General features: G+C 38.9%; 12 protein-coding genes across 15 annotated transcripts in view; 10 read left to right on the plus strand and 2 right to left on the minus strand.

Moving 5' to 3' along the window:
• Positions 1–1,749, plus strand: part of LOC311284189 (uncharacterized protein) — a gene marked incomplete at its 3' end in the record, with an annotated part of 2,625 nt that extends 876 nt beyond the window's left edge. The window contains exons 3-6 of the mRNA XM_084399084.1: positions 44–169; positions 272–421; positions 938–987; positions 1,576–1,749. Of these exons, the coding sequence (XP_084255210.1) occupies positions 44–169; positions 272–421; positions 938–987; positions 1,576–1,749 (500 nt within the window). The remainder of the gene's footprint in view (positions 1–43; positions 170–271; positions 422–937; positions 988–1,575) is intronic.
• A 2,391-nt stretch (positions 1,750–4,140) lies between these two features.
• Positions 4,141–11,079, plus strand: LOC311284176 (uncharacterized protein; the record flags this gene model as incomplete). 2 transcript variants are annotated; one of them, XM_084399063.1, is made up of 7 exons in its annotated part: positions 4,141–4,300; positions 4,399–4,476; positions 7,659–7,736; positions 8,086–8,163; positions 8,536–8,652; positions 8,733–8,767; positions 8,879–11,079. In XM_084399063.1, the coding sequence occupies 7 exons, from the start codon at positions 4,141–4,143 to the stop codon at positions 9,233–9,235; spliced, it is 903 nt and encodes a 300-aa protein (XP_084255189.1). In that variant the 3' UTR covers positions 9,236–11,079. The 2 variants fall into 2 exon arrangements, with proteins under 2 accessions (XP_084255189.1, XP_084255190.1); XM_084399064.1 differs by lacking the exon at positions 4,399–4,476.
• Positions 11,080–12,363: 1,284 nt separating this feature from the next.
• LOC311282025 (uncharacterized protein) lies at positions 12,364–20,847 on the plus strand. Of its 2 annotated transcripts, XM_084395533.1 has the most exons (8): positions 12,364–12,609; positions 15,391–15,473; positions 16,588–16,722; positions 18,165–18,330; positions 19,368–19,429; positions 19,814–19,881; positions 20,175–20,218; positions 20,679–20,847. In XM_084395533.1, exons 1-8 carry the CDS (start codon positions 12,582–12,584, stop codon positions 20,681–20,683), a joined length of 591 nt encoding a protein of 196 aa, XP_084251659.1. In that variant the 5' UTR covers positions 12,364–12,581; the 3' UTR covers positions 20,684–20,847. The 2 variants fall into 2 exon arrangements, with proteins under 2 accessions (XP_084251659.1, XP_084251660.1); XM_084395534.1 differs by lacking the exons at positions 12,364–12,609; positions 15,391–15,473; positions 16,588–16,722; positions 18,165–18,330 and adding an exon at positions 18,339–18,986.
• Positions 20,848–23,985: 3,138 nt separating this feature from the next.
• Positions 23,986–32,217, minus strand: LOC311278379 (uncharacterized protein). Its single transcript, XM_084389159.1, has 18 exons — positions 32,001–32,217; positions 31,029–31,104; positions 30,799–30,928; positions 30,438–30,506; positions 29,517–29,909; positions 29,277–29,378; positions 28,964–29,196; positions 28,472–28,650; positions 28,107–28,200; positions 27,500–27,626; positions 27,176–27,387; positions 26,835–26,952; positions 26,654–26,745; positions 26,351–26,468; positions 25,312–25,416; positions 25,019–25,204; positions 24,751–24,930; positions 23,986–24,498 (listed from the first exon to the last, which is right to left on the minus strand). Exons 1-18 carry the CDS (start codon positions 32,069–32,071, stop codon positions 24,230–24,232), a joined length of 2,754 nt encoding a protein of 917 aa, XP_084245285.1. The 5' UTR covers positions 32,072–32,217; the 3' UTR covers positions 23,986–24,229.
• A 474-nt stretch (positions 32,218–32,691) lies between these two features.
• On the plus strand, positions 32,692–44,190 carry LOC311284121 (uncharacterized protein). Its single transcript, XM_084398974.1, has 6 exons — positions 32,692–32,836; positions 33,012–33,332; positions 33,626–33,751; positions 33,854–34,003; positions 34,518–34,567; positions 43,784–44,190. Exons 1-6 carry the CDS (start codon positions 32,797–32,799, stop codon positions 44,174–44,176), a joined length of 1,080 nt encoding a protein of 359 aa, XP_084255100.1. The 5' UTR covers positions 32,692–32,796; the 3' UTR covers positions 44,177–44,190.
• Positions 44,191–46,717: 2,527 nt separating this feature from the next.
• Positions 46,718–52,432, plus strand: LOC311284169 (uncharacterized protein). Its single transcript, XM_084399049.1, has 6 exons — positions 46,718–46,852; positions 46,950–47,288; positions 48,039–48,179; positions 48,281–48,379; positions 51,733–51,785; positions 51,868–52,432. The coding sequence occupies exons 1-6, from the start codon at positions 46,816–46,818 to the stop codon at positions 52,237–52,239; spliced, it is 1,041 nt and encodes a 346-aa protein (XP_084255175.1). The 5' UTR covers positions 46,718–46,815; the 3' UTR covers positions 52,240–52,432.
• A 1,318-nt stretch (positions 52,433–53,750) lies between these two features.
• On the plus strand, positions 53,751–55,988 carry LOC311286690 (uncharacterized protein). The gene is made up of 4 exons (XM_084402946.1): positions 53,751–53,965; positions 54,828–55,121; positions 55,366–55,418; positions 55,498–55,988. The coding sequence occupies exons 1-4, from the start codon at positions 53,785–53,787 to the stop codon at positions 55,972–55,974; spliced, it is 1,005 nt and encodes a 334-aa protein (XP_084259072.1). The 5' UTR covers positions 53,751–53,784; the 3' UTR covers positions 55,975–55,988.
• Positions 55,989–58,625: 2,637 nt separating this feature from the next.
• LOC311284146 (polymeric immunoglobulin receptor-like) lies at positions 58,626–63,782 on the plus strand. The gene is made up of 5 exons (XM_084399010.1): positions 58,626–58,809; positions 58,957–59,274; positions 62,361–62,678; positions 62,775–63,101; positions 63,282–63,782. The coding sequence occupies exons 1-5, from the start codon at positions 58,770–58,772 to the stop codon at positions 63,482–63,484; spliced, it is 1,206 nt and encodes a 401-aa protein (XP_084255136.1). The 5' UTR covers positions 58,626–58,769; the 3' UTR covers positions 63,485–63,782.
• A 10,068-nt stretch (positions 63,783–73,850) lies between these two features.
• Positions 73,851–79,961, plus strand: LOC311284127 (uncharacterized protein). Its single transcript, XM_084398987.1, has 4 exons — positions 73,851–74,163; positions 77,228–77,425; positions 77,670–77,722; positions 77,810–79,961. The coding sequence occupies exons 1-4, from the start codon at positions 73,860–73,862 to the stop codon at positions 78,494–78,496; spliced, it is 1,242 nt and encodes a 413-aa protein (XP_084255113.1). The 5' UTR covers positions 73,851–73,859; the 3' UTR covers positions 78,497–79,961.
• A 4,306-nt stretch (positions 79,962–84,267) lies between these two features.
• Positions 84,268–86,866, plus strand: LOC311286801 (uncharacterized protein). 2 transcript variants are annotated; one of them, XM_084403102.1, is made up of 3 exons: positions 84,268–84,714; positions 85,409–85,532; positions 85,898–86,866. In XM_084403102.1, exons 1-3 carry the CDS (start codon positions 84,485–84,487, stop codon positions 86,648–86,650), a joined length of 1,107 nt encoding a protein of 368 aa, XP_084259228.1. In that variant the 5' UTR covers positions 84,268–84,484; the 3' UTR covers positions 86,651–86,866. The 2 variants fall into 2 exon arrangements, with proteins under 2 accessions (XP_084259228.1, XP_084259229.1); XM_084403103.1 differs by having other exon boundaries at positions 85,409–85,475.
• A 393-nt stretch (positions 86,867–87,259) lies between these two features.
• LOC311286703 (uncharacterized protein) lies at positions 87,260–90,332 on the minus strand. Its single transcript, XM_084402957.1, has 4 exons — positions 90,058–90,332; positions 89,123–89,317; positions 88,947–89,026; positions 87,260–88,683 (listed from the first exon to the last, which is right to left on the minus strand). Exons 1-4 carry the CDS (start codon positions 90,154–90,156, stop codon positions 87,717–87,719), a joined length of 1,341 nt encoding a protein of 446 aa, XP_084259083.1. The 5' UTR covers positions 90,157–90,332; the 3' UTR covers positions 87,260–87,716.
• Positions 90,333–95,828: 5,496 nt separating this feature from the next.
• LOC311284136 (uncharacterized protein) lies at positions 95,829–100,298 on the plus strand. Its single transcript, XM_084399000.1, has 4 exons — positions 95,829–96,137; positions 98,899–99,159; positions 99,367–99,419; positions 99,499–100,298. The coding sequence occupies exons 1-4, from the start codon at positions 95,837–95,839 to the stop codon at positions 100,117–100,119; spliced, it is 1,236 nt and encodes a 411-aa protein (XP_084255126.1). The 5' UTR covers positions 95,829–95,836; the 3' UTR covers positions 100,120–100,298.
• Positions 100,299–142,894: the final 42,596 nt, after the last annotated feature.

The raw sequence follows: 142,894 nt of genomic DNA on the forward strand, positions 1-142,894 counted from the left end.
TAGAAACATTGACTTTAAGTTGATCTTTCCTGTCATCCATCAGATAATAAGACCACTGAGGTTTCAGCTATCAGCTCTTTTACAAACACAACATCATCATATTTCAGTACAACAGAACTGAATCTACAATCCACCAGCATGAATCACACAGTTCATACCAACTCATCAGGTCAGTTCATCTGTCTGCCACTCTTTAAGACTCTTATTTCTTGAATATTTGAGTGTGGTGCCTCTATATATCAGTTTAAAGGACATTAAATGTGTGTTACAGGTCATGGCTCTGATTCAGGGTCTGTCATCTATATCTGTGTTGGGTTAATCATCATCATCATGATCATCTTCCTCATGGCGCTGATGGTGTTGTGTAGAAAGAGAAGCAAGAAATCACCAAGAGTTACACAATCAGGACTTTCCCAGCACGGTCAGATTTAGATGCACGTTTCTCTGGAAACTAAACAAACACATTAACTTACATCTGCTCTCTAAATGGGGATTTCCCATTGACATCTATTGCTTTCATATATATATGTAACGCAGGCCAGTTAGTAGTCGCTTTGCGAGTAAACCTCACTCCTCTGATCTCAATAGGCGTTCTAGCGACAGACGCTATAAGCTGCAGTATTTACAGCGCCTGACTCCCACGCCGGAGACTAGGGTTCGAGGCCCGCACAGAGCGGGGCGAGTAGGGCCTGGGTTGAGGGGTCACATATAGCTAGTTATAAATACTATGTGAGCAGTGAAAACTATGCCGGAGTTTTTGAAGAAACTTTGTCTAAATCAGGGTTTAAATGAAGGAATCATGTCTTCATCTGGTTGACCTTGTGGAAAAGATGTGGACAGTCAGTCATTGAGCTTATCTAAAGACGCAGATACACACACGTCTCTTTCTAATGTTTGCAGTTTGAATGTAACTTTATTTCTCCCCCTGTTTTGACAGTCGCCATCGGGCTTTTGCCTTTGAATACAAGAGCAGAAATCACTGCAGAGGTGAGTGTTTATGGTGATGAAGATGTGTCACGTGTCAATGCTTGTTTGGACTTTCAGTTTGTGTTTTGATTTGTTCCTGTTTTCCTTTGTTCTTTTCCCGCCACTCCTTTGTTGCTATGGTTACTGTCATTATCAGTTCAGTTGTATCACCTGTTTAGTCACCATCGTCATCTGTATCACCTGTGTTCTGTTAATCAGTGTAATCTGTGTTTGTATTTAAGTTCCGTCTGTTCTGTCAGTCTTTGTCTGATATTTGTTATATTTGGTGTGTGTTGCTACCTGTTCTGCTGTCCTGTATTTAATCCTCGTCTCTGTCTGCCTTCCTGCAACCACCCGTGACAAGATGATGATGATGATGATGATGATGATGATGATGATGATATATCTGTGAGCTCTTGAAAACACCAGCTGTAATGTCAGTGCTGGTAAAAGCTGATTGTTGCTCATTGGTTTGGTGCTGCTAACTCTGAACATCTCTCTCCTGCTCACCAGCATCTACAACTCAACATGTATCTGCTAGTGATAACAAATAATGGTTCAATGTTCAGATGTTTAAGGGTTTGGAAGATAACATGAGTTCTTTTGCAGGACATTGCCTGGAGTGACCATAATTATCAGGAAATCAGCGAGTTCCAGTGCAAGAACAGAGACACTATCTACACTACAGCAGAAAGTCCAGATGATTCAATGATCTACTCCACTCCAGATGAACCAGATTCAACAGATGAACCGGATTCAATGATCTACTCCACTGCAGATTAGGGCTGTCCCCGACTATGGATTTTCATAGTCGAATCAGAATCGTCATGTCTTGCCTACAGTCGACTAATAGTCGAATCATGTGTATGGGGGTGGGGCTTTAAAGTAACAACATGTAGTTTTTCAACCTTCATAATATATTTCCAAGACCCTTGTGATGGTACATCGACCTACAATAGGTTGAATGACACGTCTGCCAGAGCCTGACGGGGTCTGTATCGCTTTTATGTAACTTCGGGGTGCGGGTAGTAACCAGAGCTCAAAAAGAACTACAAAATTCGACTGCTTTACGGCATACGTCACTTCGCTTCCTCACTTCCTCAAATTCGGCCGTGACCGGCCAACCAGCGCGTCTGTTTTCGTCATGGCTGAAGCAGCAGCGAAACGTAAGAAGTCCAAGGTTTTGTCGGAGTAGAGTCGGAAGAGGAAAAGGGAGAGTGATAAACTGAAAGGCAGGACGAGGATCAATATTGGTCGAGCGTTTGCTCGCTGGCGTGAGCTTATCGTCAGACCGATGCTGACTTGGCCGTCGTGCTGTTGAACTAGTAAGTAAATTGTTTGCATACTATCTTTAGTTTTTCTAATCTGTTGTCTGCCTGGCTACGTTACGGAAACTATCTGGTCCTCCATTTATCTTCATGAATCAGCTAACGTTAGTAGATGAGCGAATTATCAATCTGGTAGCTAGTAAACACTAACATGCTAGTTTTAGATGGTTAGGATGCTATCGCTATCATTCTCGTTCAGATTTGAGCATTGCAATCGACATGCAAATCGCAAATGTTTGAGTTAAAATGTTTAGTCTACTAAACATGTATAAATTATGAAAGGAGGAAGATTAATAATATTATCATTGCCCATATGAAAAAAACCTGCATGCTTCATATACAGTAACAGCCCGTTCTCATCCCAAGTCGTCATATACTGACGCTTTCAAAATTTCTTCAATATCTGACGCACAAAGCACCCTTTAGCGTCCATATGAGACGCATAACCCTACCACAGACCTAAACCTACCCATAACCGAAGCGTCTCATATTGACGCTAAGGGTGCTTTGTGCGTCGGATATTGAAGAATGTTTGAAAGTGACGATTTGGGGATGAGAATGCGTTGACAGTAACCGTAAATCATTTTACGACAGCGGTAATGGACAATTCCGCTTCCAACCTGTAGGGCGACCGCAGAGGAAAAGTTCCATGTTGTTGCTTTAACGTTTCAAAGCCGCGATGTACAGAAAATCCCACAAAGATATAGAAGAAAATGTATAAAAACATTTTGGATCAATAAAACTAAGAAATAACATAAATAACTCCAGAAAGGCCAAACTGCAGACAGGATTTGCATTTCACATGCAAATCAAATTAAATCGGCTAAATTACCTGTGCGAGCAGGCTCTAAGTAGCTACAGCACAACATCGACGCACCGAAACAATAAACAATTAATTTACTAAATTAAATTAGAACAGAATATACCTTTCTAATAAATAAAAATACAAAACGAAATAAATCAGAATCAAGTCACAAAATGAGCAAATGTGTGCAAAATGCCTAAAGTGCAGAGGAACATACAAAACACAAGCCACAAATAGTTAGATTAGATAACCCTGACAGATTAATAAATAAAATAAACATAAAGAAATTATTAAAATAACGATAGTAGCCAGAATTTTCAACTTTGTCTTTTTAACTGCAGAAACAACAATAAATGCTAAACTGGAGGCAGTCTTTTTAGCTAAAAATGTTCACAGCATCCAAAAATCAAATTAGAAACGGCTGAAAGGTTTTGAAATCACTTGTACCCTACCTGATCGAGAGAACAAATCCAGCCTTTCACTCTGTCTGTGTCCGTTGGAGTCCGTACTTTTCAAATTGTGCGCGCGGATAAAGTACATTCTAACATGAAACCCAGTCTATGCGTGAAACGTTAACGTTGGCCGGCAGAAGTGCGATCATGGTTTTCCTGATGCTAAATCCAGGCTTGGAGAATATCCTTTCTGATGGTGTACATCCACACTTTAGATTTTCTTATCCCAGACATCGTTAAAGATTTAAATCCTTGCCGCGAAGACGCTCCTCTGTCGGTCACGGATTGAAAGTGAAACTTAAATCTCTCACGGGGTGTTTGGATTTCTTCACGCACGATTAAAAGCGTCTTTCTTTGCACATTTTTATATACAGCATTATGACCAACAGTGAAGCATTGTGAGGTCTGGCCTGAGGGAAAAATGTTTGTAATTTGAACGGTAAAATACTGTAAAAAAGCAACGGAAAAGACATGTTAATTGCTTAACACGATGTACCCTTATTATATACCATGAACAACTGTAATAGCTCTCACGGGACATTTCATGTAGTTTTACAACATTCTGCTTTATCCTTCATGTTTATGCTTCATGCTGTGGTTAATGATTGCGTTATTAATATATTTGTTTAATTTGAATGGCTTGACGTCTCTTCTTCATTTCTCAGTTCCAGAGACAACGACACGTGTCCAGATCTCAACATCCAGCATTAGTCCGTATACAAACAGCAGCACTGAACACACCAGCATAGGTACATACACACACACACACACAATCTACTTCATCATTCATGTTTATTGTTTTATGAATATATTTATTATGGTGTGACGGCTCTTCTTAATTTCTCAGCTCCAGAGACAACGACACGTGTCCAGATCTCAACATCCAGCATTAGTCCGTACAGCAGCACTGAACACACCAGCACAGGTACACACACACACACACACACACAAGTTTTCGGTTAAGGGGCATGGTTTGCGCTTAACTGGTTTGGGGAAAAGAATCACTCATGCCACAGTGGTAGGGTCCGGTACGGTACCTGAGATTCGGCACCGGTACCCAACAAACCTTTTTTCGGTAATTTAGACCTCAATAACTGTGAAGAAACTAATTCATTTGTAGAAGTGTTATTGACATTATGCCAGAGCTGCCTTGTTCACAGCGACCATAATGACGTCGGTGTATGAATGAGTGAGTGAATGGGTGAATGTGAGGCTATATAAAGCGCTTTGGTGGCCATAGGTCTATGAAAGCGCTATATAAATGCAGTCCATTTACCATTTATAATGATAGAGTCTGCTATCGTCTGTGATGCTTGAATATTAATAAAAACAACCATTTTAGTTATAAAAACAAAATATTTCTATGAAATGTTTTGTTTTCCTCAAATTCTGTGTTGGGGATTTTCTAGTAATCAAAGTAATCAAGTAATCATTTTCTAGTAATCAATAAGCTGATGAGCTTCAGTGACTCTCAGAGCGGCTCTGGAATTGAAGTTCATGCATTCATGTTCTCATATAGTGAGACTGCAGAGGCTGAAAAACACTGCAAGCATCATGCGTGCTTCAGTCTGTGTGTGTGTAAGGTAAATGAAACCGAGAGTCTGCACCACTCATTCACACAGAGACACGCAGTACATACAGGATTCGAATTAAAATAGTCTTATGATCAGATGCGTTTTCAGGTTCTCGGTAGTACTGATGTAATTCGGTCGGTGCCATTAAAATTACCAAGTTCGGTACCCAACCCTACACAATGGTCTCAAGTCATTGCTCTTCGGACATTGAGTTTTTGACTATAAAATGCAGACCATTATATCTGCCCAGAGAATTTACAACTATCATCATTACATCAGTATACATCCCAAACACTAAGGAGGCCCTGAACGTGCTCTACCACTCCGTCAGTGATCTGCAAAACATCTGGAGGGTGTTTTCATTGTGGCAGGGGACTTTAACCAGGCTAAAATGAAGACAGTTCTCCCTCATTTCCATCAGTATGTGGATTTTGCTACCAGGGGCATGAGCAGACTGGATCTAGCCTACACTAACACCAAGAAGGCATTTGAGGAAGTCCCCTGCCCCCACATCGGCTCCACCTCTCTGTGATGCTAATTCCTGCATACAGGCCACTGCTTATCAGGAAAGACCAACAGTGAAGCAGGTGAGGGTCTGGCCTGAGGGTGCTATGTCAGCATGACAGGACCGCTTTGACTGCACTGATTGGGATACACATCAATGCGGAGGAGTGTGCTGCGCCTGTGTCCACATATATTCAGTAGTGCATGGAGGATGCATGTGTCACCAAGAACATCAACACACAAGCCAATGAGAAGCCCTGGATGACCAGTGAGGTAGGTGCAATGCTAAAAGCACGAAATGCTGTGTTCAAAGCTGGTCACATGGGGGCGCTCAGAACAGCTGGAGCCAACCTGAACCGTGCCATTAGGGCTGCAGAACATGCCCATAGCCAGAAGGTTTCGTCTGTGACCCTACACACATCAAGTGCATGTGGCAGGGTATGTAGACTTCACCACGCTGTGAGGACAACACGTGGTCCTCAACAAACTCAACACATATTTTGGATGGTTTGAAGCACTAAACAACATTTCTGTGAGAAAAAGCGTTCCTCATGACAACATCCCAGGACGGGTGCTTAAGGAATGCGCTGATCTGCTGGATCCTGTCCTCGCAGACATCTTCAACACCTCGCTGAATCAGGCTATTGTTCCCTCATGCTTCAAGACTGCTGCCATAATACCAGTGCCCAAAAAATTTACAATTACATTCCTCAATGATTATCGTCCTGTTGCACTCACTTCTATAATGATGAAGTGCTTCGAGAGGCTGGTAAAGGACCATATCATCTCAAAACTCCCCTCCACTCTCAGAAAAAAACACACAAAAGCTATCACTGTGGCGGTCACTGATGGGCAGTAACGCGTTAGAAGTAACGCGTTACTGTAATCCGATTACTTTTTTCAAGTAACGAGTAAAGTAAGGGATTACAATTGCAAAAACAGTAATTAGATTACTGTTACTTCCCCGTAAGCAGGCTGCGTTACTGCGTTAAACTGCGAGACTGTCTCGTGACTTGAGTCGTGACTTGTGAGACATTACTGTTCACCATGATGCCAGGTTCAGCACGAACCACTTCACGAGTTCACACTTACAAATAATCAGATCTGAGTAAAGTTCCCAGATATACCCTGAACCCAGAGTATTCCCCCCATATTTCTGGTTAGGAATGTAACCAGGTGAGTGTGAGGAGACAGGGTGGTGGAGGGATGCTGAAAACTGTAGAGGACCATAGGTGAATTGATTGTGTATATATATATATAGGCCTCAACTCATTTTGTTAATTGAATAGACATGTTGATTATTGATTGTTGACAGCCGGTTGGAATGAAGTGATGATTGGATACATAATTTGAACGTGTTCCTCCTGAAACTTTGTCAATAAAACACCATGTTGTGAAGTATGAGGATGATACAACAGTGGTGGGCCTCATCCAGGATGCCAATGAACAGACCTACAGGGAGGAGGTGAGACAGCTTGTGGACTAGTGCAACAGAAACAACCTGCTCCTGAATGTCGACAAAATGAGCTCAGCAGCGTCTATACTTTTTGTGCCGGATGAGAAGAGCACACCTTCCCCCTCCCACCCTCAGCACTTTCTACAAAGGCACTATGGAGAACACACTGACCAGCTGCATCTCTGTCTGGTTTGGGGACTGCAGACCTCAGCCTGGAAGTCTGTACGGAGAGTGGTGAGGACAGCAGAAAAGATCATCGGCTCTTCACTGCACTCAAACGCTGTCTGACCCGGCCAAAAACATTACAAAACACCCCACTCATCCTCTTCATGGACTGTTTTTACATGCCGCCAATTACCATGTGCAACATTATTATTTTTGTGCTGCTGTCAAACTCTTTTTAGAGTGTTATATTTGAAGGCATGTTGTAGCATTTTTTATTTTATTTTATTTTTTATTTTTTTTATGAGCCAGTTCATATGTGCACTCTAAATTTACAGTTGAATGACAATGAAAAAGCTATCTAATCTAAATATATTTGTTATGGTGTGACAGTTGTTCTTCATTTCTCAGCTCCAGAGACAACGACACGTGTCCAGATCTCAACAACCAGCATTAGTCCGTATAGCAGCACTGAACACACCAGCACAGGTACAAACACACACACACACACACACACACACTGCACCCGCTGACATTTGCACTCATGTGTTTTGATGAAAATATTGTTAATGTAAAGTTACTGTGATTATACTGAATAAAGAGATAAAGCTTCTATACACAATTTTAATGCTGCATTCATGAATTTCATCAAAGCTTCAACTTCTGTGAAAAATAAACCAAAATTGTATTTAGAGGTTGTGATGTTCTTGTGATGACAGAAAACACATCATTTGTTGATATGCAGCAATAGCAAACAGTGTTAAGTGTGTGTTTTTATGTGTTATTATATCACTGCATGAGCGGCACATTCACAGTCACTGGTGTTTCTCTCTGTCAGCGACTCATCAAACAGAAACTGAAACAACAAGAACAACAACAGGAAATACTACAGTTCAACTCTATCAGACAAACACTAGTAAGCACACAAACTACACTACCCATAATGCAACTCTCTGATCACATGATCACTCTTTGAAAGGAAATTGATTTGAACATTTGTGGAGACACATTTTATCTACTGTATAAATGATACACATATCAGATTTCATGTGGTTAATTTGGTTTGACATCAGCCGTAAAGAGAAGTGTTTCCTTCTGAAGAGATGAGGTTTACCATTGCAGTTTCACTTCAGTTACACAATATAACACCTGTATATTTACAATATTACAATATTCCTAATGGTACAATAATCAAAGGAATTTATATTAGTTATTAGAATGTTATTGTTGATTTTCCAGTATAATCAGAATCAGTTTGTGTTTCATCATGTAAATATCATGTGTTCAGCGTTGCCTTCAGATCTGGCTTCTGTTGCTGGCGGTCTGGGTTCGGTTCTGCTGGTTCTGACTCTGTGTTCTGGAACCTTCATCATCTGGAAGAAGAGGAAGAGGAAATCTGGGACAGGTAACAGTTTGTTTGTGATTATTTTTATTATTATATTCTTGTTTTTGTGTGTGAATTGACTTTTCTCTGGTTTTATAAAGCTTTATTTCAGCAAAACATGCAGCACAATACAGAGGTGAGTGTTCAAATCTTTACCTGTAGAAGATCAGAAATACATGATAAATGATTGATTGAGTGGATAATCTATGTAAACTATTAAATTATTGATGTATGTGTTGTTTTTCAGACTGACCATGTATATGAAGAGATTCCAAACAGTGATGTCGCCACGGTAACATCTTCATCCAATCAAACGCCTGCATCTTCAACCAATCAGACGCCTGCATCTTCATCCAATCAGACGCCTGCATCACACCTCAACACCCGCCCAAAAGTCTCTACTGTTCAGCAGCCTGATTCAAACCCCAGTCACACCCACTCGACCAATCAGGTGACAGATACAGCCGGTGATTATTATGCCAAAATAAAGTCTCCTAAAGCAACACAGGACAGCGGGACAGAACTGTTCTACGTAACAGCAACACATCCACAAAACATCTCAACAAACGAGGGTCCGATATATTCAGTGATCAATGATAAATGAAAAAGAATGTCAGAATTTGGTAAAATCAAAAAATTGACACTTTTCTGTACACACATTTTTATCAGTATTCTTCTGTATGTAATATTGCTCACAAGGAAAGTTACTAACAATAAAAAAAAGGGAAAGAATAAAAAATTACATTCAATTCAGTGTTATTTGTAATTAGAACACATCTTCTACAGTTTAATAAAACCAATAAAAATGCAAAAAAAAAAAAAAAAAAATCCTACAAGTAGTGAAAATTAGTAGCTATATGTAAGCCACTATATGTGTCTCTTTTATATCAAATTTGACAATGAGTTATGTGAAACTGGTTTAAGATATTAAAAAGTTTTTAACAACTTTTTTACCTGCATAATTTGATGATGATCTGTGTGAAATTGTGTTAGCAGGAGTTCGCAATGCTTAAAATGGTGGGCAGAAAAAATGCTAATTGTGTGTGTATTGTGTTGTAAAACTGTTTATCATTAGATTCTTTCAGACCCAAATAACACAAAGAGGTACGATTTATAGCATCAAACACATTTCACAAAGGTTATAAGCATATTTGTGCATTTTATAATTTTTTGACCACTAGGTGGTGATAATCCCAATCTTATTAGGCTCCTCGGTGCGAATGACACTTTCAGAAAATACAGCATATTTCTACAAAATTCTAAATGGCCGACATGAGAAATTTGGGTTTCATTCAACTCGATATGCCACACAGTGAATGTAAAGAGATCAGTCTTATGATTTTTGGTCAAACTATTCTGAAGTTATAGGCAAAAATATAAATGTTTCATTATTTGGCAACACTAGGTGGCGCTGCGCCAAAACTCCTCACGTACCCTTAGGGTGTGACGGCTATTAAGTGTGCCAAGTTTTGTCTTAATAGTCCACAGTGTTGCAGAGATACAGCCTCACATCCACTGTGGCAAACTCGCCATCAAATTTGTTGAAGCGTCCTACAAGTATGGTCAGGTCAGGTCTATCAAAAGCTTTTAATAACTTTTTGCCATCACGGTCTGAAGACTGGACCAACTGTCTCCAAAAATGTAAGAAAAAGCAAAAAAAAATCCTCTTCCGATCTCATTCCTCTCTCTACACCCCATGATGTCCTGTCTGATATATACTTTCCTATCCAATAAAGCCATAAAATGGGCACAAAAATGACCCTAGAAAAAGGGTTTCAGAAAATTCAGAAAAAATGTTCATGACCGAATTTTGTTTGTAACCCTTATATTTCAATGCTATCAGCATAAACTTTGATAAGATAGTGGCACTGAAGGGTTTGAGTAAGAGATTTCACATGTGGATAATGTTCAGAGCGTCCTCTATCTGTGTGCCAAGTTTTATATTTATTTTTTTATATTAAACTTTCATATGAACGGTTCTATGGGCCGCCATAGACTCAGTCAAAATATAAATATAATAATGTATAAAGTCTCCTGAAGCAACACAGGACAGACAGAACTGATCTACGTAACAGCAACACATAAAATCACAACAAATGTAAGTTAAACTCTAGTGTTACTTAAAAAAAAAGATATGTTGCTAACAACAAAAACATTATATAAATGCAAAAAAAAAAAGTTCAATATTTTATTTGTATTTAGAAAACCTCATCTACAGTTAAAGCTTATAAAAGGTAAATTCCCTTCTTTTTACCCTGTTTATGTTACCCGCATCAGGGCTGGGAACCACTTTTGCCGGCTCTGTAGAATGATGAATGAAACGCTGTGAGACAGGAGTACTGGTTGTAAGCTCCGGCAAAGTTTAATTAACTCTCTCGGTTTTCTTAGCTCTCAATGTATTCACAACATTAACATATTTAACTTTATAGAACAACAGTTACTTGTTTGTCTGTAACACAACCACATTCCATTAAAGAAAATAACTTTTCAATAAAGGCTTTTCAGAAGTTACTTTTGTCTGTACTTGACTTGTTCTGCAACACATTATAATCAGTCACAATACATTGACCTGCTACAGTGTTTTCACATGTTTTCACATCATCATGAACATTAATTCCATTTTCACACTGTCACATAAATGAATCTCGCATTTGGCTTCACACTAACCTCATGGTTTACATGCAAGTCGCCATTTTGGCTCCAGTTCACGCATACACGCACTGCCATTTTGGCTCCAGTTCACGCATACATGCACTGCCATTTTGGCTCCAGTTCACGCATACATGCACTGCCATTTTGGCTCCAGTTCACGCATACATGCACTGCCATTTTGGCTCCAGTTCTCACGTTCATGCACTGCCATTTTGGCTCCAGTTCACACGTTCATGCACTGCCATTTTGGCTCCAGTTCACACGTTCATGCACTGCCATTTTGGCTCCAGTTCACGCATACATGCACTGCCATTTTGGCTCAAGATAACTCCAGTAGCAAATGTACATTTAACTCGCTTAAACTTTATCATCCAATTACAATCAACATATAAAACACTTTAGAAACATTCCTAAATTATTTTCACATGAGTATTTTCTCTCATTTCACTTCAAATTCACATATTTGTCACTCGTGTATAATCTGATATTTGACTCATTACTACTGCATGCGTATTAATAAAACTAACAGTCTTTCTCAGTAACCCACCAAAAATCAATATACATGTTTGAAACACAGTGTTTAACATCAGTTTCGACCAGTTTTTGAATCGTTTTTGCTCACCTGTAGAATGATAAAAGAAACTGTGAGACAGGAGTACTGGCTGTAAGCTCTGGCAAAGTTTGATTAAACTGGTGTGTTTTAGAGTCAGTGTCACCAGATCTGAGTAACAAAACTAACCCAATGACCCAAATCCAAACATCAGAACTCAAAATATGACACTCCATACCTAAAATATATATCACTCAGGAATAGATAATGGTTTTATTGTTGATAAATGGGTAAAATATTTCAATTCAAGGATTTCAGTCAAATATAATTTATACAATGTCAAACCTTCAACTCTTGGCAACAGTTTAATAGTAGCCCAATTCTGCAGGAAACCCTCCTCAGTCCGTGAGCTGTGCTACATCGAGCCCTCTACAGGTGATGTGAAACACTACACAGAGATACACACACTCCTGTCCTCTCATGTAGCAAATCTCCATCTAAACGACTCAGTTTGACTGAAATCAGCAGCAAAGCAACCCGTTCTCATCAATCTGCGTATAAATAACACGACTTTACACTTTCAAATTGCGTGCAATGCATACGCCAAAATCCAATTTTGCGTGCATATGATACGCCAATCCTTCCCATTAACTTCGATGGAGAGCAGATGCGTCTAAATACCACGCATCACCTTCAACTGCAATGACGTCACCAGCGAGGCTCAGTTCGACCAGTTTGCCTGCACCTGATGCGCGTACCGTTACACCTTCAAACAGGTAAGTACACAGCAAAATCCCCAGAGTAAAATTAACTCTGCTCAGAGAACATTTGGTCCCTCTCTACAGAGAGTTAAATTAACTCTGAAACAGAGTTAAAGTTAATGAGATACTTAAGTGATTAATTAAGTGATGATTGGGCATTAATGATGAACACCTGCTGTCAACAAGCAGAATCACTGAAGGAAAGAGAAACAAGAACAGAAAAAAGAAAAACACAAGAACTACAACTGACTTCCAGCCACAGATGAAATCAACTGAAGACAAAATAAGACATTAAATCTCTCAAGATCTCAGCAGAGGAGGATTAAACAACTCCACAAACAGCATTACCAGCTTCACTTATTACTGACCAGATTGACTTTATTTCTGTCATACGTTTACAGAAGTTCGTATTGAGAATTAACAGAGGTTTAGATGTTGACGATTTATTGAAAATGGTTGGCCACCATAATGGTGATGAGTGTTTCCTTTAGTTGGGCAGTTTGACTCTTAGCTTATTTTTTTTGTGAGTTTGTGTTTTTTGAAACAGTTTTTACCAAAACACGTAATTTGTTGCTAAGAACGCCAGACGCAAAGATGTTCAGGTGATCTAGTTTTCAACAACAAAAAGTAGAATGATGCCCTTATATATCATCACTGTCCAAAAGTGGTCATTTGATGTTAATAGATTATATTCACTAACAATACTCTTACCACAGATTGGACATTTAGATTTTTTTTTTTAAATACAAAATGGGGGATTTTTTTTTCTTTTTTTTTCTAAGACACAGACATCAAGAATCAGCATATGAATCTCAACAATGGTGACATGTTTCATGCCGCAATGCATCCTGGGAGCCATGAGTTTTATACTATTGTGGCTCCCAGCATGCATTGCAGCATGAAACATGTCACCATTGTTGAGATTCATATGCTGATTCTTGATGTCTTTGTCTAAAAAAAAAAAAAACCCATAATCCATTTAAAAAAACTAAATTCAGAATGTCTGATCTGTGGCTAGAGAGTATTGTTAGTGAATATAATCTATTAACATCAAATAATCATTTCTAGATGGTCATGAGATAAGTACATGTTTCTACTATATGTTGTTAAAACCTATATCACCTGATCATCTTTGTTTTTGGTTTTCTTTGTAACAAATTACGTGTTTTGGTAAAAACTGTTACAAAAACCACAATCTTGCAAGAAGAGTCAAACTGCCCAACTGAAGGAAACACTCATCACCATAATGGTGATCATACATTTTCAATAAATCGTCAACATCTAAACCTCTGTTAATTCTCAATAAGACCTTCTGTAGACGTCTGCCAGAAATACAGTCAGTCTGGTTAGTAATAAGTGAAGCTGGTAATGCTGTTTATGGAGTTGTTTAATCCTCCTCTGCTGAGAACTTGTTGACAGCAGGTGTTCATCATTAATGCCCAATCATCACTTAATTAATCACTTAAGTATCTCATTAACTTTAACTCTGATTCAGAGTTATTTTAACTCTTTTTAGAGAGGGACCAAATGTTCTCTGAACAGAGTTAATTTAACTCTGGGGATTTTGCTGTGTAAGGGCACAAAACCTTTTTTTCTTTCTTTTTTTTATGAGATCACGGTGTTAACTGTATTATTTTAATTATTTCAGTGTTTCTGTGGCCATGTGTCAAAATGGCAGCGTAATGCGTTAAAATGAGTTGTTAGTGGAACCGTGGGCTGCTCCGTTAGCACAGATGGTATCCTACCATTGACATTAGCCTAAGCTAACTTCTACTGTATGCCTGTTGCAGTTTGAAATACATAAAAAAACCGTTTTTAATCATGTTTTGACATGGCTGATGACAGCACTACAAAACAACAGACTGAATTAGTGTTTGCTAACGGTTTTAGCTAAAGTGGTTAGCCTAAGCCTACGGGACCCCCCAGGGGTCAATAATATTGTGGACTAATCAGTGCGCATGGACTTCTAAACCGGATTTATTCCCAAATTGTGGGCAACAGGGACTGGGTGGGTGGGAGGGAGGGAGGGAGGGAGGTGTTTCTCTAACGCAAGATCCAGGAGGCGGGGTTGGATCCAGATCCAACTCCTCCCACCTTACATATACCTAAACCTACCAATCTACCAATCTCTACCCCCTGGATCTCGTGTACTGCAGTGAGGTGCTACTGGGAACCTCCGGGAGACTTGGGATGTCTGCCATTGTGTCATTCCCACTATTTCACAATAGTTATTGGGTAACATTACTGTCACACAACCTTATCTGTCCTCAAGAATATGGAAGTTCCATTAATTAGAGAAGGTAGTAGTAAGCCAATGCTTCCAAAGTATTACTTAGTGCATTGCTTCAATTTCTACATGGATGTAGTACTGTTATAATGCTACTAATTACACATTTTTGCCAAAAATGTACACATTAATATTACAAAAGTTACTTGTCATTTCCATAAAATAAGTTACTTTGTGATATTACCCTATAATGTGTGTTGTGAAAAGTGCTACCCATACTCACTTTGTATCACACACTTAGCCTACTTTACTTTGCAGTTCAATATCATTAACATCAATTGGAATACTTAAGTTTATATGCAGTTTGTCTGATGTGTTCTATGTCACCCATCCCTAGGTCCAACACAATTTATCCATGGTGGACAATAAAGACAAATTTATGTCGTTTTTTATCTTTATAGCGACATTGGAAAGGCATAGGATATGCTCACATCAATCCCTCCCACAGAATTAAATATTTTGTTACGTGGCATGTCGATAATTATAATTTATTTTTGTTTTGTTTGTAGTGAAAATGCCAGGTGGATCAACTCTTCGACAGTGCACCCATTGCCTGGAAAAGATAAATTGTGCCAATAGAAGATGCACCAAGGTAAATAATGTACAATAGGCTATTGAACTGTCTAACTGCTAACCCCCATTTTCATGCATTAAAGCCAGAGTCATTAAGTCCAAATTAAAATAAACTTTATTGGCATTAAATATCTCAGTATTTGTTTCCCATGCAATAGAGTGACAATAAAACAGGAGTTTGCAGTGGAGACATTAAGTTCATCATACAAAAGACAGAAAGAGTTTTTTTTGTTACTCTATAAATTTGCATCACAGTAGGTATTTTTCAAAATGTTACATTTCCCACCTGATGGAAAGGTACCTGCTGTTATTGAAATTTTGACTATTGGTTCCTTTAAATAACATCCTCTTACAAGGCTACATATTTGACATTGAATCTGTCTATTACAGACAGTACTTAGTATTGCGGTGAATCTCAACTGTGGTCACTCAGTTCTTTTAGATTATCCATATTTTAAGAAAATGGCAAGATCTCCACTAGCGCATATCATAATGACAACTTAAAGGGATAGTTCACCCAAAAATAAAAATTGTCATTGTTTACTCACCCTCAAAGTTGTTCCAAACCTGGATGAGTTTCTTTCTTCTGCTGAACACAAATTAAGATATTTTAAAGAATGTTGGTAATCAAACAGTTGAAGCACCCATTGACTTCCATTGTAGGAAAAAAAAATACAATGGAAGTCAATGGGTGCTTCAACTGTTTGATTACCAACATTCTTTAAAATATCTTCATTTGTGTTCAGCAGAAGAAAGAAACTCATCCAGGTTTGGAACAACTTTGAGGGTCAAAATTGTCATTTTTGGGTGAACTATCCCTTTAAGTTATAATGTCTGTGGCCAGATAATGGACATTCGTATTTTCCATTAAAATATGGATGCATATCTAACTAGGTTTTAGCATTATGCCTTTTAATATTATTAAAATGTGACGGTGCATTGACTCAGCTGCATATTTAGTCTGTCTGTTCAATGAATTGCATAAACTTGATATCCAAGTTATTATTTAGGCCCTTGTAAATAGAGGGCTAGAAAATCAGCATTGCTTGATCAACTGGACCCCAGTTTAGATTTTTTTTTTTTTTAATTCCCGTGAGTCATGCCGCTCTCTCTTGTCTCTCTCCCTTACTCAGTGTGGGAAGCTGCTGGACATGAAGCCCAGGCAGACGGCCCGTATGAAAGGATTCCGGGCCAGAGCCAAGGAATGGGCACAAAAAGTCAAAAAGTCCCGCAATCAGGCAAAGATTTTTGACAACAGTGCCCTGCTGGTAATACAATTTTTGTCTTTCTCTTTTGGTCAGGCATTTCAGGTTCCTGTCAACATTACAGAAATATAGAATTGTATTTACATTGTGCAAGGAAGCAGCAACTATGGTAATGTCATGCAGTTATGTGTCATGATGTCATCAACCCAACTGCATTTGCAATATTTCAGATAATAATGAGCTAGTCCATATATAAATATTAAAACAATACACAGAATTTAGCCCTGCCTATAACTTGTATTCATTCAGCCCCAGTATCCAAGGCCACTTTACACTAAGAGGTTTTTCTTTTGGTTCACTGCACTGTAACAAAAAAAAAAAACTGTGAAATGTAAGCCAGCACAGGGTGCCGAACGTTTACCATTAATTAATGAAAATATTGGTTAAAGATCGTTAAAAAAGAAATGGTCAATGACTGCCAGAAGCGTTTGCAAAACAAAAACTGTAAAATTAAGGTAAAATATCCTAATTCATAAGTGTTTTACAAAAAACAGTTATTTTACAGGTAGTTCCAAGATGATTATTGTGAAACATTCTCTATAAAATGTAAATCTCTTGCAGTTAACAATTAGCTAGCAACAGCACATATGAATGAACTGATATAACTATCATTCCATCAGCAACTACAGGACAAATCAGTTATTTCCTGTAAAATTTGGATTTTTTTTTACAGTGTGGTCATGCAGTAGAGTAGGTTAAGACACTTGCTGATGCAGGGGCAGTACAGAATCTTTTAGAGAGAAAGTTTGATTTCTTACAGGAAAAGATACATTTGCATATGCCTCAGTTACTCCAGAAAGGACATTCACCCTTATAAAAACTAGGGGTGTAACAATATATCGTGTCACAATAAATCGCAATACAAAAATGCAACAATATGTATCGTGGATAGTGACAATATGTATTGTGTATAGTTAGTGTTAGTCAGAACTTCATGAAACTACTATATAATGTTGAATATAATGTATAGTGATGCAATGGGAGAATATGTGTGGGTCCTGATAATGTCAAATGTCTGATGTTACCAGTAAAAAGTGGCCAACATTTTTAAATACATCTAGTCAGTAACAGAGTGCAAACATATTCATCTAAAATGATTCTGTATTTTCAGCTTCAGAATCATAAATATTTTTTGTCCTGTGCATCAGCACCAAGGCCAAGCCTATTAATTACACCCACAATATATTAAATTTATCTTTTAATCAACAGCACATTTTTTGTTAACCTTGTACATGTCTTGAAGTATCGCAATAGTATCGTATCGTGAGTTCAGTATCGTGATATGTATTGAATTGTAACATGAGGGTATCGTTACACCCCTAATAAAACCCATACTAACTTTTTTAGACAGCTTGTATGTGTATAATAATAATAACGTCTTTCTTGCCTTTGTAACCCTGTCTTAGAAATATCTGTGTGTTTGCTTATTGTTTTTCTATGTTAAGGTGGAGAAACTGAAGGCCCTTGGGTACTTTCCCCTCCTGCTGTGGGGAAAGTACAGACCACAAAACAAAAAGTGGATGGCCCAGCTCCAGTTCCCCTTTGAGCTGCCAGTGGTAGCGCATGCAGTCCTGGAGAAGATATTGTGCCTATTTGAAGGTTTGTTAGAAGGTAGGTCACATCACAACATCAGTACATTCATGACTCTCTATTAAGATTGATCCTGTATTGTGTACCTATCCAGTTGGATTGGTTTTAAATGTCAGTACAGAGAATTTTTCACACAATCTAGATTGCTGGTGGTGGGTAATTTTGTTCTACTTATCTTTTGTCTTAAACTTTTTATATTTTTCTTTGGTTACTCACATTTTGAACCACATACTGCATCTTAAATGTCTTGTTTTGTTTTATTTTTTTATCACAGCATGTGATCTTGAAAGAGAGGAGGTGGGACAGCAAGAGAGGACAGGAGAAGAAGATGAGGCAGAAAGAGAAATAGATGATGAAGACCAGAGAGGACATGAGGGGCAACGTGAAATAGGAGAGACTGAGAGGAGGGACATGCAGGAGATGGAGATAGAGGCACAGGAAGACAGAGTAGAGAGTGAGAGAGTGAAGAGAGGAGAGATAGAGGTACAGGAAGAGAGAGTAGAGAGTGAGAGAGGAGAGATAGATGTACAGGAAGACCAAGTGGAGAGACAAGAGATGGAGAGACAGGAAGACTTCGAAGAGCTGGGACTGATGGAGACAGACAAGCAGAGAGAACAGGCAGAGGAAATGGGGAAAAAAGAGATTGAGGCGAAGAAGAAAGTAGTAGCAGCAAACAGGTAAGTGTCAATACAGAATAGAAGAGGCAGAGCATTAAGGGCAATCTTGACTATGTAGAATATGAGATACAGAATGGTAAAGAATGTGTCCATGTACAAAAAGAAGTAGCACACCACACTAGACTCGGAAGTCAGATGGTATTTCACAAGTTGCTCTTTTTCTAGTACTTTTTCTAATAACGTGGAGTTATTTGTATGGCAGTAGTTTGGCATCCGGTGTGCCATAATGCAGTGTGGCAATGCCCAATGGTGAAGTCATCAGAGAAAGTGTCAACAGATTGTCCTGCATTGCGGTGTACTCGCAAGCATTCACCTGGTTTGCAAGGCAGACACCACACACCTCTATGGCAATTTACACATGTTTTTTGTTTCTCTATACAGGAAGTCAGCTGTCAAGATTTCTGCTAAAAGGAAAAGTAAAAGAAGCCAAAACAATGATGATGGTAGGAAAAATGCTATGAAGTATTTTTAATTCAAAATTAATTAAATACTAAGTCCTAAACTCTTAACTAATCCTAATCTAATAGCTTTTTGGCCCACAATATAATATCTTTTTATTGCTAGTTTAGTACATTACAGGCCTGATAACAAATTAATAAAAATAAATAAAACTATTAACGTAATATTAGTTGAAAATGTTTTTTACTTGCTTAATTGACTCATTTTACATTGGAGTTTTTGGGGCTTCGGAATAATCCAGGGAAATTATGATGTGCATTTACTTCTGGTCTTATATTTCAAAGAGAAATGCATACAATACCCTTTCTGTGGGTTTATATGGTTACATTGCAATGGTTTGTACTTAATTTGTTAATTTTTCTTTATAGCTTGCCAGTATCACAGCACATTGGACATTTTCCCAGTGCAATATGTGTCCAAGACACGTGAAAAAAAGGTGAGCAGCTATACGGAGAACATTCTGTATGACTGTAAGTGCATAAATTGATACTATACTACACCAGGAGAATAGTGCTGAAATTGTTGCCTTTTGTCAGAAAAGTCTAAATAAAAAGTAGTTAACATGTTAAATCATTTGCTGTTAGAGCATTCTAAATATTAAACCAAAACTTTGATGTTTTGGTAATTATATGGCAATTGATTTTTAGAGGCTGGGACGAAAAATTAAATGAAATATTTAATTATAAAATAAAAGTATGACTTTGGTTTGTCTTTTACCCTCTTCCCAAGGGCTGTAAAGAAGTCTTGGTCCATTGGCTCCCGTGTCCGTCATGGTAACATCAGCTTTCTTGTTTAACTGTCTTATGAGTTGTCCTTAAAGGGACAGTTAACCTAATTAAGAAGCCTGTCTGATTTACCATGAATTGGGAGTTATTTAAGTTTATGTAATAAGCACCTGGACCAGTGTTACATTTCTTTTTGGGAAGTCAGGTGGGCTGCTTAATTCGGATGAACTAAGGCCTCTCCACATGTGGCATCTGTTTTTGCCTACAGAGAGATTAAGCTACACAACTACAACATACATGTACAGTTTAAAATGTCATTACAAAGTGACAATAATTTAATTTGGATATAAATATACATTCTCTTCTGCTTTTCCACCCCATTCTGTCAGGGAAATATGTAGAAGCCTAACAGGGTTTAGAAACCATGTCAGAGGCTATCCTTATATTTAACCTATTTCAGAAATTAAATACATAATTTCTGTACGTTTTATTTTGCCATTTCTTTCAGCCTAAAGGCCTGGCCCCCATCTTGGGAACCGCAGGAGAACATCAGAATGACTGTGTCATAAAGGAAGGTCTGCTAAAAATACTGTTGTCACATTGATGGTGCAAAGAAACAAATGTTGTGAAACATATGAAATAACACTTATTTTTAACAATAAAAGTTCTGTTGTGGGTTTTGTTGTTGTTGTTTCTCCCTCTCTGAAAACAAGGAATTGACATTGTTACTGGAGTACTTGAGGGTGTATAAATATCTTTTCATCATCCAAAAGGCCAATCGTTGTATTGTGCAGTTTGCCTTTTCACAACCTTCCACCCAGAAAAACTAGTTTGCATTGTCTGGCACTTCCTATGAGCATTTCACAATAAAAGTACTGTTGCAGGTTTTGTTGTTGTTTCTCCCTCTCTGAAAACATGGAATTGTCATTGTTACTGGAGTACTTGAGGGTGTATAAATATCTTTCATTTTGTCCTATGAGAAAGTTTCATTTTCACCTCATTCTGGCCCCATATATTCAAGCTAGTTAATAAAGCACAAGCACACCTGCATGTACAATAGTAACCCCCAAAACCTTCAAATACCAAAATAATAGAACATTACAAACAAATAGATATCCCCCTATATTCATATTGAGCAAAACATATGACATAACACTTATTTTTAACATTTACTGTATTTTAAGTCTGTTGTAACCACTTATTGTAACTCATTCCGTGACTGGGTGTATATATGTGTGTATAATACATTCACATTTATGGGAACAGGTATGTGCAATATATGTACACAATAAAGGATAAAACTTTGTGAAAATTACATGTAATGCTATTTTTGTCTTCATTTATAAATATTTAATATGTATCAATATATAGCCATACATGGTCAATGCATATATTGCAGTGTTTTGACAAATATAAGCACTAGTTGCGCATATGTATATATGAAAGGTATTATGTCATATATTAGGCTATTATATTTTGCAGTATATTCCCATAATTTTTTGTTTCGTAAGGGTAACCTTTTTAATCCTTGTAGTACTCAAGGTATATAGCCAGCTTTGGTGTTAAGAATAACCTTACAGTTGCATTTTGTTTTCATAATCTTCGTTCAGTGAATGCATATTATCTTTAGTTGTATCTTCGTTGCTATGGTGGTTGCTATTGATGTTGCTATCGCTGAAACCACGTAGCTTGCATTACGTAGGCTACTTCCGTCTTCACAGACACCCGCTTTTTTAATGATATCTTCAACATTTCTCCACAGAAAAACAAATTGATAACTCAACAATACGTTATGTTCATGTTAAGGCTATCACTTTTAATAATTTCTCCTTGGAAAATGAGAAAACAGTTTTTTTTTTTTTAGTTTTTGGTAGCATAGGGTTACGGAAGTGCTTTGTGTTGTGGGCGGAGTTTGCGCGTTATACTGTTTTGGCTAAAATATCTGAAATAAACCAACATATCTACTTTTTGTTAACATAGATCATCTAGATGCAGTGTAATTACTAGTTCGGCTGTACTAGATATTTAATATATTCAGTAGATATATCTTTTTACAACCCTATTTTACAACCCTACTTTGCAAACCAGAAGAACTACAACTGTAGAGCTGATTTGTATCAAGCTGCATGGTGTGGATATAAGGGAATTGTAGTTTTTAAAACATTAGTGTTTTTCTTACAATTGGAGGTTGTAAATAGTGAGTTGGGAGTATAGTGGGGGGTTTAGTGGGATGGTAAACACATCTATGTAATCAGATTTTAAATATCTAATTGTTAAATGGGGTCAAATTAATTAACCCATATTTTATCCATATTTGGTTAACTGCCCCCAGTAGTTGACTATACTCAGGTCAAAAGTTCTCTATAACAGTTGGTATGGGACCATAAGGGGATCTGTAGCCCTTTTTGTTGTTGAATTATAAGCCTTCAAACATGCACCGAGGTGAAGTTTCAAAGGTCAGTGTTTCAAAGCAGGAGCCATGTAGAATCTTCATACTAACATATGTTACTCTCCAGGTCACGGCCTTTCCAACGATGTATTTGGTTCAGCTATACAACAAAGTTTTAATTTTCTAATTTTTCTGACACAAGCCATCTCAGGTCTAGTTTCAGGGAGCATGCAGACTCAATATATAAAATAAAGCTTTTTGTTTGTTTCTGACTGTGTAAACATATTTACACACACACGCACACACACACGCACGCACACACACGCACACGTTTGTATCTATCTTTGTGAGGACATTCATTGACAATGCAATCTCTATGTCCTTACCCTAACCTTACCCATCACAACTAAGTGTCTGACCTGAACCCTGACCCTAAACCTGCCCAAATCCTCATTATAACCTGATCCCTAAAACCAGCTCTTGACCCTCAAACTGACCTTTACATGCTCTCAGAAAGTGAGGACCGGTCAAAATGTCCTCACTTTACTCTCTATCCTCACTCCGATGGTCTAAAACTCAAACTGGTCCTCACAAAGATAGTTGTACAAGTACACACACACACACACAGCTTATATGAATATCTATTTATCCTAATGCTGCTATGATGGTTAAAAACACACACACACACACACACACACACACGCACACACACACACACACACACACACACACACACACACACACACTAAAAGACCATGGTCTATGATGGGTAGTCGTCTCCTCTTGTACTTAGAAACATTATTATTGGGATTTAAAAACAAGAGTTCATTGCACATACTGTTGGCCCTGTTGCATCCTCTGTATTTATTTCTGTTTAAAGGTTTTTTTGATCTCTACGAAAAAGGGCAAATAGTTTTCTATTTACATTTTCCTCCTTCCAACACCTGTCACTGTGAGAAACTACAAACCCCATTTCCAGAAAAGTTAGGATATTTGTGCATCAGTGCCCATGGCATGGGTGAGAAGGTAAATTGCATAACTGATTATTAATATTGCCATGTTGTTTGTATTCAAAGCAATCTGACCCAACCCTGCTAACCGATCATCTGTATAACATGTGATTAACTATATGGTTGATATATATTTAGACAATAACTACAATGGTTTTACATAGTCAGTATTTAAGTATATTACACTGCCAGTAACTATCAGATGTATGAAACTTACATACTGTACACTATCTTAATATGTGAGCTGGTGTGACTGTGACCTCTACTGTTCCAAAATGTTGGCACTTCAGGTTGAATCTGAAAGCTCCCAGTTCTCTCTTTTTGTAAGGGTTGATGTGTGATGAGCCAAAGTCAACTCATTAGTCTGATGACAAATCAAATTTGTATTTCTGTTTCCATACACATATATACAGGTATCAGCAAATATTTACAGACATTATCAGTTGCAAACATAACCATGCTTATTACATGAGTATAATCTGAGCATATGTAGCAAAATACAGATAACTGCAGGAACAAACAACTGAGGAGTCACTTTGTCACTTTCAATCTAACTCACTTACAAAAACAGGATCTTTTGTCAAGACTTTAGAAACCTTTTCAAGTCATCAAAGTACAAGTCAAAGCAAAAGGGATTACAACTGTGACTTGAGTCCCAAGTCAAGTGACTTGAGTCCCCACCTCAGCATCATTATCTTCCTCATCATCATCATCATCATCATCATCATCATCATCAGAGCTGAGGTCACGTTGCCAGTCCATTTCCTCCATTTCCCCTTCATCTTCTTCCACCAGCCTAGGAGTTGGTTCGAGAATGCCTCTGTATGTGCATGCTACAGTCTGCTGCTTGAATCTGAGGTTATGCAGTCTTCTCTTAAGTAGACTGATGAGGCCTTTGGACGCCTCCTCTGTGAATCCATTGGGATAGCCTATAAGTCCACAAATGAAGAGTAATGGAATTACCGTCACACTAAACATTTTATCAGAGAGAGCTTATTTATGTTAGAACAAATGTTAAATACAAAGTCAAACTGGAAAATAAAAATTGGATCAAATAATCTTTGAAGGCCATATATCCTTAGTTCTTGAGCCAATACTAGCATGATTGCTTTTTCACTTGAAAATAGTTTGACCTATGAATTTTAAAGTGCATAAAGCCATATAGTTTGATTTACACTTACTTCCTGTTTTTATGCAATCTGAAATGGTGGCTATCAGTGTCTGGACCTTTGCAACGGAGTCCTTAAGGTACTGACAGTGCTGCATCATCTCCTTCACAAGGATCTGCTTTTCTTCTGTCAGTCGTGAGACCAGCATTAGTTGGTCAAAAAGCTTCTTCTTGGCGAGAATGTCTATACCATCTGAAGGAATGAAAAGATCATACATTAATAAACTAATTTGATGATGATACATTTTAAATAAACACAAAGTTAAATATTAATACAACACCTGTGTTTTGTTCCTGCCAAGGCCAGATCATGCTCTCTGCAGCTTTGTTGGAGAGTTTCTGCACAACTGAGTGTGTGTCCACAGGATCACCATCAGGTTGTTTGTTGTATCTCTGGATCTCATCTAGCAAGCGCTTCTTTTCTTGGGCAATCTTCTGAGTAATCTTCTGACGCCTTTTGTTGCGATCTGTAATAAGAGCAAAAACAATGGTATTACAAAAGAGCTGCCATGGCATTTAATGAACAGAAACAATATAACTTCCATCTGCATCACATACATTTACTAATACATACCATTCTGTCTATAAAGGTAGTGCTTCTTCTGACAAATGCTCACAAAGAGTGCGTCGATGGAGATCTGCAAACCACGAGCATCAACAGAACTGGCTGCTGCATTTCCTAAATTCAAGTTAAGAAGAAAGAGAAAAGTTTCAAACACCCTTAAGTTTTCTTAATTGCACATAGTACAGCAGCAACAGACACACTTTAGGACAATGTTTAATTTGGACAGAAATATCTATCTCGTATGTTTTTCTCATACCGTACTGGACACTGACTGCATGTTTCAGCAACAATTAGGGACCAAGCAACATAGGCCAAGAGGCATAGGCATCTAATCTGTGTGATATCTTTATTATCATCACTTTTCAAGAGTCTGTGTTTATGAGAGTCCATAGTCCACAGTCTTTCTTTATGAAAGTCATTGATGGGGGATTATGTCCCCTATCCATTCCACACATCGAATTTGGTGACCCCATGACCTTTATTGTAGCTCCACCAATAGGCCAAACTTAAAAAAACAAAAAAAAAAAACATCTCCTCTGAACTGACAGAAGTAACACGTGGTGCTCTTGCGGATTAAGAAAAAAGTGAAAACCTTAGGTTCATAGCTTCTCATTGGAAACAGAAACTAGATCTGTAGAAAACTGAGGGAGGGGTTCTAGCAGAACAATCACAGCGTTTGCGTCCGCATAGAATTGACGCGTTGTTACATTTTTGGAGAGGTGCACGTCAGGGTACGCTGAAGGGTACGCGCGCTACACACAGCCTACAACGTAGCTACGGCGGGAGTTCGACGCAGAAGTATAAATTGGGCTTTACTGGCACATTGTGCTTGGTCTGTCATTTCCTACCTCAAATAATATTGTTCCATTTTGGTCTGATTTGCATGAACATGCACCAATCATTCTGTTTTCATTGCTAAAATGTTTACTTTCTTTAAGTCAAAATACTAATTGAAGACTTATGACTTGCAAATAGTGCCCATCCCCACATCATAATTACAACCAAATTACTCCAACAGTGTTTATGTATAAAACAACATTGCCCTTACCGCTACTGGCCCACTGCTTGACATCAACAACCCACTGCTTTAGCATGTCATCACTGCAATGCAACTGGTCCTGCATCTTCTTCAGGTTCTCTGTTGCATCTAAGGTGTTTTCTACTGTCTGCAAAACAGCAATACACAACACACTTATCTCATAAAATACCAAAAAGTATATGTTCTTGCATGATTTAATATAATGACATATTTGACTACATATACATAGCTGAAGTGATACATTTTGGGTGGTCTTTAATTTCAAATTTAACGGTTTAAAATAGTCCATCCTTTTTCAATACATGAACATACCTTTTTGAATCTGGAAGACAAGGCAATGTGGAGGCCGTTCTCTTTACGTTGATTCCACCCAATAGCATGGACAGTAAGCATATCAGTTCTTACTGTAAAGAACAATAGAAAAATCACAATAAATTGTAAAATGTTAATGTGTACATTTACAGGGGAGCAGGGGGCAAAGAAGCTTACAAACCTGACTTGGACATGTACTTTGTGGTCAGGGCACATCTGGAGAGAAAACTATTGACTTGCTCCACTTCTTCACCAAGAGTGGTTCCGGCACCTTCCTGGTTCCTTGCATTCCACAGAATCTACAGGAAGCAGTGGACTTGTTAAACAGGGTGGACAACAGGGTGATCAATATTGATGCATATCCCAAGGTCACCAGCTGTACAGGAAAGCACATAGGGGCTCATGTACAACTCAAAACACACTCCTGGGTTGTTGTTTGGGTCACAACATCATTCATTGTGGTACTTTACATAAATTGTTGGCTACAGCACTCTGAAATGTAAAAGTAGTTAAAAGCATCACCTCGCATTTTGTATTGTGGGCTTTGGCATGCATCACGGACAAGCAATGTTTCATTTTCTTAAGAGGTTGAAGATGAGTCAGGGCCTCTGACACCTTCTCCAGGTATGGCACATAACGGCAGGTCACATCCATGGCCAAAAATGCAGCACCCTGGAACTCTTTTTGGAGAAACATTGGATATGCAAAGATTTCTCCTCTATACATATTCAGACCTTTTGGAAAAAAATAAAAATAAGTAGAGAGCACATTGCACACTGAAGAATAGGCTTCAGATGTTTCATCAACAAATAATTTTCATTGCAATTTATCAAGACCAATACCAACCTTTGAGGAGGAATCCATGCCTGCACACAGCAATTTCTACACCTTCTTCATCTAACTTGTTGGCCTGCTTTGATGTCTCTCTTGCTGCTGTCCAGTGGGATTCCCCACACATCGCTCTTCCTGCCGTCTACCAAAGTAAAAAGTTAAATAGCAGGGCTGCACGCTCAAACACACCAACAATTACAGTCTGATTAGATTTTGTCTTTGATTGCCTGACCCATCTTCCATCTGCAACTCCCTGGAGTATAACAAACCAATTGAAATTATTTGCCATTTAGCATGCAGAAGGATCATTGCAATAGTCTAACTTTGTCCGAAATTGTGTCAGACATACTGTATGTGCGGCAACCAATACTATACTATAGATTTACTGTGCCCTCTGGATTAGAATCTAGTTGTATTTTTTTTCATCCAGCTTTGCAACTTCACTCTTTGTGAAAGTCCGATTGCATCGCTAACCTCAGCAACCTGCCATTGCCATCTCAACACCTGATCAAAGATTCCCTCATCCGAACACATAATAAGGCTACCGTGTTTCCAAATTTACTTCCAATTAGTTATAAAATAAGCCAGAGATACCCGCTGCTCAGCCTGACTGAAAACTTACACTCTTGACAGCCCCCCGGACTTCCTCAACAAAACTGGACACTTCAGAGTCTTGGGATAAAAACACTCCATCAAAGAACCCTGGCTGTTCACTCCTACAACAAAATGTATTCTGGATAACCACTGTAGTAAGAAGTTTTACATAATAATAATGATAATAATAATAAATTATAATAATTGTATTTATATGACACTTTTTAAAAAAAACAAGGTTATAAAGTCTAACATGGATATTATATTCAACAGCTACAGTATCAACAGCTTAATTTTAAATAACAAAATGAGAACCATATTATTATGATAATGTTAATAGCAAGTACATACATTAACTACATTGGCTGTTTTTAATGTGTACACAAAACTCACTGGTTTGCTTTCTGGAACCTGTAGAGTTTTCTGTTGCCATCCACTGAAACAGCCACCATTTCAGGACTACAGGCTGGACAGACAAATGGCTCCTTTTCCAGAATTTGGTCCTCTTCAGAGTTGCAGTACACATATTGCAGAAAGCTCCTCTGAAAAGCATCTGCATTCACTTTGCCAGTCTGAAAAAACATTTATAGAACAGCTTTAAATGACAATGAACTACAAGGTCACCCCATTTATGTTTTGTCAATGTACCTTTTCAAACCCAAGAAAGGATGCAATTGGCAATGCTGTCTAATATGGTCTTCAGTTCAGTTAATTTCAGTAACCTGAAATATTACAGCCACTTGTGGACCTTGACTTCATATGTGGGTATATTTAAATTTGCACCCTATTTGGACTCGAACACCCTTTTTGCCATACTGTCCAGCCTTACAGCTACTTATAATAATAACGAATGCATTTGTCTTTCAGCTTCAAATTTTCACTCACTCTTCCAAACCGCTTTGTTCTCTGGTCCAACATTGCTGTGAAGGCTTTCACTGACATTCCTGGAGCTGTTGTCTTCATAGCTTCAAAGGAATGGAACAGATCTTGGTGGAAAAGTGTCTGTGCTTGCATGGTACCGGGCCAGTAACCACTCCTTACAAAGTCACTGACTTCTGGAGCCCATTGCTTATTGCAATGTTTGCATGTTAGCACCGGAACGTGAAGATTATAACGGCCTGAGAGCACATGAAAGACAAATAACTAACAAGGAACTAAAGTAATGTTAGATAAACAATATTTTTTTACCCAATCCTACCATTTATGCAAACCAGTATGATGGATCTACCAACAGAGATTGCAACATCACCAGTGTCACAGGAGCATATATTTTGAGGAAAGGCTGTTGGCAGCAAACAATCTGCAAGAGCAAAGGACAATCAGGATGACATTAAAGAATGTTTGGATTGTTAGCAAGTACTTGGAAAACATAATGAATCATTTAATAATGTTGTGTGTTGATGAAAAAATGCAAATCAACTGAAAAAGAGACACCAACCTTGTTCACAGATGATGTACTTATCATCATGGAGTTTCACAAACTCAGTTGGGGGAATGTATTTATAAAAGCCATACATGGTGGTCTGCCTACTGTGCAGAGTGTGGCGTTTATGTACCAATTGATCACAGTCTGCACAAAACCACTCTGAGGGCAAACATTCCCTGCAACGGATGATGGCTTCGGTCACGTGACAGTGGTTGCACTTCATCTGGACAATGTTCTCAGCAGACAACAAGTTGTGAATGTTTTGTGGCCTCGCCTGTTGCCAACATTGTTGGACCCCTTTCTGTCTTTGACACCAACTGGACAAAGATGGCTGCTGAGCAAAATCTTGCCCATCAATGCTCTCTGAATCTCGTAGAAGGTCCTCAAGCCTCTGCATATTAAAATCTTCAGAGAGAGAAAGAGAAAAATAAAAACATACTAGAAATCCAACATTGCAATTCCACTACCACTGACTTCTTTTGAAGCATTTCCATTGCTTTTAATACAGGGACAGTCCAGTGATAGCAAAGAAGGCAGAGGGTGAAAGGATAGTTGGAAATGGGCAATCAAATCCATGACCCTTAAGATTCTGTGTAGGTGCTGGCTGTCAGTAGTGTTGCCCACTTAATTGTGAAACTAAACAACAACCATGTGATTTTGCTGAGAAACAGTGATGCTATTGTCTAAAGTGTTCCTATTTCTGTCATGTTGACAGGGCTTGATGCACTAAATTGTGGTAACTTTAATATTTGAGGCATGTTAGGGGACTGTGGAAAAAGCATTTAGAAAAGGAACATCGTTAGATGACTAGGCTAGTTACTAAACATAGCAAAAGTGCAGGTATAATGAGGTTTCCTTTTTACGCAACTCCTTGTTTTCATTTGAAGCATACCATAGTATGAAAAGTGTTTTTAAAGTAGTTTTTCTACTTACCAGGATCTTGGTAGCTAGTACATGAAGCTGTGATGGTGGAACTAGCACATGAAGATGTACTGGTACCAACTGTTTGGAAGTAAAAATAACATAAACCACATTAGAATTCTTATTAGAGTACAATTCTTTCAAACTCTTTGCCAGATGTACAAAAATAAAAGCTGAAACCTTTGGCAAATTTGCAACATGGAAACTATCAAACCTATGTATTTGGCATTATAATGTCATTTACATTATGAATGTGCAAGCATACAGAATATTGAGTAACAACAGCATTATCAAACCAGCACCTACTCTAAATCACACAGCATTACTCTCCATTTTAAGTATTTGACATAAATTTGATAAGATGTACACTAACCAGCAGATGAACCTTTTTTCCTCCGCTTGCTGGTGGTCACACGCTGCCCATCACGGTCCCTCTTCCACCAGGTCACTTTAGATTGTCCTGTGACTTCAGCCTTCTGAGTTTGAAACTCTGTGTTACGTTTCTTTATGCGCATGTAATGAAAAGTAGATGGGTGAAACATAGGCATTAACTAACTGGAGTTAATTAATTACACATTTGTGTATAACAAGAATGAAACTTGCCTGTATCTCTTCAACAAATGCATCCCCGAGCTGAAGAACAGCTTCTAGTTTGTTCTTATTTCCTCTTGACATTGTGCTTAAACAGAAAATAAAGGTGTCAGTTAGATCTGAGATAACTTGCTGACTACTATAATTGAATGGAAAGTTTGGACCACATCAGTGATATGAGGGTAAAGGTTCATTTTTTTAATTTTCCGGTAGAGGATACTAGTGGTGTCTGACTATTTGCAGGAGAATGCAGATTTTCATTACAACCTTGGGTTGTAACTATAATGATATTTCTGTATTCAATTGTTTATTTTACCAAGGCTACAATTGCACACAAAGGGTCTAGTCAAAGGGTCTATTCTAAATCTTGCTTAATTTTCCTTTACATTAATCATTTGATGCTTTTATCTAATGCCACTTACAAATGAAGAGAGCAATAGAAGCAACCAAACCAACAATGTGCAGTTTAGGTAAAATGCACTATATATGATTACATTAGAAATCAAATATCTTGGGGATAGGAGTCTAATCCAACCCTACAGTATCATGCATCTGCAAGCAACTAGTAATGTCTGCGCGTGCCTGAATTATTCCATGCGCACTAATTAATCCACATTATTGACCCCTAGGGGGTCCCGTAGGCTTAGGCTAACCATGCCACTTTAGCTAAAAACGTTAGCAAACACTAATTCAGTCTGTTGCTTTTTAGTGCTGTCATCAGCCATGTCAAAACATGATTAAAAACTGTTTTTTATTTATTTCAAACTGCAACAGGCATACAGTAGAAGTTAGCTTAGGCTAATGTCAATGGTAGGATACCATCTGTGCTAACGGAGCAGCCCACGGTTCCACTAACAACTCATTTTAACGCATTACGCTGCCATTTTGACACATGACCCCATGTAACAGAAACACTGAAATAATTAAAATAATACAGTTAACACCGTAATCTCATTACAAAAAAGGACTGCTGCCCTTACTTACCTGTTTGAAGGTGTAACGGTTACGGTACGCGCATCAGGTGCAGGCGAACTGAGCCTCGCTGGTGACGTCATTGCAGTTGAAGGTGATGCGTGGTATTTAGACGCATCTGCTCTCCATCGAAGTTAATGGGAAGGATTGGCGTATCATATGCACGCAAAATTGGATTTTGGCGTATGCATTGCACGCAATTTGAAAGTGTAAAGTCGTGTTATTTATACGCAGACTGATGAGAACGGGTTGAGCAAAGAGATAGTGAACTCCTGACAAGCCTCTTATAAATGTGTGCATGACCTGTCCTGTGGTGTTACGTGATGTTTTACTCCATATGAGACTATTCTGAACCACAGTTTGCTCATTAAATTAAGATTTAGAAAGAGATTGTCTGTTTGTAGTCTACTTTTAACGATTATTTGGCCACCTTTTAAAATTAACTAGTGAAGGTAAGAATTAGGATTAAAACTCAAAAGAAACTGAGACCAGTTACAAAACCTAAACATATACAAATAATAAACTTATCTTTGTTTTGATTCTGATAAAAAATGACATTCATATAATAAAACTAAGTATTGTGTTGTTTAGATCATCATATAAGCAAAGCATGTGTTGTTTGTCAGAGTAAATGAGCTCTTTTAAGATGTCGTGTAGAGCTGATGTGGTTAGAGACACAGAAGAGGAAGGAAATGCTAATTTCAGTTGCTGACACACATTGTTCTCTCAGTACGGAAGAGAACGACAGTAACGTTTGTCACACAGAATTTGGTCTTTTATTTAAGCGAAACGCTTGTCAAATTTCATCATGTTGGACGTCCTGCTGCTCTTTTCCAGCATCTGTACAGGTGAGTTTGAGACTCTCAGCTCTTTTACACAGAGTTTGACATCTTCTCTTGTTTTTCCTCTGTCATCACATGATCATCAGACTCATATGGATGATATTTGTCAGTTATTATTCTGGCCTGCTTATGTCTCTTGCTCACACATAACAGCTCTATATAATGATATTTGTGTTTTCAGCTGTTGTTGTTGGAGCTCCACAGACTGGATACAGAGGAGAGAGAGTTGACATTAGATGCTCATATGAATCTGGATATGAATCATATTCAAAGTATTTTTGTAAAGGGGAGTGTAACTATGGATTTAGAAACATCATGGTTGAATCAGGATCTCCAGATAAAGACGAGAGATTCTCTCTGACTGACGACACGACGGCCAGAGTTTTCACCGTCACCATCACTGATCTGAGAACAGAGGATGCAGGCCAATACTGGTGTGGTGTGAGGAGGACTGTGACTTTGCCTGATGTCTATTCAGAGATTGTGTTGCTGGTTAAACTGGGTAAGTGCTTATATGTATTAGAAGTGTACCTGTAGTAGAAATGAACTAAAGAGGAACAGGAAAATTGGCCATCAAATAAAATAAGGCCACAATATTTTTTCAAAGCAGCTTCACAGTAATAAACAGGGAAATAACAGTTTCATTGTTGCAAAGTTAATACATTATAAAATCACTTATAAAGCAGCTCTACAGAAGACAATATAACAAATTATTGTTTATTTATTTTAAGTTGGATTAAGTGTCAGTGTTTTAGAAACATTGACTTTAAGTTGATCTTTCCTGTCATCCATCAGATAATAAGACCACTGAGGTTTCAGCTATCAGCTCTTTTACAAACACAACATCATCATATTTCAGTACAACAGAACTGAATCTACAATCCACCGGCATGAATCACACAGTTCATACCATCTCATCAGGTCAGTTCATCTGTCTGCCACTCTTTAAGACTCTTATTTCTTGAATATTTGAGTGTGGTGCCTCTATATATCAGTTTAAAGGACATTAAATGTGTGTTACAGGTCATGGCTCTGATTCAGGGTCTGTCATCTATATCTGTGTTGGGTTAGTCATCATCATCATGATCATCTTCCTCATGGCGCTGATGGTGTTGTGTAGAAAGAGAAGCAAGAAATCACCAAGAGTTACACAATCAGGACTTTCCCAGCACGGTCAGATTTAGATGCACGTTTCTCTAGAAACTAAACAAACACATTTACTTACATCTGCTCTCTAAATGTGGATTTCTCATAGACATCTATTGCTTTCATATATATGTAACGCAGGCCAGTTAGTAGTCGCTGTGCGAGTAAACCTCACTCCTCTGATCTCAATAGGCGTTCTAACGACAGACGCTATAAGCTGCAGTATTTACAGCGCCTGACTCTCACGCCGGAGACTAGGGTTCGAGGCCCGCACAGAGCGGGGCGAGTAGGGCCTGGGTTGAGGGGTCACATATAGCTAGTTATAAATACTATGTGAGCAGTGAAAACTATGCCGGAGTTTTTGAAAAAACTTTGTATAAATCAGGGTTTAAATGAAGGAATCATGTCTTCATCTGGTTGACCTTGTGGAAAAGATGTGGACAGTCAGTCATTGAGCTTATCTAAAGACGCAGATACACACACGTCTCTTTCTAATGTTTGCAGTTTGAATGTAACTTTATTTCTCCCCCTGTTTTGACAGTCGCCATCGGGCTTTTGCCTTTGAATACAAGAGCAGAAATCACTGCAGAGGTGAGTGTTTATGGTGATGAAGATGTGTCACGTGTCAATGCTTGTTTGGACTTTCAGTTTGTGTTTTGATTTGTTCCTGTTTTCCTTTGTTCTTTTCCCGCCACTCCTTTGTTGCTATGGTTACTGTCATTATCAGTTCAGTTGTATCACCTGTTTAGTCACCATCGTCATCTGTATCACCTGTGTTCTGTTAATCAGTGTAATCTGTGTTTGTATTTAAGTTCCGTCTGTTCTGTCAGTCTTTGTCTGATATCCGTTATATTTGGTGTGTGTTGCTACCTGTTCTGCTGTCCTGTATTTAATCCTCGTCTCTGTCTGCCTTCCTGCAACCACCCGTGACAAGATGATGATGATGATGATGATGATGATGATGATGATGATGATGATGATGATGATGTTATATCTGTGAGCTCTTGAAAACACCAGCTGTAATGTCAGTGCTGGTAAAAGCTGATTGTTGCTCATTGGTTTGGTGCTGCTAACTCTGAACATCTCTCTCCTGCTCACCAGCATCTAAAACTCAACATGTATCTGCTAGTGATAACAAATAATGGTTCAATGTTCAGATGTTTAAGGGTTTGGAAGATAACATGAGTTCTTTTGCAGGACATTGCCTGGAGTGACCATAATTATCAGGAAATCAGCGAGTTCCAGTGCAAGAACAGAGACACTATCTACACTACAGCAGAAAGTCCAGATGATTCAATGATCTACTCCACTGCAGATAATCCAGATTCAACAGATGAACCGGATTCAATGATCTACTCCACTGCAGATAATCCAGATTCAACAGATGAACCGGATTCAATGATCTACTCCACTGCAGATAATCCAGATTCAACAGATGAACCGGATTCAATGATCTACTCCACTGCAGATAATCCAGATTCAACAGATGAACCGGATTCAATGATCTACTCCACTGCAGATAATCCAGATTCAACAGATGAACCGGTTTCAACGATTTACTCCACTGCAGATAAACCAGATTCAACAGATGAACCGGTTTCAACGATTTACTCCACTGCAGATAAACCAGATTCAACAGATAAACCGGTTTCAACGATCTACTCCACTGCAGATAAACCAGATTCAACAGATAAACCGGTTTCAACGATCTACTCCACTGCAGATAAACCAGATTCAACAGAAAATGAACCGGATTGAACGATTTACTCTATTGCAGATAAACCAGATTCAACAGTAGATAAACCAGATTCAACGATCTACTCCACTGCAGATAAACCAGATTCAACAGTAGATAAACCAGATTCAACGATCTACTCCACTGCAGATAAACCCGATGCAACTGTAGATAAACCAGATTCAACGATCTACTCCACTGCAGATAAACCAGATTCAACAGTAGATAAACCAGATTCAACGATCTACTCCACTGCTGATAAACCCGATGCAACTGTAGATAAACCGGTTTCAACGATCTACTCCACTGCAGATAAACCAGATTCAACAGATGAACCGGTTTCAACGATCTACTCCACTGCAGATAAACCCGATTCAACAGATAAACCGGTTTCAACGATCTACTCCACTGCAGATAAACCAGATTCAACAGTAGATAAACCAGATTCAACGATCTACTCCACTGCAGATAAACCAGATGCAACTGTAGATGAACCAGATTCAACGATCTACTCCACTGCAGATAAACCAGATTCAACAGTAGATAAACCAGATTCAACGATCTACTCCACTGCAGATAAACCAGATTCAACAGTAGATAAACCAGATTCAACGATCTACTCCACTGCAGATAAACCAGATTCAACAGATGAACCGGTTTCAACGATCTACTCCACTGCAGATAAACCCGATTCAACAGATAAACCGGTTTCAACGATCTACTCCACTGCAGATAAACCCGATTCAACAGATGAACCAGATTCAACGATCTACTCCACTGCAGATAAACCAGATTCAACAGTAGATAAACCAGATTCAACGATCTACTCCACTGCAGATAAACCAGATTCAACAGATGAACCGGTTTCAACGATCTACTCCACTGCAGATAAACCCGATTCAACAGATAAACCGGTTTCAACGATCTACTCCACTGCAGATAAACCAGATTCAACAGATGAACCGGTTTCAACGATCTACTCCACTGCAGATAAACCCGATTCAACAGATGAACCAGATTCAACGATCTACTCCACTGCAGATAAACCCGATTCAACAGATAAACCGGTTTCAACGATCTACTCCACTGCAGATAAACCAGATTCAACAGATGAACCGGTTTCAACGATCTACTCCACTGCAGATAAACCCGATTCAACAGATAAACCGGTTTCAACGATCTACTCCACTGCAGATAAACCAGATTCAACAGATGAACCGGTTTCAACGATCTACTCCACTGCAGATAAACCCGATTCAACAGATGAACCAGATTCAACGATCTACTCCACTGCAGATAAACCAGATTCAACAGTAGATAAACCAGATTCAACGATCTACTCCACTGCAGATAAACCAGATTCAACAGTAGATAAACCAGATTCAACGATCTACTCCACTGCAGATAAACCAGATGCAACTGTAGATGAACCGGATTCAACGATTTACTCCACTGCAGATAAACCAGATGATCCAATGATCTTCTCAACAGCAAAGAGACCGTAATGACGTTTTTACTGACTGTGTCTCAGAGCAGCTTCATGAAGTGGAAGTTTAACCCACAATGCAACAGTGACAAAAAAAAAAAAAAAACCTTATTTGAAGAAGACACTTCAACTAGATCTGGGTTTAAATGAGGAGTCATGCCCTCATCTGCTTAATTTTGTGGAACAGAAGCTGACTGTCAGTCACTGGAGTAACCTAAAGACGCTCTTCAGCATTCGTTGATCTATTATAAAGTTCACAGAAAGTTTACAGTTTTTTGCAAGTTTTGTGTTATATTATGGGTGCTATTTGTGTATTATTTGTTTATTTATTTGAAATGCAGGCATTGGAATTAAACAGTTGCGTTTATAGTCAGGCAACTGAAATGACATAAAGGAAGAAGTGCTTTGACTAATTAAAGGTGCTCTAAGCGATGTTGGGTGACGTCACTTCTTGTTGACATTCGAAGTATTGTCAAACAAAACGGAGGCTAGCTCAACCCTCCCTCCTCCTCAACCCCTCCCCCTCCCCCTCCCCCTCCCCCTCCCTTCCGTGCTTTTCCGATGTAAATTCGGGACTTTGCGCGTTCCTTCTCCTTTTCCCTCTTCTTTGCTATTTGTTCGTAGGAACGTCGTCTCTTTGGTCGTGTGTCGCCCATATACAAATTCAAGAGAATATAATTCTAACGTTAGTCGTTGTCTCGGACATCTCTCCTCTAGCTAACTTCCCTCTTCATGCTTCTCACTCCTCCACCCTCCACACCCCCCTTCATGTGCACGCGCACTAACCCCCCAACCCCCACCCCATCATTCTTGTCGGTTATTGGCTGGAACACTGTTATGTTTCGTGGTCCAGGCTGGGCCAGTTCGTTTTTGTTGCCGTTTGTGGAGCCTGGGCTGTCTACAGAGACCGCGTTTTCTTACAGTGTGTTCAGGGGACAGGCAGCTAGCGGATAGTGAGGAGATGTTTGCTGGATGTGACAAAAAATGTTTCAGCCTAAAAAACGTGACATCGCTTAGAGCACCTTTAAATGAAAAGCAGAGCGGGAAACAGACATGAAAATAAATATAACAAATATAGAGCTTCCTAGCGTTGTGACGAATGGCTCATCTGTGTATAACAGGATCCTGATTAAAATCATAATGAGGTGAACCTTCAGTTTTTGGGTAAATTACTGCATTATAAATATTTTTTTTTTTATTTTTTTACTTCTATTTCAGTTGTACTTCTGCTTTAGCTGTTACTGGCTCCTGATAAATTGCTGGTGTGTTCCCTATATGTTTAAACATGTCTGCTAAATGAATAAATTTAACACATTTAATTCAACTCAAGTGAAATTGTGAGAAGCGTGTTCACTTCATATTATTACATTGCTTTCATTTGAAATCTGTGAGTGTAAGAAAGATGAACTAATAACTAATGAAGATAAGATGAAGATAGTATAACACAGGGTTTATTTAAATAGATCCAAATAGACAGCCAGCATGCGAGACAGTGTTCGTGACAATACCAAACAAGGAGTGCAGGTGAAGGAACAAATTCAATGAGGATAATTACTCAAACACAGCTTACACATATGCACTAATAAAGACAGTAACTATGGAGACGGACGATTGGAGGGAGTCAGAACAAGGAAACGAGTGACAAATGAAAACAAACTGAAAGTCCATGAACAAAACTACACAGAATGGTGATGTGACAAACGTGCTCAAGTTCATCAACTGAACTCTATATGTCAGCAGTGACTTTGGATAAAAAAAAATAATAATAATTCAAAATGAACACTATAAAATGTTTTAGTTGAGAGTAACCAGTGTTATAATAGAATAACTTCTGTTCATATTCACATGATGTGAATGGTTTGTGTGTGAATGTAGAGCTTTAGAGTTTATATGTGTTCATGTTCTCACTGCATGATTCACAGTCACTGGTGTTTCTCTCTGTCAACGACTCATCAAATAGAAACTGAAACAACAAGAACAACAACAGGAAATACTACAGTTCAAGACAATCAGACAAACACTAGTAAGCACACAAACTACACTACCCATAATGCAACTCTCTGATCTCATGATCACTCTTTGAAAGGAAATTGCTTTGAATATTTGTTGTTGTTATGTTGAGACACATATCTTAGCTAGTATAAGCATAAAATGATGCACAAATCAGCTTTCATGTGGTTAATTTGGTTTGGCATCAACCATAAACAGAAGTGTTTCCCTCTGAAGAGTTGAGGTTTACCATTGCAGTTTCACTTCGGTTACACAATATAACAACTGTATATTTACAATATTTGTAATATTACAGTAATCAAAATGATTGATACATGTTCAGTAGCAGAATCAGTTTGTGTTTCATCATGTAAATATCATGTGTTTAGCATTGCCTTTAGATCTGGCTTCTGTTGCTGGCGGTCTGGGTTCGGTTCTGCTGGTTCTGACTCTGTGTTCTGGAACCTTCATCATCCTGAAGAAGAGGAAGAGGAAATCTGGGACAGGTAACAGTTTGTTTGTGATTAAAATGTCCTAAAATGTTTTTAGTGTTTGAATTGATTTGACTTGAGCTGTGTCCGAAATCACTCACTCATTCACTAATCCCTATATAGTGTATGGCATTTGAGTGCACTATATCTGTGAACGACATGAAGTGAGTGAATTCGGACGCTGACGTTTACACTGCGTCGGAGAGGGTCCGATATATTCAGTGATCAACCGTAAATGAAAAACTGTCAAAATCTGCTCAAATCTACATTGCTTTAATGAATCGAGATTTTGAGACACTTTTCTGTACAAAACACAGTTTATAAAGTGTATATTGTATATATAAAGTTCATAGTAAGTTAGGTAGCTAAGTGGATAACAGAAAGAAAAACAAATGGTGTGAATTTCCATATTCTTTTTGTAATTAGTACTCTTCATTTAGTTAAATAAAGTAAAAAAAAAAAATATATATATATATGCCTACCCTTCAAACATGTTTGAAATATTTGGGGAATCAGCCCAATTTTGACCAGCGTATAGGCTGTCTCCTATTGCCAAGTCATACACAACCACGTCACATAGATCTATGTACTGTATATATAGGTTATATAGTATTATATGCAGCATGGTGGCTCATTGGTCAGCTCTGTTCCCGGTCCCCGGTTCGAGCCCACGGCTGAGCCAGGAGTTTGCATGTTTTCCCTGTGTCAGTGTGGGTTTGCTCCGGTTTCCCCCACACTCCAAAGACTCTTAGGAGAGTCAAAATTGCCTGTGTGTGTGTGAGAGAGAGCCCTGTGATGGACTGGCCATCTGTCCAGAGTGCTTTCCCCTGCCACTAGCCTAAGAAACTGGGATAGGCTCCAGCCCTATGACCCTAGAAGGTTGTATAAGTATCAATAAATTAATTTAGTGTTATAGCCCAGTGGCTGCAATCCTACAGCATGCGCATACACTAACACACACACACTCTCTCTAGTCGTTTTAGTTGAAAGGAGTGGCTGTGCTGCCTGTTCTCTTCTTTTCACAGAGTCATTTGCACACTCATCTTTATATTGTCTTTCTTTTTTCTATCCAAAGCTATAGCAGCAACATGCAAAGCTCCTCGTCCGTGTTTAGTGTGAAAGCTCATGTGATGCAGTACAGTTGTGCCGTGTATCAGCTGCTTTAATATGATTATCAGGCTAACTGACTAGTATCGTGTGCAATGGCTCGCGACCTCCAGAGTGTCCGAACTCGCACATTGAACACATTGCCCGTCTTTAGAGTCAGGGTTGCCAGATTTATGTAACAAAACTAGCCCGATTTCCCTAGCTCAAACATCAGACCTATGCAAAAATATGCAACTTCCATACCTAAAATAGATATTTTTACAGTCACTGTTATGCATCACACACAATTTTAACTTGAAAAATCACTGTATTGTCTAATATAAATGTAATATGGGTAAAATATTCCAATACAAGCATTATAATTAATAGCAGGGATGGGTAACGTCGGTCCTGGAGTGCCAGTGTCCTGCAGAGTTTAGCTCTAACCCTGATAATAACAACTCTCCTGCCTTCGAGGAATCCTGAAGGCTTGTTCAGGTGTGTTTGATCAGGGTTGGAGCTAAACTCTGCAGGACAGTGGCACTCCAGGACCGAGATTGCCCATCATTGATTTATACAATGCGTCAGACCTTCAACTTGCAGGGAAAAACAACCCAAGTTTAAAGCAGTCCAATTCTGCGGAGAAACTCATATTTGTCAGCTACTGGAGAGTTGCACTACATAGCGCCCTCTACAGGTGATGTAAAATACTACACAGCTTGCTCCTGTCACTATTAATGTTTCAAATCTCCATCTAAAATGACTCCTTTTGACTGAAATCAGCTGCAAACAGACAGTGAACTCATGAAACGACTCGTATACAAGCTAGTCTCAGACTCTCAAGCCTTATATTCATGGAAATACTCAACCTGTCCAGTGCTGTGATATTTTATATGAAACCATTTTGAACAGCAGTTTGCTCATTACATTAAGATTTAAAGATTACAGGGAATATCTGTACTCTAAAAATAAAAACCATTTGTCCACCACAGGTCCATTTAAAATAAACTAGTGAAGGTAAGAATCAAGATTAAAACTCAAAAGAAACTGAGACACAAAACCTAAAATATACAATATACAACTAAGTGTGCTGTTTAGATGACTATATAAGCAAACCATGTTAAGTTTGTCAGAGTAAGTGTGACTCTGGACCTCAAAACCGTCACAAGTCGCACGGGTATAGTTGTGTATATCAGCTTTAATGAGGAAAAGATTGACCCTTGTGACTGGTTTTGTGGTCCAGGGTCACGTGCTCTTTTAAGATTCTGTAGAGCTGGATGTGGTTAGAGACACAGAAGGGGAAGGAAATGTTAATATTAGTTTCTGACTCACATTGTTCTCTCAGTACGGAAGAGAACGGCAGTAACGTTTGTCACACAGAATTTGGTCTTTTATTTAAGCGAAACGCTTGTCAAATTTCATCATGTTGGACGTCCTGCTGCTCTTTTCCAGCATCTGTACAGGTGAGTTTCAGACTCTCAGCTCTTTTACACAGAGTTTGACATCTTCTCTTGTTTTTCCTCTGTTATCACATGATCATCAGACTCATATGGATGATATTTGTCAGTTATTATTCTGGCCTGCTTATGTCTCTTGCTCACACATAACAGCTCTATATAATGATATTTGTGTTTTCAGCTGTTGTTGTTGGAGCTTCACAGACAATTACTGGATACAGAGGAGAGAGATTTGAGATCAGATGCTCATATGAATCTGGATTTGAATCATATTCAAAGTATTTGTGTAAAGGGGAGTGCAACTATGGAAATAAAAACATCATGGTTGAATCAGGATCTCCAGCTAAAGACGAGAGATTCTCTCTGACTGACGACACGACGGCCAGAGTTTTCACCGTCACCATCACTGATCTGAGAACAGAGGATGCAGGCCAATACTGGTGTGTTGTGAGGAGGACTGTGCCTTTGCCTGATGTCTACTCAGAGATTTTGTTGCTGGTTAAACTGGGTAAGTGCTTATAGTATTTATTAGAAGGGTACGTGTAGTAGAAATGACCTACAAAGGTACAGGAAAATTTGCCATCAAACAAAATAAGGCCACATTATTGTTTCAACGCAGCATCACAGTAATAAACAGGGAAATAACAGTTTTGTTGTTGCAAAATTAATGCATTTTAAATCACTTCACTTTCAGCTATTAAGCAGCTCAACAGAAGACAATAGAACAAATGAATGTATTTAGTTCAATTCAGTGTTAGTGACACTGATTTCAGCTATAAGCTCTTTTACAAACACAACATCATCATATTTCAGTACAACAGATCTGAATCTACAATCCACCAGCATGAATCACACAGATCATCAAGTCTCAACAATTCAGTTCATCTGTCTGCCACTCTTTAAGACTCTTATTTCTTGAATATTTGAGTGTGGTGCATCTATATATCAGTTTAAAGGACATTAAATGTGTGTTACAGATCATGCCTCTCATTCAGGGTCTGTCATCTATATCTGTGTTGGGTTAATCATCATCATCATGATCATCTTCCTCATGGCGCTGATGGTGTTGTGCAGAAAGAGAAGCAAGAAACCACCAAGAGTTACACAATCAGGACTTTCCCAGCATGGTCAGATTTAGATGCACGTTTCTACAGAAACAAAACATTTCCCATAGACATCTATTGATTATATATATGCAGCTAGTTATAAATGCTATGTAAGCAAGGTGAAAGGATGAAAACTTTGTATAAATCAGGGTTTAAATGAAGGAATCATGTCTTCATCTGGTTGACCTTGTGGAAAAGATGTGGACAGTCAGTCATTGAGCTTATCTAAAGACGCAGGTACACACACATCTCTTTCTAATGTTTGCTGTTTGAATGTAACTTTATTTCTCCTCTTGTTTTGACAGTCTCTGTCGGACTTTTGCCTTTGAATACAAGAGCAGAAATCACTGCAGAGGTGAGAGTTTATGGTGTTGATCTTCATTATGGTGATGATGATGATGATGATGATGATGATGAAGATGATGATGATGAACTTATATCATGAGTTCTTTTGCAGGACAGTGACTTGAATGAACATCATTATCAGGAAATCAGCGAGTTCCAGTGCAAGAACAAAGACGTGGTGTCTTTCACTATCTACACTACAGCAGAAAGTCCAGATGATTCAATGATCTACTTCACTGCAGATAATCCAGATGATCCAGTGATCTACTCCACTGCTGATAATCCAGATGATCCAGTGATCTACTCCACTGCTGATAATCCAGATGATCCAGTGATCTACTCCACTGCTGATAATCCAGATGATCCAGTGATCTACTCCACTGCTGATAATCCAGATGATCCAGTGATCTACTCCACTGCAGATAATCCAGATGATCCAGTGATCTACTCCACTGCAGATAATCCAGATGATCCAGTGATCTTCTCAACAACAAAGAGACCTTAATGACATTTTTACTGACTGTGTCTCAAAGCAGCTTTGTGAAGTGGAAGTTTAACCCACAATGCAACAGAGACAGGACAAAAACAATCCCTTATTTTAAGAAGAAACTTCAGCTAGATTTGGGTTTAAATGAGGAATCATGCCTTCATCTGCTTAATTTTGCGGAACAGATGCCGAATGTCAGTCACTGGAGCTAAAGTTGAGTTAAGTTCAGAGAAAGTTGCAGTTGGTTGTCCTATTATACTCATTACGGGTGTTATTTGTGTATTATTTGTTTTTCATTTGAAATGCAGGCATTGGCTTGTCTGATCAAATGGGTTTACAGGGATACAGCTCAATACATTTTGCACAATTAAACAGTTGCGTTTACAGATGACAGATGACCGGACTAAACAAGAAAATGGAGATCGCTTCCATTGATTTTTCCCCATGGAGGGGAAACAAACAACTTTTGAAAAGAGAGGTTTTTATTTTCCAGAACAGCAGATCTATTAAGGAGTATGTGGAGGAGTTTTTCAACACCTGCCATCGAGCCACCTGCGATGACGTCTGCTTAATGGAGGGATTTCGGTGTGGACTGGACGAAGATCCCTGCTTCGTCATGCCTTGCGGCGTTCCCTTCTGGACCCTAGAAAGTTACATCACTTTCACCCTGTGGACAGAGGGATCCCTATTCACAGTGGGTGAAGCAGAGGATGACATCAGCCTCGTCCAGCCACACCTTGAAGTTATCTCGCAGCTAGACCCAGAGCTCAGCCCACCATCACCCAGTACCACGGAGACGACGATGCCTGAGCCCCCCATAGACGGAGAGCATCCAACCGCTGAGAGTGAGCCGCCTGTGATGACAGTGCCAAACATCGCTCCGGAGCCGATGCCCCAAAGGGAGTCTGACCAGGGGTGTGAGCCGGCAACCATTGTACCAGTGGGAGTCTTGGTGGATCTTGAGACTGAGGACTGTTTAATAGACTGGGACTCTGAGGTACTGCTTCCCACCCTTCCCCACCCTGAATCGTCTGTATTATCATCTGTGCCTTCATTGCCGCTGGTTCAGCCCAGCATAATGGCATTATTGTCATCCTGTATAGACTGTGTATTATCGTCTTACAGATCTCAGCCAGTCCCTCAACCCTGCCTCAGTTGGTTTCCTGCAGTCCTTCGCCTTCCCCCGTGATGCCTTCCCTTGCGGTGTTGTCAAGCCTAAGGCCATGCACTCACCAACCTCGCCTAAGCGTGATGATCTCTCGGCTCCACCTCCAGTGGCTGTTCCTTTCGCTCCGCGTCGGCCCGTCGACGCCACCTTGACTCCTCTCACCCTTTGGCTCCACCTGAGATCCCTGGCCTTGCGGCTTCACCAGGCTCCCTCGTCCCTCCGGCTTCACCTCGGTTAGCCCTCACCATGCCTGCGCTGCGGACATACGAGCCATTCGCCAGGCTCCGGCTCTCAACCCCTTTGGCTCCAGCGGGCTTCACCCTCCCTCCGCTCCACCTGGGTCCTCTGTCGCACTGGCTCCACCTCAGTCCCCGGATACTCCGGTTACACGTCGAACGTCCTAGCCTTGGTCTCCAGAGCCAGCGGTGTCACTCAGGCCCATCAGTTCTCCGTCTGCGCCCTGGGATCCCCTAACATCGACTCCATCATGATCCGTCGTCCTAACTGCACTCTGGGTCTGCAACATCTGGCCAATCCTCCCGTCACCACCTCGTCCTCCTCCAAAACCACCACCGACCTGCCCTCATCTCCTGTTTGTTTCTGTTTTGGTAATGGCGCGAGGTCGCGCCTTCTGGGGAGGGGCGTTATGTAACAGACACTTAGTTTCATTATCATGGACTTTTAGTTAGTTTTCACCAGTTTCCTGTCTTCCTTTGTTCAGTTTTCCCACCAGTCTATTGTTGTCATGTTAACAGAAATTATTACTTATTAGTTCAGTTGTGTGTCATTAAACTTGTTTGCCTTGCTATTTAAGTTGCTGTGTTTGTCATATGGTTATATATATATGTATATATATAGCTTTCCTGTAGCTCAAACAGTAGAGCGCTGGCGCTTGCAACGCCAAGGTCATGGGTTTGATAAATGGGGAAAGCAAGAACTGATAAGAATGTAAATGTGAACCTTGAAATGCAATGTAAGTTGCTTTGGATAAAAGTGTCTGCCAAATGCATAAATGTATATATATATATATATTTTTACTTCTGTTCCACAGTTTTACTTCTGCTTTAGCTGTTTTGGCTTCTGATAAATTGCTGATATGTTTACATGTCTAAATGTCTGCTAAATGAATAAATGTAGCATATTTAATTAAACTCTAATCATTGACTTAAACATAAACAGTGTGATCAAACGTGCTGTAAAATGTGAGTGTGTTTTCTGTAGGTTCTTCAGTACTAAATTTATCCATGAATAGAGAATGTGGAAATCAAGGGTTTGTTCTTATGTTGGTGATGCATTTTTACGCGATCTCTCTTTCTCTCTCTCTCTCTGTTTCAGTTGTACCTGTGACACATTCAGCAGCAGAAGACAAAGGAAGAGGAAGTCAGCATCATACCACATTCATGACGAAAACACTGCCAGGAAACCCTGCAACACACAGAGAGCTTCAGAAGAACTGAACCTATTGATACAAAAGGTTTAAGAGAGAAGAATGAAGATCTTCACTTTCACTCTGCTGATGATTCCTGGTAAGAATCTGACAAAAAGTTTGCAAGTAGTTTGAACATTTAAGCCTCATAATCAACATATTATAGTGTTGTATTAAAATGTGCTGGTTTGTTGTAGGTGTCATGACCTACATGAGCGTGACAGGATGTTCAAGGGCCGGAGTCACGATCAAATGCAAATATGAGAAAAAATATACTCAAAAAACAAAGTATTTTTGTAGAGGTCAGAAGCCAGATACACTGCAGATTGGATGGTGCTCTGACCTCATCAGGGCTGAAGAGAAAGATAAATGGGTTCAGTCTGGAAGATTCTCTCTGTATGACGACACAAGTTCAGCAGTCTTCAATGTGACCATCAGAGATCTGAGTGAAGAGGATTCTGGGATGTACCAGTGTGCAGTTGATATTCCTAAAGAAATAGATTTCTACACTGAAGTGAAGCTGAACATTATAACAAGTGAGTAACCCAGATGTATTTTGAACTTGACCATCACAAATGCTGTTATTTTTTTTGGCAGTTTTCCTTATAATTGAAGTCACATTGGCAGATATATTCTATTGTTTAAAGCCTAAACTCACTTAATTTTTTATAAAATTTGCAGAAATTATATGTCATTTTGAATATCAAATAAATGTAACTTGATTCAAGATTGTTTAGATATTTGTATTGAAAAATAGAAAATTAAGTTTGCAGTGTTTTTAGCACAAATGCATGTTACAGGGCAAATGTCGGCACTAAGATAGACTTTATTAGTCAACAGGAAGTTCAGAACAACTGAAGGTACAATAAGACGTCATGATGTGCACATATATTGCTAAATGTTCCCTTGAAGTAGACAAGAAGGAGCTAAAAAAGCGTGTGCGATAAACACATTTGGAGTGTATGTTCTACTAGAGACATGCTACAGTATATATAAATATTTACATACCGGTAATCCCAAGTTGTATTGTGTGATATTTATAGTTGAAGGTGTAGTATGATCATAATGAAAGGCTATTCATTTTCACATGAGTTCTCAAAAAAATCAAAGTTTATACAAATAATAAATATATAAAGTATATAATAAATAATAAATTAAATATAATAATAAATATAAAATGAACAGGATTTACCATTTACTAAAAGGAAACTTTATGGTGTTTCAAAAGCATTTAACGTTTGAAAGTGTGTACATCATTTGTCACAGCTAATGTCTTTGTCTTTAAGAGCAAAACACATTTCCACCAGCCCTGTCATCATCATCATCATCATCATCACCATCACCACCACCATCACCACCACCTATTTTACAAAATTCCCCGCCATCAACATCTGATTTCACATCAGCTTCTCCATCTATCTCGAATGGTATTCTGGTGATTAATGATTAATTCATTTTTATAGATTTGCCTGCAGACATTAAGAGAGAATCAGATTCTTGTTGTGTTTTATATCTCCTGTTTTCTCAGGTTCATCTCTTATCATCGGCGTGAATGTGATTCTGCTTCTGCTCATCATTGGATTCATGTCATGTATAGTGACTCTCTACAAGAAGCATCAGACTCGAGGTAAACCAGCTAACGAAATGTTCTCAGAACTTTAGCTAACATTCTGGTAAGGTTCTCTCAATGTTATGAACAAACATTCTTCCAGTAACATAAGAAAGTTTGTTCATCTGGTCTTTAATAATGTTTCAAAAAAATTAACACACAAATGTTATTTATACATGGAGCATTTTTTTCTGAAATGTTTTAGTTGGACTTAGGTCAAACATTTTTTTTAAATTTTTATAATTGTTTTTCGAGAACATTCAAAAGTTGCGTTCCCATAATGTTTGAATAATAATAAAATGTTAATGTTTCCTTAACCCTCTGGGGTCTGAGGTGTTTTCTGGGCCCTGGAGGTGTTCTGACATGCGTTGACATTTGTGCTTATTTTGTTACTTGGCTATTTTCATGGCTAAAGTCTGATTACACTGTATTTAGCACAAACTCTGCTACAATAATATGTCAGCGGCATGTGTGTAAAAGATTGTAGTTTTGAGATAATGACGTTTATGCGTGGTTTGTGAACCCATACTGATTATTTCTTCACAAGACTTTTGAAAATTGTATCACAAATATTTGCTCCAAAACTATGTGAAAATCATCCTGACTGCTCATTCAGATCGTGAAGCCAGTGCTGAAGCGGTCTCATATGAAGCAATCCAAGCGGCGTTGCTGTGGCTGCGGATGTCATATGCCCCAGGAGCCTCTGAAATAGTTTCAGTGGAACCGCACTCTTGCCCTCGAATTGATGGAGGCAAATCAGCAGTGACTGCGCGCGCTTGCTCAAAAGCTGCGCGCACATGGCGACCGAGTCGATCTCCATACCGAGAAAAGAGATCCTCTGCACGGGGCAGAGTTTGCTCTTCTCCCAGTTGATCCGAAGGTGGGTGGGGTGGGGTGGGGTGGGGTGGGGTGGGGTGGGGTGGGGCAATGGATAAGACACATGCCTTTGGTGTGAGAGACCCGGGTTCGAATCCACTGTGAGACACCAATGTGTCCCTGAGCAAGACACTTAACCCCTCTGACATATATAGCAATTGTAAGTCGCTTTGGATAAAACCGTCAGCTAAATGAATAAATCTAAATCTAAATGTAAATGTGGTGCAGCGAGGCGGAATGACCGGCCCGTACGTGGGTGGCATAGCCGCGTCCTGCCAGAGGAGGCCAGGGAAGGACCAGCGTTCCACGGGGTGTGCTCTGGCAGGGGTCTGGCGACAGAGGGGGACGAGAGTGGCGAGGCTTGTGAGAGGGGCGCACGGTCATCCACAGCCTCTTCGGGCTCGGAGGAAGGGGCATCAGTTCTTGAAACAAGATATTCTCCCCCGGCCCTCCACCGGGGGAAGGAGTGGCCCTGCTACCAGCTCCTGAGAAGAACTGAGCCCTAACTCCAAGCTGCCCGTCTCGAAAGTGCTGCTTAGCCTGGCGTTTGGCCGGCTAAGGGGCAGAGACGGACAGTGCCGCCCTCCCGCATCCTCCTCCTTCCCGGGGCTGGTGAAGGCTCAAGGGAAGCAGACTAAGGAGACCGCACGGATGGATGACCGTTGGTGCAGAAGGCCTCAGTCTGCTTCTGGGGGGTCGAAGACTGTAGGGTACAGTCCTCAACCACACTGCCGAGGAGCCCAGCCTGGGAATGAATGAATTCTCAGACCCCCTCACATCAACCTGGCTGCACCCATTCCTGGACCACCCTTGTGGACATCACCTGGCCCAGGAATCACGCAGGTACCGATGTCGCCCGTAGAGCGAGGTCAGTAGTGTCGACCAGCACGGACATGGGAGCCATAGCGTCCCTGCGTGGGGGCGTGGTCGAGTTTCCGCATTCTGTCAGTGTTGGCCAGGGAAGGACCAGCGTTCCACGGCGGACTGGTCTGACAGAACTCCCGGGTCACCACTTCCTCGAAGGCGACACACAGAACTGCATGCCTGTGCCACGATAGTGACAGAGAACGCGTGCAGCCCATGATCGCCACGCGATCGAGTGCAGCGAAGGCGGAGGACGCCCGTGGGCCGCAATAAGTCACGGGGACTCTCGCGAGCCGGAGGCGTCCTGATGCACGTCCGGGAGAAAGGCACTGGGGGCGAGTGCCGTAGAGCAACACGCGCCCAGGAACCAATCATCAAGCCTACAGCGCTCGGGGGGAGGGCGGCGCCACACCAACTGATGCTTTCAGCTGCCCGGAAAAGCATGGCCATCAGCTCTGGATCTGTCTCGCAGCGCAGTCGCAGTCGAATCGTAATTTCTAGAGGAATCAAGCCCGCCTTGTGATGCTGTGAGTGACATGACACCACCTGCTGGAGCCCCGAATGAAAACACTGGGTCCCCGAGAGGAACCAGGCACACACGGAAGCCCCATGGTTTGCGATGTGGAGGGGGGCATGGCCCGAGGAATGCTCGTCGGTATTATGCCACAGCGTAACCCTCAGATCACCCTGGCCACCAGCCAAAGTATCCCCTCTCATTTAGGATGAGATAGATTGGGGTGTGACAGAGGGGACTCTACCCACACGGAGATCATTGAGTCTCGATCTATAAACATTGCGATGGCCATGTTCCTGCAATGAAAACATGACTCATCCACGAGCGCTGCCGAGCGTGATTAAGCCCAACACGCGAAACAGCGCTCGTGACCGTTAGGCAAATCAATCACACGCCCACATCCAGTAAATACACGGGCGAGCTGTCTTGAAAAAGCGTGCAGCTCTTTTAGAGAGAGGAAAAAGCTCAGCAGAGTGCTGAAGCGCCCAGGGAGAAACACACACACTGTCGGCAGATCACTGCACAGATCAGCAGCAGGCAATGCGATCTCGCTGGAACGCACCATCACACCAACACACTGAAGAGCCGCTCGTTTAGTAGAGTGAAGATGATTCAGAATGGCTTGTAGGAGTGAAGAGTACTCTTGGCTCCGAAACAAAAACATGTCTGCATGTTGCCAGCGTACTTCCTTATATACCCACGAGGTGGGGCGGAGTTACGCTATGCAAATTCCACAGACCCATGGCATTTTCTTGCCATTGGCTCATTTTGTATACTCGAAGGTGAGAGGCTTTCCAAGCGAAACCCCATTCGTCGTCACTGACGTAACTCGTATAGTGACCACGAAAGGGAACTAAACATAACCCTGATAAAAACGTTCTTAGAACGTTCTTCTTAGTTGTTGGATAGTTTGCTTTGCATATTATTTGTTACCTATTTGAGAGTGAATAACATTGTTGTCTGTGAAATGAGTGGATGGAATTATGTTGTTTCCCCCTGCTGGTCACAACTAGTCAATGCACTGTGAAACCTGTACAAGTCTGATACCTTGCGTGAAATATTGTTACATATTATTAAATGTGAATTATTATTATCATTATTACTATTTGTTTTACAGCCCCCGATTCAGCCTCTAAAATATCTGAACCTGGAACAGAAAACAGTGAAGCGGTGTGTAAAGTCAGATTGTTGATAAGAATGTGTTTGAATGAATGACCTTCATCAAAAGCTGTAAATAATTTCTCTTTCTCAGGTTCATCAAATGCTGTATGAGAATCAAGACACCAGACTTCACATTGACTGCAAAAGCGCCCAGTTACCCACAAACCCCTTGGATTCTTGTAACACTGTTTATGCAACTCCACAATTACCCACAAACCCCTCTGATTCTTCTAGTACGGTTTATGCAACTCCACAATTACCCACAAACCCCTCTGATTCTTCTAGTACGGTTTATGCAACTCCACAATTACCCACAAACCCCTCTGATTCTTCTAACACTGTTTATGCTACTCCACAATTAACCACAAACCCCTTTGATTCTTTTAAAACAGTTTATGCTACACCACAATTAGGCCTACCCATAAACCCCTCTGATACTAATACAGTTTATGCTACTGTTTAATAGTGCAGACGTTCAGTTGTTTAGAGATTAAAATATATTTTACAAGAGTGACCTGGTAATCATCATCCAGCAGATGATCCCGATGATGTTCATCTTTAATAATGATTATGATCAGTCATTATGTTAGTTATGAGCCAGTCATTATAGGAAATACATGTTACAGAGTGATTGACCGTTTGCAGATTATTTGCTCAATATACTTAAAAAAATATATATATTTATTTGTGTATAACTAAAGATAATTGTTCTTTTGCAACAATAAAGTTATTATTTTAACATCAAATCTCATTGCAAAGTAATGTTCTTGATCTTGCAAACTCAGCAGCTCAAGTCTGTCCATATGAACCACTTAATGATCATTAATTATCAGTTGATTTATGTAATGTGTTTCATTGTCATACACAGCTCTTGATGGTCAGTTATTCAGATGAGAACAGAAGATCGTCTGAACAGACAGTGAATGTGTGTGTCCTGATGAATCAGTCATTTGCTGCAGATCAGCTGCTGTCTGTGGTGCTGAACATCACCTGAACACTAGAGGGAGCCGCTTGAGACTCACACTTCAATTTCTCCTTCATAAGTTTCACTTTCATTTGTTTGTGTTTTGATCTGATTTGTTACACAAGTTTAAAATGAATGAATCCTGAGAGTGTTTGTTTGTATAAATTGTAATATAATATGATATAAATTGTCTAACTATAAAAATATGTCCACAATTACCACATTTGAACTAGTTTTTAGCCTTGTATTGGACGTGCAGAACTCTTTTCAACGTACGCTTTTGTGTCAAATACATTGAAAAGACGTCTTTTGGACATACGTTTGCTTAATGGGAAGAATTAGGATTAAAACTCAAAAGAAACCGAAACCAGTTACAAAACCTAGAAATATACAAATAATAACCTTATCCTAGTTTTGATTTTGATTTTTGAAAATATGACATTCATATAATAAAACTAAGTATTGTGCTGTTTAGATCATCATATAAGCAAAGCATGTGGTGTTTGTCAGAGTAAATGAGCTCTTTAAAGATGTCCTGTAGAGCTGGATGTGGTTAGTGAGACAGAAGAGGAAGGAAATGTTAATATTAGTTGCTGACGCACATTGTTCTCTCAGTACGGAAGAGAACGACAGTAACGTTTGTCACACAGAATTTGGTCTTTTAAGCGAAACGCTTGTCAAATTTCATCATGTTGGACGTCCTGCTGCTCTTTTCCAGCATCTGTACAGGTGAGTTTGAGGTTCTCAGCTCTTTTACACAGAGTTTGACATCTTCTCTTGTTTTTCCTCTGTTATCACATGATCATCAGACTCATATGGATGATATTTGTCAGTTATTATTCTGGCCTGCTTATGTCTCTTGCTCACACATAACAGCTCTATATAATGATATTTGTGTTTTCAGCTGTTGTTGTTGGAGCTCCACATACAATTACTGGATACAGAGGAGAGAGAGTTGAGATCAGATGCTCATATGAATCTGGATTTGAATCATATTCAAAGTATTTGTGTAAAGGGGAGTGCAACTATGGAAATAAAAACATCATGGTTGAATCAGGATCTCCAGCTAAAGACGAGAGATTCTCTCTGACTGACGACACGACGGCCAGAGTTTTCACCGTCACCATCACTGATCTGAGAACAGAGGATGAAGGCCAATACTGGTGTGTTGTGGAGAGGACTGGACCTGATGTCTACTCAGATATTACGTTGCTGGTTAAACTGGGTAAGTGCTTATAGTATATTTATTAGAAGTGTACCTGTAGTAGAAATGAACTACAAAGGAACAGGAAAATCTGCCATCAAATAAAATAAGTCCACAATATGTTTTCAAAGCAGCTTCACAGTAATAAACAGGGAAATAACAGTTTCATTGGTGCAAAGTTAATACATTATAAAATCGCTTCATTTTCAGCTACAGTATGGTTGTATTGTCTCTTTCTCCCATTATCCTGTGCATCAGCTGTTACACAACTGTGCTCCATTCTCTAATGTAGAGCGTCTGGGTAAAGCTGAGCTACTGTGACATTGACTGTACAGCCTTTAACTGCTGGGAAAAGATGTGTGTGTGTGTGTGTGTGTGTGTGTGTGTGTGTGGTGGAGGACTCTGGCCTTTCCTCATGTCTTGTCTCCTGGGGTTATTTCATGTATGTTACATGTGCAGTAGCAGCACGTCTGTGAGTGTATTGGCAGGAGAGAGTCTCTGGGCTTGCTCTACAGTAGCAGCAGTGTAGCAGATCTATTACGCCAAGAACAAACACATTAACATTGTCAAATACAATGATTATATAGAAGCTTACTCCTCCTCATTGAAAAATTGTCTAAAAACATTTAGGTCGATTACAATGAATTATAGGTCTATGTTCGAACACTGTAATAATCAGTCATCAATGAAAATTAAAAACAGCTTTATTTCAAAAACAGCTTGTTTAACATGAGCATTTAACAAATTAATAAAAGAGGCACGGTAGCTACATCACAGGTGGCTTGGAAGACGTACAGTTTTTAAGTTTTAAAATGCTTGTACGTTTTAGAGCTTGAGAATGTTCATACTGTTTGTCACAAAGAATGCTTTTCTCTATATTTAGAGCAAAACACACCACCACCTTTGCCATCTTCTTCATCATCTTCACCACCACCATCATCTTCATCATCATCATCTTCACCATCATCATCACCATCATCATCATCATCATCTTCATCATTTTCACCATCTTCATCACCATCATCATCATCTTCATCATTTTCACCATCTTCATCATCATCATCATCATCTTCATCATCTTCGTCTCTGATCATCGGTGTGACTGTGATTCTGCTTCTGCTCATCATTGGATTCATGTTATGTATAGTGACTCTCTACAAGAAGCATCAGACTCGAGGTAAACCAGCCAACAATGTTTTCAGAAGTTTAGAAGTTTATCATAGTCATTTATTTGTCAGAATAATGTTTATAGTTGTTTGCCAGTCGATTACATTGTTGTCTGTGGAATGAGTGAATAGAAAGATGTTGCTTCCCCCTGCTGGTCACACCTAGTCAATGCAAGTCTGATATATTTAGAATCAATGTGAATTATTATTGTCATTATTTATGACTATATTTAATGAACTATATTTGTTTTACAGCCCCCGATTCAGCCTCTAAAATATCTGAACCTGGAACAGAAAACAGTGAAGCGGTGTGTAAAGTCAGATTGTTGATAAGAATGTGTTTGAATGAATGACCTTCATCAAAATAATTTCTCTTTCTGTTCTCAGGTTCCTCAACCGCTGTATGAGGAGATTAAAGACACCAGACTTCACACTGACTGCACAACCACCCAGTTACCCATAATACCCTCTGATTCTTCTAACACTGTTTATGCTACACCACAATTACCCACAAACCCCTCTGATTCTTGTAACACTGTTTATGCTACTCCACAATTACCCACAAACCCCTCTGATTCTTGTAACACTGTTTATGCAAGTCCACAATTACCCACAAACCCCTCTGATTCTTGTAACACTGTTTATGCTACACCACAATTACCCACAAACCCCTCTGATTCTTGTAACACTGTTTATGCTACACCACAATTACCCACAAACCCCTCTGATTCTTGTAACACTGTTTATGCAAGTCCACAATTACCCACAAACCCCTCTGATTCTTCTAGTACGGTTTATGCTACTCCACAATTAGGCCTACCCATAAACCCCTCTGATACTAATACAGTTTACGCTACTGTTTAATACATGTTACGGAGTGATTGACCATTTTCAGATTGTTATTTGCTCAATATACTTAAGAAAAAAATATATATATTTATTTGTGTATAACTAAAGATAATTGTTCTTTTGCAACAATAAAGTTATTATTTTAACATCAAATCTCATTGGACAGTAATGTTCTTGATCTTGCAAACTCAAGTCTGTCCAGATGAACCACTTAATGATCATTAATGATCTGTTGTTGTATGTAATGTGTTTCATTGTCATACGCAGCTCTTGATGTCCAGTTATTCAGATGAGAACAGAAGATCGTCTGAACAGACAGTGAATGTGTGTGTCGTGATGAATCAGTCATTTGCTGCAGATCAGCTGCTGTCCGTGGTGCTGAACATCACCTGAACACTAGAGGGAGCCGCTTCAGACTCACACTTCAATTTCTCCTTTATAAGTTTCACTTTCATTTGTTTGTGGTTTCCAGCAGGTTTTGATCTGATTTGTTTCATATGTCAAGTCAAGTCACCTTCATTTATATAGCACTTTTAACAATGTAGATTGATCCAAAGCGGCTTTACAGAGATAATAGGAAATTAAAGTAACAGAGATTGTTTTGGCTTTACAGCAGCTCTAGAATAAAGTTATTGTCCAGCTAAAGTTAGTTTTGATTGATTCACTTCCGTTGCAAAGATCATTAGTTATTAACTTAGGGGCCGCTTTCAGGACACCATTCTAACAGAAAACTCTTAAGTTCTTTCTGCGCAAACGTCATTCATTCAAGTCATTCATTCAAGTCATTCATTTGAATGTCATTCAAGCAAAACTAGGTCGGAAAACGCAACAGATTGTCATTTGTATTAATGCAAATTCACTTATTTATTAAATGACATTAAAACTGAAAGATGTAAATAATTTGTAATTCATATATCTGTTAATCTACAACATAAATGAAACACTTTTGATAGAAGAATAAACTCTGAATGAGATTAGTGAATGAAAAGGTTATACGACTTTTTGTCATCATAATCAATATAAGAAACTGCGTGTGTGAGCACAAGAGTGACCTGCAAAAACAGTTCAAGCAGTAAGAGAGAAAAACTAATGTTAAAAAGTCAAGAGTCTAAAACCCAACTAAAGCAAACACTGATCTCTATAATGGTAACTTCAATAACTAATTTTCAATTAAATATCTCAATAATAACTTATGTAAATGTGTGACAGAAATAAAGTCATACTGGGTAATAATAAGTATAATAATGTATAATGTAAAATTCTCTATTTTCTGTTCGTGTGTTTCTCTTTCCTTCAGTGATTCTGCTTGTTAACAGCAGGTGTTCATCACTAATGCTCAACAATAACTTATTTCACTTATTAACTTATTATTCAACATATTCCCTTAATTATCTCACTGCAAGAAGATCTACAAGCATTGATGATATGCTGCATGTTGCTTTATTTAACAGGCGGTGACTGTGTAGTTGCTGGTCCAGTGGACATCTTTTTATGTACAATATTTTTTTAGTGGTCTCAAATGAAATAAGTTCACAGTAGTGATGGGCACGTGAAGCTTTGGTGAAGCACTGAACCACTTAGAAGAATTGTTTTGAAAATGGGTTCATCATTACTCGAAGCTTCAGTAACAGCGACCTCGCCTGGTGAAGTGCCAAGGCTATCCCGGCTGTGGAAGGAGGCTTTAAGAGGAGTGAAATAAATCTAGTGCACGCACCTACCACGTGCTGCGAACCACTCAGGTGATTCATTCAGAGAATGAAGCAGTTGCTGCTTCGGACATCATATGTCACGTGATTTTTCCATACCAAAGCAACCTTCGGAGCCGTGCTTCAAATGGAATTGTAGTTAATGGTTTGAAGCACGTATCAAAGCTTCAGTGTCAGACTGCCATCACTAGTTCACAGTAATACTTTGCTCACATTATTTCTGCATTATAACATTTATAACATGACATTTGGTCAATTTAAGGCAGTCGGTTTCTGCAAGTGAGATTAGTTAACTCGAGTTTTAATTTTGTGCATTTTTACAGTAACATAATGTAGATTACAGTAAAGAACTGTACAATTAACCGTAAATGACTGACAACAGTGTTGCCAGTATTTTACAGTAAAAAAAGCCTGGTAAGGTCTTACAGTGCAGTATGTTAGGGTGCTCTTTATTGCTGAGCGGTAGAGCAGTTTCCTACATAGATTGTTCTTCTTTAGGACACGCAGAAAGTACGCTGCTGGGCCTTTTTGACAGTAGCTGTGGTATTGTCTGACCAGAAGAGATTGTCTTGGCTTGTATTGTCTATTTATTGTGTCTCCTGATTTGTTGGGGGGTTATTTTATGTATGTTATATTTTCTACAGAAGCATGTCTGTGAATGTATTGGCAGTAGCAGCAAAAATCAACAGAAGATTAGACCAAATCTTCCCCTGCTCCACCTGTATAGATCTGCCACGGGGTTATTTAATGTATGTTACATTTGCAGCAGCAGCGTAGCAGATCTATTCAGCCAAGACCAAATACATTAACATTGCCATATCCATTACCATGCCAATCTCTCTGAGACTGAACTGCTGCTGTTTGTGTATGTTTCCATCAAATGTCACTGTCAGATGAAGCACGTGTGAAGTATTACTTACACTTCTCGATTTATAACACTCTCTCTCTCTCTCAGAGGAAGTGGGCGTCTCTGTCACATTCAGCTCTTCATGTTAAACATGTAACCAGGAAAGAAACACTCAAAACTCTTCTGAACACACATCGAGAGCTTCAGAAGAACTGAATCTACTAACAACGGAGAAGATCATTTAATAAGAGAGAAGAATGAAGATCATCTGGACTTTCACTCTGCTGATGATTCCTGGTAAGAATCTGAACTCAGAGTAAATCATGAAAAACAGCACAGAATTGATGAGGAGAGTCTTTAACTTCAGTTCATGTTGTTCTATTGACTGTTGAAGAAAGTTAATTTCTGTGTAAATTAAAGTGTTTTAATGCTGGTTTGTTGTAGGTGTCATGAGCTCCATGAGTGTGACAGGATATTCAGGAGGCGGAGTCACGATCAAATGCAAATATTATGAAGGATATTCAGATTATATAAAGTATTTTTGTAAAGGACAGTGGTCAGAGTGCACAGACAGAATCAAGACTGATATTAAAAATAAATGGGTTCGGTCTGGAAGATTCTCTCTGTATGACAACACAAGATCAGAAGTCTTCACTGTGACCATCACAGATCTGAGTATATGGGATTCTGACACGTACTACTGTGGAGTTGATAAATATGGAATAGATTTATACACTGAAGTGAATCTGAAGGTTTTAACAGGTGAGTAAATGAGACCCTCAAACTCATGATGATCTCCACGCCATCACGATACTCAACACTGACTGTAATTACTGACATTCACATGTGTAACTCATAAAAGATGCCATAAATAACCTTTATTTGTCGCCTGGTGTAACACTCATAAAATATTCTTAAATGGTGCCAACAGCAAAGTGATCCGATATTTGTTTATTGAGAACAAAATGAGAGTTGTTATTCAGGTATACCCTACGTCAGGGGTCCTCCACTCTGGCCCTCGATGTTCAGAGGCTCTCTCTCCTGCAGAGTTTAGCTCCAATCCACCTGAACAAGCTAATCAAGGTCTTCAGGATTACCAGAAAGCTAGATGCATGTGAGATTAATCAAGGTTGAAGCTAAACTCTGCAGGAAAGTGGATCTCGGGTAAAGTTGACCTACGTTATGGGGAAATGTTTTGGTCCAATGAGTAAAAAATTTCACCTTTTTCTTTTTTTATGTAAGAATGTTAGGGTTATGGAAATAGTTTATGGGTAAGTCCCCATAAAACATTGAAACCTGTGTGTGTGTGTCTATGTATCTAACCATAGAGCATTAAAAATGACAACATCTCCTCTTATGGCCACCCTCGCATGTTAGCTTTGTATTGGACAGTTATTTTGAAATGATATGCAGATTAATGTGGTTGTTAGAGTGTTAGAGTTTTTTTTTTTTTTTTTTTCTATCTGCCACATGCACACTCTGCCTCTTTCACACTCTGAGGGTGCATCTAAATCAGCTTCCTATGTGGTGAATTAGTATATCATGTACATGAATTTGGGCACTGGTAAGGACAGGAAGGACCCTAGCTTACTACACATTGGGAGACTGATTGCCACGTCCTCATTGTGCAACATCACTGTCCTTCTGATGTTATTTAAAGTCCATTATAACAAATAATTCACTTGTTACTTATACGTACAACATTTCAGGCATAGATCCATTCTAAATGTTCATTCAAAACATCTAGCGTGTGTCATTATGTGTATTGAGCAAATGTGTAATGTGTAGCAAACATTTCAGTGCACTGGTAGGATTTTGCAATTGAGACAACCCTTAAAATGTCTGACTCCCTAATCAGTGTCCTGACTACTGAAATAGGGAGCTGATTGAGACACACCCACAGTCTCCCACTCACACTCTGATCACTTGCACCTGCAGCCAATCACACGCTCATTTGGACTGACATTAACCCAACACAATTGCACTCATTCATGGTCTGGCCTTGTTGTCAACGTTGTTGTTGCTATTGATGTATGTTTTATGAACTCACCTTTTGGACCGGGAAATGGGGTTATGTGGAGGAGTTTTAGGAATATTGCCACCAGACGTAATTTTTGGAGTGGGCTGAAAAACATCGGTCTATGGATGCCAGCAGGAGATTCCAGCATGTCCCGGGCAAAGTATCTGGACATTGTGCTGAGTGGTGCACCATTTACCTTCGGAGAGTTGGAGAACGACATCGCCACACAGCTACAGTCCTCCCAGCCCTCTTCCATCATCATGTTGCCATCAATCATTTACATTGAGTCAATCCCCACCACAGACCCAGAGCCGGAGCTGATGGCAACCACATACGGTCCTCTACCAAGGCAATGCCTGCCGCCATGTCTGTTCCGTAGCCAAAGCAGTCTGACCAGGTGTGTGAGACAGTTTTTTCCCTCCGTGCCTGTTGGAATTTTGGTGAAGCTAGATGAAAAAGTGGAGTGCCAGCTTCATCCTTCAGTGTTGGAGAGTTGTGTTTCCAAAGTCAGGAAAAATCTGCCTGTTTCTAATCCCTTCCTCCTGTGCTGGTTCCGGTTAGTTCCAAGTCCCACCCTGCCTCCCACTCCCACCTCTTCTGCCTGTCCCATGTCGGCCAAGGAGGCTGTTTCTGAACTCTGCCAGTCCTGTGTTGACCAAGGAGGCTGTTTTTTAACACTGTCCTGTTACAGCCAATGAGGCCATCTTGTAACCCTTTGCCTATGCTACCCAGTTCTTCAGCCTTGTCTCTGCTGACTCCCTTCAGCTCATTCTATGCTGGCTACCCTTGGGCTTCTTGTTCACCAGCTCCACCCTTGTATGTTGACCCCCTTGTTCCACCTCAAACCTCCAAGCCCTTCACTCCACCTTGGCCTGTCGACCAGTCAGCTCAACTTTGACTCCTCATTCTCTTGGGTCCACCGGGGACCATCGTCCCTGCAACTCCACTAAGCTTCCTCGTTCCTCTGGTTCACTCTGCCTATGTTATGGACTTCCGGTCCTTCAGCTATGCCTTGTTCCTCCACCCCTTCAGCTCTGTCAGGCTCCTTCTTCCCTCCAGCTTCGCCTTGGTCCTCTGTTGCACTGGCCACCCTCATTTCTCCAGCACCCTGGCTCCACTCCATTCACTCATCACCTCAGGTCTGCCTTGGCCTCCAGATCCGTTGTGTGTAACCTGGTTTCTTTGGCTCCACCTGGCTCTCCACCTCCACCGCTCCGCCTCAGTCAGTCATCGTTGTTTCCGTCTGGCATTTCCACTAAGGCTCCAGCATGGCTCCTCCCTCCTTTGAATTCAGTGGGCCAACACCCTAGTTCTCCTTCTGAGGGTTGCTCCCTGGCTCCTCCCACCACTCTTCCAGGGATAGCCTAATCATTTGGACTGGCATAAAGCCAACACACTTGCACTCACTCATGGTCTGGCCTTGTTGCAATTGATGTATGTTTCTTGGTCTCATCTTTTGGACCTGTGTTTATTTTTGATGGACAAACTTTCCTGAGTTTAGAAGACAAGTGATTTTTTTTTTTTTTTTTTGACTGTTTGTTGGACACTCACCTTTATTTCTTTCCTGTGCCTTGTTTTGCGGATTTAGAAGCCCTGTTTCTTTAAATTGAGGTTTGTTTTCCTGTTTTTTGTAAAGACCGATATCCTGAGTTTTGGCTTTCTTTATGGGTTAGGTTATATAAATAATATATAGTATTAGCCAAGTATAAAACAGTGAAAGTATATGGTCCCAGTAAATAGCTAAGTATGTAAGTGTGTGTGTGTGTGTGTGTGTGTGTGTGTCTTTGAATCTCATTAAAACATTTTCTTTTTCTTTTGTGTTTTGCAGGTCAAAAAATCGGGACAATGCAAGGATATACAGGAGGACACATCGTGATAAACTACAAATATGAGATGAAAAACACAAATCCTGTGAAAGAAGTCTGTAAAACTGCAGCAGATCAGTGTTTTACTGTAATAAACACTAACAGAAGAGCAGAATGGAAACATGACAGACAATTCTCCATTCATGATAACGGATCTGCAGGACTCTTACTTCTGTTTATCAGAGATCTGAATGAGAACGACTCTGGAGAATATAAGATTATAGTCAAAGTTTCTGAAGATTACAGTTTCTTCTCTGAGTTTAATCTGGACATTAAGAAGGGTGAGCTGCTTTCAGTCATTTATGCATTATTTGACAGAATCCATGAATATATCTGGTGATTGTAACATTGCTGCACTTTATCTGGATCTTAAACAGAGGATTGTTGTGTGAAGAGCATCAGTCTATCAGCTTCTGCAGGAGGATCTGTGAACATCAGCTGCAAATACCCACAATCCCACATTCATGATGTGAAGTTTCTGTGCTGGCGATCTGGAGCTTATCTCTGTGCTAAAGAGATGTCTGTGAAGGAGAGCAGAAGATGGAGGGATGAGGGAAAGATCTGGCTGTATGATGACAGAGAACAGCAGCTCCTGACGGGAAGCATCAGTCATGTGACTGAAGAAGATTCAGAATACTGGTGTGGAGTTCAGTCTGATCAAGGACACAAGATCTTCATCACACGAGTCCTGATCAGCATTGCAGGTACGGATGATTTTCTCTGTGAAATTAGTCATAATGCAATTATAAATGGTCACTAACTTCCCTTCAGCAGACCGTGTTGTCTCTTTTATCATGTTGCTTGACTGTGCAAATAATTTTTAAGAGAACTACTGGAAAACGCTTTATTTACCTGTTTGATATGCTGTCTTTTCTGTGTTGTAGAGACAATCTATCACAGAAAACCTTTGTCATCGCCATCACCACCACCATTCTCCTCTTCATCATCATCTTCACCATCACCACCATACTCATCATCTCCACCATCACCACCACCTTACTCCTCTTCATCATCATCTCCACCACCATCATCAACACCCTTCTCCTCATCAGTTGAATCTCCACAGCAGAGAATGTGTATAAAATGATTCATTTAAAAGGACAGGCAGATGTGCAGTAAATATGACACACGATGAACATTGAGTTCCAAATTAATGACAAATGTTCATTGTAATGTCACAGGGGGAAAAAAATCCCCCAGATGAGTCTGTTTGTTTCTTGAAAATTTTTATGCAGGATTTTTTTTTTTTTTTTTTGCCACAGTTGTTTACTTTTTTGTTGTTGCTTGAATTTAAGGCATAAGACATTAGCGCAATATTTTCTGTAAAACTGCTTTGAAACTTTGAATGTGAAAATCAATATGAAAATAAAAATGACCTGAATCTTAACAACTTGTCTTTTCTTATATAGTTTGACTGGATCATCTAGATTTAATCCGAGATCAAACTTTCATTTTTTGATTTAAAGGTGAAGTGTGAGATATTTTATGTCTCACTAGCATCATCAAACGCTATTCATTGGCTATTCATTCAAAATCTTTTCATTGGTCAGACAAACCGATAGTCCCGCCCAAAACTTTTGTTATTATAGAGCTCAGTCAGACGGACCAAATAATTTAAAAAAATTGATATATGCCACTTTTCACAAGATGTAAAATAATATTTTGTGTGTGTCCCTTTAAATGAAAATGAGCTGCTGATCCCCGCCCCTGTTCTGAAGGATGACGATCCTTTACAGGAGATTCGGATAACAATAACAAACGCGAATTTCACTCATTTACAATCTCAGAAATAACCACTAGGGGAGTGAAGCCTTACAGAGAGACTCAGGCCCTGTTTACATGACAAAATATTATTTAGACTCAGGCCCTGTTTACACGAGAACGCTTGCGGGTGAAAATGTAAAAATATTTTATCAGATGTGTCTTTCGTTTAGACGGCGATGGCGTTTTTGGGGCTTAAAAACACCCAAAAAGTGAAACCACCCTCCAGAGTGGAAATCTTTAAAAACGCTCCACCGTCGCTTTCCCGTCTAAAGGGTAAAAACGCAAAAGTCTACTAGGGAGAGACGTAGAAGGAAGGTTGTACGCAGGCGCGCAGACTTGTTGTTGTTGTGTGGCAGTGCTTCACATTGCCACCTAGCTGCCTGGAGTCCATACTACATCGAATTTCACACACTTTTTCGTCACCATATGCACGCAGATTTCCCTCCATAACGCTCGTCTAAACGCAGAATAAAAAGTGATAACGCAACGCCACTCTTCAGATCGTTTCCGTGTAAACATAGCCTCAGGAAGAGGTTTTAGAAGCACCCGGACGTTTCTGAATGGTTAGTGAATTTATGTAGTTGTGGTGGAGTTAAATTGATTCATATAATTCTAATCGACTTGCAAGTTGACACAGTTCCCTGAGGTCTTTATAAGACAGCTGTGACATGTTTTAGTGCTCGTCTGTGCAGCAAACGACAGAACAGTTTCATGCTTTGCTGGAACTTTTGCCATTGCGTTAGAACTGGTCACTGTTGTCGCTTGTGTAAACCAAATGTCGGGTGGAAACGTGCAGATTAAGGGCCGGTAATATTATAATAATATCCCCTTTCTACACCAGAAGGGGATTGAATTAAACAAAGTTACTGGGTTGTCACTCTTCATGTTTTCAGGGTTGGTAGATGCACCTGGGACCCGATTATAGCACTTAAACACGGAAAAAGTCTGATTAAGTTCAAAATATGAGGAAAATATTTAATATTTTAAAGGTGTGATTTTAAAAATATGCTGTTAGCCAATGTTGATATTTGAAATCAACCCAAACAATCACATCCCTTCTTCTTTGCTCCGCCTCCAAAACTCACAATCTAATCCTAACAGTCCTGCTCCGAGTCGGTCTCAAACCTTGATCCCCCTGCGAGCGAGTCGAGTTCACTAACAATGACACTAAACACCGCATTCACTAGCAGTCGTCAGAGCGACTCTCACTAACAGAAGTGCAGCAGAATAATGCTTCCCGAAAAATAAAGCGCAGATCATGAACAAATGACAAGGAAGCACAAAAAATGACACTACACAATAGTAAAATACAAACAAGAGTTGTTAGTTGCCAACAGCACAGCAGCTCCAGACACACAATGACACTCAAACCCAGTGTTACTCACGTGTGGAGCGAATCAGCCAGTCTTTCTAGGCCATACACAACTTTTGACCAAGTAGCCTATATAAGTTCTTGTTTTATTTTATTTTTTTTACTGGCGGATAAAATCGGTGGTGCACTTTCTCAGTATACATTTAGTCAAAAGCACTGTACAATACCAGACTATGAAAGATCAAATTGGGGAAAAAAGATTAAAACATCTATAAATCATAATCTATAATTGGTGGATCAGCACGCAGTTAAAGGTGGGTGACGCCTCATTTTACAAATGTGCAAAATTAAAATTGATGTATTCAATACACTTGTATTCATGCACTTACACAGCAAAATCCCCAGTGTTAAATTAACACTCCTCAGTGTTTATATGTGTCCACACTAGGGCTGGGCGATATATATCGTGAGATTGTTATGCGCATCTCGTCAGTAAAGCCGGTTCCTTGATTAGTAGTAAATCTCCATCACCTGCTTTCAGATGGAGCGGCATTTAGGGCTGAGAAGATAATTAAGTGATTAGTTTAGTGATGATTGAGCATTATTGAAGACACCTGATGTTAACAAGCAGAATCACTGAAGAAGAAAATCACAATTTGTAAGTTACCATTAAGGTGATGGGTGTTTGCTTTAGTTGGGCTCTAGACCATTATATGTTTACTCTAATATTTACTGTTGTTTGTCTGCTGTTATTGATTTATAACAGTTAAATGAACAAAGTAAAATGTTATCTTATAGTATTGGTTACGTTTTGACATAATCATGCTGTGATCTGAAAAAGGCCAGAGATAGTTTATTGATAGCTTATTGAGATAGTTTGGTTTAACTTGTTAGCAGCAGTTTAGTGATTCTTCAGCGTATGATTATCAGTATTTTACTTATAATTCAACATTTTTCATAAACATTGTTCTGATCAAAAGCCATTCAAAAAAATTCATTTTAAACACAGACATCAATAATCAGCCTGTGAATCTCAACAATGGTGACAATAATAAAGCATGTTGCAGTGGCTGCCACCAATCACAACTCATTAATGGCTCCCATCATGCATTGTGGTATGAATAAATTATGATCTGAATTGTCTATGTAATTTACTTTTCCTAATTGAATATTCTGCTCCTCACCATTGTTGAGATGCATACACTGAATCTTGACATCTGTGTGTGCCTAAAAGAAAATTTTTTTTTTTTTTTAATCAACTTTTAAGAAATCCTTTATATTATGCGAAAAATTCTGGGCATTTATACAGATTCACTAACCAACAACATTTATTTTAACGAATTCAGTGATCAAGTTCAAATGATTATTATCATAATATAACCAACACCATCAGATCACTTTTTTCTTTGTTCAACTGGTGATTATAATTCAGAAACAACAGACAAACAAAATTTAAAGTTAATAATATATGGGTGAAGAGCCCAACTAAAGCAACCATTGATCGTCATAACGGTAACTTACAATTTGAGATTTTCTCCTTCAGTGATTCTGCTTGTTAACATCAGGTGTCTTCAATAATGTTCAATCATCACTAAATTAATCACTTAATTATATCATTAACTTAAACACTCTTGAGTGTGGACTCATACACTCCCAGGAGTGTTAATTTAACAGTGGAGTTTTTGCTGTATACAAAGAGCCGTAGTTAACTGACAAGCTGAGCCATATCGCATTAATTATCGCTGGCGATACGTCCGCGATATTAATGCGATATGGCTCAGCTTGTCAGTTAACTACGGCTCTTTGTAGTAAATGCCGCTCCATCTGAAAGCAGGTGATAGTGATTTACTACTAATCAAGGAACCGGCTTTACTGACGAGATGTGCATAACAATATCGCGATATATATCGCCCAGCCCTAGTCCACACTACAGGGTGTTAAAAATTAACACTGAAGCAGTGTTGAAGTTAATGAGATAATTAAGTTAACACTGAAGCAGTGTTGAAGTTAATGCGATAATTAAGTGATTAATTAAGTGATGATTGGCCATTAGTGGTGACACCTGATGATAACAAGCAGACTCACTGAAGGAAAGAGAAACAAGAACAGAAAAGAGAAACACAAGAACTACTGACTTCGAGCCATTATTGCACTTATTATTTTACCAGTTTGACTTTATTTCTGTCATACATCTACACACGGTCTTATTCAGATTTAACAGAAGTTTAGATGGTAATGTTTTATGGAATGTTTCGTTTCATGTCACCATTATGGTGACCAGTGTTTGCTTTAGTTGGGCTCTTGACACTTTATTATTTAACATTAAGATTTCTCTGGCTGCTCCAACTCTGTGTTTATAGAGCATATGTGTTGTGGCAAGAGAAACTATGACTTGGGCTGTGTTTCCTGAAAACATTGCAAGCCTAATTTGATCGTATAGACCATTTGTTGCAGTTGGTCTGCGATCAAGTTAAGTTTAAGATGCTTTTGGAAATTCAGCCCTGGTTATGTTTCAATGATGAAATTACTAGTGACCTGATTCAATGATGTCACCCAGCATTATAAACTGATTATCTAATTGTTTTATTAATTTTTCACTACAGTAGTTACTTCCAGCAATGTTTTAAAGATCTGAAGGATTTAAAATCACACACAGACATCAAGAATCTACATATGAATCTCAACAATGGTTACAATCAAACAAATGCTTAATGTTGCAGTGCATGATGGGAGCCACCAATCAGAACGCATCCATGGCTGACATCATGCATTGCAGCATGAATAAATTATGCAGCTGAATTGTCCTGTAATTTTCATTGTTTTTTTCTGTTTGCTTTTATTTTGCTATTGTTTTGTTCTGACTTTAGTATCTTGTTTTGTGATGTTCAGAGTTGATCTGTTTGTCACTAGTTTGTTTATTGTCACCATTGTTGAGATTCATATGCTGATTCTTGATGTCTGTGTGTTTAAACACAATAACTTCTTTGCTCAAAGTATTTTCAAATTTTTTGATATTGCTGTTGGATCTCAAACTATAGAATCTCAGAGCTATAATCACCAATACTAAAACGAGACATCAAGAATATAGTCAAAAATTTAGAGTCTGAATGACATCAGTGAATCAGGACATTACATGATGATAATGTCATTATCATCAAAACATATTGTGAGCAGGTCATGTTTTCTCTTGCAGTAACAAATGTGCTTTATAAACACAAGAGTTGTAGCAACCAAAGAAAAACATATAATAAAAAATGAAAAGAGTCAAGAGCCCAACTAAAGCAAACACTGATCACCATAATGGTAACTTGAAAAGAAAAATTCCATAAAACATTACCGTCTAAACTTCTGTTGACTCTCAAGAACTTTTGTCGATGTATGACAGAAATAAAGTCAAACTGGTAATAAGTGCAACAATGTGTAATGACTCGAAGTCAGTAGTTCTTGTGTTTCTCTTTTTTCTGTTATTGTTTTTTCTCTTTCCGTCAATGATTCTGCTTATTAACATCAGGTGTCACCACTAATGGCCAATCATCACTTAATTAATCACTTAATTATCTCATTAACTTCAACACTGCTTCAGTGTTAACTTAATTATCTCATTAACTTCAACACTGCTTCGGTGTTAATTTTTAACACCCTGTAGTGTGGACACATATAAACACTGAGGAGTGTTAATTTAACACTGGGGATTTTGCTGTGTACCATGGGAACCAGTGCTGTTCTCATTATCAGTAAAATGAATTTGATGCAGTGAACAGACACTTCCTTAAACTCTTAAGTAAGTTAAAAAACATTACGGTTCTGATAAACAGCTTTGGCTTTGAAATAATAGAATAATTCTGTAGAAATATCTTTAACATAACACTAATACTGAGTTTTATCTGCATGTGTTTGTTCTGTCATGTTTGTGTGAACCATGTGTGAAGTAGTTTCACTTCCCTTTTTATTAACTTTTAACTCAAATGTGTTAACTCCCCCATGATTGTTATGTTTTATATTGACGAGAGGACTCAGAACACTTGCTCAGATGACAGTCAGTTTTTATTATATCCTTCCCACTCGTTGCACGTGACTGCTACCGATGTACAAACAATACATAAACATGACAACGCTCACATGCAGATATGATAAAATAATAAAAAGTATTTTGTAGAAAAAAAAATCTAGATATGCCACAGATTGGATGATGTTCTGACCTCATCAGGACTGATGGGTTTCATTCTGAAAGGAAGGACAGATTCTCTCTGTATGACGACAGAAGTTCATCAGTCTTCACTGTGACCATCAGAGATCTGAGAGAAGAGGATTCTGGGACGCACCAGTGTGATAGATTAGCAAAAGATCGGGATCTTCAAAACTTCACGATACTCAACACTGACTGTAACTACTGACGTTCACATGTGTAACTGATAACAGACACCAACCCTGATAACAGGGAATGTTCACATTACTTTGGACAGCGTTCTGGCAAGGTTTTCTCAAAATGATGAACAAACGTTCTTCTAGTAACATTAATGTTATCTTAGAGTGTGTGTTCAATGTTATCTTGTCTTCAATAATGTTCTCAAATGGTTCATACAAAAACATTATTAATATATTGTTGGAAGAAGGTTTTATAAATGTTCTCATAATGTTGGAAGAAAACGTTCCTACACAGCAAAATCCCCCGTGTTAAATTAACACTCCTCAGTGTGCATATGTGTCCACACTACAGGGTGTTAAAATTAACACTGAAGCAGTGTTGAAGTTAATGAGATAATTAAGTTAACACTGAAGCAGTGTTGAAGTTAATGCGATAATTAAGTGATTAAGTGATGATTGGCCATTAGTGGTGACACCTGATGTTAATAAGCAGAATCATTGACGGAAAGAGAAAAAACAATAACAGAAAAAAGAGAAACACAAGAACTACAACTGACTTCGAGTCATTACAAATTGTTGCACTTATTATTACCAGTCATGCACTGCAACTTTAAGCATTTGTTTGATTGTCACCATTGTTGAGATTCATATGTAGATTCTTGATGTCTGTGTGTGATTTTAAAATCTTCAGCTTTCTAAAACATTCCTGGAAGTAGTTACTGTAGTGAAAAATGAATAAAGCAGTTGGATAATCAGATTATAATGATGCGTGACATCATTGAATTAGGTCACTAGTAATTTCATCATCGAAAAATAACCAGGGCTGTGTTTCCCAAAAGCATCTTAAGCCTAACTTGATCTCAGACCAACTGCAACAAATGGTCTGTACGAGCAAAATAGGCTTGCGATGCTTTCAGGAAACACAGCCCAAATCATAGTTTCTCTTGCCACAACACATATGCTTTATAAACACAGAGTTGGAGCAGCCAGCGAAAATCTAATGTTAAAAAGTAAAGGGTCAAGAGCCCAACTAAAGCAAACACTGATCACCATAATGGTGACATGAAACGAAACATTCCATAAAACATTACCATCTAAACTTCTGTTAAATCTGAATAAGACCGTGTGTAGATGTATGACAGAAATAAAGTCAAACTGGTAAAATAATAAGTGCAATAATGGCTCGAAGTCAGTAGTTCTTGTGTTTCTCTTTTCTGTTCTTGTTTCTATTTCCTTCAGTGAGTCTGCTTGTTATCATCAGGTGTCACCACTAATGGCCAATCATCACTTAATTAATCACTTAATTATCTCATTAACATCAACACTGCTTCAGTGTTAACTTAATTATCTCATTAACTTCAACACTGCTTCAGTGTTAATTTTAACACTCTGTAGTGTTTGCGGGGGAAGTTTTATAGCCTGTCCCATCGTTATTATTCCTAACTTTTCTCTTAAATGTATGTAAAGTTTATGCAAGCTTTAAAATTAAAAGCTTTCAAAACAATGTTCATGAAATCGTCAAGTATTGTCATTAGTATTTGATGAATGTTCTTATAATGTTAGTAGAAAACATTCTTTGAACATCATTCTTCGAACATCCTTTAAATATTAAGGGTCACTGTTACTTTTTGGCTTAAAAATGACGTAAGGTTGGACATTACTCACCAAAATCTTCTGTGTTTTACAATCCTCAGTGTTCATGTGCATCCATCTGAAGTCTAACCACTGATCAGAAGTGTGTTTCGTTATTAATTCATTTAAACATTGCGCTACTGACCATGTGATACTATTGTGAAAATCTGATTTTCTGAAAAAGAAAACATGTTGTGACCAGAAAGTTATTTACTACGGTGTTATTCAGACACTCACAGACATCAACAGTCAGCAAATGAAACTCAACAATGGTGTCATGCTTCATGCCAGCATACAAAACTCATTTACGGCTCCCAGCATGCATTGCGGCACAAGTAAATTATGCCGATGAATCATTTTACTATTTACATATGAATATTTTTGGATTGTCACCATTATTGAGGTTTGTAAGAGGAGTGTTGATGTCTAAGTGTGTCTCAACTATTACATGAGAATGGGTAGCGTTTCTAAAAGATCTCGGGCAAATATCACAATGTCTGAAATTATTAAGTTGTATTTAATGTGCATTAATACATTACATACAACAGCATTTTGCAGGTACATGTAGCTCATTTCAGGTGTTACTTATTCATGTGAAATGCAGGCACCGTGTCATCTTATCACTTGTATTTAAAGGGATACAGCTCAATATATTTTACTAATTAAATGAGAAGCGGGAAACAGACAGAAAATAGAAAATAAAGACAAACAAACTAATCAGAGCTTCACACCTGTCAGGATCCGGATCCGGATCTCGTTCTGTCTACTGTATGTTCATATGTACAGATATATGCATATCTGCCTTTTCAGCAGCTTGTGTTCTCATACAGCAGCACGTGTACATATGGTTGTATTGTCCAGTTTCCCTTTACCCAGTGCATCTGTACAGGGTGAAAAGTGCTTTACAAATGTATAGCAATAGTATCTTTCAGCTTCAAATCGGCTGGAAAACAGTGTCATGTCCATTACCATGCAGTCTCTCCAAGAGTTGTCATGACAGAAATGTAATATATTTAATTCAACTCTAATCGTTGACTAAAAACATGAGCTTAATGATCAAGTAAAGTGTGAGTGTTTTCTGTAGTTTATGCAAACTAAAGTATTCATGAATACTTCAATAGAGAGCGAGAATGTGGAAATTGGGGGAAATCGAGACGGGAAGTTAAGTGAAATTATGAGAAGAGTGTTCACCTACTACTTCATGTTATTATAATAAATAAATAAATTATTATAGTTTTCATACAAAAGCCAGGAGAATAATAAAGAGGAACTAATGACAATTGATTTCAGTCCTATGTGAAAAACATGCTCAACTTCATCCACAAAACTTTATATGTCAACAGGTCTGTGTTATGCAGTCTAGATTGTTCTTATTTTGTTGAGGCATTTATTTAGTTTGCAATCTCTCTCAATTCAGTTCAGATGAGCTTTATTGGCATGACTGTGTGAAATAGCACAGAATTGCTTTTTGGCTCGCTTGCTGAAATTCAGGTAAATTGTGAACTATATGAGTGAAATAAGTGTCTCTAATGTTTTTATATTTCCTGCACTCAGTGAGGAAATGCAGCTCGTCCTCTACGACTCTCTCTCTCTCTCTCTCTCTCTCTCTCTCTCTCTCTCTCTCTCTCTCTCTCTCTCTGTCTCTCTCTCAGTGCAGCTCGTCCTCTACGACTCTCTCTCTCTCTCTCTCTCTATCTCTCTCTCTCTCTCTCTCTCTCTGTCTCTCAGTGCAGCTCGTCCTCTACGACTCTCTCTCTCTCTCTCTCTCTCTCTCTGTCTCAGTGCAGCTCGTCCTCTACGACTCTCTATCTCTCTCTCTCTCTCTCTCTCTCTGTCTCTCAGTGCAGCTCGTCCTCTACGACTCTCTCTCTCTCTCTCTCTCTCTCTCTGTCTCAGTGCAGCTCGTCCTCTACGACTCTCTCTCTCTCTCTCTCTCTCTCTCTCTCTGTCTCAGTGCAGCTCGTCCTCTACGACTCTCTCTCTCTCTCTCTCTCTCTCTCTCTGTCTCAGTGCAGCTCGTCCTCTACGACTCCTTTCTTTCTTTCTCTCTCTCTCTCTCTCTCTCTCTCTCTCTCTCTCTGTCGTTGTCTTTATCTGTTTCAGTTGTACCTGTGACACATGCAGAAGTCAAAGGAAGAGGAAGTCAGCATCTCATCACATTCGTGACGAAAACACTATATAACGCTGAAACACACGGAGAGCTTCAGAAGAACTGAGTCAACTGATACAAAAGAAAGGCTTTAGAGAGAAGAATGAAGATCATGTGGACTTTCACTCTGCTGATGATTCCTGGTAAGAAACTAAGGAAACTTTTGAAAGCAATTTGAAGCCTCATAATCAACATACTAAAGTGTTTTAATGCTGGTTTGTTGTAGGTGTCGTGAGCTCCATGAGTGTGACAGGATATTCAGGAGGAGTCGTCAACATCACATGCACATATGAGGAAAAATACACAGAGAATGAAAAGTATTTTTGTAAAGGACAGTGGTTAGAGTGTATAGACCAAATCGGGACTAATGAGAAAGATAAATGGTTTGATGTTGGAAGATTCTCTCTGTATGACGACACAAGTTCAGCAGTCTTCACTGTGACCATCAGAAATCTGAGTAAAGGGGATTCTGGGATGTACTACTGTGGAGTTGATACCTCAGGAACAGATCCCCACACTGAAGTGAAGCTGAAGGTTTTAACAGGTGAGTAACTGAGACCCTCAAACCCATGATGATCTCCTCAACATCACGATACTCAACACTGACAGTAATTACTGCAGTGTACCAGTGTGCAGTTGATAGAACTAGAGGAACAGATTCTACACTGAAGTGTAGCTGAATGTTAATGTATACAATAAGTGGGTAATTTGAACTTGACCATAGCTAATGCTGTTATTTTTGGCAATTTATTGGTAAATTGGTCAAATTCGGTTTCCTTTTAAATTAAGTTTTATTTTTCTGACCAAATTTTTTTCTTCTTTTAGGCATTAACTAAATTTGTATTCACAGAATTCACAGAAATAGGCTTTAATAAGATAATCCACAGAAAACAGGTTTGAATGACAGGGTAACATCCACATAGTAAATGTCTACACCAGATAGCAAGCAACCATCAAAACAATGTTAAATCAGTGTTAGTGTGTCAATGTTAATCACACTGAATCAACAAACTTTTGCACCAGCTGTAAATGTTGAAAAAATGTTCATCATTGAATCAATGTTACTATGTCATTTTGGTTCAACATCATGCTTGCACTCTCAGACAGAGGTGGGTAGAGTATCCAAAAACTGTACTCAAGTCAAATTACAAGTAGGGGAGAGCTGGGACAGTTGAAACACTTTTCAGACAAATGTCATTTTCTAAGAGGTTACAGATAGATTTTTTGTTTTGTTTTTGTGATTAACAACTCACATATGTGTTCTCTTAGTATCATGTGTTATTTGGTACAAATATAGAATGATTTAAGTAGAATTTGACTTTGAACGGTAGTTGTGCTTTGTTTCAAGGGGTGGGACGGATGAAACATAGTTTAAACGGCAACTATTCATCTAATGCTTATTTTTGTGAACAATACCTGTTAAATAGTTAAATTAGGATTGTGTTCTGGGGTGGGTCTAATGTCTCTAGCCTTCCTCTTGGTGTGTCGATCAGAACACAGGAATGGATCAGGACAGTCTGATTCGATCAAAGGGGTTTATTGAACACTGAGGATTCGTTTGTCTGTGTGAGGCATCATGTATGTGTGGTTCCAATAGAACAAATAAATAATCAGCATAACATGACTTGACTGTTATATCAAAATAAATCACATTACACATCACACTATACAATGTTATAATATACATAACTCAACTTTCCGTTGACCAATACAACGCAGTTTGGCGCTGTTATTGCTGAAGTAAACATAATAGGCACGTTGAAACCGAAAGTGTCCATAAACTGACAATGAATATCACACAGCTCAGTTCTCACACTGTTTTTCTCACACATTTTGTAATCTTTCTAATAGGCTATTTTGACGAAGACAGACAAATCCGTTTACAATTAATTTTCTTACATTTCTTCCGTGAGTCATATTGTGTGTTTGCTAGTTGAATAGCCTGTTATTATGAAGAAAACGAGGTCAACCAGAAGACGATAAATGAAATTTATTGAAGATTGAAGATTGGACAAATGATGATTATTACAGAGATAGCATGTGTTGCGTAATTGAAAATGAATTTGCATTAAAAGAAACAAGTCTAGGAACAGTATATGAATCTATGAACAGAATAGGCTATGACCAGGTTTAACTGGCAGGAGGCGCTGTCGGGACGGTTGAAAGTGTCATTTAAACCTCTTTTGCCCTTAAACTAAAAAAACTCTGATATTGCACACTTAAGGGTGTGTTTCAGTACTAAAACACCTGCCATATTATCATTACAACCCAGCGGGCACCTTGATGTCAAAATTAGGTCAAGAAATAGGTCAAAAATGAAAGTAATATTGACGTCAAGAGTTTGACCTCTGCTGATGTCATTTTGCCAAACAAAAAGGTGAAACGCATGGCCGTACACTTATTACCAGCTTCACTTAAAACTAACCAGATTTACTTTATTTAATTTCCATTTTTATGAAATCATTAAAATTTTGCATTTTAAAGTCACCATGATGGTGGTTAGCGTTTGCTTTAGTTGTGCTCTTGACCCTTCACTCTTTAATATAAAAGTTCTTTGGCTGCTATACTTGTTATAGGCAAAATAGTCATGAGAAGATAAGGTCAGGGGATGTTGGCTGTTTATAGATGATGACGACAATACCATCATGTAAATGCCTGATTCCCTAATCGTGTTCAGTGTCAAATGATTTGATTGTATAGAATTTATGGTTTTTATGACGTATTACAATAGAATCTATTTGTTTTTACAGCATTAGAGCAATTTTGTTTATCGAAGACTATAATGGATTTTAAAACATTTAGTGCATTAAACATTTTCCTCTACATTATTACTTAGCCATCAAGAATCAGTGTATGACTCTCAACAATGGTGACAATCAATGAAATGCTTCATGCTTCATATTGATGTTAAATTGACATCAAATGCCCACTGAGAATGGCACATGAAACAATAAATACAACTTGTCAGTCAAAAAAAGTACAGCACAAAAGAATTCAATATATATATAAACATATTATTTAGATATTTTTTTATTTAAATGACTTTTATTATCATAATTAGGCTATCTTTACAGCAAAAACAGAAGAGACGAACATTATATCTGGCCGATCGGCTGTCCTGCACAGTTCATCTCCAATTTTCAAGTGACCCTAAAGACATTAATTGGTTGCTTCAGGTGTGTTTGATTAGGGTTGGAGATGACAGTCGATCGGCAGGAACAGGATTGGGAACCTCTGCACGGCTAAACTTTTCCCCTAAACAAGAACAATGAGCTAAAGTGTCTTAAAGAAATGGAAAAGTGTGTTTTGAGTGTCTGTTCTAGAGACATACTGTATGTAAGTATTTAATCCCTGGTTGTGTTGTATGATGTTTATAGCTACAGGTGTAGTATGATCATAGGCGGGATGTTTGCCTCATGTATTTCTCAATAAACTTGAGGTTTATAAAAATCAAAGTTTATCAAGATTTTCCATTAATAAAAAGGAAAATGTATGGGGTTTCTGGAGTTTTTAGAGCTTGAGAATGTACATACTGTTTGTCACAAAGAATTTATTTATATATTGTTAATAATACTAAATATATTATTTATTTTATACTCTATTTTTAGTGCAAAACACAACACCACCATCACCATCTTTATCATCTTTACCACCATCATCATCACCTTCACCTTCACCACCATCTAAATCATCATCATCATCATCATCTTCGTCTCAGATCATCGGTGTGACTGTGATTCTGCTTCTGCTCATCATTGTATTCATGTTATGTATAGTGACTCTCTACAAGAAGCATCAGACTCGAGGTAAACCAGCTAACAATGTTTTCAGAAGTTTAGAAGTTTATCATAGTCATTTATTTGTCAGAATAATGTTTATAGTTGTTTGCCAGTCGATTACATTGTTGTCTGTGGAATGAGTGAATAGAAAGATGTTGCTTCCCCCTGCTGGTCACAACTAGTCAATGCAAGTCTGATATATTTAGAATCAATGTGAATTAATATTGTCATTATTTATGACTATATTTAATGTACTATATTTGTTTTACAGCCCCCGATTCAGCCTCTAAAATATCTGAACCTGGAACAGAAAACAGTGAAGCGGTGTGTAAAGTCAGATTGTTGATAAGAATGTGTTTGAATGAATGACCTTCATCAAAAGCTGTAAATAATTTCTCTTTCTGTTCTCAGGTTCCTCAACCGCTGTATGAGAATCAAGACACCAGACTTCACACTGACTGCAAAACCACCCAGTTACCCACAAACCCCTCTGATTCTTCTAACACTGTTCATGCCACTGCTAAATTACCCACAAACCCCTCTGTGGAGTGGCATAAACAGTGCAATAATAAGTTACCCACAAACCCCTCTGATTCTTCTAAAACTGTTCATGCTACTCCACAATTACCCACAGACCCCTCTGATTCTGGTAACCCTGTCTATGCTACACCACAATTACCCACAAACCCCTCTGATTCTTCTAAAACTGTTCATGCTACACCACAGTTACCCACAAACCCCTCTGATTCTTCTAAAACTGTTCATGCTACACCACAATTACCCACAAACCCCTCTGATTCTGGTAACCCTGTCTATGCTACACCACAATTACCCACAAACCCCTCTGATTCTTCTAACACTGTTCATGCCACTGCTAAATTACCCACAAACCCCTCTGTGGAGTGGCATAAACAGTGCAATAATAAGTTACCCACAAACCCCTCTGATTCTTCTAAAACTGTTCATGCTACACCACAATTACCCACAAACCCCTCTGATTCTTCTAAAACGGTTTCTGCTACTCCACAATTACCCACAAACCCCTCTGATTCTTGTAACCCTGTCTATGCTACACCACAATTACCCACAAACCCCTGATTCTTCTAAAACGGTTTATGCTACTCCACAATTACCCACAAACCCCTCTGATTCTTGTAACACTGTTTGCTACTCCACAATTACCCACAAACCCCTCTGATTCTTCTAGTACAGTTCACGCTACCGTTTAACAGTTTGCCTTTTTAAAGGTGCATTGTGTAATATTTAGGAGGATCTGTAGACAGAAATGCAATATAATATACATAACTGTGTTTTCAGTGATGTATAAAGACCTTACATAATGAACCGATATGTTTTTATTACCTTAGAATGAGCCATGTCTATCTACACACACACCGCGGGTCCGCTTACATCGACATGTTTCTACAGTGCCCCTGAACGGACAAACGTGTTTCGTCACTATTGCTGTTCTTCGTGTAAAGAATCTAGCTAAAGTCAGCGAATAAAACACTGACACAATGATGAACAAGTAACAATAATATTCGCAATAAAATTCTGCTGTCTCAGACAACGTCATATTTTCCTGTCGGCCACCGTAACTTCTGTTGGCTGAAATTCGCAACCTCACCACTAGATGCCGCTAAAAATCACACACTGCACCTTTAAATATAACTTTTAAGGCGGGGCCTAAAATTAACACTCGCCAAGTTGCCAGTTGCCAGTTGGCCGATAACATTTTTATGAGTTCAACCCATGCATGAACGTGAACAAACATGAACGATGCTCGGGACAGTTGCATTATTACGAAATTTAAAGCCTTCATAATATTCAAGATGAAGCAAAAGTGAGCTCATTTCGTTACTCGCACGCTGTGTGAGTGCGCACACACCCGCAGCACGCCTCAGACAGCGCGAATACTAAACTGAGCTCTCTTTCACATGTTTCCTCTTTCCTCTTTCTTGCACTTGAGTGGACAAATTAACACACAACTGTCTTATACTTTCTCAACTATTTACATTCACTTGTGTCAGTACATTTGATCATTCACTCTTAAAGTGACAGCAGCCTAATATTGCTGCTGCTGTCTGTGGTTTTAATGGTAATCAAACAACAGGACAACGGGAAAATCACTCCCTGCTCTTGACTGAATAACTTTTGTAACTTTAGTAAGGATTATAAGGATGTTTAATTTATATAGTGAAGACTATGCAGTGTAATTTTACATTTGCTTCCTTAATTCAATTTCTGTACCTGAAAACTGCTGTTAGATCTTCCTGAATAACCTGTAAAGCACTGTTTAATTCATTTGTATCTGTTATTGTATTTATTTGTGCTTTTGCTTGTAATTTGATTATTTGTTCTTCTATTTTATTACTGACTGTTTACTTGTCTGTCATAATGTTTGAAATTTATATTAGGCTTGTAGTTTTAGCTGTGGTATTGAAATTGTAATAGAGAATTGTTAAATTTCACTGGCATCTACAATTTCTGCAAAGAGTTCTGTCAGGTGATTCATACACTGTAAAATCTAATAAAATCGACAACATAAAAAACATGCAAACCGATTGCCGAAGTGAAACAGGAATAGTTTGTTTTACTAACAAATGCTTAGTTAGTAGACTATTATTGCACTTACACAAGAGTACTGTTACAAAAAAAAAAAAACTAATAATAATAATACTATTAATAATACTTGTTACCATTGTTTTGTTTTGCAGGCTGAATGTTGAAGTCTGTGTGTGACTCAAGCATGATCAATTGTGAAATATTTTCACAAGTATAGAGAGATTATATCAACCCAATTATAAGTTTTATCTTTTTAAAAGTTCATTATTTATCTAAAGGTTTGTTCGACTACATACAGCGCAGCACAGACCGATCGCCGGCTGACTTGAAGCAGTGCATGCCGGTTAGAAATTGTGTCCGACTTGAGACAGCGCCGAATCCATGTTAATGTGTCTGTGACGTATGCCATCAAAGCACGCGAGAGTGATTGGAGAGCAGCCGGAGGACTCAGCCAGGGCAGTTTCTCCCATAGACAGTATATAAACTGGACACAGCAACCCCATTGGATTCAACGGAGACAAGTGAAGTCAAATAGAAGCTCTTACTTCCTGGGGGTCGAGCGTACTGCGCAGACTCAAACTGAGCTTGACGACGTAGATGTGACGTGAGCAACCCGTCTGTCTTCTAGTAGCTGTGCCAAGAGAAATCTGAATCATTACCTTCCGAAACTTGCAGAGACGGAGAGTGTGAGTAGGAGCTGTCCATGAGCTAGGAGCAGGAGAAACTTTTGCTATGTTTTCTGATTAATTATTTTGTCACTTTGCCTCCACGTCCCCCCGATTGCCCGCGAGCTTCTCCTCCTGTCCATACGGTAATTCTCTACTGTGCGACAGAGAGTCGCGTGGTTATGACACAATCGTTAGCCTAATTTTACTAAAATTGCTTCTACGGGGCCATAACGAAAGCTACAAGGTAATGAAGCCTTTTATACATTTTCGTGTTTCTTTATAAATAAATAATGGACAAATGGAGTCTTTAAACGCCTCAGATGTGAAGTTATTCGCTGTCAAAGTGACGCTGATATTGTGTTTCTATGTATATTGTAACGACAATGACTACGACATCCGGTCACATGCTGTTCAAATTAGTGGATCCCGATCTCGCAAACACATCCTTCATTGTCTGAGCAGACAAGAGATCTATTCACGTCCTGTACTGGCGTCCCGACGTCGGTTCGGACTGTCAAAATTGCAACTTTGTTGCTCCCCAGAGGGACATGAGTCACCGAAGGAACCCTGTAGTTTAAGACCCCCCCAGTTCAGCATGAACTCCCCATGACTTTACAACCTCGTGACACACACACACACAAACACCCTTTTGTGTATAACTGAGAATACGAGAAATATCTTTTCTTTTATTTTTATAATGTGTGTACCTTCCTATATGCACGTGTGATAGAGGTTTGGTTTGCTAGAGTATAGTTTTGAATCCTAAATGTTCATTGAAGGGAATTCCTCAGTCGTGTCTTGTTGTAACCCTACCTCAGACCATAAAACTTTACGACCCAGGAAAAGGCAAACATTCCAAGCAAGTCACATCCCAAACGCACCACACACACACAGATTTTTCATTGACTTTCCCACATAAGACATTACCAAAATGTTGTTATATTTCTGAGGTGCCTTTTGTTATGACCATGTCATATTGGGGTGTCTATGATTTTGTCATGTGGTAATCACAACTTTAAATGTGTGTAATTCTGCATATCTCCTGTAACGTTGCATTTCTACAACCTTCATGTGATGCGTTTGATATCTCTGAAATTCTCTCAATCTAACAGAGTCGAATTCCAATAGCAGAATGCAGTAATATATATTGTTTACACACTTCATATTTCTGGAACCGAAAGGTTTAAGTCAATCGACACTGTAACCCGAGCCAGGACACTGTTTCAGACAAACAAAGGGATCTTCCCGCTAGGAAAAACCTCGACATCTGATTCGTCCCCCACGAAGAAGGGGACGGTACTTGGGACACTGATAAAAGTCCAAACCTTCAGTTTCCTCTCTCTCTTCTCTCTGATCCCTGCTCTTCTCTCATCGATCTCCTCTTCTCCCCGGCTTCAAGAAACATCTGAAAGGCTCAGGCCTTCTCCTCGGACCAACACATGTTCGAGTCGTAGCTGCCGTTCTTTGCAACTAAGTTCCTATCGCCTTTCCCCTCGACAAGGGAAACGACTGAACTTTCTCGGTAACGTTACATTCAGTGAGCCTTTTAAGCTTCCCGCGGCACCGGAAGACGCAACAGAAACAGGATCGACACCGTCCACGCTGTCCAGCCTCAGCCTCACCAGAAAGAGCACAGAAACTCGCAAGTACATTATCTGATCAAAGCTGTTTCCAGGTGTCTCGTGAACCTAGGTTTCTGTATGTAATAATTACTAGCTTTTCCATTCTCTATATTTCTTTCTTGCTTTCTTTCTTTCATTTCATTTTATTCTGATCACATATTTTCTTGTTTGTTTAAATGTTTGTTTGTTTTATTGTTTGCATTTTACGTACGTTTATATTTGTAGCTTATATAATCTCTTAGTGTGTGCCATTTTATTAATAAACCCATTTATACTTTTAACTGTCTCTGTGTTTGAAAACCCACTTATTATAAAGTCAATGAAACAAAAGATCTATAAAGCTACAGGCTCTATATTATAAAACTACTTTGAGTAGTTTTAATTTATAAACCCAAAGAGGTTTTATCTTCGTGGCCAGAAGATAAACTTTCTTGGAGTTTTGTAAACAGGAATACTTCTTCTTAACTGTGATAGTCTTACATTTATTCGCGGGACGAATAACGGATGACGAAACCAGTTACAGAACGAGGCATTTCCTATAATTGATAAAGTAAATGCATATGCGATTTATGAATTATGACTATGAGTTATGATTATTAATATTTCTAAAATTCCCTATATCCTTGAGCTAATTCGCATTAACCCAGAGGCATTTACGCTGCAATATATTATGTGTGATTATTCCCAAACTCTCTGACAGCACTATCTCTCTATGGGTTATGTGATTGTTGTCATATTTAAAAAAAATTTATTAAAAAAAAGTGTCTGTATTAAAGTAAAAATGATTGATAAACATGTCTTTCGAATGGAAATAAATAACAGTACTTTGGGTGTCTTGTCCATCATATTTATTTTCATATAAAAGCAACAGAACTTAAATTACATCCAGTTTATTAGCAACACCGTACATGAGTGTGAATCCTGCGATCTCCACCATTGATCTCGTAGACGTCTGATCCACTAGTATCTCATACAGTATCTAGTAACTCGTACACTAGAACACAGTATAAATGTTAAATTGACCAATTTGAGACAATCAGTTTCCTCAAATGAAGTTAAATCAGGTTTTAATTCAGTGCAGGGTATTATCACAGTAAAATACTGTAATGTAGATTACGGTAAAACACTGTAAATTGTTCTTGTTTGGATGTTTTTAACCCTCATGTGGTGTTCGGGTCATTTTGACCCGGAGAAGATTTTCTTTTTCCCTAATACTAGTTAATGTTATCGCTTTGGACTGAAACTTAGTGACTTGTTTCACAAATGGTATAAATACTTCTGAAATGTTTTGTGACAATTTTCTTAATTTTTTAAGGGGGGTTTTGTCACCTTGTCACTCTTGTGGTGTTCCCGGTCAAAAATGACCGGACTACAAAAAATAGCTTATACATCACTTATTATGCTATATTTTCACCCAATATTGGATTCAATCTTTTTGTCAACTTGTTCTCTTTCAATTAGGACTGGTTTTATATTTCTATTTGCATCTGATTAATCGTAGGCCTCATTTATTCGAGAGTAGGCATCTAATTTTTTGAGTAAAAAAAATCATTTTTGAATAATTTTGGAAAAATAAAATAAAATCTGAAGAAAATTGGCACTGTTGATCACACTAGTCTACTTTAATTTTTCACCAGGAATTTTGTTTTGAAAAACTTTTATTTTGTACAATATGGCACAGAGTTACACTTGTGGTGTTCCACTGGGCCATAGGCTCGTTGCATAAATAGAACGTTCGATATTTCCGGGTTGTCACGGTAGGCCGCACGACTTCCGGTTACGTCGATGTTATCCCCTGTCAGAGCGAGAGAGAGTCAGAGAGAGCGCGATAGTTTAGTTAGACAGCAATTATGAGTTTCTTAAGAGTAAAAGAAAAACAAATTAAATTTCAGCGTCAATCCAGACGATCGTCTTTACACTGTTGTGTGCCGATGTGTGGAAATTCGTCGAAATACAATGGAACGATTAGTTTTCATCGCTTCCCTGTGGATGTTGAGGTGAGATCAAAGTGGCTAGTCAAGATCCGCAGGGATAGCTTCACTCCAACTGAATGCACTCGTGTCTGCAGTTGTCATTTCCTTTTTGAGGATTTTGTAACGACGACTGGGGGGGAGAAACGACTGAAGAAAGGCAGTGTCCCTTGTTTGTTTGCCTGGAATGAGTTCAGCGTACCGGCACCTCGGCTTAATGTCTGGCAACGTCGGCCAAGGCCTCCTTCCCCTGACCTACCGATGGAGTCTGACAACGAGGTGGTCACAGAAAAGGAAGTAGTACATCCTGATCACGCCTACTGTGTCACCCCCACTACTGCACTTGTCACACATCAGCTGGCAGATGAAAACGAAGCCCTGAGGAGGAAGGTAGAGGAGCTACAACAAGAAGTCCAATCACTGGAACTACTGTCTCGGTTTGGACTCCAACACCTCCAAGGATCCGATGAGGATATTCGTTTTTACACAAGGTTGGTCCATGCAATTATGCAATTGTATGTAGTAGCCTAACTCTGTGTGTCTGGGTTGCAGTGGGGGTTATAGTACTGAAAATCTATACTCAAGTTAAAGTACAATTACTCCCTTAAAAATGTACTCGAGTAAAAGTAAAATTTCCTTTTTGAGAAACTTAAGTAAAATTTGAAAAAGTATGTTGTTCCATTTTTACAAATATTTTTATGATGTGCTGGAAAGTGTAAAATAGTTACGGTTTAAAACAGCAGGAATATGAGAGTACACGTTCCTTGAAAAACTACTTTTTTACTCATGTGCGTTACAAGTAGACTGAAAAAATGATTAATTGAATTTACTAAAAAAATGTATGGTAAGTGGTTGCACACAATTGATTTTAGCTACATTTAAACAAATGTATTAAGTTGAACTTATTTTAGTTCAACTTAATGCATTTGTTTAAATGTAGCTTAAATCATTTTTTTCAGTGTAGTTCCGTTACTACCCACCCTTGCTGGGTTGTGAAGGCTGTCTCCAGGGGCGCAAATTGCTCTTAGTCCCCCTTGTTTAAAGCAACACTAGCCCAAGCCTCACATACAGCTCCATACACGTAGCATAGTTCTGTCAACAAAAGCCAGAAGTCAATAACATGTCAGTCATCCTGTTGTATTATTATGAACATAAAGTTCTAAAGTGATTATAATTTCATTGCAGATTTACATCATACAAGCATTTCCAGGCCTTTTGGCAATTGGTGGAGCCTGCTGCAACAACTAAAATGGTACGGATCACCAGTGTCCATGATGCCTCCAAAGAACCTAGCCTTCTGAGACCATCAGTAAGTTATGTTGTTAGTCTTAAAGGTGCTATAAGCGATCTCACACGTTTTTTAGGCCAAAACATTTTTTTCACATACCGCAAACATTTCCTCACTATCCGCTAGCTGCCTGTCCCCTGAACACACTGTAAAAAAACACAGTCTCTGCAGACAGCCCAGCCTCCACAAACTGCAGCAAAAACAAACGCCAACCGAGATCGCTTATAGTACCTTTAATATTTGTTACAGTTTACTTGACATATCTTGACTGTCAAAGGCTCCAGTATTAATCAAGGGTGTTTTCAGCTGATTTGTTAGGGCAACATACAATAATACTACAGTACAAGTTATTTCTAGTGTGTTATGTGTTTTTTGTTTTTTAACAGAAACTAGCACCGATAGATGAGTTACTGCTTTTCTTGATGCACCTTTCTGTGGGCCTGCCTTTGAGGGACCTAGCCAAACGATTCGACATCCATACCACCACAGCAAGCAGAATAATTACATCGTGGACACACTTCCTCTATTATCTACTGGGTTCCATCCGCCTGTGGATACCACCAGAGGAAGTAAAGGCTCATCTACCACCTGAGTTTGCTTTGTTCCCAGACACACAAGTGGTGCTTGACTGCACAGAAATCTTTTGCCAAACTCCCTCTTCTCTTCTTTTGCACAGCGAAGTCTACTCCCAATACAAGTCACACACCACTTTCAAGGCCATGATTGGCATTGCACCTCATGGTCCCATCACCTTTGTGTCATCTTTGTATGCAGGTTCCATGAGTGACCGGGAAATTTTTAAGCAGTCAGGAATAGCAAAACTCCTCACACCAGAGATGGCCATTATGGTTGACAAAGGCTTTCTTGTGGACAATCTCTTTCCTGGAAAGGTTTACCGACCTGCTTTCCTTGCAAGAAACAAACAGATGGCCAAAGAGGATGTCCAGCAGACACAGTCTATTGCCCGTGTGAGAGTGCATGTTGAGAGGTGCATCAGGCGAGTAAAAGAGAACAAACTGTTTGATAAAGAAATACCTCTGTCAGTGTGTGGGAGCATTGACCAGTTGTTCACCGTCGCTTGTCTCTTGGTGAATTACCAAAATGGACCACTGGTTAAGGCATGGGCAACACAGAAATGAATGGTCTAGAATTTTTATGAATCAGTTTACAATCAGTTCCAATTTCTTTGTTCAAGTTTTATTGTTCATTTTTACGAATCTATACAAAACTTGAACTGCTACTGTATATGTTGTATGTTTACAAACATCCACAAATGTAGTGATGTTATTAATTGTTCATTTTTAAAAATCTATACATATCTTTTTATATGCACTCACACACACTTGCTCATTTGTTATTGCTATTCATTCCATTTTGATGGTCATGTATTTTTACCCAATATGTAATATAATTGTTCATTTCTGTTCTGTTACAGTTAGTAATAGATGATTGGAATAAATTATAACATCTTAAGACTCCAACATTTCTCATTGTAACATTTTGTTCAGGTTTGATTCTAATCATAATGTAATATTATTGAGAGATTTTTTTTTTTTTTGTACAAAAAATGCTAAACTTTGACAATTTCTTTATTTTTGTTATAATTGTGATTTCATAAATATTAAGATATGACTCAAACTGAATCCAACTTGTGAAAAGATATCTTTCAGGTAGTCAAATAGCAAATAGCATAATGGAGCCCTATAGCTGTAACGTCTCGGGGTAGATGAAGAAGGCGAACTCGAAGTACAAAAATAACCAAGGTTTAATATTCCAACAGGCAAACAATCCAACAACCAAAACTGTGTGTATGAACACAAACAATAACCGGCCAGTGAACAGAGAAACAGGGGGAGCTTAAATACACAGAGATAATGACAAAGACAACAGGTGACGGTGATGATGATGAGTGAAACACAGGTGAAGGCGGTTATAACAACGATGATGATGACGGAGGATACTGGGAAGTATAGTGCTGAGAATACAGATGGTGAATGTGACAATAGCCATCTAGTGGTTAAATTGTTTTGTTTTTAAACTGTATTTTCCCAAAAAATGGGCATAAATTTTACACATCTATACAAAACTGATTTATTTTTACAAATTTATAAAACCTGAACTGATTAAATTTAATAGATTTACATACAAAACTAGAACTGATTTACTGTAAATTATTCTAAGAGTAACAGTAAATAGTAACAGTATCTATTTCAAACACACAGCCATGTAAAAATAAAAAAAGAAGTGATCCCCCTTCTCCCTAATGATTTGTGCAACCTCTGCATCTTTGTAGATTCTTTGGATGACCATGTCATCCTCTGCAAACACCACAAAATCACACCACTCCATTCCACTTATTAGAAGCTGGCCTTGGACCTGCCAGTAGTAGCTGTGCTGCCGTTTTAATTGCATTGTGTTGCCATGCAACTTCAAGTACTTGCAATCAACATAGCTCTTGCAATTTGGGCATTTAATCTCAACCAAACCATAGGGAGGGTTTTCGGTTGGGTCAAATACAACCCCGTCAGGAGAAGACCCTAACCAGGGGGCATCGGGGTGGATGATAAACCCACAGGGCCAATAGTTTGTGTTCTTGACCCTGCAGTACTCCTCAATGGCAACAGGTTCAAGTACCAGGCCCCTCTTCATGGCAGCAGTTTGAACAGTGCCCTTCAAAATCCTCTGAGCGAGCTGCTGTGCTGTACTCTCACCTCGAACATGGCACAGTTCTCTAAAGTGTGAGGACGTTAGCCGTGGTCGACGAACCTGATGCCACTCTGCAGACAAGCTCTGGTCCCGTGTGGAAGCCTCCACCTGTCTGGCCATTTCAATACTTGTCTGCAGGGACACCAGATGAAGCTGTTGTTGTTCACTGCAAACAAATTGACAGGTTGTAGGCTCCAACCTGTAATCAGCCAACGGCAGAAGTGGAGGTGGAGGTGCATCTGAGTGCAACTGGATGGTCCTGGTGGGTGCTACTGGGTGCTGAGAGGCGATGGCACTTCCCTCCTGCACTTCCCCTAGTGCTGACTGGACTAATGGAACATCAGAACTAATGGCCATGGTGGTGATGAGTGGCGCCAAGGTCGCAGGGAAATCACTATACACCTCAGCCACTTTGAGCATGTCCACATCTGGCAGTTCTCCCCTCAGTGCTTTGTAAAGTGTGCTCCTGTGTACATAGTTAGTTAGTAGTTAGTATACTTTATTGTCCTTTTTCAGGAAATTTGTCTTGGATACACAACATATACATACATACAACATATGCACACACAAACCAATAAAGAGCTAAAAGTGTTAACAGCATCAACACTCCCTCTTCCCACCATATAGGCAAATTGAAATGGAACATGATATATGTTTCAAATGTTATTTTATTTTCATATTTTAATCATGTTTTATCTAAATTATAGAAATAAGATAAAACATTATTACCTTACACCATTTCCAACCGTCTTTTGCTTGGGTTTGGCTGACAACACGACCATGTCTCTGACCCGGCCTGGCTTCACACCCTGTTGATAGTAATGGTCTTTAATGAAAGCAAGCTTTGCACGTGTACCAATTCAGCTGACTGACTACACTATGAAACAGTGTGGTCTCAGACTTACCATAGACCTTGGCTTGTGCCAGCGTTGCTCTGTTTCAGTGCAACTAAGGACAGGGGGTACAGCACTGATCTGAAGCTGAGAGTAGTGTGCTGTCTGATAGAGCAGTGCAACATTGTGATTGCACAGTGCCTTACCAGCCACACATGAACACACAGCCTCAAACAGTTGCACCGGGAATGAGTGCTCAAGTGTAATCTTTAAAAAAAAAAGAGAGACAATTTTACAAACTAATCATATTACAGATAACCATTACCATCTTAAATATAGTACAGGCACAGGAAATGGAAAAAAAAATCAACATTTCAGATTGTTAGTCATGGTAGGCTTAACCATATCATATTAGTCATATTAGTTAACAAATGACCAAAAATAGTCGTTTTTAGTTCTGTTTTTTTAAACATTATGTTAGTATTACATATGTGAGATGTTAGTAGGCTATTACAAGTCAAAAACGTTACATGAATACTGAACATACAGATAACTTAAACTTCAACTAACTTACAACTTAACACACAAACTTAAATTATAATATATAACAGCCGTCACAACCAGTTCCTGGGGTTTTCATGTGGGCTAGGTTAGATATTTGAGTGCTACTTTCTGCCGAATTTACTGATACAGAACCTATCCTAGCGACACAAAATCCCCAGGACATGGTTGGAGCAGAACTGGCTGGAACAACTGAACTATCTTTGATCCTACTCTGAGGTCGTGAGGTTTCTCATTCTTCCTCAGTGACCTATGGCAGGTAGCGCGGACACTCACTCTCCCTGTCTCTGGCTCTTTGTTTGACACTGAGTTAAGAATAATGTCATGTTATGATCAAAACACTTAAAACAAGATAATATTCGTCAGGCTCATTCAATGTTTAACGTTACCGGTTAGCAAGATAGCTCATAGGCTAGACTAATACAAAGCATAGTAAATTAACTTACCTTCGTAATTGTCAATGTAGCTGGAAATATACATTTTAAACCCCTTCTCCCGCTTGCTCTTTGGGGCTGATGTTGAGGATTGTATAATCCTATGTACATCGTTTACGGTTATCCTTGGCAGGTCCTGCAAGCATCGTGTGTAAAATTCCATCTTCCTCGTTTTACTAAAGTTGACGTTAACGTTCTCGCTCTGACAAGCAGCTGCTCGCTGTCAGACTCGCTCTGACAGGAGTAACCGGAAGTCGTGCGGCCTACCGTGACAACCCGGAAATATCGAACGTTCTATTTATGCAACAAGCCTATTGAGGGCCATTGTTTCAATGGGACATTGAAAGTGAATGGGAGAGACCAATGCAAACAATGAATGGAACAACACAAAATATGTATTATTTATCATTTTACGCTTAGAATCTCAGCTTTTTAATGCATTTAATCACTTTGATCAAATCCTAACGAGTGCTGAGTTATCACTCTAAAACTGAGTGTACGCAGGCGCCACCTAGCTGCGAAATAAATAATCATAATATTTTTCAAAACTATTACCTTGATCAACTTAAAATAGGCGTCATTTGAAAGCTTAGAGTCTGAAATTTACAATGAATGTAGCCAATTTGATAAACTCCTAAGTAGTGCTGAGTTATTTGCTGATAAATAGAAAAGAAAAAAATCATAATTTATAAACTACTTTTTTGTATTACATTCAGCAATATGTCAAATACATCATACAGCTCAGATAGTCCTGTGTCATATGTCATTTGAAAGGTCTCAATGAGTAGAATACAACAAGCATAATTGTTTCAGGCTTTTTACTAAACTTGAGCTAGGTTTTTCTAAAAGAAGCCCTTCAAGAGACCCATGTGTAAACCATATATGGATGTTGAATTTTAGACACATTTCCGCTCGTAACTTCATGTAACATGCTCCGATTGTGGAAAATGACACATCATTATTTACAGCAGATGCTTACAATTAAAATGAGTCCAAACTCAACATAATCCATCACTCAGAACTAAAGATATTCCTCATGGAGTTCTAACACAAAAAAAATCCATAGACTCACGTAGCCAAGCAAGGTAGCTTAGACTTGGCCTTTTTACTCGTATCTTCATGAAACATACATCGATCATGAAAAATGGCACATCGTTATTTACAGCAGGAGCTCACGATTAAAAAGAGCCCAAACTCAATATATTCCATCAATCAGATCTAAAGATATTCCTCATGGCGTTCTAACACAGAAAATACCACAGCCGCATCTAGCCAAGTATATACTCATGAAGCACTCGCGTTTGGTTTTCCCTCATAACTTCACGAAGCATGCACAGATCGTAGAAAACTGTACATCATTATTTTCAGCAGACTATCACGATTAAAAAGAGCCCAAACTCAGCATAATCCATCACTCAGATCTAAAGATATTGCTAATGGAGTTGTAACACACAAACCCCAACAGGTGCACACAGAGCCTTGAATATACAATGCTATGCATAAGTTTGTCATATCATTACGCCTGCTGCACTCATGGTACGGCCGCACAGTTCCTTGATTATTACGCCGGAATGAGAGTAGTTCCTAGTCATATAGGCTTAGAAAATCGCAACCTTTCATTTTCCGTCGATCTTGGTACACGGTTTAACTACAGAAGAGTCAAGTTTTAAATAGGAAAAATATTGAAACTCTTTGGTCATTTTGAAAGAAATGCTACTGGACTCGTCAGAATCAATGATCTATGCTAAGCTATGCTAAAAGTGGTACCGTTAGACCCGGAGTTCGGCTGAATGGATTCTAAAACGGTAAAACTCAACTGTTTAACTCTGGGGGAGTTGTAAAATGAGCATATTTCCGAAAAAAGTGGAGTATCCCTTTAAGGTTTGGACGTTACTCACCAAAATCTTCTGTGTTTTACAATCCTCAGTGTTCATGTGCATCCATCTGAAGTCTAACCACTGATCAGAAGTGTGTTTCGTTATTAATTCATTTAAACATTGCGCTACTGACCATGTGATACTATTGTGAAAATCCGATTTTCTGAAAAAGAAAACATGTGATCAGAAAGTTATTTACTACGGTGTTATTCAGACACTCACAGACATCATCAGTCAGCAAATGAAACTCAACAATGGTGTCACGCTTCATGCCAGCATACAGAACTCATTTACGGCTCCCAGCATGCATTGCGGCACAAGTAAATTATGCAGATGAATCATTTTACTATTTACATATGAATAGTTTTGGATTGTCACCATTATTGAGGTTTGTAAGAGGAGTGTTGATGTCTAAGTGTGTCTCAACTATTACATGAGAATGAGTAGCGTTTCTGAAAGATCTCGGGCAAATATCACAATGTCTGAAATTATTACGTTGTATGTAATGTACATTATTACATTACATACAACAGCATTTTGCAGTTACATGTTACATTATATGCAGGTGTTATTTATTCATGTGAAATGCAGGCACAGTGTCATCTTATCACTTGTATTTAAAGGGATACAGCTCAAATATTTTACTAATTAAATGAGAAGCAGGAAACAGACAGAAAATAGAAAATAAAGACAAACAAACTAATCAGAGCTTCACACCTGACAGGATCCGGATTCAAGTCATAATACAGATCTTCAACCTCAATATCTCGTTCTGTCTACTGTATGTTCATATGCACAAATAAATGTTTTCTCATACAGCAGCATGTGTATATATGTGTATTATATGGCAATTTCCCTTTGTGAAAAGTGCTTTACAAATGTTTAGCAATAGTATCTTTCAGATGTTGCTCCATTCTCCAAATCTCCAAATCGGCTGGAAAACAGTCCCAGTCAACACGTTGATCTCACAGTGATCTCTCCATATGACCACAATGTGAGTTCACAGTGAGCTAAAAGTGTAACCTCACAGCGCACTCGCTGTGTGCTCATTTTATGGCCACAATATGAGGTCACCCCAGCTATAAATGTTATTGGATTTGAACATTTAGCAAAGAAAGCTAAAGTGAAACGAGATCAGGTGATGATGGTTACCTGTTGATGGTTTTATAATCATCATGACATAACCTGCTTCACTGAGGTAATTTGAATCTAACAACTGTGTTGTACCAATAATATATTCTCATCACAAACCCTGTGTTACTGCAGCGTGAGGTCCAATAATATTATAACAATCAATTAGAAGATTTTAATAAACATGAACATGAAAAATGAATCCAGAGATATCAAAAATCAGCACATGAATCTCAACAAGGGTGACAATATATATATATTTTTTTTAGATAAACAGATTAATTCATAACATCACTGAAAAGCTACTAAATGTCACAAAAAAAAAAACAACAGCAAAAAATAAAAGCACATATTTAGAATTAAAATAATAGGACAATTCAGCTGCATAATGTATTCATGTTGCAATGCATGCTGGGAGTTTTGTACAATGATGGTACCCAGCATGCATTGCAGCAAGGTACTTTTGATTGTCACCATTGTTGAGATTCACGCGTTGATTATTGATGTCTGTGTTTGTTATTAAACAGTAATTTTTCATGTTCATGTTTGTTAAAATCTTCATTTTAACTTTCTTTGCTGCTGTAAATGTGTTTGACAAACACACTGTCACAGCAGCCAAAAAAGATAAAAGATATAATAAGAGTTAAGAGCCCAACTAATGGAAACACTAATCACTGTTATGGTGACTTCAAATGAAACACATTAGAGTTAAAGCTCTGTTAATTCTCAATAAAAACTTCTGTAGACTTCTGACAGAAATAAAGTCAGTCTGGTTAGTAATAAGTGAAGCTGGTAATGCTGTTTGTGGAGTTGTTTAATCCTCCTCTGCTGAGATCTTCACAGATTTAATGTCTTCTTTTCTCTTCAGTTGATTTCATCTAAGGCTGTGGCTGAAGTCAGTTGTAGTTCTTGTGCTTCTGCTCGTCTCTTTTTTCTGTTCTCTTCTTTCTTTCAGTGATTCTTTTTGTTAACAGGCTGAGATGACTTCATATTTAATATACACAGATTTTGTGGCTCAGATAAGGTCCAGTTCTGGTTTATTTCTTTGCTCTTGGCTGACATGTGGCATTGCTATGGCCTGCTTGTGGCCCAGATTTGGCAAACAGGAGTGGCCCACCCAAGTGCCGTAATTCCACGCTGCATGTGGGCCAGATCATCTTTCCACGTGTGCCAGATGTGGGCCGGATCTGGGCCGACACAATGTTGCTATGTGGGTATTGTGGCACAGTTTGAGCACACAGTGAGAGCGCTGTGAGGTTACACTTTTAGATCACTGTGAACTCAGATTGCTGACGGTGTGACCACATGGTGACATCACTGTGAGATCAAAGTGTTGACTGGGGTGTCATTTACCATGCAGTCTCTCCTAGAGTTGTCATGACAGAAATGTAATATATTTAATTCAACTCTAATCGTTGACTAAAAACATGAGCTTATTGATCAAGTAAAGTGTGAGTGTTTTCTGTAGTTTATGCAAACTAAAGTATTCATGAATACTTCAATAGAGAGCGAGAATGTGGAAATTGAGGGAAATTGAGACGGGAAGTAAAGTGAAATTATGAGAAGAATGTTCACCTACTACTTCATGTTATTATAATAAATAAATAAATTATTATAGTTTTCATACAAAAGCCAGGAGAATAATAAAGAGGAACTTATGACAATTGATTTCAGTCCTATGTGAAAAACATGCTCAACTTCATCCACAAAACTTTGTATGTCAACAGGTCTGTGTTATGCAGTCTAGATTGTTCTTATTTTGTTGAGGCATTTATTTATTTATTTTGCAATCTCTCTCAATTCAGTTCAGATGATCTTTATTGGCATGACTGTGTGAAATAGCACAGAATTGCTTTTTGGCTCGCTTGCTGAAATTCAGGTAAATTGTGAGCTATATGAGTGAAATAAGTGTCTCTAATGTTTTTATAGTTGCTGCACTCAGTGAGGAAATACAGCTTGTCCTCTACGACTCTCTCTCTCTCTCTCTCTCTCTCTCTCTCTCTCTGTCTCAGTGCAGCTCATCCTCTACGACTCCTTTCTTTCTCTCTCTCTCTCTCTCTCTCTCTCTCTCTCTCTCTCTCTCTCTCTCTCTGTCTCTCTCTCAGTGCAGCTCGTCCTCTATGACTCTCTCTCTCTCTCTCTCTCTATCTATCTATCTCTCTCTCAGTGCAGCTCGTCCTCTATGACTCTCTCTCTCTCTCTCTCTCTCTCAGTGCAGCTCGTCCTCTATGACTCTCTCTCTCTCTCTCTCTCTATCTATCTCTCTCTCAGTGCAGCTCGTCCTCTACGACTCTCTCTCTCTCTCTCTCTCTCTCTCTCTCTCTGTCTCAGTTCAGCTCGTCCTCTATGACTCTCTCTCTCTCTCTCTCTCTCTCTCTCTCTCTCTCTCTCTCTCTCTATCTATCTCTCTCTCAGTGCAGCTCGTCCTCTACGACTCTCTCTCTCTCTCTCTCTCTCTCTCTCTCTCTCTCTCTGTCGTTGTCTTTATCTGTTTCAGTTGTACCTGTGACACATGCAGAAGTCAAAGGAAGAGGAAGTCAGCATCTCATCACATTCGTGACGAAAACACTATATAACGCTGAAACACACGGAGAGCTTCAGAAGAACTGAGTCAACTGATACAAAAGAAAGGCTTTAGAGAGAAGAATGAAGATCATCTGGACTTTCACTCTGCTGATGATTCCTGGTAAGAAACTAATGAAACTTTTGAAAGCAATTTGAAGCCTCATAATCAACATACTAAAGTGTTTTAATGCTGGTTTGTTGTAGGTGTCGTGAGCTCCATGAGTGTGACAGGATATTCAGGAGGAGTCGTCACAATCACATGCACATATGAGGAAAAATACACAGAGAATGCAAAGTATTTTTGTAAAGGACAGTGGTTAGAGTGTATAGACCAAATCAGGACTAATGACAAATGGGTTCAGTCTAGAAAATTCTCTCTCTATGACAACAGAAATTCAGAAGTCTTCACTGTGTCCATCAGAGATCTGAGTAAAGGGGATTCTGGGATGTACTACTGTGGAGTTGATATTCCTAAAGAAATAGATCCCCACACTGAAGTGAATCTGGAGGTTTTAACAGGTGAGTAACTGAGACCCTCAAACTCATGATGATCTCCACAACACCACAATACTCAACACTGACTGTAATTACTGCAGTGTACCAGTGTGCAGTTGATAGAACTAGAGGAACAGATTCTACACTGAAGTTTAGCTGAATGTTATAATGTATAGAATAAGTGGGTAATTTGAACCTGACCATAGCTAATGCTGTTATTTTTGGCAATTTATTGCACAAGGATTTTAATTGATAAAATGTGTTTTCCTTTTAAATTAATTTTATTTTTTTTCTTGTTTTAGGCATTAACTAAATTTGTATTCACATAATTTACAGAAATAAGCTTTAATGAGATAATCCACAGAAAACAGGTTTGAATTACAGGGTAACATCCACATAGTAAATGTCTACACTAGCAAGCAACCATCCAAACAATGTTAAATCAGTGTTAATGTGTCAATGTGTTGTTAATGTGTCAATGTTAACCACAGTAGGTAATAACCACAATGAATCAACAAACTTTTGCACCCGCTGTTAATGTTGAAAAAATGTTCATTATTGAATCAATGTTACTATGTAATTTTGGTTCAACATCATGCTTGCACTCTCAGACAGAGGTGGGTAGAGTATCCAAAAACTGTACTCAAGTCAAATTACAAGTACTTTAAAATTATTACTTTTACTTTGAGTAAATATTTCTTTAAGTCGGATCATCGTCGGATCATATAGCAGCGGCAGTGGCTCAGTGGTTCGTGTAGGTTGTCTACAAACTGAAAGGTTGGTGGTTCAATCCCTGGTTCCACCTGACCAAGTGTCGAGATGCCAATGAGCAAGACACTTAACCCCAGCTGCTCCCGACGAGCTGGATGGTGCCTTGGATGGTGCCTTGCATGGCTGACACCGCCGTTGGTGTATGAGTGAGTGAATGGGTGAATGTGAGGCTATATGTACAGCGCTTTGGTGGTCATAGGTCTGTGAAAGCGCTATATAAATGCAGTCCCTTTACCATTTTACCATTATATGTGATTCTCTGACACAGAGAAGAAAGAGTTCAAACTCTTCGCACGTGCACGCTCCTGAACAACTAAACTCAAACAACGATCAAATGCACATTGATAATCTTCTTCTGTCTGTTCTCCAAAACATGTAATCAAATGTATATTTCTGCAAGCATGTTTAAACTGGTTAACTGAGTCTAAGGCCGGCAAAGGCATTCATTTTCAAGACGAGTTCCCACGCCACTGCGCAATATACACAAATTACTGCGGGATGTGGAGTGTTCATTTCAACTGTGAACAATGGCTTATTTAATGTATTAATTTAGGTATATGTCCAAGAAACTGGTAATGTCATACTTTGTAGTAGTGGTATCGTGGCGTAGGCTAATAATCTGTTTGGTTGTAAAATGTATTACCTGAATGAAATTGAAACGAAGATGTTCAGCTAATAAAGATCTTCGTCGCTGGCAAACAATATGATGCATTTGCAGATTTGCTTTCACTTGACTGTACTGTGGGTCCACGGCCACTTCATCCAACGCTCTTGATGTCTTAAACCTTCCTGTTACGACTCAGAGTGTGAAACCACTTCATATTCTGGGCAATTCATTCAGATTGATGAATCTGAACGTAGTGTTTACATGAACGCTAATCATGTGATTGGGTTGAAGTGCGCGTTTATATGTCACAAGCTTCAAATCACAATAGATTTTTTGACATGCGCTTGTATTTGGTTGCATGTAAATGTAGCCACTGTGATTTTGGTTTAACATCATGCTTGCAGGGATAAGATTGGTGAATAATTTTACTTTTGATGATAAAAACTATATCACCTGATCATCTTTATTTCTGGCTTCCAAAAAACTATGTGTTTTGGTAAACACTGTTACAAAGACCACAAACTCACATAAGCCAATAGTCAAACTGCCCAACTAAAGGGAACACAGATCACCATAATGGTGACCAGATATTTTCCATAAAACATCATCTTTTAATTCTCAATAAGAACTTCTGTAGAGGTCTGACTGGTTAGTAATAAGTGAAGCTGGTAATGCTGTTTGTGGAGTTGTTTAATCCTCCTCTGCTGAGATCTTCACAGATTCTCTTCAGTTGATTTCAGGCTGTGTGCTTTAAGTCAGTTGTAGTTGTGTTTCATTTGCAAGTGTGCAAGCATGATGTTGAACCAACATAATTGATTCAATTATGAAATTTTTTCAACATTAATTGCAGGTGCAGAAGTGATGTTGATTCAGTGTGGTTAACCTTGACACATAAACATTGATTTAACAATTTTTAGTTGCTTTCGGGGTACAACACCAGACAAAGAACAGAACCAAACAGGGAGAATAAATACACAAGAACTAATGAGATAATTAACAGGACAGGTGAATGAAATCATTAATCAGATACACTGGGCAACTGGGTCAAATGATAAGCACAGGCAGAGCAGAACCAAAACACCTGCAACAAAACATTCCCCTAAACGAGAACAATGAGCTAAAGTGTCGTAAAGAAATGGAAAAGCGTGTTTTGAGTGTCTGTTCTAGAGACACTGTATGTAAGTATTTATATAATCCCTGTAGTAGTGTATGATATTTATAGCTGAAGGTGTAGTATGATCATAGGCGGGATGTTTGCCTCATGTAGTTCTCAATAAGCTTGAGGTTTATAAAAATCAAAGTTTATCAAGATTTTCCAACTATAAAAAGGAAAATGTATGGGGTTTCTGGAGTTTTTAGAGCTTGAGAATGTACATACTGTTTGTCACAAAGAATCTCTATTTTTAGAGCAAAGAACAACACCACCACCTTTGTCATCTTCATCATCATCTTCATCATCATCTAAACCATCATCATCATCATCTAAACCATCATCATCATCATCATCTAAAACATCATCATCATCATCTTCATCACCATCATCATCATCTAAACCATCATCATCATCATCTTCGTCTCTGGTCATCGGCGTGACTGTGATTCTGCTTCTGCTCATCATTGGATTCATGTTATGTATAGTGACTCTCTACAAGAAGCATCAGACTCGAGGTAAACCAGCTAACAATGTTTTCAGAAGTTTAGAAGTTTACCATAGTCATTTATTTGTCAGAATAATGTTTATAGTTGTTTGCCAGTCGATTACATTGTTGTCTGTGGAATGAGTGAATAGAAAGATGTTGCTTCCCCCTGCTGGTCACAACTAGTCAATGCAAGTCTGATATATTTAGAATTTAATGTACTATATTTGTTTTACAGACCCCGATTCATCCTCTAAAATATCTGAACCTGGAACAGAAAACAGTGAAGCGGTGTGTAAAGTCAGATTGTTGATAAGAATGTGTTTGAATGAATGACCTTCATCAAAATAATTTCTCTTTCTGTTCTCAGGTTCCTCAAGCGCTCTATGAGGAGATTAAAGACACCAGACTTCACATTCACTGCAAAACCACCCAGTTACCCACAAACCCCTCTGATTCTTGTAACCCTGTTTATGCAACTCCACAATTACCCACAAACCCCTCTGATTCTTGTAACCCTGATTATGCAACTCCACAATTACCCACAAACCCCTCTGATTCTTCTAAAGCGGTTTATGCTACACCACAATTACCCACAAACCCCTCTGATTCTTGTAACCCTGATTATGCAACTCCACAATTACCCACAAACCCCTCTGATTCTTCTAAAGCGGTTTATGCTACACCACAATTACCCACAAACCCCTCTGATTCTTCTAAAGCGGTTTATGCTACACCACAATTACCCACAAACACCTCTGATTCTTCTAAAGCGGTTTATGCTACACCACAATTACCCACAAACCCCTCTGATTCTTGTAACCCTGATTATGCATCTCCACAATTACCCACAAACCCCTCTGATTCTTCTAAAGCGGTTTATGCTACACCACAATTACCCACAAACCCCTCTGATTCTTCTAAAGCAGTTTATGCTACACCACAATTACCCACAAACCCCTCTGATTCTTGTAACACTAGGCTTGTTTGAGATGAGCAAAATCTGCGCAGAACCGATCACCTGTGATCAGCGCGAGATGCATGCCGGTTAGAAATGTGTCCGAGTGCGGCCCGCCTTGCTCTGATGTCATGCTGACGTATGTCAAAAATCTCTCACGAGCGCAAGGCGGAAGTGTCGGATTCTGCAGTCGAGCGCAGTTGCTCTCCACCAACAATTAAATAAATAAAAACACATAAGTCTGTATTAAAGAAAAAAATATTGATAAACATGTATTTGGAATGGAATTAAATAACAAGTACTTTGGGTGTCTTGTTCATTTGATTTATTTTCATATAAAAGCAACAGAAATTGAATTACATCCAGTTTATTAGCAACACTGTGCACATGAATCCCGCGTTATCCATCTTTGATCTCGCAGGTGTCAGATCCACTACGAGAAGAGAGATCTGTCCGGCTTGCCTGCGCTTTTTTCACTCCTCCTCTCACTGCAGCCGCCTACTCTCGCCTACATTTCAGGCGAGGCAAGGCGCATCTCAAACAAGCCTAATGTTTGCTACTCCACAATTACCCACAAACCCCTCTGATTCTTCTAGTACAGTTCACGCTACCGTTTAACAGTTTGCCTTTTTAACAAGTTTGCCTTTTTAAAGGTGCATTGTGTAATATTTAGAAGGATCTGTAGACAGAAATGCAATATAATATACATAACTACACTCACCTAAAGGATTATTAGGAACACCTGTTCAATTTCTCATTAATGCAATTATCTAATCAACCAATCACATGGCAGTTGCTTCAATGCATTTAGGGGTGTCGTCCTGGTCAAGACAATATCCTGAACTCCAAACTGAATGTCAGAATGGGAAAGAAAGGTGATTTAAGCAATTTTGAGCGTGGCATGGTTGTTGGTGCCAGGCGGGCCGGTCTGAGTATTTCACAATCTGCTCAGTTTCTGGGATTTTCACGCACAACCATTTCTAGGGTTTACAAAGAATGGTGTGAAAAGGGAAAAACATCCAGTATGCGGCAGTCCTGTGGGCGAAAATGCCTTGTTGATGCTAGAGGTCAGAGGAGAATGGGCCGACTGATTCAAGCTGATAGAAGAGCAACTTTGACTGAAATAACCACTCGTTACAACCGAGGTATGCAGCAAAGCATTTGTGAAGCCACAACACGCACAACCTTGAGGCGGATGGGCTACAACAGCAGAAGACCCCACCGGGTACCACTCATCTCCACTACAAATAGGAAAAAGAGGCTACAATTTGCACGAGCTCACCAAAATTGGACAGTTGAAGACTGGAAAAATGTTGCCTGGTCTGATGAGTCTCGATTTCTGTTGAGACATTCAGATGGTAGAGTCAGAATTTGGCGTAAACAGAATGAGAACATGGATCCATCATGCCTTGTTACCACTGTGCAGGCTGGTGGTGGTGGTGTAATGGTGTGGGGGATGTTGTCTTGGCACACTTTAGGCCCCTTAGTGCCAATTGGGCATCGTTTAAATGCCACGGCCTACCTGAGCATTGTTTCTGACCATGTCCATCCCTTTATGACCACCATGTACCCATCCTCTGATGGCTACTTCCAGCAGGATAATGCACCATGTCACAAAGCTCGAATCATTTCAAATTGGTTTCTTGAACATGACAATGAGTTCACTGTACTAAAATGGCCCCCACAGTCACCAGATCTCAACCCAATAGAGCATCTTTGGGATGTGGTGGAACGGGAGCTTCGTGCCCTGGATGTGCATCCCACAAATCTCCATCAACTGCAAGATGCTATCCTATCAATATGGGCCAACATTTCTAAAGAATGCTTTCAGCACCTTGTTGAATCAATGCCACGTAGAATTAAGGCAGTTCTGAAGGCGAAAGGGGGTCAAACACAGTATTAGTATGGTGTTCCTAATAATCCTTTAGGTGAGTGTATGTTTTCAGTGGTGTATAAAAACCTTATATAATGAACCGGTATGTTTTTATTACCTTAGAAATAGGGCTGCACGATTAATCACAATAAAACCGCATGCATATCTTATGCGCAGCTTGTCAGTGGAGTGCGGCTGATCGGTAGTAAATACTAGTGGTGTCAACAATAATCGATTCGGCGATGCATCGCAATGCGGGGCATGCACGATTCAGCATCGATGCGGCAAAGTGCCATAATCGATTATGTCACTGTTTTAGGGGTGTAACGGTACGCGTATTCGTACTAAACCGTTCGGTACAAGGCACGCATTTTCAAACCGAACGGTTATTTCAAATGTAAGCGCGTCGCGAGCGCGCTCATAATGTAGACGCTGGCGCGACCACAACATCAAATGGCAAACGCAATGTAAGCGGAACGAAACTGAGCTACTCGTGACGGACTGTTTATCAGTTTGGACCAACGCAGCGCGAGCCGATCTTATACTACACAACGCTAAGAGATCCAGTAAAGAAAGCATTTGAACTCGCCACTAAAGTAATAACATCGCTGCGAGATCTAGTGAGAAACATTCACATTTCTCCGTTATTAACGGATCAAACAGCGCTGACGTGGAAACCAGGAAGAAACATTGTGACATGAACTATCCAGTGTCCACAGATCAGCAACATTCACCATGGATTTACTGTAGTAACACTAACTGCAACTTTGGAAGTTTGGCAGGAATAGTAGGCTATAATGCTTTCAAGTAACATTATGTCGGATTTATTTCGACATTATGAATAACATTGCTGCCCTCAAATGTTAATCTGAACTAAAATAAACATTTGTTTATATGCTCCTAAGAAGAGTCAATTATAGCTCCATCATTGCTCAATGAAAAAAAATGTCATACTTTATGATGTTAGTTCTAATAAAAAAAGAATAAAAAAAAAATCAAGGAAATTTCTCTGGCATTTCTTTCTTTTTGCTGTATCGAAAACGTACCGAACCGTGACACAAGTGTATCGTATTGAACCGAACCATGAATTTTGTGAACCGTTACACCCTACACTGTTTATTTTCTGGCCTTGAGTTGGACAATAAAGTTGAAATTTAATTTCAAATGCTTCTCAAGCAGAGAGAAGAGAAACATTTCTCATTCAAAGCACTGAAAGCAGTGATTTATGCTTTCTTTTTCAGGTTTGAAAATGCCATATCCAATACCCTGTACCATTCAATTTTATTTTATTTAATGACATTTATGTCAAAGATACAGGAGAATGATAATACACACATAGCAGCCAATAAAATCTGTTGTTCAATATCTGACTGCTTGTATTGCCTCATGACTGATGAAAATTTTGCCTTGTTGTGTGCAGTAGAATTCTGATGCATCGCAATGCATCGTAGAATCGAATTGAATCGAATCGTTACCTGGTGAATCGTAATCGAATCGAATCGTGAGGGCAGTGCCAATGCACACCCCTAGTAAATACTGCCCCATTTGAACGCCAGAGGGCGCTCTCACGCAAACACGCTAAATATGCCCCGCCGCAGAAGTACAATAATGCGCATCATTCCAGGAAATCCCTGTCGCTGTAGCTGAATAAACAGAAGACTGAAACGCTTTGATTAAACATGACTTATAAATACACGACTGCCTTATTCTGTGTAAGAAGCACATCATCTCACAGAAGGATGAGCTCAACTGTCGTTATGAAGTGAGTTTGGAGTAAATGCATGTTATTAAATGTTGCATGTTATTAAAAAGAGGTTCATAAAAGCTTCTCATGTTTTGGAAAGATGTTTGACACGTGTTGTTTTTTCAAATGCACATTATAAGTGAATCAAACTCACAGTGCTTTCAGATGGAGCAGCGCTTACAGAGCCGTACATCAGTGACAAACTGCGTATAAAAGATAATCGCAGCCTTTGCGATTTTAAAATCGCGATAAGCTATCTCGATTTAAATGCGATTACATGTAAATTGCGATTAATCGTGCAGCCCTACTTAGAATGAGGCATTTCTGTCTACACACACCGCAGGTCCCCTTAAATCAGCATGTTTCTACAGTGGCCCTAAACAGACAAACACGTTTCGTGTAATGAAGCTAGCTAAAGTCAGCAAATAAAACACTGACACAATGATGAATAAGTAACAATAATATTCGCAATAACATATCGTTTTAATGAGTAAGCATAATTTCTTAATTTATCTTTGTAAAAAAAACTCATTGGTTAACTGGCCAGCAGTGCCGCTGCTAGCCATTTTGGTGCCCTAAGCATAATTCCTTTATGATGCCCCCCACCCTGACCCCGAAAAAAAAAAACTTTTATTTTTGCCAGTTTAACTTTTTATTACCAAACATATGACTCAATACCAATAATAACACAATAGCAGCATAACAGTATAAAACTTAAGAACACTAAAAAGAGAAAGTAAAATCTTCACAGCTTTGCTGACTTTGTATTATGTAGAATAGCCAACACACACTACACATTTGAAAGTGCAAACTTTTCTTCAGTAAACAGAATAGCAAATAAATAAATAAATTTGAATAAATTACATTTATTAGACAAAATATTCAAACAAAGAATCTTATACCTGAAAAAATTATAAACATTTAAAACTGAAAGCATGGCAGCCAAGGAGTTTTCCCCCTTTATTCCTTATTTATCAACTATTTGATAAATCTAATCTAATCTAATATAAAAGCATAATAGAATGAGGTGCAATAATGCACACAATTAAACAGTAATGTTTGCTTTATATCATTCATAATGACATTTTATATTTTATATATATATATTTAACAGGAATTTAGCCTACCATGTGCACTGCACTGACTGCTAATGTTAACTGTTACTGAGAAAGTATTAACCACCGTCACGTCAAAATAAACCATGAACTACTGCTCAATATCTAAAGAAAGATAGTAAAGAAAGTAACAGCTAGCTGGCGTCAGTTATTTGTAAAATAGGTAATGTTTAACAGTAAAATCTCAATTTAGCTTGCACCGAAGTTATAATAACATAGTTTGCTAACATTAACGTCAGCAAGTTCGAGGCATTACGATTAGCAGCAGCACATTTCCCGTATTTAAGAATGATTAAACATGGACTTACCTGCAAGTGATGCACGGGCATCATCTCGCAGTTTCTTTTTCTTTCTTTTCTCAGATCCTGATTTTTCATTAGGCTATTTTTGGTGCCCCCTCAGCACTTGGTGCCCTACGCACAGCGCGTGATGCGCGTGGTGGGAGCGGCGGCGCTGCTGGCCACTCTCTGCTGTCTAAGACAACGTCATATTTTCCTGTCCTCCACCGTAACTTTTGTTGGTTGCAGTTCGCAACCTCACCACTAGATGCCGCTAAATCACACACTGCACCTTTAAATAGAACTTTAAAGACAGGGCTTAAAATTAACCCTCGCCAAGTGCCAAATGTGAGTTGCCAGTTGGCCGATAACATTTTTATGAGTTCAACCCATGCATGAACGTGAACAAACATGAACGATGCTCGGGACAGTTGCATCATTACGAAAGTTAGTGCGCACACATCCGAAGCATCAGACTGCACGAATACTAAACTGAGCTCTCTTCATGTGTTTCCTCTCCTCTTTCTTGCACTTGAGTGGACATTTTCACACACAATTATGTCTTATACTTTCTCAACTGTTTACATTCACTTCTGTCAGTATCAGTATAGTAGATCATTCACTCTTAAAGGAGAAGTTCACTTTAAAAAAAAACTTTTGCTGATAATTTACTCACCCCCATGTCATCCAAGATGTCCATGTCTTTCTTTCTTCAGTCGAAAAGAAATTAAGGTTTTTGATGAAAACATTCCAGGATTTTTCCCCATATTATGGATTCCAATGGGACCCAAACGGTTCAAGGTCCAAATGACAGTTTCAGTGCAGCTGCAAAGGGCTTTAAACGATACCAGACGATGAATAAGGGTCTTATCTAGCGAAACGATCGGTCATTTCAAAAATAAATAAAAAAGTTTAAGTTTTATAAGCACAAATGTTCGCCTTGCTCTGTTCTGTGATGCGCGTTCGTGACGTCACGTAATACGCAATTACGTTGAAAACGTCAAGTTTGAAAAATTTCTGTCCTGAAGAAAATGTTCTTTTTGGCTTTTTAATATTAAAACACCCAGGATACGCACACAAAATGGGCATTTTAAACGATAAACTGACACAAATACATTTGAAAATGTGTATATGGTCCTCCTCCTGCACATTTGTAAACACGTCAAGCGTGACCTTTTCAACGTAATTGCGTATTACGTGACGTCACGAACGCGCATCACAGAACAGAGCAAGGCGAACATTTGTGCTTATAAAACTTAAACTTTTTTATTTATTTTTGAAATGACCGATCGTTTCGCTAGATAAGACCCTTATTCATCGTCTGGTATCGTTTAAAGCCCTTTGCAGCTGCACTGAAACTGTCATTTGGACCTTGAACCGTTTGGGTCCCATTGGAATCCATAATATGGGGAAAAATCCTGGAATGTTTTCATCAAAAACCTTAATTTCTTTTCGACTGAAGAAAGAAAGACATGGACATCCTGGATGACATGGGGGTGAGTAAATTATCAGCAAAAGTTTTTTTTAAAGTGAACTTCTCCTTTAAAGTGACAGCAGCCTAATATTGCTGCTGCTGTCTGTGTTTTTAATGGTAATCAAACAACAGGACAACGGGAAAATCACTCCCTGCTCGACTGAATAACTTTTGTAACTTTAGTAAGGATTATAAAGATGTTTAATTTATATAGTGAAGATTATGCAGTGTTATTTTATATTTGCTTCCTTAATTCAATTTCTGTACCTGAAAACTGCTGTTAGATCTTCCTGAATAACCTGTAAAGCACTGTTTAATTCATTTGTATCTGTTATTGCATTTATTTGTGCTTTTGCTTGTAATTTGATTATTTGTTCTTCTATTTTATTACTGACTGTTTACTTGTCTGTCATAATGTTTGAAATGTATATTAGGCTTGTAGGTTTAGCTGTGGTATTGAAATTGTTATAGAGAATTGTTAAATTTCACTGGTATCTACAATTTTGATGTCATTATGTCCTGTTTTTGCAAAAACAATTTCATGGCCAGAAAAAAATAAATATATATATTTATGGTCATTACATTTTCTTAAGTCACCGGCCATAGACAGGTGTGGCAAAAAGTTAGTTTTAGTCCCTGTTTAAAGAGTTCTGTCAGGTGATTCATACACTGTAAGATCTAATCTAGTCTTAATTTAAAAAAAGAATGCAAACCGATTGCCTTCAAAAAAACAAGTGAAGCGAAATAGAAATAGTATGTTTTACTAACAAATGCTTAGTATAGTGCACTTACACAAGAGTACTGTTACAAAAAAATACTAATAATAATTGTTACCATTGTTGTGTTTTGCAGGCTGAATGTTGAAGTCTGTGTGTGACTCAAGCATGATCAATTGCAAAATATTTTCACGAATATAGAGAGATTATATCAACCCAATTAAAAGTTTCACCATTTTAAAAGTTCATTATTTATCTAAAGGTTTGTTCGACTACATACAGCGCAGCACAGACCGATCAGCGGCTGACTTGAAGCAGTGCATGCTGGTTAGAAGTGTGTCCGACTTGAGACAGCGCCGAATCCACGTTACTGTGTCTGTGACGTATGCCATCAAAGTATTATTTTATTTATCAAAATAAAAAACTTAGTCCCCACTTCATTGATAGTATAGGCTAATTTAAACTCTATTCTTGATCACCGCGAGATGCATGCCGGTTAGAAATGTGTCCGAGTGTGGTCCGACTTGCTCTGATGTCATGCTAACGTATGTCAAAAAAACACAGTTTCTCTCCACAGACTGCGCTGATCAAAAGCATGATGGGAAATGACTTGCTGACGACACAGCTTAATGCTCATTGGTTTAAACAGCCGTGATGTATTGATCTCTTTTAAAATGTTTGATTTTAAAACTCTGATTGTGTTTCTATGTGTATATTATGCAGAGGTGTCAAAAGTATTCACATTCATTACTCAAGTAGAAGTAATACTAGGGTTTAAAAAGACTTCTGTAGAAGTTGAAGTATCAACTCAAGCTTTTTACTCAAGTAAAGGTGTAAAAGTACTGGTTTCAAAACTACTTAAAGTATAAAAGTAAAAGTAATGCAAGGAAAAAAAAATGCCATTAAGGACAAAAGCTTAGGTCGCGCCACAGGGGCCTATAGTGCACTACCCCACCTCCTCAAAAAAACATTCTTCTAAAGGCCATAATGACTATAATGTTATATTAAAATGTTAATGTTGAAAAATTTGGGATGCACTAGGCTACTGTTTCAAACGCATATGCCCATTGAAAATGAACATGTTTCAGTACAATGCAAATACATTAAAGAACCATATATTGTGTACTACTGATCATTAAAGGTGCAATGTGTGATATTTCTGAGGATCTATTGACAGAAATGCAATATAAGATCCATAACTATTTTCAGTGGTGTATAAAGACCTTACTTAATGAACCGTTATGATTTTATTACCTTAGAATGAGTCATTTATATGTACATAACCGCGGCCACCCCCTTCTATGAAGGTCGACATATCGTGACGTCATGTTTCTACCGTAGCCGACAGCGAACAGACAGCGCTACAGAGCGCGTTTCGTCACTAACTTGAATGAGAAGCAGCAGGAAAAGACGCGGCTTCCTACGTCGGCCACCGTAGCCTCTCATTCGAGTTTGAAATTTCAAGGAAAGGCCGCGAATTATTGACCGGTTGCAATTTTGCAATTGCAAAAATGTCCAGGTGAACACTCTCAAAACGGCAATCAAGAATTTACCGATGACTTTAACCCTCGGAAGTACACACTGCAGAACATAACGCAGAATTCAGCAGTCAAAACTGATTCATGATCCAAACTTTTTTCAGCAGCTGTCAGGGACGAGTGCAGTCTGGACGGTGTAAGAGTTGCAGATGTCAGGTTAGGCTAGTGTGCACATGACCATGGACAGGAATCGTCCCATATTCGATTTCAAATCAAGTCATTCAGTGCTCTCTCCTCTCAGAGTTATATTCACCATCGAGTCATCTCCCACCACACGTGGACGTTTTTAGAGTTGCTCTATTTCACTCTTTACTGTAGATACAACTTAGCCTACTGTATAGTATGTCACTTTGGCATTAGCAATCACTTAAATACACAGCTACAACTTATAAGTTGTTATATCGATATATCGATCTAAATCGCGTCTGTCTGCTGATCGCTGATTGGCTAAAAGTATGTGCTCGTCGGCGACGTCAACACCAACACCAGGGCTGCGTTCAGCCCCGACAAAACGTTGCACAACGTTTTTTAAACAGAAACGGTGATGCGTTGAACACACTGTTCTGATGACGCAAGAGTTGCAACTATGGCAGCTGAGAAAGCCATTCTTTGTGTTCTTTGTGAAGAATTTTTGGAGCCTGATGAAGTCGGTATGTGTTTAATACTACAAAATATGCCCGATGTTACGGTTACTGCACTTGCCGCCCAGAACAAAAGAGAACATCCCAATCGAGTGAAGGGATTTGTGGAAACTGAAATGGAAGCACACATCTTACCTAATTCAGACTAAAACACATCTATTTAGCCTCACATACTGACTTTATTTGTAGTTCATACTGTTTTAATACCCTGTATTTTCTTTCTCATTTTTAGGAAAAGCACTTAATTACTATTGTTTATTTCTATACCAAATGTCATACACTTGCATTGAAGCTAAACATATAAACAACTACATCATTATGTTGATATCCTATATTTTTACAATAAAACTTACGACAAACATGTCTTCTAATATCCTCAGTTGTTGCGTATACCGAGCTGCATCGAACACATTTGTAAATTACTTTCCTTGAACCATTGTGCGAGTTCACTTTAATACCGTGTGCTTTATATACATGTTGCTGCTGATTGGACTGCAGTTCTGACACACCCACCAAACAAGAGAAAACGTATCTCAAACCCCGTTGCACACCGGTGCGTTGCCATGAAAAACAGAGCGTTGCTATGGACGCGGAATGGACTATTTTCTTTAGCGGAAGCAATACAATCATTTTTAAATCAATAAACTCCTTTTCAAATCAATAATTTGTGTCAAATTATTTATTTATTTTGTAGGTAGTAAATATATACTATATTATATGATTCGCGTCGGGGTCCCGGTCAGCCTGTCGGGGTTGTTATTCGCTATAACAAACGCCTCGCTATACATTTTCCCTTACATAAAGTACAGTACTCGCGATGTTTGATGTCAGTGTTTCTTCATAAAGTAATTTTCAATGTCTTTTGATCAGAACAACTTTTAAGAATTTTGGGATTATATTGAAAATGCTGAAAATCTTTTGCTGTAGAATCACAGTGATGCTGTAATCAACAATTTACATTTAAGCCTGAGATTAGATTCTAAATGAGGTCAGTGTTAGATTCTAAATGAGGTCAATGTCAAAACATAACCAACACCACCTGATCAACTATTCTCTTTGTTCATCTGGCAGTTATAACTCAAATACAACAGCCAAACAAATTCTAAAGTTAATGATTTGAGGGTCAAGAGCCCAACTAAAGCAAACACTGATCACCATAATGGTGTCTTAAAAATTTCAATTTTCTCCTTCCGTGATTCTGCTTGTTAACATTAGGTGTCTTCAATAATGGTCAATCATCACTCAATGAATCACTTAATTATATCATTAACTTCAACACTCTTGAGTCTGGAGTCATATAAACTCCCAGGAGAGTTCAATTAACACGGGAGTTTTTGCTGTTGGACCTCAAGGTACATATATGTAACTTTTTGAGGATCAAAAAGCATTAAAAGTTACATATATGTACCGTTTCTTTTAAAGGTTAAGGTACAATATTGTACCCTTGAGGGTACAGCCCCAGTGACAAGCCATTGTACCCCTAAAGGTACAATTATGTACTTTATTTTCTGAGAGTGTATGTAGAGCCAGCCCTGATTGGCTGCTTGAATCTCAATTTAAAAGAATGTCCAGTTCGCGGTCTTTCTTTCTTTTGGCCATCGGTGGAGAAGAAGTCATAGCACAGTTACTCATGGTTCTTACAGGACTTTCAACCGAGGAGGTCCTTCAGAAAATATCAGAAGCAGGCATAGAAGTAACCGTTGTCGAGATGAAAGGACATGAAATGGACTTTCAGGCAAATGACATTTACTCGGATGATAATAATTTATATGTCACAGTTAGACATTGAGTTTAAAATGAAATGTTGGAAAATGTGAAAATGAAAAGGATTTTATAAATTCTGATTTTAATTCAGTGTGTGTGATATATATATATATATATATATATATATATATATATATCATTGTTGTCAACGACTGTACCCTGTCAAAGCCAATTTTGTACCATTTTTGTATTGTTAAATAAAGGTACAAAATTGTCACCACAGGTACAAGATTGGTCTCTTAAGGTACAAATCACAAGGGTACAAATATGTACCCTATGCCAAGGGTACAATATTGTACCCTTGAGGGTACAGCCCCAGTGACAAGCCATTGTACCCCTAAAGGTACAATTATGTATTTTCTGAGAGTGTGGTCACAGGCTACTGTAACTACAGTTAAGCCACTTCAAATGATTTATAACAGAACGGTTAAAGTCTTAGATAGGAAACTTATTAGGTCACATTATTGTGTTAGTCTGAGGAATTTAAATATTTTATCTTTTGCAAATTTCATTAAATTTTCTCAGTTGAAGCTGATGCATAAATGTTTAAATCAGCAAGCCCCACAGGTCTTGAGTGAGTGCATAGTTTCTCTTAGGGCTGTGGGTTCAAGGACTAGAGGAGCTCAGAACGGGAACTGTCAGATCCCGAAATGTAAAACTTCATTTGGACAATCAGCTTTTTCTGTACAAATAAAAATCTGCCTGTCTCTATGGGAATTTAACATAGGGGTGTCCAAACATATGCACCCTGTATTTTAAGGAAGAACATTTATTTATTTACGATACATTATTCATTCACAAAGAAAATTGGTGTCTTTAAAGGTTGGATTTTTCCTAATTTTTTTAATTAAGGCATTAAGTTCAATTTCCAAAAGATGATTTTTTATTCCTCTTTTTAGTCAACTTTAGCATGGGTGTCTAAACTTATGCATAGCACTGTATATTCAAGGCTCTGTGTGCACCTGTTGGGGTTCGTGTGTTACAACTCCATTAGCAATATCTTTAGATCTGAGTGATGGATTATGCTGAGTTTGGGCTCTTTTTAATCGTGATAGTCTGCTGAAAATAATGATGTACAGTTTTCTACGATCTGTGCATGCTCCGTGAAGTTATGAGGGAAAACCAAACACGAGTGCTTCATGAGTATATACTTGGCTAGATGCGTCTGTGGTATTTTCTGTGTTAGAACGCCATGAGGAATATCTTTAGATCTGATTGATGGAATATATTGAGTTTGGGCTCTTTTTAATCGGGAGCTCCTGCTGTAAATAACGATGTGCCATTTTTCATGATCGATGTATGTTTCATGAAGATACGAGTAAAAAGGCCAAGTCTAAGCTACCTTGCTTGGCTACGTGAGTCTATGGATTTTTTTTGTGTTAGAACTCCATGAGGAATATCTTTAGTTCTGAGTGATGGATTATGTTGAGTTTGGACTCATTTTAATTGTAAGCATCTGCTGTAAATAACGATGTGTCATTTTCCACAATCGGAGCATGTTACATGAAGTTACGAGCGGAAATGTGTCTAAAATTCAACATCCATATATGGTTTACACATGGGTCTCTTGAAGGGCTTCTTTTAGAAAAACCTAGCTCAAGTTTAGTAAAAAGCCTGAAACAATTATGCTTGCTGTATTCTACTCATTGAGACCTTTCAAATGACATATGACACAGGACTATCTGAGCTGTATGATGTATTTGACATATTGTACAAAAAAGTAGTTTATAAATTATGATTTTTTTCTTTTCTATTTATCAGCAAATAACTCAGCACTACTTAGGAGTTTATCAAATTGGCTACATTCATTGTAAATTTCAGACTCTAAGCTTTCAAATGACGTCTATTTTAAGTTGATCAAGGTAACCCAGTGGGCATTTGATGTCAATTTAACATCAATATGACATCAAATTGATGTCAAAATTACGTCAAGAAATTGGTCAAAAATGAAAGTCAAATTGACGTCAAAGTGTCGATGTCAATTTGATGTCAAGAGTTTGACCTCTGCTGATGTCATTTTGCCAAACAAAAAGGTGAAATGCATGGCTGTACACTTATTACCAGCCTCACTTAAACTAACCAGATTTACTTTATTTAATTTCCGGTTTAATGAAATCATATTTTGTATTTTAAAGTCACCATGATGGTGGTTAGCGTTTGCTTTAGTTGTGCTCTTGACCCTTTACTCTTTAATATAAAATTTTCTCTGGCTGCTTTAATTGTGTGTTAATAAAGCTCTGTTATTGTAGCTAAAAAAGCCATGAGATCAGGTGATGTTGGCTGTTTATTGATGATATCATCATGTAATTGCCTGAAGCCCTGATCATGTTCAGTGTCCAAGGTTTTGATTATATGGGACTTGTGGTTTAACAGCGGTTTTATTCATGATAGAAGTCATTTGATTCTACAGCATATCTAGTAGTGTTGTTTATCAAATAATGTACTTGGTTTTTAGTAACTATTTAGTGCACAAAGCCCTGTCATCTATGGCATTACTTAAACGCACACAGACATCAAGAAACAGCGTATGAATCTCAACAATGGTGACAATCAAACAAAATATCCAGATAATCAGATCAACTCCAGCTGCATAATTTATTAAAGCCGCAATGCATGCTGGGAGATATGGGTTAGTTTTGATTGGTGGTACCCAGCATGCACTGCAGCATGAAGCATTTCATTGATTGTCACCATTGTTGAGAGTCATACACTGATTCTTGATAGCTAAGTAATAATGTTGAGTTTAATGCATTAAATGTTTTTTTTGGTAACACTTTAGAATAATGGTCCGTAGTTAACAAGTAGCTATGCAGGAAGTAATAAGTAGTACTGCATTAACACCGAACTTAATACTATTAACTAATATGGAAGCAATATTAACTAAGCAGTAAGTAATAGCTAATTTAGTACAAAGGTAGTTCCTTGGTAGGTATTTGATTATTACTAAAGAAATATATCCTCATTGAGAACTACTTGTGAACTACGAAATAATAACCAATTAATTACTAATCACAAAAGTAACATGTCTAAAAAGTGAACAATTGTGTTTTTTTTTTTTTACTTTTAACATGGTCGTAACATTTCAGAAGCTTGAGCCTCAAATGGGTTCTTTGTGGAAACAAGTAACTTTGTGGTTTATGAATATTATATCCCCCCAAATACATTAGCTACAGGTTGAGATTGTGACTACTACTCTTGCCAAAGGATGGATGTATGTTCTCTGTTTATTTCAAACTTAAACATAGAATAATACTAATAATGATAATTTGTTCAAAAACGTTAATTCCTCACTAATTACTCAAGCGTTACCTTGTCATCCCGCAGGAACTACTAGTGATGTGGCCCATTATTTTAAAGTGAAAAACACTTTATATCACTAGTAGTTAACGCTTGTGTTACCTTAACGCAAGGTAAAGCTTGTGTAATTAGTGAGGAGTTAACATGTTTTTCACTTTAAAATAATGGGCCACATCACTAGTAGTTCCTGAGGGATGACAAGGTCATTCTTGAGTAATTAGTGAGGATTTAACGTTTTTCACAAGTAATACAAGTTATTTAATTTTATATTTGACACATACTGTACATGCATACATTTCTGTGAGGCACTAGTAATATTCGAACAAACATTGTAATCTGGAAGATGTGGTTTTGCGCTTATCGCAACAAATGCAGCCAATTTCTTCATTAAGGATGCAAATTGTTTTTGACGAGAAAACATCAATGTTTATATTCATATCCTAAAGAGAAGTCCTCCTCAGGCGGCTACTGTAACATAAAGGTAGGTCTTTGGAGTCTGAGACATATTAAACTGACACTCAATAGAGCTCATAATAGTGAACTAATCCAATCGTGTCAGCATCACTTCCTAATTATTTACAATTTTAAACAAATTATCATTATTAGTATTATTCTATGTTTAAGTTTGAAATAAACAGAGAACATACGTCCATCCTTTGGCAAGAGTACACAGTAAAAACCCCAGTGTTAAATCAACACTGCTCAGAGTACATATGGTCCCACTCTACAGAGTGTTAAAATTAACACTGAAGCAGTGTTGAAGTTAATGAGATAATTAAGTTAACACTGAAGCAGTGTTGAAGTTAATGAGTTAATTAAGTTAACACTGAAGCAGTGGTGAAGTTAATGAGATAATTAAGTGATTAATTAAGTGATGATTGGCCATTAGTGGTGACACCTGATGATAACAAGCAGATTCACTGAAGGAAAGAGAAACACAAGAACTACTGACTTTGAACCATTATTGCACTTATTATTTTACCAGTTTGACTTTATTTCTGTCATACATCTACACACGGTCTTATTTAGATTTATCAGAAGTTTAGATGGTAATGTTTTATGGAATGTTTTGTTTCATGTCACCATTATGGTGGTCAGTGTTTGCTTTAGTTGGGCTCTTGACCCTTTCCTTTTTAACATTAGTATTTTTCTGGCTGCTCCAACTCTGTGTTTATAAAGCATATGTGTTGTGGCAAAAGAAACTATGACCTGGGCTGTGTTTCCTGAAAGCATTGCAAGCCTAATTTGATCGTACAAACCATTTGTTGCAGTTGGTCTGCAATCAAGTAAGGCTTAAGATGCTTTTGGAAATGCCTTGGTTATGATTTGATGATGAATTTACTAGTGACTTGATTCAATGATGGCACCCATCATTATAAACTGATTATCCACGTTTTATAAATTTTTTCACTACAGTAGTTACTTCCAACAATGTTTTAATGATCTGAACATTTTTAAAATCACATACAGACATCAATAATCTACATATGAATCTCAACAATGGTGACAATCAAACAAATGCTTAATGTTGCAGTGCATGATGGGAGCCACCAATCAGAACGCATCAATGGCTGACATCATGCATTGCAGCATGAATGAATTATGCAGCTGAATTGTCCTGTAATTTTCATTGTTTGCTTTTATTTTGCTATTGTTTTGTTCTGACTTTAGTAGCTTGTTTTGTGATGTTCAGAGTTGATCTGTTTGTCACTAGTTTGTTTATTGTCACCATTGTTGAGATTCATATGCTGATTCTTGATGTCTATGTGTTTAAACACAATAACTTCTTTGCACAAAGCATTTTCAAAATTTTTCATATTGCTGTTGGATCTCAAACTGTAGAATCTCAGAGCTACAATCACCAATACTAAAACAAGACATCAAGAATATAGTCAAAGATTTAGACTCTGAATAACATCAGTGAATCAGGACACTACATGATGATAATGTCATTATCATCAAAACATATTGTGAGCAGGTCATGTTTTCTCTTGCAATAACAAATGTGCTTTATAAACACAATGATGGAACAGTCAGAGAAAAACTAATATAAACAAAATGAAAAGAGTCAAGAGCCCAACTAAAGCAAACACTGACCACCATAATGGTAACTTAAGAAAACTTCCATAAAACATTACCATCTAAACTTCTGTTGAATCTCAAGAACTTTTGTCGATGTATGACAGAAATAAAGTCAAACTGGTAATAATAAGTGCAACAATGTGTAATGACTCGAAGTCAGTTGTAGTTCTTGTGTTTCTCTTTTTTCTGTTATTGTTGTTTCTCTTTCCTTCAATGATTCTGCTTATTAACATCAGGTGTCACCACTAATGACCAATCACTTAATTAATCACTTAATTATCTCATTAACTTCAACACTGCTTCAGTGTTAATTTTAACACTCTGTAGAGTGGGACCATATGTACACTGAGCAGTGTTGATTTAACACTGGGGATTTTACTGTGTAGTAGTCACAATCTCAACCTGTAGCTAATGTATTTGGGGGGATATATTCATAAACTGGTTTCCACAAAGAACCCATTTGAGGCACAAGCTTCTGAAATGTTACGACCATGTTAAAAGTAAAAAAAAAAAAAAAACACAATTGTTCACTTTTTAGACATGTTACTTTTGCGATTAGTAATTAATTGGTTATTCTTTCTTAGTTCACAAGTAGTTCTCAATGAGGATATATTTCTTTAGTAATAATCAAATACCTACCAAGGAACTACCTTTGTACTAAATTAGCTATTACTTACTGCTTAGTTAATATTGCTTCCATATTAGTTAATAGTATTAAGTTCGGTGTTAATGCAGTACTACCTATTACTTCCTGCATAGCTACTTGTTAACTACGGACCATTATTCTAAAGTGTTACCGTTTTTTTTTTTTAAATCCTGTATTAGTTTAAGAAAATGTTATTCTCATGCTGTTAAATTAAATGGCTTCTATTATAATACAACATTAAAATCACAAGTCCTATATAATCAAACATTAGACACTGAAGAAGATCAGAGATTTAGGCAATTACATGATGATATTGTCATCATCTTCAATAAACTGCCAACATCTCCTGATCTCATGGCTTTTTTAGCTACAACACATGTGCTTTATAAACACACAGTTATAGCAGCCAGAGAAAATGTTATATTAAAGAGTCAAGGGTCAAGAGCACAACTAAAGCAAACGCTAACCACCATCATGGTTTCATCAAAATATGTTTAATATATTTTAAACTATTTAAATATTATATTTATTTAAACCGGAAATTAAATAAAGTAAATCTGATTAGTAATAAGTGTACGGCCATGCGTTTCAACTTTTTGTTTGGCAAAATGACATCAGCAGAGGTCAAATCTTGACATCAAATTGACATCAACACTCTGACGTCATTTGACTTTCATCTTTGACCTATTTCTTGACGTAATTTTGACATCAAGATGCCCGCTGGGTTATTTAGAAACAGACATCAATAATCAGCCTGTGAATCTCAACAATGGTGACAATAATAAAGCATGTTGCAGTGGCTGCCACCAATCACAACTTATTAATGGCTCCCATCATGCATTGCGGTATGAATAAATTATGATCTGAATTGTCTATGTAATTTACTTTTCCTAATTGTATATTCTGCTCGTCACCATTGTTGAGATGCATAGACTGAATCTTGACATCTGTGTGTGCCTAAAAGAATGATTTTTTTTTTTTTTAACAACTTTTAAGAAATCCTTTATATTATATAAAAAATTCTGGGCATTTATGCAGATTCACAGTTATGCTGTAACCAACAACATAAATCGAAGTCAGAAAGAAGGATTTTAATGAGTTCAGTGATCAAGTTCAAATGATGATTATCATAACATAACCAACACCATCAGATCACTTTTTTCTTTGTTCAACTGGTGATTATAATTCAAAAAAACAACAGACAAACAAAATCTAAAGTTAATAATATAAGGGTCAAGAGTCCAACTAAAGCAACCATTGATCGTCATAACGGTAACTTACAATTTGTGATTTTCTCCTTCAGTGATTATGCTTGTTAACATCAGGTGTCTTCAATAATGTTCAATCATCACTAAATTAATCACTTAATTATCTCATTACCTTCAACACTCTTGAGTGTGGACTCATACACTCCCAGGAGTGTTAATTTAACACTGGAGTTTTTGCTGTGTACAAAGAGCCGTAGTTAACTGACAAGCTGAGCCATATCGCATTAATTATCGCTGGCGATACGTCCGCGATATTAATGCGATATGGCTCAGCTTGTCAGTTAACTACAGCTCTTTGTAGTAAATGCCGCTCCATCTGAAAGCAGGTGATGGCGATTTACTACTAATCAAGGAGCCGGCTTTACTGACGAGATGCGCATAACAATATCGCGATTTAAATCGCCCAGCCCTACCTGTACATATGTGTATTATATGGCAATTTCTCTTTACCCACACTGTTAGACCTTACCGGGTTTTTTTTTACAGTAAAATACTGGCAACACTGTTGCCAGTAAAATACTGTTAATTGTACAGTTCTTTACTGTAATCTAGTTTGTTTCTGTAAAAATGCACTAAATTCTAATTCAAATGAACTAATTACACTTGCAGAAACCGACTGCCTTAAATTGACCAACTGTCATATAAATGTATTAACTAAAATTTATAATGCATTAATAATGTGAGCAAAGTAAAACTGTGAACTTCTTTCATTTGAGACCACTAAAAAACTATTGAACATAAAGAGATTTCCACTTGACCAGCAACTACACAGTCACCGCCTGTTGAATAAAGCAACATGCAGCAAATCATCAATGTTTGTAGATCTTCTCCTGGACTGAAGCACAGGCTCTACTCTTCTGCACAATGGTGACCCAAAAATTTATTTTACAGTAAACTACTGGCAACAGTGTTGCCAGTATAAACCTGTTTTATAACTCACAGTTTATTACTGTTAAAATACATTTTGTGGGTGTGACTTTTTATCTTACACTGTTAACCCTTTCAACCCCACAGGAAATCCACACTACAAAGAGTAAAAGTAACATTGAGACAGTGTTGCAGTGAGATAATTAAGGGAATATGTAAGTGATTGTTGAGCATTAGTGATGAACACCTGCTGTTAATAAGCAGATTCACTGAAGGAAAGAGAAACACAAGAACAGAAAATAGAGAAACACAATAACTACGACTGACTTCCAGCCATTACACATTATTACACTTATTATTAACCAGTATGACTTTATTTCTGTCATACAGAAGTTGTTATTGAAAATGTTTGTTTGAAGTTACCATTATAGAGATCAGTGCTTGCTTTAGTTGGGATGCTGATGCTAAAACATTCATTTTTCTTTTGCTGCTTGAGCTGTGTTTTTGCAAGTCACACTTGTGCGCACACAGTTTATGAATGATTGCGGTTATAATGCTTATGATGACAAATTCATCATATTCATTCACTAAGGAATTAATTCTTATTCATTCAAAGTTTTATCCTCGATCAAAAGTGTTACATTAGCACCACTGAGAAACTACAGCAATAAATTACTATGACTCTTTTTTTAAACACATCATGCATAAACCAAAAGAAACAGAGCTACACTGCCCTGCAAAGGCAAAATACCTTAACTCGCTAGAGTGTGAAACTGAGAAAAATGACTTTAAAGTTTCTGTTTTGTCCAGACAAAAGTATTATAGGTAGGACTCCCAAAATTTGACAACTAGTTGCTATAATGAAGAAATGTTTGTATGCAAAAAATCTTGAGCTCAAAATTGACCTTTGACCCTTGTTTGGCAGTTACTGTATTCTGCCTTTGTATCATGTGCCAAAAATAAGGAGTCGTGCAAAGGCAAAAGGCAGTAACTGACATATAATCAATATTTGCTTGCTGTCCCCCATACTTACATCCATTATAAGAACACTTAACCAAGGTATAGTCATCATGGTATGTGTTTTAAATTATATAGAAGACCTTTGGTTGTTCCTATTTAGTGCTATAATGATCAGGATAGTGCGGCAACACTAACAAAGTTAAACAGTATGACAGATAAGTTACTTTGCAGTACATTATGAATAATGTAGCGTTTATGGTAACAATCGTAATTAGGTCACATATGAAATATTAGCTCGAGCAATAAGGAAATTTGGGGAAATATTAAAATCATAACTCATAGTCATAATTAATAATTTTCACATATGCTATTACATTACCTGCTAATTATCAAAAATATTTCGTTCTATAACTGGTCTCTCATCAGTCATTCGACCAGCGAATACTTTGATTATACCAGTTAAGAAGGAATATTTATATTATCAAACCTCAGACAAATTCTCTCCTGGCCGTGGATGCAAATTGCTGGGTTTATGAATTAAAATAAAGAGCTAGTAGCCAGATCTTATCGCAATTTCATTGACAATTAAATTGGTGGGATTGTAACACAGAGTCAGTCAAAGTATAAAGGATTTATTTAATCAAAAATGACACACAAAGAATTATATGCATATAGGAAGTAATATAGGCTAATCTACGTACGTAAAATTACACAAGACACACGAACGTTTAAACAAACAAACATAAAACATGACTTGATCAGAATGAAAATAGGAAGAAAGTGAGGGAGAAAGTATGGTAATTTACAAACAGAACCTTTTAAGAGACAACTGTGAAAGCCGCTTCGAGAGAGATCATTTTATACTTGCGATTCTGTTCCTTTGTCTGTGTGAAGCTGGGCTTCGGGACCACGTGCGTATCTTGGCTGGACCGTGTCTCATCGATTTGTAGGCTTGCGTTTCGCGTGAAGTTCTTAAAAGCTTACTGAACGTAACATTACCGAGAGGTACGGAAGTCTCTTCCCGGTGCGGGAAGGGCGAGAAAACTTGGTTACAGGACGAGACTGGATTCTTACATCCGCGGTTCGTTTGGATGAAGGCCCTGTGCCTTCTCTCGCTCCGCTGCTCGTGGTGCAGGGAGGGGTGAGAGTGCAGAGTTCAAAGTTCGGAGTCACGAGGGTGAGAGTGTATGAGAGCCAGGAGAGAGCGGCGTCTGCTTGTGTTGTGGTTTTAAGCAGCGCGGGGTAACGCCCTGTTTGATGACGGGACCCAATGGAATCTTTCGGTTCTGAGGCGGGAGCGTTTCATTGTTTGTGAAGGAACGCCTCTTCTGATCGTACACAGAAAAATGCATTAAAACTTTAATACCACATTATGTCTAGGAATAAACATTTGTGCGGAATATAGTTTAGATTTCTGTATAAAGAAGCTCATTACGATCCGTAGGATATCACACCCGACATTAATATCAGTTAATGAAACAGATACATCTCAAATGAATCAACACACGTCAAGTCAAGTCAAGTCATTTTCATTTATATAGCGCTTTTAACAATGTAGATTGTCTCAAAGCAGCTTTACAGAGATAAATGTATAATTTAACGTAAGATTGTTTTGGCTTTATAGCGGTTCTTTAATAAAGTTATTTTCCAGCTAAAGTTAGTTTTGATTGATTCGCTTCCGTAGATGGTAGATTTGGTAGATACGCAAATTGAGTTTTCCCGACGACGCGTTATCTGTAGAGTGGGAAAGGGATCCTCCATAGGGAGAGACTAGTTGGCCCTTCAGCACTGCGTTGACACCGGGTCCAGGCGAAGGTCCTTCATCAGATCTGGAAACGGCCTGGATCCGGCAGGCTGCGGGAAAACCTTGGGATAAACAAAGACACTAAAATTAGCGTAGATGCCATTCTTCTCATGATGTAACAAGTACATCAGGATTTATGGGAAGTGTTCCCGGTTCCAGCTGACCTAATCTATGCAGCCTAATATTGAATTATAGAAGTCTATAATGTATTATGTGAACGCTATGTCAAAGAGATGTGTCTTTAATCTAGATTTGAACTGACAGAGTGTGTCTGCTTCCCGGACAATGGTAGGAAGGCTGTTCCAAAGTTTTGGTGCTAAATAGGAAAAGGATCTACCGCCAGCCATTGATTTTGATATTCTAGGTATTATCAACTGGCCGGAATTTTGAGATCGCAATAGACGTGAAGGAGTATAATGCGTTAAGAGCTCGCTCAAGTACTGCGGAGCTAAACCATTTAGTGCTTTGTAAGTAATCAGCAATATTTTAAAATTGATGCGATGTTTAATAGGGAGCCAGTGCACTTTTGACAGAACCGGGCTAATATGGTCATACTTCCTGGTTCTGGTAAGAACTCGAGCTGCTGCGTTTTGAACCAGCTGTAGTTTGTTTATTAAGCGTGCAGGGCAACCACCCAGTAGAGCATTACAATAATCTAGCCTTGAGGTCATGAACGCATGGACTAATTGTTCCGCATTTGTCAATGAGAGCATATGACGTAATTTAGATATATTTTTAAGATGGAAAAATGCGGTTTTACAGATACTAGACACGTGACTTTCAAATGAAAGATTAGTATCAAAGAGCACACCCAGGTTCCTAACCAACGACGAAGACTTAACAGAGCAGCCATCAAGTGTTAGACAGTATTCTAGGTTATTACGTGAGGAAGTTTTTTGTCCAATAATTAGAATCTCTGTTTTTTCAGAATTTAGAAGTAGGAAATTACGAGTCATCCAATTTTTTATATCAGCTATGCATTCCGTTAATTTAGTGAATTGATAAGTTTAGTTAGGTTTTGAAGAAATATACAGCTGAGTATCGTCAGCATAACAGTGGAAGCTAATTCCATGTTTCCTAATGATATCTCCTAATGGTAGCATGTACAGAGTGAACAGCAACGGTCCTAGTACTGAGCCCTGTGGTACGCCATACTGAACTTGTGATTGATAAGACATCTCTTCATTTACTGCTACAAACTGATAACGGTCAGATAAGTATGATTTAAACCATGCTAGTGCAATTCCACTAATGCCAACATAGTTTTCTAGTCTATTTAAAAGAATGTTGTGGTCAATGGTGTCAAACGCAGCACTAAGATCGAGTAACACTAATAGAGAGACACAACCACGATCGGATGATAAGAGCAAATCATTTGTTACTCTAACGAGAGCTGTCTCAGTACTATGGTATGGTCTAAATCCAGACTGAAAATCCTCGCAGATATCATTTCTTTCTAGAATGGAACATAGTTGTGAAGATACTGCCTTTTCTAGTATCTTTGACAGAAAAGGTAGATTCGAGATCGGCCTGTAATTGACTAATTCTGAAGGATCAAGTTGCATTTTTTTAACAAGCGGTTTAATCATAGCCAGCTTAAAGTTTTTTGGTACGTATCCTAGAGACAAAGAGGAATTAATGATATTAAGAAGAGGATCTATGACCTCTGGAAGCATCTCTTTCAGTAGCTTAGTCGGTATAGGGTCTAACATACATGTTGTAGATTTAGATGATTTAACGAGTTTAGTAAATTCTTCCTCTCCTATAGCAATGAATGAATCAAATTTTTCCTCAGGGAGACTACAATGCACTGCCTGATGCGATACTGTAGTAGACGGTTGCATAGTTATAATTTTATCCCTGATATTATCAATCTTATAAGTGAAGAAGTTCATAAAGTCATTACTGCTGTGCTGCTTGGAACCTTCTGTGTTTGAAGCTTTCTTTTTCGTTAGTTTAGCCACTGTTTCAAATAAATACCTAGGATTATGTTTATTTTCTTCTAATAGGTTTGAAAAATAAGCAGATCTAGCAGTAAGCAATCGAGCTCTCTTTCCATGAAATGCGAAATACCTCTAATTTTGTTTTCTTCCAGTTGCGCTCCATTTTTCTGGCTGCTCTCTTAAGGGCCCGAGTGTGCTCGTTGTACCACGGCGTTGGATTATTTTCTTTAATCTTCTTTAAGCGCAAAGGAGCAACTGTGTCTAAAGTGCTGGAAAAGAGAGAGTTAAAAGTTTCTGTTGCAATATCAAGTTTTTCTAAGCTATCCGGGATGCTAAAATGATGAAACTGATCAGGAAGATTATTAATAAAGCAATCTTTAGTAGCAGAAGTGATAGGTCTAACATATTTGTAACACGGAGTCGGCTTTGCAGCCTTGGCTAAATGTAATTTACACGAGACTAGATAATGATCTGAGATGTCATCGCTCTGCTGCAGAATTTCAACGGCATCAACATCTATTCCATGTGATAATATTAGATCTAGAGTATGATTACGATGATGAGTAGGTCCTGACACGTGTTGTCTAACTCCAATTGAGTTTACAATGTCTTTAAATGCCAAACCCAATGCATCTTTTTCATTATCGATGTGTATATTAAAATCACCAACAATTAGTACTTTATCTGCAGCCAATACTAACTCTGATAGAAAGTCCGCAAATTCTTTGATAAAGTCTGTATGGTGCCCTGGTGGCCTGTAGACAGTAGCCAGCACAAATCTCAAACGTGATTTATCGTTTACACTATATATTTTTACATTAAGCACTAACACTTCAAAAGAATTATATTCGAAACTTGATTTCTTAGTGGTTTTGAAAATATTACTATAAATTACAGCAACACCACCCCCTTTGCGTTTCAGACAAGGTTCATGTTTATAACAGTAGTCTTGCGGGGTGGACTCATTTAAAGTAATGTAATCGTTTGGTTTTAGCCAGGTTTCTGTCAAACACAGCACATCTAGGTTATTATCTGAAATCATATCATTAACAATGAGTGCTTTTGAAGTAAGCGATCGAATATTCAGCAACCCAAGCTTTAGCATTTGCTCATCTGTATTATAGCTGTTTTTTATTTGTTGAACATCAATTAAATTTTTAACCTTAGATAGGTTTAAAATTTTTTTGGATTTCCAAAATCGAGGAACAGACACAGTCTCTATATGATGATAGCTAGGTGAAAGAGGCTCTATGTGATGGGATTTATCTGACCTGGGTGACGCGAGGCCGCTAGCAGACGGTTGGTTTAGCCAGTCTGTCTGCTTCCTGACCTGGTGCCCAATTTGTCATGTTTGAGCTCTAAGACTATGAGCCATATTACTAGATAGAAGAGCAGCACCATCCCAGGAGGGATGAATACCATCTCTTTTCAACAGGTCAGGTTTGCCCCAAAAACTTTTCCAATTGTCTATGAATTCTATATTATTACACGGACACCACTCAGACAGCCAGCGATTCAGTGAACACAATCTACTAACTATCTCATCACTCCTGCGAACAGGAAGGGGGCCAGAGCAAATTACAGTGCCTGACATCGTACTTGCAAGTTCACACACCTCTTTAATGTTAATTTTGGTGATCTCCGACTGGCGGAGTCGAACATCATTAGTGCCGACATGAATAATGATCTTAGAGAATTTACGATTAGCATTAGCCAGCACTTTTAAATTTGCTTTGATGTCAGGCGCTCTGGCTCCCGGCAAACATGTGACTATGTTCGCTGGTGTCTCTATTTTCACGTTCCGTGTGATCGAATCACCAATTACTAGGGCACAATCAACAGAATTCTCAGTGGGTGTTTCACTGAGCGGGGCAAATCGATTTGTTATGGTAATCGGAACGGAAGAGTGGTTTTTTGATCCGCGACTAGAGCGATCCCTCACTGTCACCCATTTGCCCGGCTGCACAGGCTCTACTTCAGCTGGAACCGAATCATGTAAAGAGTTCACTATGCTAGGCGCATCCAAAATAGTATCTAAAGCTCTAGCACTCTTACTATCCTCAATTAAAGTTTGGATGCGTGTCTCTAATTCTGAAATCTTCTCTGTCAGCCTAACTGTCTCCTTACATTTATCACATATAAATCCTACATTGCCAACAGAGAAGTCTATGCTAAACATGTGACATGAAGTGCAGGTGACAATAACAGGACAAGACATTACTCACCGTGTTTGTTGACTGATTATTACTTACCTGAGCTTTTATGAACTCAAAGGCGCGAGCGCGCGAGAGAAAAAAAAAAACAAAAAAACAGCTGAGCGCACGGGTGGCGCGTTAACAGGCTAGCAGTAGCGAATTAGCGTGTTGTGTTAGTACACAGCAAAAACTCCAGTGTTAAATTAACACTCCTGGGAGTGTATATGAGTCCACACTCAAGAGTGTAAAGTGTTAAAATATTAGTGTTAAATTAACACTCAAGAGTGTTAAAGTTAATGAGCTAATTAAGTGATTAATTTAGTAATGATTGATCATTATTGAAGACACCTGATGTTAACAAGCAGAATCACTGAAGGAGAAAATCACAAATTGTAAGCCACCGTTATGGTGATCAGTGTTTGCTTTAGTTGGGCTCTTGACACTTATACATTTACTTTAGATTTTGTTTGGCTGTTGTATCTTATAACTGCCCGATGAACAAAGAGAAAAAGTGATCTGATGGTGTTGGTTATATTATGACAATCATCATTTGAACTTGATCACTGAACTCATTAAGATCCTTATTTCTGACTTAGATTTATGTTGTTGATTACAGCATAACTGTGAATCTGCATAAATATCCAGAATTTTAGATATAATACAAAGGATTTCTTAAAAGTTTTGAGAAAAAAAAAAAAGTCATTCTTTTAGGCACACACAGACGTCAAGATTCAGTCTATGCATCTCAACAATGGTGACGAGCAGAATATTCAATTAGGAAAAGTAAATTACACAGACAATTCAGATCATAATTTATTCATACCGCAATGCATGATGGGAGCCATTAATGAGTTGTGATTGGTGGCAGCCACTGCAACATGCTTTATTATTGTCACCATTGTTGAGATTCACAGGCTGATTATTGATGTCTGTGTTTCTAAATAAATTCATTTGAAAGTCTTTTGATCAGAACAATGGTTATGAAATATTTTTGGATTATATGAAAAATACTGAAAATCATGTGCTGTAGAATCACAGAGCTGCTGTAACTAACAAGTTAAGCCATCTCAATAAGTTTTGTTTTACAGATCACAACATGATTATGTCAAAACATAACCAACACCATCAGATCACATTGTCTCTTTGTTCATCTGACTGTTATAAATCAATAACAGCAGACAAGCAAAATTTAAAGTAAACATATAAGGGTCAAGAGCCCAACTAAAGCAAACACCCATCACCATAACGGTGGCTTACAATTAGTGATTTCCTCCTTCAGTGATTCTGCTTGTTAACATCAGGTGTCTTCAATAATGCTCAATCATCACTAAATTAATCACTTAATTAGCTCATTAACTTTAACACTCTTGAGTGTTAATTTAACACTCATATTTTAACACTTTACACTTTTGAGTGTGGACTCATATACACTCCCAGGAGTGTTAATTTAACACTGGAGTTTTTGCTGTGTAGTAACGGAAGCTAGCGATGTCAATCTGAGATGTTGGGTAAGCTGTATTTAGTATAAACAACTACAAATTGTAGTAAATGATGGTTCAAAACAAAGAAATACGAGGCTAAGACGGAGTACAGCACCGAAGCAAACACACTCACAGCAGGCAGCAGGCAGCGAGGCAGACAGGAGCAATCGATCAGCGATCAGCGATCAATCCTAGGACACGTGTCCATTACATCTGCAGAAGGGCATAAATATCTCAATTTATCCCATCACATCCCATAGACAAGAAAACTACATAAAAACATTTTGATAATGATTCATGCGTGTGTGTAACTTGTGTTTTAGGAGTTTCAGAGTGGTTTGGTGTGTGTGATTCAGAGCGGGTTTTCTGTTGAGATCGGAATGTCAGTAATGTCTTTGAAGCTCACACTGTGGAGAGGGGGAAGTGCGTCGTAAAAGGGGGTTCAGATAATTAGAAAGTGTCTTCACTTTTAATTAGTATATAAATTAAAAGTCCATTTTTACCCATCGAGCCATAGTCGCTACAATAAATACAAGAAATATTTTCACAATAAAGATAATTTAATTATAACTGAATACAGATGTTTTCAAAATAAATTACAGAGGAGCAGTAATTTATCAATCTGCAACAAGAATATTTCATATTCATTAGGCGTGTTTAGGCCTTTATTTTGAAATAGCAATAAACATGAAAAACCATGAAAGATTGGTAGAAAACTCCGTTTGTTTTCATACCAAGAGTTCAAAAAATAGCACCAATTCAATTTTATTTAAAAAAAAAAGTCAATTTTTTTTTAGATATATATAAACAAAAATATTATGGATTCTCGATTTGTGATGCGGCTGCCAGCTATAACGCACATATATGCTCTTTTTATGCGTTTATTAGAGGTTGAATTCAAATCAAATACTGGCAAACCACCCATACTACTTCTGAATAGGATGTCTACTTCATAAATTGTATGAAAATTATGGAAATACTTGGTTCAGATCACTCAAAACATATATGAAAATGGATACGCCCTTATATGGTCAGTAAGGAAGCTTGGCTGTCCATCTAGTGAAAAAGCTTGTTACTGCGCCCAAATAAAATCTTACTGAAAGCTCATTTTTTGAGATATCAACCTAAAATTTGGAATACAACTTGTCCATAGGTCTATTACAAAGCATTCTTGAATTACAACCTTTTAAGTTTGGATCGTGATTTTCATGTCTATGCTAAAAAAGGGAGGGGTGGGGGTGGCAGTTAAAGGGTTAAAGGCCACCAAACTGCTCAAGATGCACAGTCAACGAACTCGACTTGGATTACTGCTTTTTAATTCTGAGATAATATAGACAGTCAACCGAAAAAAAGTTGGAGTTACTTTTACCATTTAGGTTAGTCTACTTTGTACGTTAGCGCTAACTAGCTTAGTGCTATGAATTTGTGTAAGATCTGATCTGTAAGATCAAAGATGGATTATGGATTATATCGGATTGCATGGAAAGGTAGGATGCCTGTGTATTTAATAATTGGTTTTCGGCGTCTGATATGTGAGCCGAGTGTCAGCGTCAACGTTACCGCTAATTTACGTGACACAGATTAAATTTAGCTAGCTCCCGGTTGTCACTGACATTGACAGATCTGAACCATCGCCCTGAACGAAAATAACAACATTTATGACAACCTATTAGCTTGCATACCATCTATGTATGGCTTGTTCACCTTGCTTTGTTTCTGTAATAATATAAACAAGCACTCGGCAGTCTACACTTTATTTCAAAGATGTGTCGTCTGTATGTTACGTGGTTTGGTGACAATTAAAGAACGGAAAACTTTGACAGTATGACAAAGCCAGAGTACAGTAACATCACAGCAGCACCGTAACATCTCTCTTGATGCCAGGCTAAACAAAGTCAGAACACCTTAACTCAACTTCAGTGTGCTGGAACAAAGGCAAAGAGCCGTAACAGCTGTTACGGCGTTCTGTTGTGGTTTCTCGTATGGTTTTGGAAGTTACGGTTGTCATAGCCCTTTATTTTCTCGCTAAAACAATCAAATTGACTCACGATATTTATTCACATGATAAAGGATGTCTCAAATACCACAAAAATGACACTAACTCATTTTTGACCAAACATGATGTTACGGCGTTTTGCCTTTAGGGTAGTACACTATGTTGTAGAAACACAGAGATATCACAATTTAGCACATTAATCTCAACAATGGTGGCAATATTTTTTTTTTTTATTATTATTCATGCAGCAGTGCATGCTGGGAGTTTTATATTATCCTGGAACCCAGCATGCATTGCGACATGAAACTTTTCACCATTGTTGAGATTCATATGCTGATTGTTGATATCTGTGTGTGTCTGAGTCAAGCAGGAGTAAAATAAAATTGAACGCACTATATGATTGTTATTTTTCAGAAGACATGATTACAGAAATTTTTATTTCACTTTGTAAATACACAGATATATGCTAAATATGACATACCCATAATTTCAACGAATATATACAGGAAAAATCTGAAAATCAGACATGTCCAGGATGATTGTGACATCATCACAAAAGAATAACAACACCTGATCAACTACCTCTTTTCTTGCCATAACAAATGTGTTTTATAAACTCACTGTTACAGCAGTCAGAGAGAGATGAATGGTAAGAAGTGAAGGGACAAGAGACCAACTAAAGCAAATACTGATCTCCATCATGGTGACAAAATGTTTTATTATTAAGTAAATCTCTGTTAATTCTCAACAAGAACTTTTGTACATGTATGAAAGAAATAATCGTAAACTGGTTTGTAAACTGGTTTCACACTCAGTGTTGCTGGAAGTCAGTTGTAGTTTTTGTGTTTCTCTTTTTTTCTGTTCTTGTTTCTCTGTCCTTCAGTGATTCTGCTTATCAGGTGTTCATCAGTGTCTCAATTCACTCACTTATTTTCATTCAAGTGGACTTTATTAGTGAACTAGCCCTTAATCGCTGTTAAAAAAGGATAACACTTAAGATGTTTGGGGTCATTTTGACCCCAAACTTTTAAAGAGCGATTGCATAAGGAAATATACATTTTTTAAATGGAAAACTATATATCATTTTTTTTATTTACTTCTCAACTATACATTTATGCTGTGTTTTTGTGGAAATTTTGAAGTTTTTTACCTATTTACTGCACAATTACATAACTAGGCCATAAATTGGCTCATGAAAAAAGATTTTTTAAAGAAAAAATCACTTAAATGATGATCTTAATTAAATCTAAATAGTTTTTGGACATTGCTCTATGTGTTAGGGATAGAATACTGACATCTGCTGGTTTGTGGAAAAACTTTAGAAATTATAATTAAAGAAAGAAATTGCAATGACCACATATATCCAATAGAGGGCCATAGAGACTCATTCATTTTCACTTCATTTTTCTTGATACTTAAACTTCTCACAACTTTATGATATATATTTTGTGAATATTTATTTAAACATTTTGAAATACATAAAAAATATGTAGTTTTGTCAGAGTTATAATTTGTTGTTGTTTTCTGATATATTTTGAATTATCTTGCTTTTGCAAATTATTATACATACATTTGCAGTAACATTACAAGTCACCACTATGACATGACTGTAATGTGTGTGTGTGTGTGTGTGTGTGTGTGTGTGTGTGTGTGTGTGTGTGTGTGTGTGTGTGTGTGGGTGGGGGTGGGGGGTGGGTGGGGGCAAGCTTGTTCCATGTTGCATATGTGACATTTTTCAGATTTATGCCAGTTTAGTTGATTTTATTTGCCAATTTCTATAAAAATGCTCTCTGTTGCAGTGACACACGTGTGTGTTTGTGTGTGTTTGTGTGTGTGTGTATGAGATAGAAAGTTCGTTCCACTTTGGGTTTATGCTCTAGGACCAGACCTTTATTTAAATGTAATTTTTTTTAGATTTATGCCAGTTTTGTTTATTTTATTTGCCAATTTCTGTAAAAATGCTCTCTGTTGCAGTCACATACATGTGTGTGTTTGTGTGTGTGTGTGTGTGAGTGTGTGTGTATGAGATAGAAAGTTCGTTCTACTTTTTATTTATGCTCTAGGACCAGACCTTGGTTTATGTGTAAACATTTTCAGATTTATAATGGATTTACTTTTATTTTTTTGACAAACAAAATTTTAAAAAGTCAATTTTTTCATTTTCCCATTCATTTTCAATGTGGGGTCATTTTGACCCCAAACAGCTTAAATGGTACTTTTTTTTTTACACACCTTTAGAACAACCAAATCAAGCCCAGTTTTTTTGTGCATGTTTAGATAGATTATTTAGGAAAAGTCACAGAGTTTCATGCCCCTGAGATGAAGGTAACACTTTTAAAAAATGAAGGAAAAGTCCATTGGGGTCATTTTGACCCCAAACAGCGATTAAGGGCTAGGGAATAGTGAATGAGGGCATAGGGTACGATTGTGAAAACAGCCTCTGATTGTCGACTTTGAGCACTGTTCATTTACAGTATATTCCTGTAGGCTAGTTTTGTTTTCTACAGTATATTACTGTTTTAATGGAAAATGGTATAATATTGTCAGAATGTGGCCTTTTTTTACAGCAAGGGCTAACAGTGCAGTGCATCTGTACAGGGTGAAAAGTGCTTTACAAATGTATAGTATCTTTCAGCTGTTGCACAACTGTGCTCCAAATCTCCAAATCGGCTGGAAAACAGTGTCATGTCCATTACCATGCAGTCTCTCCAAGAGTTGTCATGACAGAAATGTAATATATTTAATTCAACTCTAATCGTTGACTAAAAACATGAGCTTAATGATCAAGTAAAGTGTGAGTGTTTTCTCTAGTTTATGCAAACTAAAAGTATTCATGAATACTTGAATAGAGAGCGAGAATGTGGAAATTAAAGGGAAATCGAGACGAGAAGTAAAGTGAAATTATGAGAAGAGTGTTCACTTACTACTTCATGTTATTATAATATTTATTTTCATACAAAAGCCAGGCGAATACTAAAGAGGAACTTATAACAATTGATTACAGTCCTATGTGAAAAACATGCTCAACTTCATCCACAAAACGTTATATGTCAACAGGTCTGTGTTATGCAGTCTAGATTTTGTTGAGGCATTTATTTATTTATTTATTTATTTTGCAATCTCTCTCAATTCAGTTCAGATGAGCTTTATTGGCATGACTGTGTGAAATAGCACAGAATTGCTTTTGGCTCGCTTGCTGAAATTCAGGTAAATTGTGAACTATATAAGTGAAATAAGTGTCTCTAATGTTTTTATATTTGCTGCACTCCATGAAGAAATACAGCTCGTCCTCTATGACTCTCTCTCTCTCTCTCTTTCTCTCTCTCTCTCTCTCTCTCTCTCTCTCTGTCTCTCTCTCTCTCAGGGGAAGTGGGCGTCTCTGTCACATTCAGCTCTTCATGTTAAACATGTAACCAGGAAAGAAACACTCAAAACTCTTCTGAACACACATCGAGAGCTTCAGAAGAACTGAATCTACTAACAACAGAGAAGATCATTTAATAAGAGAGAAGAATGAAGATCATCTGGACTTTCACTCTGCTGATGATTCCTGGTAAGAATCTGAACTCAAGAGTAAATCAGCACAGAATCGATCTTTTCAGTCTTTTACTTCATTTAAACTGCAAAACCGGCACAAAATTGAATAGGAGAGTCTTTCTCTTCAGTTCATGTTGTTCTATTGACTGTTGAAGAAAGTAAATTTCTGTGTAAATTAAAGTGTTTTAATGCTGGTTTGTTGTAGGTGTCGTGAGCTCCATGAGTGTGACAGGATATTCTGGAGGAGGAGTCAACATCACATGCAAATATGAGGCAAAATATAAAGGAAATGAAAAGTATTTTTGTAAAGGTGAATGGTCAGAGTGCACAGACCAAATCAAGACTGATGTTAAAGATAAATGGGTTCAGTCTGGAAGATTCTTTCTGTATGACGACAGAAGTTCAGCAGTCTTCACTGTGACCATCACAGATCTGAGAGAAGAGGATTCTGGGACGTACTATTGTGCAGTTGATAGGACTATGATTATAGATTCCTCCACTGAAGTGAATCTGAAGGTTTTAACAGGTGAGTAACTGAGACCCTCAAACTCATGATGATCTCCACAACATCACGATACTGATATAAATTCTGTGGTTTGCACAGCAAAATCCCCAGTGTTAAATTAACACTGAAAAGTGTGAATTATATAAACTCTGAGCAGAGTGTTAAATGAACACTGAAGCAGTGTTAAAGTTAATGAGATACTTAAGTGAATAATTGAGTGATGATTGAGCATTATTGAAGACACCTGATGTTAACAAGCAGAATCACTGAAGGAGAAAATCACACATTGTAAGTTACCATTATGGTGATGGGTGTTTGCTTTAGTTGGACTCTTGACCCTTATATGTTTACTTTAGATTTTGTTTGTCTGCTGTTAGTGAGTTATAACAGTCAGATGAACAAAGAAAAAAATTGATCTGATGGTTATGTTATGACACTCATCATTTGAACTTAATTAGCTTCACTGAACTCTTTGAGACCCTTATTTCTGACTTAGAATTATGTTGTTGATTACGGCATAACTGTGATTCTGCATATCTAGAATTTTAGATATAGTACAAAGGATTTCTATTTTGAAAAAAAAAAAAAAAAATTTTTTTTAGGCACACACAGACATCAAGATTCAGTCTATGCATCTCAACAATGGTGACTAGTAGAATATTCAATTAGGAAAAGGAAATTACTAAGACAATTCAGTTCATAATGTATTCATACCGCAATGCATGATGGGAGCCATTAATGAGTTGTGATTGGTGGCAGCCACTGCAACATGCTTTATTATTGTCACCATTGTTGAGATTCACAGGCTGATTATTGATGTCTGTGTTTCTAAACAAAAGTATTTTGATCAGACCAATGTGTATTAATTATTTTGGATTATATTATAAATACTGAAAATCATATGCTGTAGAATCACAGAGCTGCTGGAATTAAGTTTTACCAAATTATCTCAATAAGTTTCACTTTTCAGTAGTGATGGCCAGATCGAGGCCTCGTGAAGCAATTGAAACAGTTGAACCAAATGTGCCATATTGTTTCGAGGCTTCGAATCAATCTGACACCCGTCTCAACGGTGACACCTAGTGGTCACTTGCAGGTGTTGATCTGAAACAACCTTGACGAGCCATTAAAAAAATTTGTTGTTTTTTTATTATTATAATTTTCTAATATGTGAAGATTGTAACCTATAGGCTCCTCACTGTGCATAATGTTATTTTGGTCTTGCAAAATGAATATTAATAAAAGAAATCAAGCCACAATGTCTCACTTTTTTAGAGATTTTTATTCAAAAATATTAATTTCTCTGCTGTGGAAGGACTTAGACTACTTCTTTTTTTACAGATAATTTCTCCAGCCTTTGAAAAAATCCTCTCACAAGGGACACTTGTTACTGGCATGCAAAGATATATATATATATATATTGTTTTGGTGATTTTCCTTTTATTGTGACAGGACAGTAGAGAGATGACAAAAAAACGAGGCGGGAAAGGTCCACGAGCCGGGACTCGAACTCGGGACGCCCGAGTGCAAAGGCGCTACATGTCGGCGCACTGACCACGAGGCCATTGACGCCGACGGCGGAGATATTTTTTTTAGCTAGGACATACAAATGAGGAAAGATTACTGCTATCTCTTTCCAGTTTCATTTAAATTCATGTTAAATTTAAATGCAAGCCTAAATAGCCTATAACTAATCAAATCGCACTATGTCACTATATCACCAAAAATCCGCTATCTCAAAATCAAACTCCTCTCACAAAAACCCACGAGGTCAAGATGCGTTGATTTCACTTTTATACAGATGTGCGACTGTGTGGTCTGTTCCCGACCGTGTCAATCAAACGCTGATTCGGCGGACCACACCTGATGAAACACTTAGTGAAACACTTCGAGGCTTCGTTTGGCCATAGTCACGTGACATAGGTGTTTTGAATCACGCTTCGGATCAGTGTTTCGAAACATCTGCGCTTCGGGATCTCGCAAAGCTTCGGAACGACTGTTTCGCGTCAGCCATCCTTACTTTTCAGATCACAACATGATTATGTCTAAACATAACCAACACCATCAGATCACATTAGTTCTTTGTTCATCTGACTGTTATAAATCAACAACAGAAAACAAACAAAATCTAAAATAAACATCTAAGGGTCAAGAGCCCACTAAAGCAAACACCCATTGTAGTATTTAGGTGTACTATCATGAATGATCAGACTGAGCTTTGCATACCGTGCTTTTATTACTCTGCAACCATATACACTCGCACTCTCAAACATAGTGAACATATCCCTCCGCCTCTCACGTATACCAACGTGATGACGTAAACAGTATGTGCAGGTTTACTGGTACGATCTGAATGTTACATCACTTCTTTTTTTTTTCTTTTTTTTTTAACTAATGAACTCAGTTATGTTATTTCCTCTTCTACTTACTTGAGTGATCAACAACTAAACATTCACTTGGTCTGCGATCAACGGCAAGACATGAAAATAAACAAATAGATTGCTTCAGTATAATAAATCAATTAAGTGCCTACTCAGTCCATTTTATAGTCCATGACAAAGTCTCTGAGGTACTGTGGAGGCTGTCGGTGCCTAGCAGGTTCTTTTTCTAACTTCGCTCGGTGTTTCACTATGGGAATCGCTTTGGGCGTGACCAACTACGGAAGCTCCTATGCCACCACGTCTGTCTTTGACAGACAGGTCGACCTGAGATCAGGCTCCGCCCCCACCTATAATACTCAGGTCGACCCCTACGAAGTCATTCTCGCTTTCTTCCCGTGAGGGACTACAAGCTCTCTCAGCACGTCCGACCTTGTCGCTGATTTCGCTTAACTGTTCAACAGGCGGGCCGTCATTGGATTACGCTACCGAACGCGGCATCAGTGGATTGGATTGGGACTGTGTTGAGTGTCACACCGAATAGTGTCCGCGTCAAGGCGAGCTATTCTGTTCGGAATATCGCGTGTCATCACGACGATTGAATTTTCAGTGGTGTCAAACCACCTAACTACCCTGTAAACCATCGATCGGACTAACGTGTTGTGACGAGTCTTCGAATCACTCCTTCTCTCTCCAGCCGTTATGTCGACAGTCATTACCCCCGCCAAAGGGAATGAGTCGAAGAAGGAACCTGCACCCCGCCCGTGTCCATCTTCATGTGGAGCAACCGTCTCGGGCAGGGACCCCCATCCCATGTGCATCGTGTGCATGGGCGCTAAGCACGCTCAAACGTCGCTAGCGGACCCGCAAACGTGCGTTCACTGTGCGTCTTTGCCGGTTAAAATTTTGGAGAGAAGGCTGAGAGTGGCGGTGGCTAGCCAGCAGGACCCATGTCTGGCCGGAGCCATCGCTAAACCTAAGGCTAACGATCATCAGCGAGCTACCACGTCGAGCTGGGCTGATATGATGGAAGCCGAATCCTCGGATATGCCTCCTCTGTTCGATGGCCTTCTCGCACACGAGGAGGGGGAGCCGGGGGACGAGGACGCGGAGGGCGATGCTAACTCTGACCTCCTCGACTTGGACATGGACGACGAGGAGGAGGAAGACAACTCTCTTCCCGATCCAGCAGTCTAGACCCCCTAGCGCGACTGACACTGGCTCTCAGGCAGACAGTAACCTGCACGAGGTATGCAAGCGAGCCGCGGCAAAACTGGGCCTAGCGTGGCCCGCAGCCCAGGATGCAGAAGGAGCAGAGAGGGACCTTTATGACGGGAAAAGGCTACCGCCTGCTCAAACCACAACGAGACAACTCCTACCTGCCGTGCCGGCGTGCATGAAGGAGATGTCCCGCCATTAAGGTAGCCCCTTTAAGAGCAAGCTCCCGACCAAGGGATGCTCTAAACTTGAGATCCAAGGAATGGGAGAGCTGGGGCTGGCCGGACCCCCAGCGATAGAGTCTTCAGTGGCCTATCACCTCCATCCGAATCGCCGATCTATTTCTGCCTCATCCCAAATTTCGCTGCCGAACAAGATGGAACGTCTGACCGCGTCCGTCTATCAGAGGATGTACAAGTATGCGGCGCAGTCAGTGTGCTCGCTGAACGCGGTGACTTTACTGTCAGCGTACCAGGCAGAGATTTTGGAGGAGATGGGGCGACAACTAGATACGGGAGTGCCGAACCCAGCACTCTGGGACGAGATATGTGTGGTAAACGACCTAATTCTCCGCTCTTCTCGTGGCGCGGTTCAGGGCTGTGGCCGTGTTATGGGCTTGGCCGTTTCAGGTGAGAGAGCGTTATGGCTGAACCTGTCTGGATTAAGCGACGCTCAAAAAGCAGAGGTGATGGACGCTGCGTTCGACCCAACTAAGGGCCTTTTCGGACCAGCTCTCGAGAAAATGAGAGAAACCAGCACCCTCAGGAAACAGGAGGACGAGGCTTTAAACCTCTGTTTACCACGCAAGCAAACACCGCGACCACTCTCTCAGCCACCACGGCAAGGTTTTGCAGCAGCCGCTGCGGCGAGAGGAAGACAGACGGGAGCTAGGAGTGTGAGACCGCCTCCCAGCGGACAGCAATCTGGCCATCGTCCGAGATCTGATGGCTCCGGACCCTGGGGGAAACATTCATTTGCGGCCGCGGCGGCGAGAAACCGCCCACCCCACCCCGAGGATCGGAAGAAAAAGCGTGCGACCTGACACGCGAATGTTCCCCTGCACTTCTCTCTCCGCCCGCAAAGAGAAAGAGGGGGTCCAGCCCTGTTGTTCTCAGTTCAGTAAGGGCTCCAGCTATAAGCTATCAAGTTCAAAATGTTCTCCAGTGTCACCAAGCACTCACACGGGGTCTTCAAACGCCCATCAGTTCAGGGGAATGTTTAATAAAGAATGCATTATCGCATCCAGGCCACAGGCTAAGGGCGATATGCTCCCCAAATTCATTAAACACAATAAATGTTTCACTATCGCAGCCAGGCAGTCAGCCGAGGGCGATAGATTGCAGAAAAATCCAAACATTGAGATGTGTATCCCTAGCCTCTCCGCCGGAGGGAGCGCGCGCGCCTCCAGAAGGGGTCAGCGCGGAGACGGTAATGACGTCATCAAAGCGCGCCTGCGTTGGGGAAGTATACAGGGGACCTCTCTCAGCTCGCATACTCAGTTGGCGCGCATGCGCAGCTCATCCGTGGGTTGTAAACACGATTTCACGGGGATACAGGCTTCAATTTGCCATGAAACCACCCAGATTCAATGGTATGATAGCCTCAGTGGCCGAGGGAGAATCAGCTCGCGTCCTGACGGCCGAGATAGACACTCTTTTAGACAAACGAGCCATCAGAGTGGTGCCAAAGGAAGTGGGCTGTCAGGGTTTTTATTCCCATTACTTTGTGATCCCAAAGAAGGGGAGCACATCTCTGCGTCCAATTCTAGATCTCCGTGTGTTAAACAAACACCTACGGAAATATTCATTCAAAATGTTGACACACAAAACACTTTGTCGATCCATCCGCCAGAACGACTGGTTTGTGACGATCGATCTGTCAGACGCGTATTTTCACATAGATGTTTACCCGTCTCACAGGAAGTATCTCAGGTTTGCATTTCGAGGCACTGCTTACGAATTTCAGACAATGCCCTTTGGTCTGTCTCTAGCACCAAGAGTATTCAGCAAATATTCAGCAGCACTTTTCCCGTTGAGAAACAAGGGGATAAGAATACTGTCGTACATAGACGATTATCTGATATGCGCCTCGTCGAAAGAGCAAGCAATCAAAGACGCAGACATGGTGTTATTGCATCTCGACAGCTTGGGATTCAGAATAAACATGGAAAAGAGCAGCTTAGAGCCAGCTCAGCACACAGAATATCTAGGACTCAGTATAAACTCCCTCTCTTATCGAGTCACTCTGACAGAGAGGAGGATCACGTCATTCACTCAGTGTCTCGCCCGTTTTCAGACGGGGAAGATTGTCCCGTTCAGACTGTGCCTACGGATGCTGGGTTTAATGGCTTCAGTGATATCTGTAGTACGGCTGGGACTACTCATAATGAGAGACTTTCAGCGCTGGGTCGCGCATCTGCGTCTGTGTTCTCGGCGTCATCTCAACCAACCGGTGAGAGTGACTTATGCGTGCGTCAGAGCGCTCAGACATTGGAAAAGCCCCGCGACCCTCAGATCGGGGATTCCCTTGGGGGCAGTGTCGTCGAGAGTCACTATGACGACGGACGCGTCATTAAAGGGCTGGGGAGCGACTCTGATGGGCAGAGCTGCGAACGGTGTTTGGCCTCCTCAGCTAATTCACAAACACATAAATTACTTGGAATTGTTGGCAGTGTTTCTAGCGCTGAAACATTTTCTGAGCTTCATCAGGGGCCAGCATGTTTTAGTGAAAACAGACAATTCCACAGTGGTTGCTTATATCAACCGACAGGGAGGCACACGCTCTCTTCAACTGCACCAGCTGGCAAAAGAGCTGATTGTGTGGTGCGACATAAGGCTTTTATCCATCAGGGCAACCCATGTTCCAGGGATATTGAACAGGGGGGCAGATTTATTGTCCAGAGGAAATCCCCTGTACGGAGAGTGGAAGCTTCATCCCCAGGTGGTGAAGCAAATATAGCAGAAGTACGGTCAGGCGGTCGTAGATCTCTTCGCCTCGCAGGAAAACGCTCAATGTCCTCTGTATTTCTCTCTGGCAGACGGAAATGCACCATTGGGTGTGGATGCTTTAGCCCACCCATGGCCAAATGTCCTGCTGTATGCATTTCCCCCTCTGAGCCTGATTTCCCCCACTCTAGCCAGGGTGAGGGAAATGGGGTTGTCGCTGATACTGATAGCCCCACGTTGGCCATCCAGACCTTGGGTGGCCGAGATAGTTCAACTACTGTCGGGTCAGCCGTGGCCCCTCCCTCCCCGGAGGGACCTCCTGTCACAAGCGGGGGGGGAAATCTACCATCCTCACCCAGACAGGATAGCTCTCTGGGTCTGGGCCTGGCTCGTGAGAGGTGGAATTTAAGTGCAGCAGGTCTGCCCCCATCAGTCGTACACACTATACAGAGTGCAAGAGCCTCTTCCACTCGTTCACTGTATAGTAATAAATGGCGAGTCTTTGAAGGATGGTATGGACGGAGTCATATTGTCCCTTTTCAATGTTCAGTGAGGGACATATTATGTTTCCTCCAGGATCTGCTAGATAAAGGGAAAGCTTTTTCTACGATAAAGGTATACTTAGCAGCTATATCTGCTTGTCATGTGGGTTTTGGTGACAAGACAGCAGGTCAGCACCCTTTAATAAGTCGCTTTATGAAGGGGGCACGACGTAAGAGGCCAGTGGCCAGGCGAATGGTCCCATTGTGGGATTTGTCTACAGTTTTAGAGGCCCTTTCTCATCACCCCTTTGAGCCGTTGGAAGCTATAGGGTTAAAGTTTCTCTCTCTTAAGACAGCACTACTGTTAGCGCTGGTGTCAGCTAAGAGGGTGAGCGACTTACAGGCGCTGTCGGTCAGCCCGTCTTTTCTGCAGTTCTCTACAGGGTTTACAAGGGTTTCCTTTCGCCCTAACCCTGCTTTCGTACCTAAAGTAGTGGATTCGTCATATAGATGTCAAACTACAGATCTTGCAGCTTTTCACCCTCCTCCGTTTTCTTCTTCGGAGGATAGGAGGTTGAATGCCTTGTGTCCTGTACGGGCGCTTCGTGTGTACGTAGAAAGGACAGCAGGTTTCAGGAAAAATGACCAGCTGTTTGTGTCATGGGCTACTCCTCACAAAGGAAAGCCATTGTAACGTCAGCGACTGTCCCATTGGATTGTAGAAGCTATTTCCTTAGCATATGAATGCAGAGGTTCCCAACCTCCCGAGGGCTTAAGGGCCCACTCCACTAGGGGCATGGCTACATCATGGGCCTTACTTAGAGGCGTTTCGGTCCAGGAGATCTGTGCTGCAGCAAGCTGGCCCACACCACATACTTTTGTGAGATTTTATAGACTGAATGTGTCTGAGCCATCCTTAGCTCATGCAGTGTTAGGAGCCAGCACATCAAGTCCTATATGATAGGTATAGCGTAAGTTGCAATCCGGGAGTGGTCTATATCTCCCATAGTGAAACACCGAGCGAAGTTAGAAAAAGAACGATGGGTTACTTAACGTAATCCCAGGTTCTTTGATAACAGAGTGAGGTGTTTCACCAACACTTCCCTCCTTGCATAGGAACGGGAAGAAATCTCTCTGTAATGACTTCGTTGGGGTCGACCTGAGTATTATAGGTGGGGGCGGAGCCTGATCTCAGATCGACCTGTCTGTCAAAGACAGACGTGGTGGCATAGGAGCTTCCGTAGTTGGTCACGCCCAAAGCGATTCCCATAGTGAAACACCTCACTCTGTTATCAAAGAACCCGGGATTACGTTAAGTAACCCATCTGTATCTTGCCACCACTGGGACTGTGTCAGCAGTGACAGCAGTGATCTTCTTCTGTTGTCGATGTGTCACACAGGCCAGGGTCAAGCTTTTTGAAGAAGGATGAATTTCTTGTCACTCTGTGTCCATCCCGCTCAGCAGTGACCATAGAGCCTTTGACTGTGGTTACTCTATACGGCTTGTGGTTGTATGCTGCTGTGAGTTTGTTGCGCCTGGGTTGAGAGCACAACACAATGTCTCCGGGTTGGAGAGGGTAATGTGTAGCGTGTCGGCGAGTGTCAGAGTACAACTTCATTTTGGCCTTGGCCTCGTGGTCTCTCCTGCGGAGATCCTTGTCCAATCCGGTGGGTGTGCTCACAGAAGGCATCTTTGTATGTATCCTGCGTTTGAGCAACAACTCAGCGGGTGATGTTGTTGTTGTGCTGTGTGGTGTTGAACGGTACTCACGCAGGAATGTGTAGAGATGCTGTTTCCAGGGGATGTTCTTCATGTGGGCAACACGGAGGCATTTTCCAAGTGTTCTCATAAACCTCTCTGCAGTGGCATTTGCTTGGGGCCACAGTGGTGTGATCTTTCGATGGTGAAATCCCATGTAGGCTGCAAACTTGCTAAACTGTTCACTGGTGAATGGGGGGCCGTTATCTGTTTTCACAGATCTGGGGATGCCAAACATGGAAAAGATCTTGTCTATGACAGGGATAACAGAGTTTGCAGAGGTGGAGTGTATGACTTCCACC

This window comes from Rutilus rutilus (assembly GCF_951802725.1).
Source record: "Rutilus rutilus genome assembly, chromosome: 2".
Lineage (NCBI taxonomy): Eukaryota > Metazoa > Chordata > Actinopteri > Cypriniformes > Leuciscidae > Rutilus > Rutilus rutilus.

What these genes read in the sequence shown, in the direction of transcription:
- LOC311282025 (XM_084395533.1), top strand. Translation starts at nt 12,582, where the DNA reads ATGCGCGTACCGTTACACCTTCAAACAG. An exon ending in ACCGTTACACCTTCAAACAG is followed by an intron (nt 12,610 to 15,390) that starts GTAAGTACACAG and finishes TTTTGTTTGTAG; the next exon opens with TGAAAATGCCAGGTGGATCA. An exon ending in CCAATAGAAGATGCACCAAG is followed by an intron (nt 15,474 to 16,587) that starts GTAAATAATGTA and finishes TCCCTTACTCAG; the next exon opens with TGTGGGAAGCTGCTGGACAT.
- LOC311278379 (XM_084389159.1), bottom strand. Translation starts at nt 32,071, where the DNA reads ATGACGTCACCAGCGAGGCTCAGTTCGCCTGCACCTGATGCGCGTACC. An exon ending in GAAAAAAGGTTCATCTGCTG is followed by an intron (nt 30,507 to 30,798) that starts GTTAGTGTACAT and finishes ACTTCCAAACAG; the next exon opens with TTGGTACCAGTACATCTTCA. An exon ending in CTACCTTTATAGACAGAATG is followed by an intron (nt 25,205 to 25,311) that starts GTATGTATTAGT and finishes CTCTTATTACAG; the next exon opens with ATCGCAACAAAAGGCGTCAG.
- LOC311284121 (XM_084398974.1), top strand. Translation starts at nt 32,797, where the DNA reads ATGTTGGACGTCCTGCTGCTCTTTTCCAGCATCTGTACAG. An exon ending in CTTTTCCAGCATCTGTACAG is followed by an intron (nt 32,837 to 33,011) that starts GTGAGTTTGAGA and finishes TTGTGTTTTCAG; the next exon opens with CTGTTGTTGTTGGAGCTCCA. An exon ending in GAGCAGAAATCACTGCAGAG is followed by an intron (nt 34,568 to 43,783) that starts GTGAGTGTTTAT and finishes GTTCTTTTGCAG; the next exon opens with GACAGTGACTTGAATGAACA.
- LOC311284169 (XM_084399049.1), top strand. Translation starts at nt 46,816, where the DNA reads ATGAAGATCTTCACTTTCACTCTGCTGATGATTCCTG. An exon ending in TTCTCCATCTATCTCGAATG is followed by an intron (nt 48,180 to 48,280) that starts GTATTCTGGTGA and finishes CTGTTTTCTCAG; the next exon opens with GTTCATCTCTTATCATCGGC. An exon ending in CAAGAAGCATCAGACTCGAG is followed by an intron (nt 48,380 to 51,732) that starts GTAAACCAGCTA and finishes TTTGTTTTACAG; the next exon opens with CCCCCGATTCAGCCTCTAAA.
- LOC311286690 (XM_084402946.1), top strand. Translation starts at nt 53,785, where the DNA reads ATGGTTGAATCAGGATCTCCAGCTAAAGACGAGAGATTCTCTCTGACT. An exon ending in CAAGAAGCATCAGACTCGAG is followed by an intron (nt 55,122 to 55,365) that starts GTAAACCAGCCA and finishes TTTGTTTTACAG; the next exon opens with CCCCCGATTCAGCCTCTAAA. An exon ending in GAACAGAAAACAGTGAAGCG is followed by an intron (nt 55,419 to 55,497) that starts GTGTGTAAAGTC and finishes TTCTGTTCTCAG; the next exon opens with GTTCCTCAACCGCTGTATGA.
- LOC311284146 (XM_084399010.1), top strand. Translation starts at nt 58,770, where the DNA reads ATGAAGATCATCTGGACTTTCACTCTGCTGATGATTCCTG. An exon ending in GAATCTGAAGGTTTTAACAG is followed by an intron (nt 59,275 to 62,360) that starts GTGAGTAAATGA and finishes TGTGTTTTGCAG; the next exon opens with GTCAAAAAATCGGGACAATG. An exon ending in TAATCTGGACATTAAGAAGG is followed by an intron (nt 62,679 to 62,774) that starts GTGAGCTGCTTT and finishes GATCTTAAACAG; the next exon opens with AGGATTGTTGTGTGAAGAGC.
- LOC311284127 (XM_084398987.1), top strand. Translation starts at nt 73,860, where the DNA reads ATGAGTGTGACAGGATATTCAGGAGGAGTCGTCAACATCACATGCACA. An exon ending in CAAGAAGCATCAGACTCGAG is followed by an intron (nt 77,426 to 77,669) that starts GTAAACCAGCTA and finishes TTTGTTTTACAG; the next exon opens with CCCCCGATTCAGCCTCTAAA. An exon ending in GAACAGAAAACAGTGAAGCG is followed by an intron (nt 77,723 to 77,809) that starts GTGTGTAAAGTC and finishes TTCTGTTCTCAG; the next exon opens with GTTCCTCAACCGCTGTATGA.
- LOC311286801 (XM_084403102.1), top strand. Translation starts at nt 84,485, where the DNA reads ATGGAGTCTGACAACGAGGTGGTCACAGAAAAGGAAGTAGTACATCCT. An exon ending in GATATTCGTTTTTACACAAG is followed by an intron (nt 84,715 to 85,408) that starts GTTGGTCCATGC and finishes ATTTCATTGCAG; the next exon opens with ATTTACATCATACAAGCATT. An exon ending in CTAGCCTTCTGAGACCATCA is followed by an intron (nt 85,533 to 85,897) that starts GTAAGTTATGTT and finishes GTTTTTTAACAG; the next exon opens with AAACTAGCACCGATAGATGA.
- LOC311286703 (XM_084402957.1), bottom strand. Translation starts at nt 90,156, where the DNA reads ATGTACATAGGATTATACAATCCTCAACATCAGCCCCAAAGAGCAAGC. An exon ending in CTACATTGACAATTACGAAG is followed by an intron (nt 89,318 to 90,057) that starts GTAAGTTAATTT and finishes TTTTTTTTAAAG; the next exon opens with ATTACACTTGAGCACTCATT. An exon ending in GGCACAAGCCAAGGTCTATG is followed by an intron (nt 89,027 to 89,122) that starts GTAAGTCTGAGA and finishes TACTATCAACAG; the next exon opens with GGTGTGAAGCCAGGCCGGGT.
- LOC311284136 (XM_084399000.1), top strand. Translation starts at nt 95,837, where the DNA reads ATGAGTGTGACAGGATATTCAGGAGGAGTCGTCACAATCACATGCACA. An exon ending in CAAGAAGCATCAGACTCGAG is followed by an intron (nt 99,160 to 99,366) that starts GTAAACCAGCTA and finishes TTTGTTTTACAG; the next exon opens with ACCCCGATTCATCCTCTAAA. An exon ending in GAACAGAAAACAGTGAAGCG is followed by an intron (nt 99,420 to 99,498) that starts GTGTGTAAAGTC and finishes TTCTGTTCTCAG; the next exon opens with GTTCCTCAAGCGCTCTATGA.